This window comes from Trachinotus anak, unplaced genomic scaffold, assembly GCF_046630095.1.
Source record: "Trachinotus anak isolate AG129_WGS33_773 ecotype Australia unplaced genomic scaffold, CSIRO_AGI_Tana_v1 ptg000003l, whole genome shotgun sequence".
Taxonomy (NCBI): Eukaryota; Metazoa; Chordata; class Actinopteri; order Carangiformes; family Carangidae; genus Trachinotus; species Trachinotus anak.
Genome location: NW_027273854.1, coordinates 10005158 through 10143641, shown reverse-complemented (window position 1 = coordinate 10143641; position 138484 = coordinate 10005158). Strand labels below are relative to the sequence as shown.

General features: G+C 40.7%; 13 protein-coding genes, 1 pseudogene and 1 gene segment (V, D, J or C); 6 read left to right on the top strand and 9 right to left on the bottom strand.

Annotated features, from left to right (window-relative positions):
- Window positions 1-16800: 16800 nt before the first annotated feature.
- Window positions 16801-28293, bottom strand: LOC139615644 (dual specificity mitogen-activated protein kinase kinase 6-like). The gene is made up of 12 exons (XM_071473531.1): window positions 27962-28293; window positions 24125-24194; window positions 23465-23513; window positions 23256-23369; window positions 22886-23005; window positions 22677-22793; window positions 21706-21757; window positions 21477-21604; window positions 20811-20888; window positions 19516-19655; window positions 19194-19239; window positions 16801-18920 (listed from the first exon to the last, which is right to left on the bottom strand). Exons 1-12 carry the CDS (start codon window positions 27978-27980, stop codon window positions 18843-18845), a joined length of 1011 nt encoding a protein of 336 aa, XP_071329632.1. The 5' UTR covers window positions 27981-28293; the 3' UTR covers window positions 16801-18842.
- A 199-nt stretch (window positions 28294-28492) lies between these two features.
- btbd17b (BTB (POZ) domain containing 17b) lies at window positions 28493-32620 on the bottom strand. Its single transcript, XM_071473530.1, has 3 exons — window positions 32395-32620; window positions 30648-30933; window positions 28493-30282 (listed from the first exon to the last, which is right to left on the bottom strand). The coding sequence occupies exons 1-3, from the start codon at window positions 32474-32476 to the stop codon at window positions 29208-29210; spliced, it is 1443 nt and encodes a 480-aa protein (XP_071329631.1). The 5' UTR covers window positions 32477-32620; the 3' UTR covers window positions 28493-29207.
- Window positions 32621-35843: 3223 nt separating this feature from the next.
- Window positions 35844-40359, top strand: LOC139615612 (G-protein coupled receptor family C group 5 member C-like). The gene is made up of 4 exons (XM_071473529.1): window positions 35844-36056; window positions 36938-37958; window positions 39747-39850; window positions 39936-40359. Exons 2-4 carry the CDS (start codon window positions 36980-36982, stop codon window positions 40032-40034), a joined length of 1182 nt encoding a protein of 393 aa, XP_071329630.1. The 5' UTR covers window positions 35844-36056; window positions 36938-36979; the 3' UTR covers window positions 40035-40359.
- A 3367-nt stretch (window positions 40360-43726) lies between these two features.
- Window positions 43727-47592, bottom strand: ccdc137 (coiled-coil domain containing 137). The gene is made up of 6 exons (XM_071473527.1): window positions 47417-47592; window positions 47052-47197; window positions 46758-46968; window positions 46010-46092; window positions 44512-44591; window positions 43727-44426 (listed from the first exon to the last, which is right to left on the bottom strand). The coding sequence occupies exons 1-6, from the start codon at window positions 47485-47487 to the stop codon at window positions 44226-44228; spliced, it is 792 nt and encodes a 263-aa protein (XP_071329628.1). The 5' UTR covers window positions 47488-47592; the 3' UTR covers window positions 43727-44225.
- Window positions 47593-50675: 3083 nt separating this feature from the next.
- Window positions 50676-51553, top strand: LOC139615596 (retinal cone rhodopsin-sensitive cGMP 3',5'-cyclic phosphodiesterase subunit gamma-like). Its single transcript, XM_071473528.1, has 3 exons — window positions 50676-50830; window positions 50946-50986; window positions 51075-51553. Exons 1-3 carry the CDS (start codon window positions 50676-50678, stop codon window positions 51149-51151), a joined length of 273 nt encoding a protein of 90 aa, XP_071329629.1. The 3' UTR covers window positions 51152-51553.
- A 686-nt stretch (window positions 51554-52239) lies between these two features.
- tspan10 (tetraspanin 10) lies at window positions 52240-54782 on the bottom strand. Its single transcript, XM_071473526.1, has 3 exons — window positions 53392-54782; window positions 52695-53290; window positions 52240-52579 (listed from the first exon to the last, which is right to left on the bottom strand). The coding sequence occupies exons 1-3, from the start codon at window positions 53479-53481 to the stop codon at window positions 52273-52275; spliced, it is 993 nt and encodes a 330-aa protein (XP_071329627.1). The 5' UTR covers window positions 53482-54782; the 3' UTR covers window positions 52240-52272.
- A 3692-nt stretch (window positions 54783-58474) lies between these two features.
- On the top strand, window positions 58475-61007 carry LOC139608762 (uncharacterized). Of its 2 annotated transcripts, none has more exons than XM_071462824.1 (4): window positions 58475-58860; window positions 59171-59273; window positions 59388-59517; window positions 60344-61007. In XM_071462824.1, exons 2-4 carry the CDS (start codon window positions 59180-59182, stop codon window positions 60621-60623), a joined length of 504 nt encoding a protein of 167 aa, XP_071318925.1. In that variant the 5' UTR covers window positions 58475-58860; window positions 59171-59179; the 3' UTR covers window positions 60624-61007. The 2 variants fall into 2 exon arrangements, with proteins under 2 accessions (XP_071318925.1, XP_071318933.1); XM_071462832.1 differs by having other exon boundaries at window positions 58482-58860; window positions 59391-59517.
- Window positions 61008-62886: 1879 nt separating this feature from the next.
- Window positions 62887-68670, top strand: LOC139609060 (immunoglobulin lambda-1 light chain-like). The gene is made up of 3 exons (XM_071463312.1): window positions 62887-63067; window positions 63160-63491; window positions 68102-68670. The coding sequence occupies exons 1-3, from the start codon at window positions 62923-62925 to the stop codon at window positions 68468-68470; spliced, it is 846 nt and encodes a 281-aa protein (XP_071319413.1). The 5' UTR covers window positions 62887-62922; the 3' UTR covers window positions 68471-68670.
- Window positions 68671-69440: 770 nt separating this feature from the next.
- LOC139608758 (immunoglobulin kappa variable 3-11-like) lies at window positions 69441-70359 on the top strand. The segment is given in 2 exon segments: window positions 69441-69611; window positions 69704-70359. Coding segments are annotated over 2 exon segments (333 nt in total).
- A 1531-nt stretch (window positions 70360-71890) lies between these two features.
- Window positions 71891-78108, bottom strand: LOC139615528 (immunoglobulin lambda-1 light chain-like). 3 transcript variants are annotated; one of them, XM_071473525.1, is made up of 4 exons: window positions 77966-78108; window positions 77551-77873; window positions 73387-73420; window positions 71891-72416 (listed from the first exon to the last, which is right to left on the bottom strand). In XM_071473525.1, the coding sequence occupies exons 1-4, from the start codon at window positions 78003-78005 to the stop codon at window positions 72091-72093; spliced, it is 723 nt and encodes a 240-aa protein (XP_071329626.1). In that variant the 5' UTR covers window positions 78006-78108; the 3' UTR covers window positions 71891-72090. The 3 variants fall into 3 exon arrangements, with proteins under 3 accessions (XP_071329626.1, XP_071329624.1, XP_071329623.1); XM_071473523.1 differs by lacking the exons at window positions 77551-77873; window positions 77966-78108 and adding exons at window positions 73727-74052; window positions 75817-75871; XM_071473522.1 differs by lacking the exons at window positions 77551-77873; window positions 77966-78108 and adding exons at window positions 73727-74052; window positions 74138-74279.
- A 1180-nt stretch (window positions 78109-79288) lies between these two features.
- Window positions 79289-90378, bottom strand: LOC139615492 (immunoglobulin lambda-1 light chain-like). Of its 3 annotated transcripts, none has more exons than XM_071473518.1 (4): window positions 90232-90378; window positions 89814-90139; window positions 80802-80835; window positions 79289-79822 (listed from the first exon to the last, which is right to left on the bottom strand). In XM_071473518.1, exons 1-4 carry the CDS (start codon window positions 90269-90271, stop codon window positions 79497-79499), a joined length of 726 nt encoding a protein of 241 aa, XP_071329619.1. In that variant the 5' UTR covers window positions 90272-90378; the 3' UTR covers window positions 79289-79496. The 3 variants fall into 3 exon arrangements, with proteins under 3 accessions (XP_071329619.1, XP_071329621.1, XP_071329622.1); XM_071473520.1 differs by lacking the exon at window positions 89814-90139 and adding an exon at window positions 87395-87720 and having other exon boundaries at window positions 90232-90357; XM_071473521.1 differs by lacking the exons at window positions 89814-90139; window positions 90232-90378 and adding exons at window positions 87395-87720; window positions 87806-87940.
- A 1187-nt stretch (window positions 90379-91565) lies between these two features.
- LOC139615481 (immunoglobulin lambda-1 light chain-like) lies at window positions 91566-96546 on the bottom strand (annotated as a pseudogene).
- A 4110-nt stretch (window positions 96547-100656) lies between these two features.
- LOC139615459 (immunoglobulin lambda-1 light chain-like) lies at window positions 100657-107960 on the bottom strand. Of its 4 annotated transcripts, none has more exons than XM_071473481.1 (4): window positions 107825-107960; window positions 107407-107732; window positions 102147-102180; window positions 100657-101190 (listed from the first exon to the last, which is right to left on the bottom strand). In XM_071473481.1, exons 1-4 carry the CDS (start codon window positions 107862-107864, stop codon window positions 100865-100867), a joined length of 726 nt encoding a protein of 241 aa, XP_071329582.1. In that variant the 5' UTR covers window positions 107865-107960; the 3' UTR covers window positions 100657-100864. The 4 variants fall into 4 exon arrangements, with proteins under 4 accessions (XP_071329582.1, XP_071329573.1, XP_071329564.1 ...); XM_071473472.1 differs by lacking the exons at window positions 107407-107732; window positions 107825-107960 and adding exons at window positions 103580-103905; window positions 106897-106987; XM_071473463.1 differs by lacking the exons at window positions 107407-107732; window positions 107825-107960 and adding exons at window positions 103580-103905; window positions 103991-104128.
- A 937-nt stretch (window positions 107961-108897) lies between these two features.
- LOC139615474 (immunoglobulin lambda-1 light chain-like) lies at window positions 108898-112344 on the bottom strand. Its single transcript, XM_071473505.1, has 3 exons — window positions 112211-112344; window positions 111791-112118; window positions 108898-109433 (listed from the first exon to the last, which is right to left on the bottom strand). The coding sequence occupies exons 1-3, from the start codon at window positions 112248-112250 to the stop codon at window positions 109076-109078; spliced, it is 726 nt and encodes a 241-aa protein (XP_071329606.1). The 5' UTR covers window positions 112251-112344; the 3' UTR covers window positions 108898-109075.
- Window positions 112345-114045: 1701 nt separating this feature from the next.
- Window positions 114046-138484, top strand: part of aatka (apoptosis-associated tyrosine kinase a) — a 34245-nt gene continuing 9806 nt past the window's right edge. The window contains exons 1-7 of one of the 4 annotated variants that reach the window (XM_071473382.1): window positions 114046-114522; window positions 115128-115243; window positions 128439-128572; window positions 133957-134098; window positions 137630-137709; window positions 138083-138201; window positions 138330-138417. In XM_071473382.1, coding sequence (XP_071329483.1) covers window positions 115162-115243; window positions 128439-128572; window positions 133957-134098; window positions 137630-137709; window positions 138083-138201; window positions 138330-138417 — 645 coding nt within the window. In that variant the 5' untranslated portion in view covers window positions 114046-114522; window positions 115128-115161. Of the gene's footprint in view, window positions 114523-114594; window positions 115024-115127; window positions 115244-128438; window positions 128573-133956; window positions 134099-136430; window positions 137211-137629; window positions 137710-138082; window positions 138202-138329; window positions 138418-138484 lie in introns of those variants that run through there. The other 3 variants (XM_071473364.1, XM_071473373.1, XM_071473393.1) reach the window with 3 other exon arrangements.

Genomic DNA, 138484 nt, shown 5'->3' with positions numbered 1-138484 from the left:
TGTCAGTGACCTCCCTTGAATCTCTTCTCTTGCAGGTGCATGTTTGGGATATATATATATATATATATATATACCAGCTGAAACAGATCAGAAGATCCATGCAGTCAGACAACAACATGTGTCAAAGAGCAGAGTGTACTAAGCTTGTCCATGGTAATTCTGAGGCATCTAGGTCATGGGAAATCAAGCGGAAGTGAGTCAAAAACAGCTGGATTTGATATCCTGTCTTGAATACGTTATATTTGTGATTTGTCCTTTGCAGATGTTGGGAAAACATTAGGAAAACCTTAAGTGATTACGATGCTCTAACATAAAAAGATGTAATCAAACTTCAGTACGCTGCTGAACTTAGGCACATACAGGTTTCACACAGATGTTTCCAGCCATCTGACAGATATGACGTTTCTGTTGTGATCAGCTACTGCATTTTTTTTGTTACTTCCAAGAAAGTGGTGCAATAGTCTTGACGGTAAAATAAAAATGTAGTAGCAGTGACGTTCATGAATTGTAACCATCCAGTCAACTTTGACGATGCCAATGATTAATTGCCTCAACACGTTTGGAAGTGGGACAGAACCTGCGAACTTTTCTCTGAGGATAAAAGCCAATACAAGTCTGAGGGCTGTGTTTGATGATAGCTTTGACCTTTTGACAAGCATATAACTCATGCAACATGTTGGTAATGAACAGCCTGCTGAGGCCCGTGATCTAATACAGTCAGGTCACTTTGGATGGGAATGCCATGGCATTTTAGGAATCAGAAGTTTTTGATTTCCGTGCATCACAACTTGGCATAAAATTTAAAAAAACAAAACAAAAAAAACAAAACAAAAAAAAAAACCCACCACATTTCCTAGAATGCAGCTGGATTCAATTAGGTAATTATATAGTTCTGATGACAAATGCATAAGGCCTTTAGTGGGATTGACAGTGCAGCAACACACCCAGTCTCATGCAGCCACCCAGTCGATGATGTGGAGCAGGTTGACTGAGGAAGACTCGTGGCAGTAGGGGGGCAAAAACGCTGATACTCACCTGTCGTCTTTAAACTGCAACTTTGAGGGTGATCATGTTGCCATCCATCCCATGTGACATGGCTGCTGCAGAAATGCTAACCCAATTAGCATGAGGAAATGCAACCCCAAGTCAGCAGTTGTGTGCCAACACGCTTCAAAAAGCACACACAGGTGAGGTGTGCAGCAGTTCAGGTGCTCATAATGCAGTCAAATATCCCATGTGCAGTTCTGAGTTTGCCAAGTTTGTAAGTAAAAAAAAAAAAAGATTTTGCATGTAAAAATCATTCAGAGAAGCTGCTTTCTTTGTTATAACCCTGCATAATTCTGTGCAATTGATACATTCAGCACATTAAAATGAGCAGTTGCAGATATTAGAATACACTCGTGGTTGTAAGGGTTTACAGTCAAAGTTAAACAGCACTGGAGTGTCAGACCACAGCTTTTTTCATCAAATAGCCAACAGCTGACACACTCTGACTGACTATCTTTTTATTTTTTTCAGGATGTCATTGCCTTATCTTCTTTTATTATTATAAATCTTTAAGCATCAGTCATTTTATTTTAATGCCTCTTCTTGTAAAGCACTTTGAGCTGTGTTTTATGGTATAAAGGGTGCTTTATAAATAATGTTTATTATGATGATTGTTATCACTTGCCAGAACCTTCTGCTGCCGTGTGTTTGTGTGTGTTAGTATGTGTGTGAGTGTGCGTGAAGGGGATTCCTGGCAAGTGACAGTGAAACCCCAGTGGAGATTTGTCTCCTCTCATTGTGAGGATATTCCAATTTTTTTTAGTATCACATGGAGATTTGCTGGTTTTAATTCCGTAGCCTGTAATCATTTTATCTGTCACCTATCTTTTAATACCTATTTGACTATACGACATTTAACAGCTTAAAGTAATATGAATGTTTCATCTCAACATTGCAAATGATGGCAGTTTTTAGCCTCTTTATAAACATCTATTATCTCTCTCTCTCTTGTCCTGTTTTGCTTTGCTTGTTTTCCTCTGCTTATATTTCATTTCTAGTTTTAGATTTTTGAACCATAATAACCTTACATGTGCACAAACACATGCCCATGTGCGCACGCACACACACACACCTGCTAACACTCATTTTGGCTCCATCTTTGACAGCTGAGTGTCTCATGACACTCAGGGGAGGAATAGGAGAATCCAGCAGGTACAATATGTTGGAGAGGATTCAGGCTTTTTCCATTCCACTGGCCTGCTGAAAGACAATATGTATCTTTATTCATGGTGGGTGTGTCTGGTCACACAAGCAGCAATGAGAAGGCATTTGGCACATTGCTGCTGCTAACATGCAATTGTGTGTTTGTCCATCGGTGCACCTTTAGTTTATTGCTTTCTTTTACTGTTCATGTTTTGTTTTCCATTTTCATGTAAATATATCCACATTCGTGTTAATGTCTGAGATAATGCTTAAATACATGTATTGTCTTGCTGTCACATTGCTGTATCTCCGTCACCAACCGGTTGTGTAGTCATGCCGCTAACCTCTGTCCCCCTGGCTCAGGCTCCTCTAACCTTGACGAACGCATCCCGAGCCAGGAAACAAAGGCGATACCTACTTTATGCTCATTGTTGGCACTTGACCAGTCACACTTCATATTGAGAGGATTTGGCTGTGTGTGGTGTCGCACTTTTTTGCCTATAATGGAGGTGCATCAGTGAGTTTTACTCTTGCCGAGTTGAAAGTGACGCATCAGTAACACAGTGCGACTCCGGAGAGCTCCTTTCTGTCTCACTCTACTTAAAGTGGAAACGGAACTTTTGAAGTATCCACCTCCAAGTGGTATTACTGTTGGCGCTGCTGTCTCAAAGACCAGTTAGCAACATGGTTACCACCATCAGCCTGGCTACTGTCCAAAGCAGGACACAATTGGTAGAATTCCAGTTTGAACTAGGAACCTTGATCTCAGTGCTGTTGTAAAGGCAGAGTAATACTCTCGTTTGTATTAAAAAGTAGGTACGTTTTGTTACTTACTGATCTAGTAGAAATAATCCCAACTGGATGTTGGTTTTAAAGCCCCTCTCAAGTCCCGGAGCTCCCTCCATCCATGACTGTGGTTTCACCTTGGTTGGTTCCTATCACTCTCCGTCTTTGCATTCTTTGCCTCCTCCGACAACAAGGCTCTTCATCTTTTACCACAATTACTCTGGTTCTTCCACCACCTGACATTTCTGTTACATGGCGAAAGCTACTAGCATCTACCAGGGAAAACAAAAGCGTTATTCTCTTTCTGTTTCAGTTGCGCAGTAGCAGGTGCACTTCCTATGTGCCGTAAATCAAGCCTTAATTTTCCTGGGAGATTTTGTAGTGTTTAAAGCCACTTTAAACACAGATGGTGTCATGATTATAGGCATTACAACATTTACTTCATATTGATAAGTTAAAGCAAAATACTTGTCTATTGCCACTTTAAACTTCTCTCTTTCATGCTCTCATTTCTTTCTGAGATTTCTTGTTTTGTCTGTGACTATCCCGCAGTGGTCTTTGCCAAGTCTCCCCTCAAAATAACAAACCCTTAAACTCAGTGAGTGAAGCCTGGGAAGTAACAATGAAATAAAAATAAGAATATAAAAGTCTTTCAAAAACATGGGTGATACTTGAGAGGGGCTTGTTTATGAAGACAGCTGAGGAGAGATAGATACCTCTGAACTGTGTCCAGCCCTTCACTAATGAAGGTCACCACCAAACTGGTCTTGCCAGCCAGCCACTATGTTCACACACTAGGGACCACCGACTGCCACAGACAGCGCATTGCTTATTTATATGTCAGGGAAACAGCCAAACTGTGTTGGATGTAATATAATCAAAGTATGTTTTCTTATTTTCATGCAAAGATTTCTACTTCTAATTCACACATCGGAGTTTAGACACTGCAGTGGTAATTATCACATGAGAGGAGATATACTCATTCATTTCTTCTACCCACATATTCACAGCCTTCCCAGGGGATTCACTTTGACCACAAGCCTGTTTCTGCACCCTGGCTTCGAGTTCAAAGAACCAAACGTCTCACCCGGTGGTGCACACCTGTTTTTGTGAATGGAGCTGACATCTTTCCACTGAATGTGTCGTACATCAGCCCCCTCAGGACGAAGCAGCTTCCGCACCTAAAAGAGCCAAGAAAGGCCCACAGCCAGGGTTACTATAACGATGTCTGGGCAACCACCAACGTCAGCTCCAGTAAGGATCCCTCTAGAGGACAGACAGAGAAAGAAACTTGGACTCAAACTCTTGTTGTTTGTTCAGTGTCCAAAGATAGAAAGGATGATGATAGTATGACATGTTTGGTTATATTTGGGGAAACTGGGGCTCATGATAAGCATTTGGGAAATGCACAGCCTTCATGACTAAATCTATGCACTTTTTGTAACTGTAACCGTGACTGATTTTATTCTATTGATTTGTAATTACCCATGAATAACATAAAATTTTATCAGAGTTGAATGGGATTCACTGATCTGCAGGTTTAAGTTAAATTAGGTATTACCTCAGCTTGAGCGTGAGGCAGTTTCAAACAGAAAGACAGAAAGCCTCGGGAGGTGTTAAGTTTTAAAGATGTGGGCATTTACCAGGTAGAAAGTGGCTAATGAAAAACGCTACTAAATTCCATTATGGGAGGGTTAGGGTTAGGGTTAGGGTGTAGAATCAAGTTTTTTGGGAACATAACCCATAGTGGGGATAAGGAATCAGGATTGATATTTCTGCTCTTCAGCCCTCCATTAACATATTGCATTTCCTTGGTGATACTCACCTACATTTACATTGTGTGTTTGTGTGTGTGTTTACATTTGATAATTGATAACATTTTTTTTCTTGTCAAACATAAGGTAAAACTGACATTAAAACTAAATTGATTGTCCTCAAAGGTCTTTAGGGTCAGGCACATTTGCTTCCTTGATGCATAGACTTGCTGAAACTTTCATTATCAAATGCTCATTACTTATTTATCAACATGTTTCCTCATGGGGTCCAATGTATATTGTTACCACAGAGAAAATGTCACCCTGAGCACCTGGTTCGTGTGCTCGGATCTTTCGTGCAGCTTGGAAGCTTGGATCACCCTAGACGTCTGTTAAAGTCAAGTAGAAATGGTGTCAGAGATAAAGATCCCTGTCCAGGGCCAGGATAGCCATCTCATACTGTACCTGTTAATCATGCGAGAGAGGGAGTAGGAGTTACAGCGCTCACTCACAGAAAATCAGGGCACAAGGCAAAGCGAATGCGATCATCCTCCTCCCCACTTTAGATTTAATTCACACAGAACAAGATTAAAGGATCCAATCAGTGGTGACATTGAGCCTGGCACCCAGTGGAACGGGACACCAGGGAGACCTAATCATCCCCACTACTCTGCTCTGCTGCGGCAAGCCAATCAAATCCCCTCCAGATGAAGCAGATGGTCGATATCATCTTCTCCCTTTTTAGGCGAGATTATCTCCTTGGCCTCAGACCTCATGGGTGGATGTTTACTGCGACAGTGGCCTTTCTGACATCCGGCTGAGGGGGGCTGAATATCCTATGGTGTCAAGCTTCTGAGACTGATAATGTATAGGCAGTGATGGAGTTCAAGATTTCGAAAACCACATAATCAGGAGGCTGACAAAGATGGGGAATTTTCATTTCAAAATGAAACATCACAAACAGGGCAAAAAGGGCAAGTTTTTTTTGTGTGTGTGTTGAAAAAATGATATTTTTACTGGTAGTATGAAAACCGCTACTCCATTCTAAAAATAACAAGTGATTTCTTCATTCTGCTCAGAATGCAATTTCTCCCAACAAGAAGATTATCCTTACGTCACAACACAATTTTCTCCCCTGCCCTGAGATTACAGAGGTGGCTTATGCTTAGTTTAAGCAGGTCTGCCATAAGGAAAACAATACAGCAGAGGCTCTGAAAGAGACGACATGTGACATCTGATTAGAAACTCCCCAGGGGAGAGAGACAGAGAAAAAGAGCAGGCCGAGGTTGACACGATGGCCAATTTTCTAGTGGTCCAAATCAAACACAGAGGTTTATGTTCCTCATTGTTATTACCAGCCTTATCATATGACAGGTAATCAGATGGCTCTGCAATATGCAACTCAGTGCTTTAAAATAGCAGCTATTGTTCCACAAGTGTAATATACGACACTGACACATGTTTGTGCACTTCTGGAACAGCAGCCACACACAATATCTCACCTGGCATGATGCCAAAGAAAGGAACGGGTCTCCGGTGTGATCTAATTAATGGGATGTACAAGAACCGCAAGTGTAATGGAAGCCATCTCTACTCACGGAGAGCACTGACAACAGGGCAAGTTTTCCATGTCCACTGAGAGGAACAGGTAATGGGAGAAGAGCGGCACGCCACTTAATAACGTCCCCGCACCAGAGAGAGGGCTCAGCGTTACACCTGAGGGCTCAGGTAATCACTGTTGTGTTCTGATCTTCTGACTTTCCTTATCACTTACAACACCAGACGAGCAGCACTAAGACCTGGCGATTAAAAGTCAAGCTGCTGATATCAAGATGGGAAGAACTACACAAGTGACAGTGAAATAAAGGAAGCGCTGGGCCAGAGTTTGGGCTTAAACCATGTTTTTAGCATGCTATGGCTCTGTGTGCATGTGTATGTGATGCTTAGCACTGTTTTGCCAACTAAGATTACTTTGAAAAGGCACAGCACATACAACATCATCCATTTTCCCAGAAGCTAGGATTATTTGTGTCATTTAAATGTCGGCTGACTTGGAAATAATCTGGACAAAAGTCAAATACTCTTGGCCAAGTCTATTTCAGGAACAGTATATCAACACATTCGAAAAGGACAATTACTTTCCTTGGCTAACTTAAAAAAAAAAAAAAGTGAATAGGGAATATGGACACTGATTTCCCTTTAGTGGATTTTCTAAGGCCTCTGGAGCAGGTCTGGCTGGCTGGCTTTGTTCCTGCAACGAATCATATGACTGGAAAGAAAAATCTTCCACTTCTCCAGCTTGGAACTTAATCTTTAACATACTGGAACACCTGCCACTGATGCTGATATCTGTGTTTAACTTGGTCAATATAAGTGTCCAAAAGCTGTAAAACAGAAACTTTATTTATAAGGTATGGAAGCAGTGGCTGCATACAGTTGAAACCAGAAGTTTACATACACTATATAAAAAGGCACATAACTGTTTTCTCACTGTCTAACATTAAATCAGATTAACCTTTTCCTGTTTTTGGTCAATTAGGATTACCAAAATTATTTCTATTTGCTAAATGCCAGAATAATGAGAGACATAATTTTTTTAGACAATTCTTTTATTATTTTCTTGAGAGTCAGAAGTTTACATACATTTCATTAGTATTTGGTAGCATTGCCTTTAAACTGTATGACTTGGGTCAAACGTTTTGGATATGCTTCCACAAGCTTCTCACAATAGTTTGCAGGAATTTTGGCCCATTCCTCCTGACAGAACTGGTGTAACTGAGCCAATTTTGTAGGCCGCCTTGCTCGCACATGCCTTTTCAGCTCTGCCCATAAATTTTCAATAGGATTGAGATCAGGGCTTTGTGATGGCCACTCCAAAACATTGACTTTGTTATCCTTAAGCCATTTTGTAACCAGTTTGGCAGTATGCTTAGGGTCATTGTCCATTTGGAAAACCCATTTGCGCCTAAGCTTTAACTTCCTGGCTGATGTCTTGAGATGTTGCTTCAGTATTTCCACATAATGTTCTTTCCTCATGATGCCATCTATTTTGTGGAGTCCACCAGTCCCTCCTGCAGCAAAACAACCCCACAACATGATGCTGCCACCCCCACATTTCACAGTTGGGATGGTGTTCTCAGGCTTGCAAGCTTCCCCCTTTTTCCTCCAAATGTAAGAATGGTCATTATAGCCAAAAAGTTCAATTTTAGTTTCGTCAGACCACAGGACATGTCTGCAAAAGTTAAGGTCTTTGTCCCTGTGTGCATTTGCAAACTATAATCTGGCTTTTTTATGTTTCTTTTGGAGTAATGGTTTCTTCCTGGGAGAGTGGCCTTTCAGCCCATGTCGGTACAGGACTTGTTTCACTGTTGATAATGACACACTCTTACCAGCTTCAGCCAGCATCTTCACAAGGTCTTTTGCTTTTGTTCTTGGGTTGATATGCACATTTCGGACCAAAGCACGTTCATCTCTGGGACACAGAACCCGTCTCCTTCCTGAGCGATATGATGGCTGGACGTTCCCCTGGTGTTTATACTTGCGTATAATTGTTTGAACAGATGAACATGGCACCTTCAGGCATCTGGAAATTGCACCCAAGGATGAACCAGACTTGTGCAAGTCCACAGTTCTCTTCCTGATATCTTGGCTGATTTCTTTTGATTTTCCCATGATGTTACACAAAGAAGCAGTGTGTTTCAGGTGTGCCTTAAAATACATCCACAGGTGTGCCTCTAATTAACTCACATGTTGTCAATAAACCTATCAGAGGCTTCTAAAGACATGACATCATCATCTGGGCTTTCCCAAATTGTTTAAAGGCATAGTAATCTTAGTGTATGTAAACTTCTGACTTTGAAGAAAGTAATAAAAATTGTTTAAAAAAAAACCCTTTTCTCATTATTCTGGCATTTAGCAAATAGAAATAATTTTGGTAATCCTAATTGACCAAAAACAGGAAAAGTTTAATCTGATTTAATGTTACACGGTGAGAAAAAAAAAAGGTTATGTGCCTTTTTATATAGCGTATGTAAACTTCTGGTTTCAACTGTAAATATCCTCAGAGGGAGCGAGCGATATAGCTTCATGATCAGATCAGACCTCATCACTCAGAACACTAGACGAGGTTTATATATAAAATTAAGTCTCAGTGGTCTGGTTCTTTTTTAGCCCGGGTTGTTTTGCATTAACAGGCACAGACTTGCAGCAAGGCAGCCTTGATGAGAAGCATCTCTCTACACTCACTGTCACTGGGGACAAGTATGTTTCCATTAGACCAGCTGGGCTCTAAACGCGTCGGCTCTCCTTCAGGAAAACAGCCTGGGTTACGGGGGCACTGCCCTTTTACTTCTCATGTCTTCTGCTGCCAGTTTCACCCCCAGCCACGAGAAACTGGAGGCTATCTGATGGCAACAAAGAAAAACTATCTTTTGCTGACCTCACTCTAGTGTCAACAGGTGTGCAGAGGCTGGGCTAATACTGTTTAGACTTAATGTCATTTGTGCCGAGGAAGGATCTTTTGATTATGATATGAAGTTTGCAAACCACAGGCAAGGATCCATTACGGTGTACTATATGAAATCTAAGCATGGTATATTTTGGCCTCCGAAGTTTGTTGATCCCCATATTAGCTTGGCTGTGTCTTGGCTTCTGACTTATTCTTATATGTGCAAAGAAAAGACAAATTGTTGAACAAGTTAGCATAAATATCGAGCAGGCAAAGAATGCTAGTGGAATTAGCAGAGTCTTACATACTATATGTTACAAATGATTACAAGAAATAAAAAAAAACAGGGATAAAAATAACAAGACATCATCTGACAAAATCACCAAACACATAACTTAAAGAAAAATCTCTAATGTCTGGTGTAAAGCCTCTAAATCTAACAGCAATGTGGTAAGTTGGCAACACTGCAGGCTGTAAACAGCCCCCTGCTGTTGAGGACCAGCCAAAAATAAAAGGAAATAGTGACAACATCTTATCTACAGCCATGGTAGCGGTCCTTAATGTTGGACCGCCAGCTGCAGATGTTAATTCATTTAATAAGGTTTTAAAGTAGCTGTTTGCAATTTTTGCTATTTCTATATAGCCAACGTTTGCATTAACAGCTGTTTACTTACTTTGCTAAGAGCTTCAACCATTGTTGTGTTTATAGGACAAAAATGATCCCTCATTTCAGCGCATCCTGGACATTACAATGACTTGGTGTTGGAAAGTGACAAGACGGACCAACTGGGCTGGAACTAGCTGGTTAGAATGCTAACTTAAGTAAAAGGAAAATAAGTAAATAGAAGCAAAACAAAGTGGTTGCCTCTTGGTGAATAAAGGAATGAAGTTCATAGTGTTTCTTCTAGACTGGTAAGTAAGCACCTGTTGGTGCTAATGTTGGCTATGTAGCAATAGAAAAACTTACAAATAGCTTTAACAAGGGAGTAATGTAGCTAGTGTGTATATGGCTGAGCTGACAAATTCAGTATATAATCAAATTCACTTTAACGATTCATTCGTTTACAATGAACACCTCTAATTGTATTTAGCCTATACAGTTGTGCTCTGAGGTAAATGCTAAGGTTAGCACGCTGAAATGCTTAAAATGACGATGCTATCGTGTTCGTGTTTTATAGGTATAATGTTTACCATAGTTACCAAGTTTAGAATGTTAGTATAAACAGTACAGCTGAGTGTTTTGCAGGTAGAGCTGAACTTTGGGGTCTTATCCAAGCATAAGAAAGCCTCATTCAAAAACCCATTGACATTCCTAATAACACTAACAGCCAAATACCCAGAGCTTTTCTCAACAATATGCTTGTGGCTCACTTCATGTTCAGATAAAGAGAGCAGTTTTTTTTGTTTGTTTTTTTTTATTATCGTTGTTTATTCTATGTTTTTTGTCACCATTTCCCATTAATCAAAGATGTTAACACTCAAAATGTTCATGGATGAAACCTAGCTGCGGTGCCACCCTTTAAGCCTTTTTTCACGGGAGCTGCAGTTTTTTCTCTGCTCACAACTTAATTGTTGATTAACTTTATTAAAATCAGAAAGGTTTCAGTTTCTTATAGCAAGTGCTTCTGCAGTGGGTGCTCATCTGAAAATCTGAAAATGTAACTCTAGGAATATGCTTCATTTTTTCAGAAAGACTGATAAAAGAAAAACCGAATCCAAGATTTCATTGAGTTACAGAAGCTATAGCGGAACAGAGGCTAGCCCGGACACGATGTTATGACTTCAGCTCTCCATCTGATCTTAAACCAAAGCATTGCAGGAATCAAAATTTTGATCTAATGATGGTGCTAGACCTACTGAGGATCACCAAAGCTATTACAATTCATCATGAGGGGACCACAATCACAGCACTGCCAGAGCCTCCAACAACGTTTGCATATTCATTTATGTTCGGGATAATTCTGGTATTTTGAATAGCAGTCTGAGTGGTGTGCAGTGCCTCTGCTCATTTGCCTGGCTGCCAACCTCAACATAACTTGGAAGATCAATAGATGCTTGTCAGTAATGCTGGAGGTGATCAATGGAAACACAGGGACGCGTTTATGTAATCAGGCGAATGGGAGATGTCAGGTCAAAAAAAAAAAAAAAAAAAAACCTTTCTCCTTTTGGTCTAGCTGAAAACTAAACCCCAGGGCATAAAGTAGGTGTGTCTCAAATGTGTACAAACTAGTGACTGGAGTAAATTTTCATCATTATGTCATCAGTGAGTTTATGCGACCACATTTGGACGGTGGGAGCTCTGCTTTCAGCTGTGGTTTGACCAGAGAGGGTGCCTTGCCTGACTGCAGCTGTTCCACCCGTCAACATCAGCCCGCAGCACTTCTTCAGCAGCGAATGCAGAGATATTACATTTCACCTTCTTTGGCTGTCCCCGATTTTAAAATAGTTCAAATGTTCCGAATCATGCAGCAAACAACACGCGCCCTGCTTGTTTAGCCTTTGGTGTGTAGTGAATGTTGAAACTGTAATTATTCATACACATAATCCTGCCGGCTATTACTGATAATTATGGTGTCTATTAATGTTTCATACTGTATATGGTGGCTTAATGCTGTGCATTTTGTCCCATGAGGAGTGGGCACTTGATCACTTGACGAAACATAACATCAGCAGGGTTTTGGATGCTGAGCTAAAACATGCGAACTGAAACATGACTGCCCATTGCAGGAGTTGCATCTGTGTCAAGACAGAGTGCACCGAACATATCTCACCTTCGCCAGTGTGATGAAATATGCTGTCACCTGTGTTTTATGTGGAGTGCTGATCTCAAATATTTGCTTTAATATGGTGATGTCTGCTTATTCTCACACACACACACACACACACACACCTTATCAATCTGCTCATATGTAATGTCACAGGGGCAGACAAGCTTCTCTTTGGCATTGTGATGTGTGATGAATGCTTGCCATCCATGCTCAATGACCAAATCCGCCCAGGCGTCACCTTCAACACAAGAGAACGAAATAACAAACTTCCACATTGGGATTGTTTTAGCACAAACCACTGACGCCAAGTTGTTGCATTGGATTGTGAGAGCGTAATACTAGAGTGGTGTATTTCCAGTGAGCTCAAGCACCTTGACCTGTTTACAAAGTGCAGTTAGAGTCATCTTCTCAATTGACCAAGGTTAAGAAATCCCTCTCAAGCAGGTGGCACTTATGATCCAGGATGCCCTTTCATGTTTCTTGGCTTCACAGTTGAGACCCAGCACTGTGTGCTTGTATCTGATGCCATGTTAGAGCTGTATCATATCTGTAATCCTCACTGCCAACTGGGTTAAGAAGTTTGAGAAGCTGAGAAAAACACAGCAGGAGACAGTCCCAACCCACTGGCCCTTTTTTTTTTTTTTTTTTTTTTAAATAATAAAGATCTAAACAAAATGTAATTATGTAATTGCCTCATCCTGTACGAGTCCCTGTGAGACATTTTCCTTTCTGCAGGAGATGTGTTCATGGACTAGCGTCTGCTTTGTCACCCAATCCTTTGAATCCAGAGAGCACAGCACTCCCCTCGAGGCTTTTGATAGAAACATCTAACATTGTAGAGGCACATGTAAGTACATTGCAGAATTACACAAGGTTACATTAGCATTAGTATTATTGCACTAGCTTTTTCTAAAACTTGCTTATATTTAAACAGCTCATTATGTTGTAGAACTTATTTAAACCCCTTCATCAATATACCCACATTACTAAGGGGATTGAGTAACTTTTGCACACTCTTCAGTGGTAGAAAATAACAACATTCACTTAATCAAGTATTTTACTTCAGTTCAATTCTGACTTGCTTGTACTTGGTTTGAGTGTTTTAATTCTATGCTGCTTTATACTTCTACCCCGCTACATTTCACGTTTTTACTACTTTTTACTTTGACTAAAGCTCACGCTCACTACCCCTCCCTCCACCTCTCTCAGACCTACACTCACAGTGCAATAGGAGCCCATCTACAGTACAGGATGTTGCATAAGGTTGTGCAGCCTAAGAAGATCTTGTTCCATAAAGAGTCTTTTACCCTGCACAGAAATGGGACCCCATTCTAATTTTCCATCACAGACAATCCTGTGCCATACTGTAGAAGACAAACTTACACAACATCATCTGCTGCTTGTACATCTGCCATCTAAGGTCATAGTAATGGCCACGTTTTCCTTGGCAAGGCACAGAGACACAGAGGGGCAGGGGGGAGGGCTGATGTCCTGAGTTCACTCACAATTCCCATTTATCCAGTTATAAGTCACAATGCATAAGTATTTTAATTGGCACAACACAGTCATCAGCAGGATGATTGTATAGGACCTAGAGTGTGTGGCACTTTAATGACTTGGTGGGTGGTGCACACAATGCTGCCACTGGATTTCGATCCCCAGGACCTAGGCAGGTCAGGGGATCGTGAGATCTGGCAGGAGATTAAGGAAATAATTCCAAAATGGAGCTCACATACTTACAATGTCTTGTCTGGCACTCTTCTGTCCATCTGTAGAGTCCCTTGGGGTAACAGCAAACAGAGTTCCCAAACTTTACTTCACCGGGCAAAAATAGGCATGAATTTAATCACTACTACTTGTTTATTAGATGAGACCTGCCAGAGAAAAAAATAGTAGAACAGACTGGAAGAGACTCTGGATATCAGTACAGGTCCAAGAATCTGCTTGACTAGCTGCTTGGTCATTAATAGATCATAGGAGCTACTAGGATAGCCCTCTCTGTCTCTTATGCACCTGTTTTAAGGCTGGAATCAGCTGCCCTACTGGTATCGATATGCACTCTTGGGAAAAATGACTATGAATCAATATAATCACACTTTCTACAAAAATGCATCGGCATAGCCGATCATAAAATTACCTAGTTTGAAGAGTAGAGCTATGAAGTGTTGGGGAAAACTAGTTCACATTGTTCTGTAGCACATTTTGTGCCATGAAATTTATTTTTCTGAGGTGAATTTGAAAATAAATGTAATGTCCCGAGATCGAGCCATGCACTCTTGTAACTATTTTGTTGACTTTTTTCCAAAAACTTTCATTTATTTGCTGAGCCAGATCAGTGTGATCCTCTGAGGTTGTGAAAGCCTTCAGTATTGATTCTCAAATAGCAGCGCTGAATCCTTAAAGGAGGAAAATGGCATCCATACAAATGCCACACACATTTTGTCCATTTCTTTTCTGCAGCTTGAACTTTGTCATAGAAAAAGATAAGCACTAAATATAAATATAAATTTATATAAAATATCTTGAATGTTGCTTGGTTAAGCAGCGATGGAGGAAGTATTCAAAGACTGTGATATAAAATAAAAATGCTTACGTGTCACTTAAGTGAATATTATTATCAAAAATATCGATAAAGTATGAAAATGAAAAGTACTTCTTAAGTCTTATAGTATTATTTATCACTGATTATGTAGAAAATGTGGCGTTTAATCTGTAATGAGGCATCATATTCTATGAAAGCTATGAAATAATTGCAGCAGAGTAAAAATGCAGTGCAGTACAAGGGGCATAAAATAGAAATAATTTAAGTATGTCAAGGTTAAACTTGCACCACTTGTCTTAACTGTTGTCTAACATTCATTTTGTACATGACAAACAGGATTGTGCGACCACTCACTTTCACCAAAATGCCCATTTGCCATGCAGAGAGGTAGTGATTCACTTCTGCATCACAGTCCACATTGAACTGAGCTGGGACAGTAATTTAACTGGATGCTGGCTATTTTCTCCTCACATGACAATCTTTTGAGGGGCATTATGTAAGTTCTCATCAAAGGCCTTCTATCCTAAAAAGAGTTTCTTTAGTTTGGCTGGCAAACCACTCTTCCTCTGCACAACACAGCACCACTGCCTGCAGTCGACTGGCATTGAGTTTTCTCATCCTGGCATGAAGTCATCGGTCTTTGACAGACACACTCAGAGTGGAGTAGTCTGCTCAAAGTGAGCTTTTGTTAACCTCTCTTGTTAACGTTCACAGCAAAAAAGCACTCAGAAAGAGCCATCAAAATGATTCTTCTCTCTATTCATCACACATACAGAAGAATCACGACTTGTCAAGATGTGTGTGTTCACTTCTGTGTACTTACATAAGGGTGTTTACGCAAATAGAAACTGTAATACTTCTGGCAGCAGTTATTCTGCACGCACCTCACTGTAATAGCTGAATTGTGAGACCTTTAACTCTTGTGGATCCTAATTCACAGCAATTTGTCTCGAACTGAATTGGAGGTAGTGGGATTACTTGGTGAGAAAGGTGAGAGAGTTGCTGCAGGTAGAAACCCAAAGACGTTTTATCAGCTGGATCGGTCAGCTCCAGTATCTCTCATCTTGATTAGAGTGCACGTTTGCAAGAGTCTTAAGTGGAACTGTTAGTGACATGGAAGTGGGATTTAAGTGGGCTGAGGAGTGGCCTGGAAAGCAATTTGAACGACTACAGCAAAATGCATGTAGAAAGACAGCAATCAACAAGCTTGACGTTAATCTGTATTTTTCTTATTGTCAACAAATTTCATGGAAGGAACAAAAACCACCAATGTGTTAAACGCATCCCCCAACACCTTCTGACTTCCATTCCCTGTCCATGGCACTCAGGCTCAAGTCCACTGAATTCTACTTAAGTCAAAGTCTTTAAAATTAGTTAGTTTGTTTTTTTTAAATCATAAAAAAAGACTGGGCACTATAGTTTTTAGAAAAAGTTACTCAAACAGTGAGCAGTGCATTTGTTGGGGACCATTTTCAGCTACGGATTAAGTGAGCTTTCAGGCAGAAAACAGACCTGCATTAAAACAGTGCAAGGGGCTGTGTGGTGGGGGGCATGTATATTTAGGTTCCAGAGAGATGATACAATCCAAGATGCCTAGTTTACGTAGCTTCATGAGTGTGAGAAGTTGTCGGATGCCAAAACACTGCAGAGTGGCTTATTCGTAAGACTCAGTGACAGGATTTTATGACTCTAGACAATTATCCCAGTGGCAACCGTTTCATCTTTGGTTGAAATGACTAAAAGGTAAACTGTGGAAATACTGTAGAAATTGTGCACTTGCATGTATGTGATTGGCCAGCGTAGTGTCTTGCCAAATGACATGTCACTGCAGCAAAATTTTAAATCTTTTCCGGATGACCACTGCACTGCTGGACTGAAACCAATGAAATGAACGAGGGGCCTGTGGTTTTTCAAACACGGTTAAAGTCAGTCTGAACGCAGCCTCGCACACAATCGCTTTTGCTGCACTTAAAAAAATTTTTTACAGCAGCAGGACCGCATACGTTTAACAGAAAACTACAGTGCCTGTGTTCATGGTAATAATGAAATACAGTATGTGAGCTATTGCAACATCGTGGCTCATTTATGTATTTTTGGACAGCATCAGAGGTCTATGGTATAGAGAAATAAGCTATATCACGGTTTAGGTATACACACAATACTTGTTGGTAGAATCAATTAATTGTTGGTTTTGGTCTTTTCATGGAATTTGGCAATAAGAAAAATTCAGGACTATATTGTACACAAACTATGTTGTTTTGTTTTTTTTCACTGAACTTGCAACAATCATGACATGAAGATTATAAATGGACATACTGAACAATAAAGCCTTTATTTTTTTGTCTTTCCATAGTTCAAGTTTGTCAGTCCCACTCAATTAAAAGGTGGCAAATAGAGTGAAGGAGTAAGAGGTAGAGCAAGTGTTCCTTTCTCATTGTGATCAGCGTAAAAACTCACTTTTACACACCAAGGGAATGGCCATCCAAAGAAGGCCAACAAAAAAAAAAAAAAAGAAGGAAAAAAAACTAAACTAAACTTAAAAAAAAAAAAAAAAATCAGCAGCTTCTTTGTGGTGTTGCTAGCTTTCCCTTATTATTCACAATCATAAATACTCCTAAGTCACTGACTTTTGATAAAGGTCGCACTACAGTGTAAACCAGAGAGGCATGAGTGCTAGCCATGAACAGAGGCACGGCAGTTATCATCACTATCGTCACCATCATCATCATCATCGTCATCATCACAGTCTCTAAACACTTGGAGTGGGGAAACTGCCACATGGCAAGGGCATCTTGTTATGAGTCCAAGGGGCTCTGCATAGTATGGTCTGGCAGAATAGATAATGGCTGCCCACCACGGACTGAAAAGAGGCTCTCGGTCCAGCACTCAAGGAGAGTACAACCTCGGGGGAGTGGGTTTAAAAAAAAAAAAAAAAAAAAAAAAAAAAAAGAGGCTGTCTCCTCATGAAGGAGAGCACAGAAACCTGAGCAGTGGAGGCTGACAGCACATCAGTCCAAAATAGGTGTATGGCAGTCAGCTGGCCCTGTGAGTACAAGTGTTTGTGTACGTGTGTCACACTGCATTAAAACTAACTAATACCAACCACTCTACCATTCATCTACACTGCCAGGTTGGGACAGTGCCATGTTACATTAAAAAAGGAGATAGTATTTACATCTTTGACACATAAATTATTTCCCTACCATACTGTCTGTGTAAGGCATAATAAGGTCTCTGGAAAAAAACAAAAAAATATAAGTGCCTCATATGAAAAGACTATGCTGACTCCAGAATTCAGAAAGGTCGGTGAAGGGAAGAATAAGCTTAAATGTGGCCGAAATAAATCAAAATGCAGGCCAGAACAAGTCCAAAAAAAGAGAGAAAAACACAATTAATGCAGTAATTCATGAGAACGATTTGCAAAATGGCACACAGAAAAAGATAAAGCTGTGAGCTTGATTAGGCAACCCCTGAATACTTCCAGGTTGTAACAATGGCAGCACTGGAGCCCACCTCTTTAATACCCAAGAAAGAAGAGGAGTACAGAGGGGTCACTGCATGGAGGGTTATGCCTCAGATCACCGATGATATGGGACGCCTTACATTCCTGCCTCGCACCGCCAAGCGATCTAGGAATGACTTGCAACTCCTCTTGCCCAGAATGTGACCTTTGACATTTCTTACATGTTTTGTCTCAGCCCTGGAGCCTCCCACGGCCCAGCCCATGACAACTGCAGCCCCTGCACTGACCAATCGCCTCAGGGCAGAACCAGGTCTATCTGAAAAACAAGGCCCTAGTCCGGTAAAATTCACACTTTTCAACGATATACAGTATCAAAACTCTGTATAATGAGAAAACATACAAACGCATATGCAAATATAGCTTTCAATACGCAACAACATACACATTAACTGTTGCTTTTGCAGATGAAACTCAAATGATTCATACAATATGTGTCACAAAGAAATAATTGGTTGGCTCTGTCCATTCTGAAAAGGGAGATAAGAGGGGCAGTGGGGGGCAAAAACAAAAGAAGAACAAGACAAAAACAACAAATCAGGTTCAGTTCATATTCATCATGTTGGATAATTGCACACACAGGAAGCTTGGAAGAGTGAATTAAACCTCTCCAGTTGGCCGTACGAGTTCATATTACCACCACTCTCCCTCTCCAGTGCTGCTGGGCTGCTGTCAGTCTTTGGGTCACCCCCCCGGTTGTGTGTGGGTGCATGAGAGTCTGTCATTCCAGTGAGTTTAAAAAAAAAAAACAAACAAAAAAAAAAAAGGTAGGCCATTGGTTCCTTTGCTGAGAGGTCCCGCCTACCCTCATGGGGTGGAGCCCGGAGAGAGCCGATCAGTCATCCAGGATGACCTTGACAAAACTGGCCACGTCTGTCTCTTTGGAGTCATGCAGGGTGAAAAACGGATGTTTCTGCATCCGAAGAAGAAAAAAAAACATTGTTAGAAATATGTTCTTGAAAGACAAAAAATGTATTGAAAAATGTTGCCTGTGTTGTTATTCACTTGTGAAAAATATACACTACAGTCGTGGTAGGATAATTAGGTAAGCCTGGCCTCTTGTGGACAAAAGCAAGAACCTACTGAGCATTATAATGGGGATGCTGATGGGGACAAAGCAGTGTAATGCACAATAATCTTTGTTGGAGTTTTGGTGTGAGAGAAATAAAATGTAAAAACTACTAACCATTAATTCTGTATAAGCTGGTCTCTCGTTTGGCTTCTTTCTTAAGCTGAAAAAAACCCCCAGATAAATTCAAAAGTGAGAAAAACAGCAAATATCAAAATCCAAGTGCACAAGTGCATCATAACTTAATATAAAAGTCAAATACATAAACATCACCTAAAGTCAAGTTGGAGCTCCACAGTCACTGTACTTACAATACCTCTGCTAGTGGTATAAGTACAGAGTAAACACTGACCCCTGCTGGGCCTCTGGCTACTTTTTTTTTTTTTTTTTTTTTTAACAGCAAGGTGAACATAACATTGTCATTGCGTGTGAGGCTTACCACTGGGAGATGAAATCTACAAAGTCTGGGGAGAAACGGTCGGCAGGCAACTGTGGAGACGGCTCATCCACCACCTGTTTGAGCTGCTGGAACGGGGTGCCCCATGAGTCGTAGGGGAATTTCAAAATGGCCAGCTCAATCTGGGAGACAGAGGGAGGCTGATTTAACCACAGTTGTACGCGTTAGAGCGAAGATTTCATGACCGCATGTTAAGATTTTGGGAATGGTTCAGTGCAATGTTTGCAAATCCTAGGTGAGTAATACTGACCATCAACTGCATTTCAGAAAATTATTTACTCTTCTGTAAAAAGTTCTGCAATATGATTTTATTTTTTCTACTATTGAACATTTTATGGTTAATTACAGAGTACACTGTATATAATTTAATGTAACAATTTCAAGAAGGTAATATATGTTTTAAGATTAGATTTTAGATTTTAAAGAACAAGTTCTCAGATTTTTTTATCTTTCTTAATCTACCAAAGTGTCAAATTCAATAAATAAGACACAACAGAAGCACTGCCCAAAGTAAAAATACATAAACAGAGAATGTGTCAGTCTGTAAGCGTCTGTGTCATATATTAACTGAGGACCGCATGAACTACCAAGGGTGTGGCACCAATAAATAGGTATAAAAAAAAGCCAATGGTCACCATGACTCAGCAGTAGTGCTGGGCTGTGTTTAAAAAGGCAGAGACACCTGTACTGAATCTCTTTTGACATTGTTTGGTAAATAAGGCAAGGAACCATTAGACAAAATATAGTTTTGTCAAGAGAGAGCAGAACGGCATGGAATCGTATATTAGTGCAAAGACAGCAGGATACTCGACACCAGTCCGGAGAGAGGGATTAGTGAAAGGAGCTTTTTATGTTTTACCTAAATCAGGTTTGTATGTTTTTATTCCTTGCAATGCACTCTGTAACTTTATCGAGAAAATTGCTGCATAAATTAAAGCACTTCATTACCATTATATAAGTTATGATCAGATGGGTTCTGGATTACATAAGACTAAGATAACATTTACATTAAGGTGTTTGACACCAGTGTTGGCTATATGTCAAATAAGATCATAGTTTGCAACACAGTAAATACAGACAAAACATGGTTGTGAGCCATGTTTTGATCCATATTTAAACCAGATTAAAGTACAGTTATACTCATGAGGAGGGAATCCCTGTATTGATTAATTCACTGAAAACTGTATCAATAATGGTGTTAACTGAGTGCACAAGAACCGTTTTAACTCTGAATCACAAAGTCAAAGCCAAAATTTCCATAATCCAGCCTTACTCACCATCGTGATACCAAGACTCCATATGTCTGATTTGACGCTGTAGCCTTTCTGGTTGAGGTCAGGGTTGATCCGCTCAGGCTGAAATGGAAATTGTGATCAATAGATAAATACCAACACTATCGAGAAAAAAACATCTGATCAATAGAAAACTATAACTATACTGTACTTTTTTTTTTATTGTTTGACATAAATAGAAAAAAGAATGTATACTAATAAATAGAAAGTGATAAAATTACAGTAAATTTCAGTCTTGAATTGAACTCACTCCAGAATCAAAAAGCCATGTAAAGAAGAGAATAAGTGTAACTGAGCTGAGAACAAATCTGTCAGCTACAGTATGTTTTTCCGGGAGGATTTAAATAATATGCTGGTTTTGTGAGCCTACATTCCAGGCAAGATGTTTTAGAGCTTACGAGTTTGGACAGTAGAGGCCAGATCACCATCAGTTTGAGGTCCAGATTTCAGAAACCATTAAGCAACTCCTGGCCTGTGGATTTCTGGCCTTACTCCAGCTGATGAGTGTTTTCAAAAATCTCTGACAGTGACGTTGGCCAGGCCCCTCTCAGTGTTACAATCCCTCAGTACATTTCTAGAGAATCCTTTCCTAAATCTCAGCTGGCCGGTACCAGGAATCTCCTCCCTTGATCTTCCCCAGTCCCCACTCACCGCCATGTAGGGCTTGCAGCCTGCATCCATAGTTTTGGCCACGGAGTCCACCAGGTGGCCACTGATGCCGAAGTCACACATTTTCACTTGGCCCTGAGTGTTGATCAGAACATTGGAGGGCTTCACATCTGGAGGGGCAGAATAATGAGAGGGAAGATACCGAGCCAACGATGAGAAACATCAGTGGGAAAACTGAAAACTGTACACACAGATGATTTGACCTGCCTACCTCTGTGTATCACTGACAGGTTACTGTGCAGATGCTCTAATGCCTTGACAATCTGTGGAGTAAAAAAAAAAAAAATTAGGAAAAGAATTCTTCAGAAAAAGAAATTCTAAAGAACCGGAGCTGTAGACAATAACTTGTTTTACATGCACATGAATGATTGTTTTATAGTATGTCTATCATTGGTTGGGTTTTGGTGATGTAGTTTTCATGGGGCCACATTAATTTCCATAAAGCAATAAACATGCAGTGAACACAGCCTCAGACTGTTTTGCCTATTTATAAATGTGTGAAAAAGCAAACACAATGGGGAATTAGAGATAAAGTTAATATTTACCACTTTAAATTTGCTTATTAGTTTTCTTTCTAAGAATTACATTAGAAAAATGGATTGTTTAATCCATTTATAAACAGAGATTTAAAAAGCTGTGGTTTTAGGGGGAGTTGCGTGATGACAGTATTTCTTGACAAACAATAGTTTATCCATCCACTCCCAACTTAATCCAGAGCGTCTTTGGTTTTATTGCTGATTGTTTGGTAACCTCACTGTGATGACAAGACTTCAGAAAGTCACTGCAAGTGGCTGTTGTTCGCGAAGACCAGAGAGACAATGGATGCATCGTGTGTGTGTGTGTGTGTGTGTGTGTGTGTGTGTGTGGCGGCTGCGGAACATCTTGATTTTCATTTCGGTGCCCACGTTAACGGATTACAGCAGACACACTACCTGCGCGAGACCTCTCGTGACGTAACTGTATCATGTGATCAACAATGATCAGCAATGACGCGTCCAGTGCGTCTCCAGCATAAGAAATAACTACAGCACGTCAACTCCCATAAAACTACCAGGTAGTTTTCCTCATCTAAAGCATATCACAAGCATATTTTTTGAATTTTGAACTAATCCTTTAATGTTGATGTAAACACACTTGAAAGCTCAGTGAGACCTATAGAGTAAAATATGGGATAGGACGTACTGCTACTGTGATCTTTCCCAAGATGTCCTCAGGGATAGTTTTGCCTTTATCAATAACCTTCTTATAGAACTTATCCAGAGAGGTGTCCATCAGCTCCATACAGATCCAAACATCCCCCTGAAAAAGAGAGAGAGGGGGGAGACGATGATGGCAGGTGGCCACAGCAGTCACAAATGATTTATGATTTAAGACTTGACCACTGGTTTCACCTCTCTGAAGAGGGCGCCATAGAAAGTCACAGTGAAGAAGCAGTCCACCGTCCTCATAGAAATGTCCAGGTCCATCAGAAGCCTCTTCTGCTCCAGAGTGTTGACTGTGGCACGGATCCTCTGGGGACACAAACATCACAGGTGGGCTGTCAGTTTCATCACAGGGTAGATATAGCTTAAATCAAGTGGTGTCCAGTGTCCTTGAACTCCCCCGTCAACATAACATGTCACAGATCTGACAGAAAAATCTCACCGAAATGTTTACAAGTTGTGCTCATATGTTGAATACATCTATGAGTCATAGTGTCTATTTTAAAAGCACGGTGCATTTACACAGATCCCAAATCAGGTAACCTGAGTAGCAGCCTACCTTGACAGCCATGATAACACCACTGGGCACATGTTTCATCTTTTCCACCACCCCGTACGCTCCCCTCCCCAGCTCTGCAATCTGCTCCAAGTCATCTGCCTTCACCACAAAGTTCTGGAGAGAGGAGGCAGACATCACATTAATGTTTGTACTCAACTCAGCAAAGAAATAGAACAGCGTGTCTCGCAGGGATACAGAGCCCGCTTTACCTGATCTCCAATTGTGACGCAAGCTTTAGAGTCAAGATCTCGAGGGGGCCTGCAGAGAGAGAGAGCAACAACTGAACTGCCTGTGACAAAAGCAACACTAAATGGTCAGTTTTGATGCCACAATACTCAGTAATGGTATATTCATACGCTAAGATAAATTGTGCATGTTTATTAGAGCCAATTATGAGATAACTTTGAAGCAAACATTGATTTAAGTTAGTGCTAAAACCAATAATAAATACAAGTGATCCATGCAAACTCTCACTCTCTCTGAACCCATGTAACTCTGCAGCTTGTAATTAACAACTGCACCAGGCAGAGGAGCTGTAAGTGGAGTGCAGAGACTGTGCCGCATTCCTGAAAGAAGTCTATATTCTGAAAATTTTGCCTCATTAAACATGAACTAGTATGTCTTTAAATTTTTGGTCATCTACATGAAGGAAAACTATAGTAGCTCAACTGATAGTGGAAATTTGAGGCTGATCTAATATTCCAGAGTTGATAAAAATATGATATGATGGTTGGTATTCATGTTTCTGTACTGCAATATCTATATCTGTGATAAAGTCATCTTGGCTTGCATATCGACCTAGTCAATGTATCAGTCAGGCTCTAATTTTGTGGCTGCTGTCACTACTCTATAGTAAAAAGGAGCCTTACGCTGCTGCTGCTGCTGGAGGCTGTGGAAACACTGCTGGGGGCAGCTTCAGCCCAGGGTTCTTCTTCTTCCCTTTAGAGACAAGAATTTAGAAAACCATTACCATCTCAGCTCCATGACTGACTGCAACAATCAATAAAGCTGTTATTCAGCAGCAACCACAAGCTAGTATGATTTGCAGTGTTTTGTTTGGACTCTTATGAGCTCATTTGCCACATTACCTTGAACAACAACAACAGAGATCCCAAGTTCTGATTTGGCCTTTGCTTGTTTTCATTTATCCATACTGGCCTACTGATAGATTTTATTCTATTCTGGTTTTCAAGGTTACAATCAATTTGCAGTTGCCACTGACACAAACCATAGCAAATGATCTGTTATCTAACTTGAGATTAGGTGTACTCAAAGCTGAGGCCCCGCAACAGAGAGAAGGTGGACTCAATGACTAATCGACATTGGTATGATGACTCAAATGCTGAAAAAACGAAGGGGGGGAATGCGAGGGAATCAGGCCTTCCTTCCTGTCCTGATTTTTTTTTTTTCCTTAAGGTTTCATTCACTGCAAACAAATCATCTATATATGTGCTGTGTTCTGTTTTGTCACAGTTTAGGATCTGCTAAATTTTTGTTTTGAATATCTGGTGTATGGTGCTGTAAACTGTGTTAAATCAGTGACAGCAGTCCATTCATAAACACAGTTTACCAGCAGCCTTTGGGACTTCCCACAAGGGGCTGCAAGTCTCTGCCAGAATGACACAGCTACCGGGCTTGCGAGCAACAACACAGGAAAAACAGCTCAACTCCTCTTGACACGGACGCTTGTGTTCAGCGTGTTGGCTCTTGTTGCAAGGTCGACTGGAAAAACAGAACACTTTTCTTGACCTCTATCTGCGTGCGCTAAGTTTTGGCCAGTTTTTCACCCACTGGGATATGATGAGAAACAGTTTAGGTTATTTCCTGTTCTTGGTGCATACAGGGTCGGACCAGGCGGTGTAATGATTCTACGCCAGTTCAGAGAAAGTGGTTTAATACACAAGCGTTAAAGGTTTAAGGGACCTTCACTTTGGAACAAATGCAACAACTCTTTATAAAACTGGCAAAAGTTAGCAACGGGTGGTATGATTTTTAACTGTCAGTATTTCTGTGTGGTTGTATTTACCAATGAGTGAGTCACACCACTTCAGTCTGGAGGAAGTATGATTGGGTAAACCCCTCCTCTGCTAGATCAAGCTGGAAGGGAAGTGAAGTTTTACCAAGACTTTAGATTCTATGGCTGACCACTTAAACGTCAGACAAGTCCATTTTGTGCTGCAGCCCTAAAATAGTCCTTCAGTGTCTGGACAGACTACGATAGTTTCACGTGGTAGGGAGAGATTGAAGTGTGATTTACTCACACACACCGGGACAAAAATAGAGTTTGCATTTCCTCTGTGTGGGATAAAGTATGAGCACTCAAAGCCTTCCGATGGCCTGACAAATAAGATCAAGCAACAAAACTACAGTAGGACACGAACACTGGGGTTGCAGTGCAGAAGCATCTGACATGCCAAACATCTAACACAATGTGTTTTGTTCAAGCTGCTAGACATATCTAAGAATCCTTTCCTGCTGCAGAGAAGCTGCAGACTGCAAATTATATTGAAGTCTGAGTTACTACTGGAAGTGTTTCAGAGAAGTATTAATGGACATGAAATATTGTAATACCCCTCTCAGGAAGCAGTCCTGTATGGGGAGCCAGTGTATGGTATGTGCAGTGACCCTGTGGCCAGGGCTGTGGGGTGGGATGTGACTCATGCCCAGCCAGACTGGACACATCCGCTGAAAACACAACAACTGTCAGGACCCTTTGGGAAATATGATGTCACTTCATTTGGCCCACTTGCTGCTCACTGTCCCCATTCGGTCCAACTGAGGCCAGCGTCACTGCAGCTTACTGCTGCAGGACCAGCCTGGTCCTCAAAATAAGCTTAATAGCACACAATAGTGCCATGACATCAGCCACAGCTGCAGTCAAAGTATATCGAGGCAGCACAGGAAAAGTACATGTACACAGATATCATTTTCTCAGAAAAGGATCAGAGTCTTATTTCTAAATATGGCAAAAGTTGCATTCTGCAATTTTATGAAACATCTTCACCCTGCACAGTTTTTCCTCCCTTGGGAAGATGTTCATTAGTCTAAAGCATTTTACATTTTGAGCACTGATCATTGAATTTTAATCAGATGAGTATTTTGCTGATGCTGTGTTAGCAGTTAATTGGTGCACTTTCACAGGAAATGCAGCAATTCTTAGAAACACCAAAGGTGTTCAGTGGAATACATCCACAGTGCAGTAATGCATATGCAATGTGAACAAGAATTTCTGGATTGTGCATGAGATCAAAGTGTCAATAGCTGTGTGGCAAGTCACCATCAGGCAGCTCCGGCCTTAGAGTGGGTCCATATACAGACAATGATGACTCATGCACAGATTATCTTCCACACCACCCTATCACTGCTGTTCGGGAGAACCCAATCTGCAAACATGCCTCAGCAATACCATGTACAGCACTGCAATGTATTTAGGTCCACTCCACTCATGAGCAGAGAAGCCACAACAACTCTGTATAGTGGCCAGAAAAAAAAAAAACTTTCACAAAGACACCTCGGGCTTGCTTTGGTGTACACAAAAAGAACTGATAATAATAATACTAATAAATAATAATAGAAACAGCACAGAACCTGTGTAGCGGTTGTGGGGTGTCTTCTGCAGCCAGTGAACTGTCAACAAAGAGAGGCTGCACTAGGTATTGGTGCTGCAAGTCAAAACATGCCATGGTAGGCCAAAGGCTGCGACTGCCTGAGTAGCACCCAGCCAATCTCCACAGCCCTCTCAAAAACAGTGTGTACTCCCGACCATGGTAACGCTAGTATGATTGTGTAACAGCACAAGCGGTGAACTTGAAATGTAAATTGACATCATCACCATGCTCTCCGTGTGTGTGTGTGTGTGTGTGTGTGAGGAAGGACCTTGATTTTTCCAAGGTGTGTGTGTGTGTGTGTTTTATTCAGCGGAGTACAGTAATTGCACAGCCTCACTGACTGACAGGCGGAAGCCAAGTGTGTGATAGCGCCCTGGTTCCATGGCATCACCGCCTGTTTTAAAAAAATGAAGGAATTTCCACCACGGGAGGAAAAAGGTATTTTCATGGACGCGGCGCTAAAAAAAATAAATAAATAAATAAAATATATATATATTTATTTTATTTTTTTTTTTGCGCTAACACACTGGCCAAACCAAAAGGACCCAATGCAATCGATGAGTCATGAGGCCGAAAAACACAAACACCTGTGGTCCCAGTGTGCTTTAGTTTACCGAAAGGGAGAAACTAGTCTCAGCGCGGACATTTCCAGCTCAGGGGGGCAAGTTGCTTGCTAATTTCATCTTGGCAAAAGTCCTTTATTGTCGTGAAAACTGTGTTAGCTAACCCCACCGCACGGGAACTTAGACGAAGCGATGCGATATGCCCTTTAGCTAAAATGTGAAGAATAAAAATACACACTACCAGCAGGTCTACGGTGAATACCTTCAGACACCAGCATGTCTGGAAACTTCACATAATGATAGAAAGCAGGAAAGACATGCTGGCTAGCTTCTTTTCTTTTTTTTTTTTTTTTTCTTCCTTTCATACATGCAGCCGTCCACCTGGCAAGGTTACATTTTTCAAACATAGCTAGCTAAAGTACTTCCACGCAAACTGCACCTCGATATGTAAAACATATGCACGGCTGTTTAAACAAGAGTAGAGAGAGAGAGAGAGAGAAAAAACCAAAACAAAAAAAACAAACAAAACACTTACCTCCTTTAGACAGAGACATTTCCCCTTTGCTTTGATGAGGGGGAAGGGAAGCACAAAGACTTTTGCCTTTTTTTACTCCCTCCCTCCCTGCATCTACCCTTACACCCGCTCAGGATCGCTGGCTTGTCGTGCAAAAACTAGCAGCGATTAAAACAAGATGGTTCGTCTTCGTGCAATCGCGGTGTTTCAATCGCCAGTTCGCGCGTTCAAAGATCGATCAGCAGATGAATGCACAACTTTAAATCAAGTCGGCGCAGCTTGTACAGTTCGAGTTAGTCTGCTAACAAAACCTGTACTTTTAGGGTGGCCAAAGTCTGACAGCTGAAGGTTCCAACGACGTAATGACGTACTTCCTGCCTTCCGCTAAGCATCATGGGACGTGTAGGTTTAAGTCGTAGGTTTAACGATGTGAGCCCTTTTTATTTATATAAACAAACCGAGATTATTTCCAACAATTATTGTTGCTTAAAAAAAAAAAAGATCATACCCTCATTTTGCAGCAATTACAATTACGGGCCACCACAGACAAAATTGTATCTTATTGACTTTTATTTTTTTTTTTGTTTCAGGATGAAAATACATACTGGTGTTGTTGCTTTAAAAGCTAGAGGAAATGTCTGTGTAACATTGAATGTGAAAAAAAAAAAAAACTAAAGCAAAAAAATATATATATATTGTCAGCTACAGCATACAAAGGAACACTGATAATGGGATTGCACCTTAATTTACACATTTTGGTATGTAAAGAGCAAACAGGTATATAATATGTCACAAGATATAAGAGCCATGAACAAAAAAATTATATTTGACTTCTGAATGGTAAAATGCCTAAAATTAATATCAATAATAATTTATTTTAAAACATAACTTCTAAAGTACCTATGCAAAGAACATTAACTATCACATAGATTTAATCCTTTCAAGGAACAAACAGTCGGACTATAAAATATCTGAACAAATACAGTACAGTAAAGTGTTTTTTCTTTTTTCTTAGTATGTGTGAAATACTGGACAACCATCACTGATGCTATAAACCACTGTTGAGCTGTTAAATTGTGAGTCCTTTATTGTATCAGACACCTCCTTGCTAAATAGTTGGAAGACAACAAAATGTACAATCAAAATAACAATGGAGATGTCATACATAAACATATACTGTGATATGAGTGTACTTTGGAATATGAGCATGTTAATATGTGGGTGGAGGGTGAATAACTGATGGTGAGGTCACACCAAATTCCTGCCTTCACTTCCTAGCGACAAGAAGGGTATGGTAGAGAGGTTTTATTACAATGTGCAGATAGAGGGAGCTGTCAATTAGGTATTCTGATGCACGGCGCTGCAGGTCAGCATCCACCAGGAAATCCCCGGCCTCTTCTGTGCTTTGGTGGAAGTTGTAAACGTGGCGAACCACCACTTTTCCTTGCTGTTTTGCCATTACAATCACCGTCTTCTGGAAGCTCACACCAGCAAAGTCTGGGCTAGAAGTGGCTGGTGTTACAATAATGCGAGGGCGACCTCCATCTGTGCGGGTGGGCTGCATTGCACCCAGCTCAGTATAGGTTGACCTGGCACTGAGTGGGAGCCAGCGAGGAGAGAACAGGGCATTCCATGTCACTCTCTTACTGGAGTCATGGCCACTAGGCCCGAGCTGGGTCTGGAAGCTGAAACTGCGGTCATCACGGGTGGGGTTATTGATGACCCAAGGAGAACCCCAGGAAGAGGACAGGTAGTTACGGGGAGTGAAAATACTGCAGTTGACATCAAAGTACTTGGCAAGCTGGATAGGTGAGGCAGAGTGAAATTGGAATGCTAGATAAAGGAGATCACGGATAGACTCGTAATACTTCACCATGAGGGTGGATTGCTTCTGAAGACGGAAGAGGTGCTGAGGGGGGATCATCCCATATCGAACAGCCCTTAGGGCACTCTCCACTGTTGTACTGACAGGCTGGTTCTGGCTAATCCAGGCCTCCAGGGCCTCATAGAGCTCCAGCTCACTCTGCAGAATGAGGTCAGAGCGCTGGAGCAAGGAGAGGAGCAGGTCTTCACTGATGGAGCCCCATTCTCCGCTCTGCAGCACAGAAGACAGGTTCCAGGACAGGTACTGCAGGCAGTTGTCCCGCAGGGCCATGTCCCCAATTTGTAGTGCATAGTTGTACCAACCAACCACATGGCCTGTGGGGGAATCACTAGACAGATGCAGGGTCATATATTGGGTCAGACCCTGCTGTAAGCCCCACACATGATACTTGCTGGCCAGCTTATGCAGAGAAATGGCCTGATCTAGCCGCACTGAGATGTCACCGCAATACAGATACCTGCAAGAGAAAAAACAACCTGTAACAGTCATCCAAAAAAAAAACCCCAACCTGACACTGATAAAGAGCACACAATCTTTCCGTGAGGCATACTATTTTAAAGCTGTGTTCTCTCCCCACATCTGAGTCACTGAAAAAACCCACACTGTCCGATATTTGACTGTGCGCCTCAAACAGCAGGCGTAATTTTAGAATATTTCACAAGATGGAGCATCTCAGGTCTCCGAATAGAAAGGAGAGAAGCAAAATGGTGGGTAAGGACCAATAACTTTGTACCTGTGGAAACTACAAAGACAACAGCTCCACAGTTTCTTGAATGGCTTTGTTTGACTAAACCTTATCACCTCATCATGAGTCACCCTCACCTGACAAACTTGTCAAAGACAGCTGCACAGTCGGGCGTCTCCCTCAAAACCACAGTGCTGTTATTGCGGGTGAGCAGCAGTTCCTCGAACACATCACTCTGCAGGGTGAGAACCAGGCTGTGGGCCTGGATCACCTTCACCTCGTCCGTGTTGATGGTCTGCACCCGGAGAGTGACATCACTGCTGTTCCCCATGGCCAGCAGGGTCTCCATGCGCTGCACCAAACTCATGGAGTGATTCAGTACCGTGGCCCCATTGTCCAACGCTGCCTCCTGCTTCAGGGCAGCTGTGAATAGAGCAAGACTGTGGAAATAGCAACACCTGACAGAAACTCTGTCATCACTATTTGCGTGCAGAATATATCTCTCTTGTTCTCCTGCTATTGCATTTAGCTTCAGTATCAGCTTTTCTGGAAATGATTTCTATTTTCTGTACTATAATTTTCATTAACCTGACTCTGCTCTTTAAGATTTCACAGCAGAATTCATGCGCATTTGTTCTACAACTTAAACCAGATTTAACACAGAAAGAAGTGGGGGAAAAAAAAAGCACATCCTAACCCTTCGACTGAACCACAACTGATAAAATGTGCCATGGAAAAACCAGACCTGCACATCCTTCTGTTTTTCTGGTTTTAATTAATAGAGAAAGCCAGCAACAAGCCAGGTGGCTGACTCAGAAAACCTCTGATACCAGGTGCTCAGAAAAGAACCCTGAGTTTGCAGCGCCACTGCAGATGGCTGCTTCTCTGGGCCCTCTTGAGCGTAAGCACAAGTGGCACTTAGCGGAGAATCACACATGAAAGACTCAGCATGACAAGCTGCAGTATCCATTCTGCCCTGCCACAGTCATCAGCAGCTTTGTTAGCCTGTTACTGGGGGTTTAATGAGACACTGGGGGAGCACACTTGGCTCCCTGCAATGCCTCACAGTCTTCATTTCTCCACCACAATCAAGTACCCCCACTTCAAAGTAACCTTTTTCCAATTAGACAGCCAGCACCTTGAGCCAGCTGAGCATGATGGAGTGTGTAGAGATGTGTATTGACAAATGATTCTGCCAAAATGTAGCCAATTGAAAAATCACCAAATTCATTATAACTAGGGAACAGTATATACTCACTCTTACATAATTTACACTTTTCTGATTCTGTTAGAAAAAAAAAAAAAAAACATCTGAAAGATTCAATCCTAAGTAGACCAAAAAAATAATGAATAAAGAATGATTCAGTGTCTCTTCCACTCAAGCTGAGAAGAGCTGAAAACATTAAATAAAACATTTTATACACAGTCCCAAATTAGATGAGTCTGTGTTCACGAGGAATTTCAAATGATATCTACTCTGACAGCGAAGGAATGTGGCCTTCAATAGCTCCGGTCAAAGTCAGATCTTCTTTAAGGAGTAAGATAAGCTTTCCCTCAGTGCTTGTACTGTACTATAGTACTGAGCCGGCACAAAGCCAGGCAACAAATGCACTTGCCTGTCTCTCCCTGCACCCAGCAGACAGATAGATGAGGACAGGATGAGTAGAATAGATAAATACCCATCCCCTGCCCTGAGGCTGGGCTCGAGCCACACATTCATGCTGTGCTCTACTACCCACTGACAGTATGAGGGAAGCTGGACTGAAATAGAACAATACAGCTTCTACTCCCAGTGTAGGATATTAACAAATAAAAAGATGCACAAATGACATGACTCTTTAAAAGCTCACAATTCAAACTAGTGATGCCATTTTGTTGTCTTACCTCCTCTAACTGTGACAGAGTGGAAGAGCAGGGTGCCCACAAAGACCCAGGCAGGGATCCCTTGTTCACAAGAGCGCACCATATCTTCTCAGTTATCCCCTGCCTCTCTTCCTTTCCTCTGTGCCACTCTTCCCTGACCCTTCTTCTTGCTGCTCGCTGCCTTTGTCGTGTTGTGTGCAGAAAGGTGTGTTGCCCCGTGTGTGCCGCCTGGCTCCCTGTCCCGCACTCTTTATGTAGGACGCTGGCCTTTCCCTGGCGCATCTCGCAACCCCACGGACTCCATTGATTGGTGGAATCTGGCAGGGGCGTTGCTATAGCGACAGCTTTGATTTTGAATTTCTCCCTTTTGGATGTTGTATGGCATTGATCAGCGGCACCGGGGCCAGCCAAGGACTCAACATTTTTACTTTTTTTCAATTTAAAAGTCAGGGGGGGTTAGTTGCTATTAACAATCAATATTAACACACTTTCGTGTTTTAATGGCAATCAGGATGCAACATCTCTGGGCTGCAAAGATTTTGTTTATTTGTTTTTGTTTATTTATGTTAAGTACAATCAGTGCCATTTAATTAATCAATTAACTAGAGTGGGTTGCCACTGAGACTATCTGCCAAAGGTAATTGAGGTTCTAATATGAATGACCAACTGCAGTCAATCAAATTTCATAATCCATTTACAGGGCAGTTTTTCAGCTGACAGTAATTATTTCCCTGATGGCATGTTAATCTAAATGATGAGGGGATAATTTCATTGGTGCTGGGTCTGCTCATCAATTTAAGGCTCTGATTATCAAATTCAACTGCCAATCAGGGATTTGTATGGTCAGGTTGAGTTTATTGAGATTGAAATACATGTATTTTGAGTTTCTCGGTGCATCATTAAGTGCATGTGAAAGTATTTTCAGGTGCCATATACGTACAAGCAGTTGTTTCATCTCCAGTCTTACTGAGTGCTGGCGGCTTAATGAATATGTGTGACAAAGACATGTTCCAGCAGGATATGGAGTTAATGGTTGCTGCTGGCAGGGAACATACCAACCTCAAAGCTATGATAATCAATATGAAATGCTATAATGAGTCAATGTGAGCTCAAGAGCCACATGACATGTATCCTAGAATAACATGCTTGGGTACAGGAGGAGTGAAATGGCAGCTATGACAGTGGTCCAGAGTGCCTGTGGTCATGACCTCAGGCCTCAAAGAGATGTCGACAGTTCCACTTAAATGAACCTTTACTGACCACTCAGCTAAAATTAATCTGTCGGTAAGTAAAGCTGTGTTAAAAACTTCTCAAAAAAATAAGCTAGATATGGATCTGATTCTAATAAAAAATAAATCAAGGAGCCCAGGCCATTAGTCCAATCACATAAGTTATACTAACATGCTGCAATGCGATAAATGTCTTTAAAATAGCTCCAGTTCTGCTGTGCTCACTACGGGACAGACAAGAAGAGACACCACCTCAGAGGGAATTGGGCTGTGGTGAAGCCCTGAGGGCTGCCTGGCTGCAGTGGAAATGCTGGAGACGACACATCCTTCCTGTGAGACCCCAACCTGAGCCACTTGCTATGAATAACCTGACAGGTTCTCAGAGGAGAGCGGTGCTGAGGTGCCCTAATGAAGCATGCCACAACAAACTGGACGAGACAACATGGACAGGGCATCGTGGATCACATATGGTGGTGCCTTCTTTCTGTTTTATTATCTGAATATAGGAGCTCATAAATAAGATTTATATAAATGCAGTTGATGTGTATGAATGCAAATGAAGAGCCTTGTATTCGCTATATATTAGGCAATTGGTTTACTAGCTCAAAGCAGCTGTGTGCTAAAACATGATTCAGGGAACTGTTGTTTAGCTACAGAATTAGGAATAGAATAAACCCAAGCCCTAAAAAAAACAAAAACAAAAAAAAAAAATGTGTGCATCTGAAAAGGGCATGTCCTTCATTAAGGTCACATTGTTTCTCCTTTGAGATCAGCTCTTATTAAGAATCTGCAAACAGGACCACAATGCACAGGGGTGGATTGACAAGCTGCTGGGTTTGTGAGAGCACCCCTCGGGACAAGATCCATCGAGGGATCAATGCACCACAGGGGGCTCCATCACACAGTATAAACAGTACGTTTAGTACAGGCTGCGTGCCAGAATGAGCTTCAACAAGGCGTCCTGGATGACCTTATTCTCGTGCTGAACCCGGAGGGACTGCACTAGATAGCCAGGTCTCCAAAACGTGACCAAGGATGCTGACTGAATGCAAAATGTTGAATGAATAAGAGTAACCAAAAAAAAAAAAAAAAAAGGTACAGAACACCATGATATGTATAGATATCTCATTCTGCTATTATGTCTCACCGTTATTTCTAAGCATCTAAAATTCCGCTGTGTTCATCATAATTTGTCTTGTCTACAACCAGTAAATACTACGAACACAAAAGGTAATATCGCATTTAAAAAAAGCAACATTTCACTTTAAATCCCGCCAACGGAATGTGTCAGTTTTATATTCAGGCCAGCATTTATCAAATTTCAGATGTGTAAATGTTTTATTCCAGCGAGCGTTACTTTCTTTTAAAAGCTTAAAATCAATGGCATCAGTCAATTATTTATTAAATGGTTGTTAAATTGCACAGCCTAATACACAATCAATAACAAGATCTATTTTGTTGTGTAATCTGATTTGATTGTGTTTCACAAAAAAAAAAAAAAAAAAAAATCAATCTCACCTATAATGATATTTTCCACCAGGTGGCTCTGCAAACTGGATACACAGTCTCACTCCTGATGATGACTAAAAAAATATCTGTGAAATATGCTCATATTCGTTTTTCACAGGTATCCATTTCATTCTCAAAATATAAACTTAATGGCGTAGAATAGAGTTGACATATTCATGAATTAAACAGCTGTATATGGGACCCTTTCCCCGGTAAAACAGAAAACAGAAAGTAGGCCAACTCACAAAGCAAACTTCTGTGTGTGCAGCAGCTGATCATTTCATAAGGAATCACTTGTAGAGACTAATCACAAAACTGATCCAATCACTAAACCTGTGAAAGCCATCAATCATCACTCATCAGTGGGTTTGAAATCAAAAGTCTCTGCATGTCAACCGGTTCACAGCTCAGTACACGTTGCGTGCAGTTTGTATCCAAGTGGAAGTGTCACTTGAGAGGTGAGTGGTGCCTTTGTTTGGATGTAAGCCGCCTGAAACAAATAAATACGGTGGGTGCTAATCTCACAGAATATGCAAAGCTGCAAACAGCAGAGAGGCTGGGTACAGAGGCAGGGAGGGCGGCTGGGGCTGAGTGAGAGGAACCGCGCAGGGCAACTGCTTTGAAGCGACTGGCGGCGCGTCGATGATAACATGGTTCAATAACAACCGAGGAGGAGTGGGCGGGTGGAGGACTGTCCATGATTGAACAGGGGAGGGGGTTGGGGGGGGGGGGGAGAGAAAAAAAAAAAACTTAATCTATTAACTGGATGTTTGAAGGCACAGAAATTGGTAGGATAATCTATCAGGAGCTTGAAAAAGCGCAAGACAAAAAAAAAAAAAAAAAAAAAAAAAGTACCCGAGAGGAGTTTCATCTCGGAGGTGGCCTCTTCTCACCGGGGTTCACCCACCCGAGTCACCTGTTGGAGCTGCTCTGTCTTCAGTCCAGGTAAGAAGTCCCTGACGGAAAATCACTTGTGCCTACTTACTGTAATATTCCCGTTATTATACACTCATGGCGTCGGGCGCTTATTCGCTGTATGTCTCACATTGATTGTTTCAGTCTTGTGTGCCACTGTAAACTTACTGACTTAATATTCGCCGTCCTGTGAAAACCACGTATCTCCAAAATATTTCATGAGCTAAGGAAAGGGGGCTCTGTCTTTAGCTTTGAAACATATAATCGAATGGGTTTAGAAATTGTTTATTAAGTTTAAGAAGCAGTAAATCACCAAATTTGAGATACGTGGTTTTCACTGGACAATGATGACGCCCCTCGATCATTTGAGGCTATGTTGATGAATGCAGATGCTGACAGTGGGACGTCATTTGAATTAAAGTTGAATATAAAACAATCTTACTTGAATTTAAAGCTGTATTTGGCAGGCTCCATCTGCTGAAGCGGGGACGATGGGTGGGGGACTACTCATTATGTGTCATGGTAAAATGTTCAAATGAGGCCTCAGTAAATTAGATGGTGTAGCACAGCTTGACTATCTGATCAGTGATTAAAATTCACTGCAGAATGATAATTAAAGACAGGGGAGACAATGTTCTGTAGTTCTTGGATTCTTCAGTAACTCGAATGAATCTACTCAATTATCACAGAGAGACTCCACATGTACACGATAAAAATCAACTGGGTAGGATGTATATATGGTTTGTTTAATGTGCTGTGGCACATGAATAAGCTGGAGAAGCAAGTGTTGTTTTCAGATGCATGCAAACTCTGCGTTTGTGTGTCTATGTCAATGATCAAAGATGCAAATCATAAACTTTGTAACTACAGCATTTGAATTCAGGTTTAAATAATCACATGTTCTGTGGCAGGTTTTTTTAAAAAACAAGAAAACCACAATCTTTAGTCAAGCCATGGACCCAACCAGTGCTCCAAAAGGATGTCCTGACAGCATCAGCTCCATATACTACAACCTGTGTGACCTGACTACAGTGTGGGGGGTCGTGGTGGAGGCCGTTGCTGCTGCTGGTGTAGTGACTTCCTTTATCCTCTTCATCATCCTCATGGCCTTCCTACCGTTTGTGACGAACAAGAAGAGAAAGGGTATGGTGGCCCTGCAGGCGGCCATTCTGGTCTTCACTCTGGGACTCTTCGGACTTACTTTTGCCTTCGTTGTGGGCCGGTACTCCACCAGTTGTGCTGCACGCAGGTTCCTGTTTGGGGTACTGTTCTCAGGCTGTCTAGCCTGCCTGGTGATGCACGGACTGTGGCTCGCCCTGTTGCAGCGGAGAGGCCGGGGGCCCAGGAGTTGGATGCTATGTGTGGGAGCCCTGGGTCTGTGGCTGGTTGAGGTGATCATCAACACTGAGTGGCTTATCATTACTGTGGTCAGGAGCCCACCTGAAACTATCATTGTCCCCGACTTGTCCTGCGGCATTGCTAACCAGGACTTTGTGATGTCACTTGTCTATGTAATGGTTCTGCTGCTAGCTGTGGTGCTTATGGCTGTGCCCTCGCTGACACACAAGCACAAGCAGTGGCGCCGAGATGGAGCTTTCATCCTGGTCACGGGGCTCCTCACCACGGCTGTCTGGGTAGCTTGGATTGTCATGTACATCTATGGGAACAGAGTAGTTGGGAATCGCAGTTGGGACGACCCTACTCTGGCTGTAGCTGTAGTGTCAAATGCTTGGGTGTTCCTCTTCCTCTACGCCATCCCAGAAATCTGCTTACTGACCCAGGAGGACCCAGACCAGGAGCAACCCCCTGATGGAGAACACGTCTATCCTGCCAGGAGCCTGGTTTATGACACGATCCTTAAGGAGCCGGAGCCACCACATCAGAACGTGTACATGGAGAATAAAGCTTTCTCTATGGACGAGCCTCCAACAGGTACAGCATGGCACATTATGGTCTATGATTAATCTGACAGTAACAATTTAATAATTATACTCAATAGTTTTACCCTGTGCAATATCACTAAAATGTTAGATGACTGAAAAATGTATCATCTTAAAATTATTGTATTATTGTTAAGTTCGGTAGGGTGTTTGATCCTATGTATAATAATGATAATAATAATAATAAAAACAAATTAGATAGACTACATTCAAAATACAGGCTCCAAAGTACAACCTCAATCTAACAAAAGTCAGTTTACCTGGGATCATTGCAACAAATTTAATTACAAATGTAGCTTATCATTAAGTTTAATTGCACGAATTGCTTGAAAAAAATAAGAAACCGAATTGTGAGACTTCATAAAGATGGGGTAGGGTATAATAAGAGCATCAGTAACCTACCCAACATAAACTGAAGGACAGCTGCAGCAGTGGTTAGGAGGAAGAGGAAGAGCCATACCACCAATAGCAGAGGGTACAGTGGCCATCCCAGAGAAAATGACCCCACACAGAACTCTCTGTTTACGCAAATTTGCATTGCAAAGCAGACAGGTGAGTGAATCATAAGTGGACATTGGTGTTTCAGTGGCTGACCAGACTGTGTGAAGGACATCGCAGGAAATCAACCTCTGCAGATGACATCCAAAAAATAAACCACTGCTCACAAATCAGCACACAACTGCAAGATTAAACTGTGCCAAAGAACATGAAAAGAACCCTGATGAATGTTGGCAGCACATTGCTTGGTTTGATGAAACCAAAATAAATTTGTTTGGATCAGATGGGGTCCAGCATGTGTGGCGTGGACTTGGCCAGGGGCACCATAGTGACTGTGCAGTGCCGAACCAAACCTTAACCAAAACATGATTCCCAGTCTCATGAAGCTTGCCAGGAGAGGAATTGTTTGTTTTTCTTCTTCTTGGGCTTTGGCTAAAAACAAATCAAATTATATTAAATGGAAAGGTTTTGCAATGACTGAACATTTTTGTGATATTGACCAGAAATTTACACAGTTCTGTTCTATAATGTATAGACTGATACTGAAACCTCAGAACCAAAAATCAAAATTAACCAGAAGGACAGGAACGCACTTCAATCTAGCAACAGTCTCGACCAAGCGCAGGGGAGTTATATGACATAACAAAATGTCTAATGGGAGGCACAATGATAATATTGGCATTACTGAGTCTGTTGTCACCTCTTAGACCAAAGGAAAAGATTGTGAAATAATTAGTTGTGGCTATTTTTGATAGAACAGCAAAAAGCAGCAACAGTTTTGGTTATTTTTGATAGTGTTTGTTCACCTCTTTTAGCTTCAAGTGTGATTAGTCAAGGTGCACATGAAAAGTCAAATCTATTTTATGTTTTTTTTTTGTTTTTTTTTTAAGAATAAAAAAGGAAAAACAATTCTTTCTGATCCAAAAACCACGAATAAGCACAGACTAGGTTTGTATCAGCTTTGCACGTTTGGACTCACTGATTTCTTCCTGTGCCATTTTATGCAGTGTGCTCCTTTTTAGGAACAAAGTCTGATCTACTTACTGAAGGTTATGTCCTTGGCCAATATTATGAGGCGTACTTGGAAACAGACACCACTCTATTACAGTTACAAAGTCTTGAAAGAATGTAATTTACTTGCTTGATTATTTGCTTAATTTATTGAAGTCTGTGTCATCACTGTTTTGATGTAGAACTTGTCTGATCTAAAACAAAAACTGTGAATCATGTAATGGACCTTTTTTTTTTTATTATTATTCCTCCTCCAACTTTTCTTTACCAGCACCCACAAAGCCAGTGTCTCCATATGGGGCTTACAACGGTCAGGTACGAAGTTGTGTGTACCAGCCTACCGAAATAGCCCTAATTGCAAAGGGTCTGACAAAGGTGAGTGCCTTCACAATGCTCTGCACCAAAAAACATCTCCTCGTCGCCGCTTCAGAAATAATCACTTCCTCATGTGTTTCTACAGATGGACCAAGATGCTATGATCCCTCGAGCCACAGCCCCTCCTTTGAATCCAGGAAGCAGCAGCTCCCTGCCTCATTCAGCCGAGTCCTTACCATCCTAAGGACCGTCTCACACGCGGGCAGATTGTCGAGAGCACGTTGCACACTCAGTTGTTACAGCTATGAAATAAACCTCCACCAGGGGTTTGTTCTAGCATCAGTTCCTAGTAGCAAATGTAATGTATCCCCCTTTCTCTTCCTTAGGAAATGCTTTAAATAATAAGACACTGTGGTGAATCTCCAGCATTATGCAGTAATGTGACCTAGCTCCTCTCACAGACTTCCTAATTTTGCCTTATACTTTTTTTTTCCTCTGTTCATGCACTGCTTGTCTGTTCTGTATGTGCAAAGGCTGAGTGTCATAAATAAAAGATTACAATGACTAGAGATGGGCGGCTTGTAGAGGCTGATGTATTCAGAGCCAGTATGAAGTTTTCCATATGGGGAGGTTGTGCCTCAGCTGCTCTGCTTCATTTCCATTCTCACTATATGGAAACTAGTGCTTTAAACCTTCTACTGTCAACTGTTAACCAGCTTTTCTCACTTGTAGCTTCACTCACTGGACTCCTATTAAAGACAATGAAGAGTGGAATGTATGTGTCTGTATGGGAAAGCCACGACATAAACCAAAAACTGTTCTGTCTCTACCTTTTCAAACTCTAAATCCCAAAGCAGGACAATACATATAAAACTGTAGGTTGGTGAAGGAGAAACAGCAGACAGCAGGATCGGGTACGGGGAGTTATAGCAAAGTGGTTTAACAAATTAGCCTTAGTCGTGTGCAGTGTAAAGTCAGTGTCTATAATTGACAAAAAGTTGTGATTACATTATATCCAGTGAGATTCTTTTTTGTCTTGTCATCAATCTGCTGCCTGTAATTTGTTAATCTGTTGGCTGCTGCGTAACATGATGTTGAAATGTTGTGATTCAGACTTCCTCTGAAAGCCGTATGATTTTCTTGGAGTCTTGGATTTATAAAAATGAAGTCTTATGTAAAGGTGTAAATTTACTTATCTGCTTTTACTTTTAAATTTATGTATTTACTTTAACTTATTAAAGTTGTAAAGGTTCCTTAAATCACGAGGCTGTTGAATCATTCGATTGAAAAAGGTAACAGCTCACAAGCAGGCAGGAGTCAGACACTGAAAGAGGAAGTGTCACAGGGATGACAATGTACATTGCCTAGAACAGTTATTTACATATTTTGCCTTGATAAGCTGCCCCTAGTTAAGGGATTGGCGCTCATATTGTGAGCTATGGGTTTTCACTGCTGAACAAGGCAGAGAACTGGTTTGGGTGGCACCAAGAGTGATAATGCTGAAATGTTACAATATGCAAGGAAAAAAATCCAACAATAAATACATAAATGTGCTTTGTTAATTTGAATTTAGGGTTGTAATAGTCTTAGTACAACCTAGTGGATGGACTAATATTCTGGAGTTTGGAGCATTACAATGAGATTTGATGGAGTGCGTGATAGAAAATACATTGTCTGACAGTGGCAGCAGTAAGAGGCTGCCTGGAGCCTGCACGCATGAATGTTTCTTACATAAGAATCCGAGCAGACATTAGACAGCAAATAATCACACTATGAGCACAATCACAAACACTCATCCATATACTGACTGAATGTGGTTTAACCACTGAGATGGTTTTGAAATGCTACTGTGATTATATAACTAAGAGACATAAGTTTTAGACAAATCAGCATGGACAACTACTTTGCTTATGCTGAGCTCTTCCTTTTTCTCTACACAGACAGGAGCAGTTATTCAACTATAATTTGACACACACACACACACACACACACACACACACACACACACACACACACACACACACACATACACACTCTCTCTAAGAGCCTCAGAGTGAGCTGTGGCTGCCTAGCAGCAGGCTGAGTAGGCTCTCTCCCAATCCCTCCCACCATCCTGTACTGTCAGCAGCCATGAGTGCTTGCTCGAAGAGGAAATTGCTTACAAACTGGAAATCAGACAGATCAGAATTATACAACAGCACACGTGCAGATTTACTCTGTAACGCCTCGTGCCTGCACCCTTTGATCTCCGGTGCACAGAGGTCTATGCAACAGATGTAAAAAAATAAAAATAAATGCAGATAAGCAGTGCAGCCTGTCAACCTGAAAAATGTATCCAAATGTAAACAAAACAGAGCAGTCAGAAATTTGAGACAATGTTTTTTTTTTAGCAGTTCTTACAATATCCTCTTCACTTAGCTTTACCTAGCAGTTACTCTCTGTCATCACTGATCTCTAGATTAATGGGCAACACTATAGGCTGTCCCAGAGGAGCCTTGGCAGGGTGTTACCCATACATCTCATGAAAAGATAACTGGTAAGGTGTCACTCTGCAGAAAAGGCATTCCACAATATAAACACATTAAACCTTATTCGAACTGTATTAGACGTTGATTCCTGATCAGCGACTTGAGCTGGAATCATTAAGAGCATCTTTCTCTGACGGTCAGCAACTGTAAGTCCCCTGATATTATGAATAGCTGTCTTGTGCACATGGACACAGGTGGTTTCATGACCGCTGGTGTTTGGGCTGAGCTCAAGGGAGGCAGCAGTACCAATCACAAGCAGCTGTCCCCACTTAATGCATTTCCTTGTCACTGTGACAACCCACAGAGGACAAACACTGATGAAAAAAAAAAAATAGACCGAGGGTTTTACAGGTTAACCTGAACAAACAGGAATTACTGAACCCATAGACCACAAAACAGGTTTTAGTAGTACTAGGTAATGCCATCTGGTGATATTATTTCATAGATCACTATTGCAAAAACATTAACATTGCAATGCTTTTTTTTTTTTTTTTTAGGATGCTTTGAAAGATCAGCTTGTTAAACAACACATTTGAATTTGCACAGTTTGTTCCAGAGGCCAATATTTAAACAAAGGCCTTGTTCATGAGGGTAAACCTTTTAGGGATTAGAAATGTAAATAGCTGTGCCAGGCTCTAATAAGTATTCCCCATTCAAAAAGGCTGATGTGATTTCCTGGGATTCAGGATTTCAGGGAGGTATAAAGGGGAAGCAAGATATAATTAGTTTTTGCATTTTGTCTCCTCAAAAGTTTGTGTTTATTCTTATTGTTAATTCATAACCCTGGAAACAGCAAGCAAGAAAGGACAAGAGAAAGTTTTTTTTATAGCACGTTCAACACCAAGGTAATTCAAAGTGTTCTGAGAAAGCTGAGTGAGCAAGTCATATGGTCTTCAAAGATGAACATGTCATATGACTGAAAGCTCCAGAACAACTATTAAATAAACCTGGTGGTTAGTCTTTCTTCTGAGCAGCTGTTTCAAAGGTTTATAATGGGGATTTGACAAATGGGAAAATTCTATCTGCTGATGAAGATCATGTGATATGATCAAAAGCTCCAGAACAGCTATAAGATCAACCTGATAGCGAGACTGTTCTGTTATCTCAATTTGATTTTATTATTATTTTTTTTTTACATTTATTGTATATACTATTTGCTCTCAGTTCCACTCATTGAATATAAACTGACAAATAGTAAAAGACTCCATAAACTAGTGATAAATAAACATATAGAATATCACAGTATGCCACAAAAATTATATTTTTACTTTAAAAAAAGGTCCAAAATAATTCAGTCCACATGATGTGTTGGCTCCTAATATAACCGGTATGAAACCAGCTTTGTACAGGAGGACTGCCATCTAGTGGATCTATAGAAAACAATCAGAAATTTACATTTGCCTTGGGATAATTTGATGACATGGTTTTATTGTCAATAACATCACAAATGATGTCACAGTAGTTATCTAAAGATGGAAAAATAAAAACAGTAAATACAAATGATCTCTTGTTGGTGAACATCCAACACAATTACAAAGTTGAGAAATCAACAAAAGCTGCCTGTCTGTATTTAATTCATGGTAGTTAGAGGTGATCAGTTACACCAGTCATTATAATGTCCAGTTCTCTTTTGAACTAAACATGTGATCATGAACGTGGGAGGCGGATGCAGATTAACTTACTTCATACTGTCTGTGGATGCAAATGTTTGCGTCTTTCCCTGACAGTTAGCCAACTGTGGGAATCCCCCCCCTCTGGCATATCAGATCCAGAGTTATATAACACACATACAGACTGCTGATGGTTATCTTATGATCTGTCTCAGTTTCTGAACATCACTGTTCACTGCTGTTGTTCACACTGACTGTTGAGGAATTATAATTCTTTGAGTTGAATGACATGAGACATCACTGAGGGCTCTTCAGTTTTTCCAGGCTGACAGCCCTGGACTCCTGCTGCTGCTGTCTCTGTTTCTTCAGATGACGGTAGGCCTCCACTGCTCGCTCCCTCTCCTCCTCCATGATTCTCTGCCTGGCCATGGAGGGCTTGGCTGTGGAGACCACTGTGTGGCCTAGGAGAGAGTTGAGAAGCAGGTCCTTTGAAGACTTCTGGATGATGAAGGCAGAGGAGAGAAAGCAGTTACCCACTTGTTCAAAGATCTCTGACATAACATGATAAATCCAGAGTTGTTACCTGAGATTTGACCTGAGCTTTTCTCGGTTTGGTGCTCAATGATGGTGGGGCCATTGAAACTTCCCCAAAGGGAACATGATCTACAAAACAAAAAACATCATTTAATTACAAAAAACGCTTATACCTTTTTCAGCTTTTTCAGGTTTAGCTGAATTCATTTACCATACAGCTACAGCAAGTTGGAAACATAACACTTATATTTATCACCTTATAAAGTTGTTATGATGAATTGTTTTGCAAATAATTGTTGAGTCATACATCCATCAAACACAGAGACATCACATATCAAACACACATTAATTTGGATTCATGTTTGTGTCAACCTGACAAATCTAAGCCCAATATTCCACCAACAGCAATGGGAATTATCTGGACCTCAGCTACTAAATGCTCCACCATATTCACCAGCTAGTCATCAGCTGTGTCGTCCTCCTGTTTGGTGCAGTGCACGTAGTGTACAGTGGGTTTTTCTGAGTGAAAAATAACAACAAGCCAGAAAACTACAACAACGATCCAAAATAGACAGAAAAGCTCAGTAGAGCTGAGGAGAACTACACTGTTGGGTGGTAATTGTCTGTGGGTTCCTCACTATATATAGTGACTCTAAGCAGTGACGGTTGTCACTGACATGATAAGTACGATGTGGATTCTATCTCAACAGTTCCTACTGTTGCAGCCCCACTGCCTACTACAGGAGAACGACTGGTTTGCTGTTGTTGACACTTTGGCTGCAACGGTGGGAAATGTCAAGATAGAATCTACATCATACATGTCCCTTCAGCTGTTGCTAATAACTTCACACTGCACATAGTGATATGGTCCATTGTTAATGTAAAAGTATTGCTGCTTTAAATAAACTTGTCCCATAAAAATCAGCCAGTTACTTCTAACTTTGATTTCAGGGCTATACTGTAAAAATCATTAATTGCATTAAAGTAAAACTGAGCAGCAGGAGCTGCTGCAACCTTTTGCTGCCTAAAACCAATAGCAAGAGACACGGTTCTGATAAAAATAATCATGTCTTCCTCTCCATCAGAATGGACTGTGGCAACTGTCTCTTGTCTGACTTTTCCCAAAATACCCATTAGACAACTACAGCAAATATGAAACGCTGCTGCTAAAGTTATAACAAGAACCACAACACATGAAAAAATTACTCTTCTTTAAATCTTCATGCCCACTTCTGTATAGTTACACAATATATTCCTCTGCCCCTGCTAGTGTTAAAATCACTCACAGCCCTGCAGACAAAACACTTTTCTGATAATCTTGAAGAATATAAACCCAGTAGGTCCCTTCGATTTTTATCAGGAAGTCAGCAAGTAGTGCAAAACACAATGAAACTACAGAGTTGGAGCCTACCTTCTGATGATCTTAAACATATCTCAATTTTAACCAGTAAATATATGTACATTCTGGTACTAGATTTTAGTTGAAAGAAATACTCCCTCACATCCTTTGTTGTGGTAACTGTTCTGGAAAAACATGCTTTCATTACCTACGAACATCTCTTTTTCCATCATGTCCTCTCGTCTGTTTAACTTTTTCTGCTGCAGCTTCTGTAATCTCACTTTATCATACCTGTAGCAAGACAGCAAAGAATAAATGAATTAGATATTAGACATATCATCCAGGAATGATAATATAATTCTGTGTTTAGCTGTGGTCTAGTTTCTATTGTCATTTGCTGTTATCATTAACACTTATATGCACATTGGGTTTAATCATTTTATGTATAAATGTGTGTAAAGCAGATCTGATTGACTACTTAATCTTCAATTATTTTGATAATTAATCTATCATTTGAGTCATTTCTCAAGCAAAAGTGCAAAACATTGGCTGGTTCCAGCTTGTCCACTGTTGTTTTACATTACTGCAAAGTGAAAGTGCAAAGTGTACTGAAAACTGTGATGGATGTTTTTTCCTATCTTGTGATATTTTATAGATACTACAAACAATTGATTAACAGCAAAAGTGATCACCAGATTAATCTGTGATGAAACTAATCGGTGACTGCACTGCAGTGTATAAAACCAGAAGAGATTATTATTATTATTTTTTTTTAATCTCTTCACTGTCCCTTTTGCTGCACTTGTGTTAGACGTATAAAAAATTTGCCATTTAGTTAGCACTCCAAGCAGGACATGTAACTGTCTCACTTGGCCCCAGCCTTTGTTGACATCCCATATCGACACAATCACCTGTCATCAAGCTGCTCTGCTGATTCCAAGCCACAGTGTACTCACTCCTTCTTCTTCTTCTCGGACTTGACCTTGTCCGCCTCCAGCTCAGGCTTTCTGTCCACTTGGTTCTCGGTGAGGAAGAGGACATGCTTTGTCTCCCTCTCCATGCGCCGCAGGTAAGCCTTCTCACTTTCGCCCCTTCCCCTCCTGAAATGTGGCACAGGTATGTCTCCATCCTGACAATTCTCCTCTGGCTTGCTTTGAGGGGAGATGGCTAAGAGACAGAAAACAAATCCCTCAGCCTACAGAACAAACTCATGACTGAAAAGTATAAACAAGTCTTTTTTTTTTACTCACCCTTTTTTAACTTTTTGGATCTCAAAGGCCCCGTCTTCATTCTTTCTTTGCTCTTCATTATCTCCCGGAGCCTGAAGGGGATGTGTTTAAGGTGGTCCCCTTGTTTGGCTTTCTTGGGTTTTCCATCTCCTTTGAGCTTATTATCACTGAAATTGAGACACATTACAGTCCAGACGCCGTGTAGGAAAATGGAAATGGACGTTAGCTTTCAAAGGTAGTGTATTGCAGGCTCACGCCCTCTTTTAAATGCAGAAATTAGTTTAACAAATTGATCCTAGCTCTCAACTAACTAACTGGCTAATAACGGCTAGCTGCTGCAGCTAGCTCGCAGCTTTTCCTTCTACACATTAGCCTCCTTACGTTACCTCGGATGTTTACCGGTCTTGTTCGCTTGTTTTCCTGACTCGTTGGTTTTGTTCTTCTTACTTTTCCCCATATTACCGCACTTTATTTTAATCAATGCATGACAAAACAATAACACATGCAGAGCAGCGTGTATTGCCTTTAACCTATGAACCTCAACCTTAGGCGTGAGGGAGCAAGGAAGTGAAGAGCTCTCATTCCATCACTTATTTTTCGGTCGACGTAAACAAGCAACTTAAGCGTTGTTGAGAGCCAAATGTTGAGACTCTTGCACCTTGCTCAGCTTTTATACTGGTTTAGATCTAATTTGACGTGCCATACGTGTAATCGATTTAGTGAAATGAGGTACAGAATGGATAATCACACCTGGTTCCTGAAAGGTGGAAATAAATTTAGAACAGAGTGATACATACTGAAACAAACGATCTTTGCTGCAAAGGACATCCTGATTGGCTAAAGTGACTGCTGTTACTCTTATCCGCCACCACAAGATGGCGGTGCAGTTCATTTGACCATTCACATCCATGGTTGTTATTGATTGTCAGTAAACTCAGGTATTATTAGGCTACTATTCAGTTGTTTGTGACATTATTTATATGGTTTACAGTCTTATTTAGACAGTTGGTCTTAAATAATAACACAAAATACGCATTGTTTAGTTTTGTCCTGAATGTAAAACGTACTGAAGTACCATTAACTGAACTGATCATCAAAATGTACATGTAGTTCAAGTACTCATTATGCTGCATGGCTCTTTTGAGGACATGCAATATCATAATATCGTACATATCATATTAATGGATTCTTATTTCTGATGCATTAAAAAGAGCCTGATTTTAATATGGTAGCTGACTGAGGTGGAGCCAACTACTTTATATATTGTTGGGTATTGTCATCCTATGAATGGATAATATGTTTAATTGGCGAAGTAACTAGCAACTATAGGTGTCAGTTCAGCTGCCCTCTAGAATGTCTTGAAGTAGAAGTATAAGGTTAAAAAGGTCATCTCACATAAAATAAAAAAAAATATATATATATTTTTTACATTTTTTAAACTTAACAATGAATAGATGAGTGAATTGTTAAAAATAAAACCAAACAGATTAAGTAACAGATTAATCAGTAATATAAATAGTTGTTAGTCACAGTCATAAACAATTATCTGATGGGCACCATGGTGAGCTGTATGTGGCCTCACTCATTCAGCGTGTGAGATGTGGCATAAAGTGTGCCATTCATGTTTCCAGCAGAGGCATCCTCTAGTTACAGGTGTTTGTGATATGAATATATTAAACCACAGGACATGAGAGTGTGCGTCCACACATGTGTTCTGTGCAGTCTCGTGTGCATGTGCATGCAGAGTTTAGATTACGCAGAGAAGCTGTATTAACCCATCAGATGAATGAACAAGGTGTGTGTGTTTATGTGTGTGGAAGGGGGGGGGGGGATTACCACCGACATGTGAGTCTCAATCTAAGAGACTGCTGATGAAAGGAGAATGCCGTTCATGCTAGCATGTTCTCAGCTGTAGCTGTTGCATAATATTGCAGGTGGTGGGGAGATGCTGACGATCATGGTGCATATTTTGAGAAAATCCCACAGCTCAGCCCCTACACTGCACATTTCTGGAAGGTTGTGGAAATATGCTAATGATGTCCTCTGTACACATCCTCATTTCAAAAACGTCTACATTTGTCATGTGGCTGTTCAGGACAGTCTCAGCAGCAGTGACCCGATATCCCCTCAACTGCTTGTCAGCCAATCTCTAATGAATGGACTGTTCCATACACAATGTGAAAGACCCGTGTGTTTACAAGTGATGAAGGCCCAGCAGTTTATTGGTAGCGTCATAATCTTCTCAGAGTCTGAAGACTATAAGAGGGGTTCACTAAACACAACTGTCATATAACAGCAGCCCAGATCTCTGCAACTTCCAGCTGACACACACAGCAACACATTTGGTGAGTATTTGCAATAAATTAGATGATGTTTTTGAGCTGCAGACTGATTTCTATTACTAATATCACATGCCATACAATTATGTACAATATAATATGCATGTATATGTAATTACAATAATTACAATATCATATGTCATACAAGTATATACAATATAGTATTCATACAAATATTACAATTTAACTTGTGTTGCATTTTGCCATTTTTTTTCCTGTACTTATACATTCAGATGTGATTTTAATATATTTTAATATTATCATGAGAAAATTACTTTTTTTTTAAATTTCAACATTTTTTGTAAATTTTGTTTTAAAATTTAAATACGAGTTAAAAAATTGTAATTTAGATATTAAAACAGGAACATTGATAAAAATCAATCCAATACAAATGTTCTGCCATTAATTCTACTTTCATGTCGTCTATAATATTCAGTTCGTTTTTTTTTTTTTTTAGTAATTAAAATTTTAAATTTTAATTAAAATTTTATTTAATTGAAATTTAATGTTCTCCATTAGGTGTTGTACTGGACTGCATTATGTTCAGTCCATTTATGTGAGTAAGACGGTCCAAAAATTATATTAAAAGAAAAAGTTCCAGTACAAGATTACCTTTCATGTATAATCTCCACATACAATAGAATTTACACATTTCTGAAACTGTTGATAAAAAAAACGAACAATATAGATGTAAAGGTAGGATTTATGGCAAAAGCTATTGTGTTGCTTAAGACTGTACAGATGTACCTGATAAAGAGGTCACTGAGTGTATTTATTTGTAACAGCGTGTCTGTCTTAACAATATTTAGAATATTTCACAACACAATATATAGTTTACTTGTTGTTAAATTATTCACACAAGAGTATATACTAAAATCTGTCTTCTTTGAATCTGTGTCTTTCTACACCTGGGTACAAATTGTTGCAGTTTTGTGAAGTTTCCTCCAAAACTCCTCTCGCTTGCAGACAAACTGATTGTGTAATTTATGAGCTATTGTCAGGTTAGGACCACAAGCAGATTCAGCATGTCCTCGCAATAATCTGATTATGAAGACGCTGTGAAGCTTAGCGGCGCTGTGGGGGCTTAATTAGTAATGTGAGCATGAGATTACAGGAGCCTTCATTATCTGTACATGTCTATACTCAGTTATGTAGAAATGTTTCTACATTTTGTCTTGCGTAGTATCAAAATAAGAGGTAGTGGAGAATGATATTGATCACTATTGGTTTTTAAGGGCCACCGTCTTGTATGCAATGCTGTTCATTTTGGCCATGACTGTTCGATTGTAGCTCAAACAAGAGAAACATGAATGTGGATGTGGCCAAACCTGAAGCAAAGAGTGGCGGCAAAGCTCCCCTCAGAGCCACCGGTCCTGGCTCCCCACGCAAGGGCGCGCCCAGGTTCAAACAGAGGAACACCCGCCAGTTCAAGAGCAAGCCTCCAAAGAGGGGCATCATTGGGTAGGCCTTACTTACTTATATTTATGGATCATCCAGAAAATTTGTCCTCAAAACATGTTTAAAGTGAACCACAGTTTCCACTCAACAGAACTTGTGATTTGTTTTTCTTTCTCAGCTTCGGAGAGGAGATCCCAGGAATGGAAGGCCTTGGCACTGGTAAGGCGAATTAGCATAGTTAGGCGATCAAAACACTACACACAACTTTTACTTTTCCTTACTCACTATTTGTTTTTTCTTTTTCTAGACATCACTGTAATCTGCCCATGGGAAGCTTACAGCCATCTAGAGCTGCACGAACTGGCTCAGTATGGTATCATCTGAGTCTCTTCGTTGTGAAATTCTTTTTATATTCACCAAAGGGAAGCGACGATGTGGCAAGTTTAGCAACTGGAATTTCAACTATGAGCTCCAACAATCTGGATCATCAGTATTGGCTTTGTTTGAATGGTAAACCACACACTAAAAATGTAGTATGTAAAATATATGTCTGCATATCGTTGATGCTGTTCTGAATTGTTTTTATACAGTAAATTTATTTTCATAAGACTCTCAAGCTGCCATTTTAAACTACATAACCCACTGATGCTGAATGTGTCTTATTTAATTGGAAGGTGTAACAGGAAACTTGGTTACTGGCATTAACGATAGGGTTTCTGCACAGTTGTCAGCATCATGTTTATTATCTTTAATCAAACTCAGAATAAAGCTTGACCTCTTTTTTTTTTAAACAACTTCAAACCGTTTTTTCTTGTTCATCTTTCTTTGAATTGTGGTGTATTAAACCATGCTACCGTGTTTGAAACATTGCATAATGTTACAATACATTGTTTTATTTGTCCCTTTTTTAAAAGAAGAGGGGTGTGATGTTGCTGGACCATTTTCTTCTCACAGTGACCTCCATTGATCTTTTCATCTAACTTTTGGCACAAAATCAAATGAGTATATTCCCCCGAACAATGTCAAAAATATTCCTTTAAAAATGATCAGCATTTTCATCAACAGCTCATGAATAAGCTTAAAATAAGAATTTTTGGCTGACTGTCACTTATTATTTTCAAATCAACCCTTTTTGGAGATTGTGTCTGATTATGAGTTATTTGATTGCCTTTTGTTGTGGTAAAAAGGTGCACAGCGTGTTGTCCAGGAGAAGGGAAGGTTTTTACAGCACAACATGAGTATAAGGCACATACTCTGGATTTAGAGTAAGACAAGGCCTTGTTTATAAATGTTAAACTGGCCTAAAGCTAATTGTTCTGCCGCCTTGACATTTTAAGTTGGAATGTGCTTTCTTAAAATTAGTGGTTGTTTTTCTTTTCCTTTTGCTAAAACAGGCGCAGTAATCTAAATCTTTGGAATTCACATTTTTGATTGTGTGACAAACAAGGCCAGAATCCAAAAACAGTCAACACTCACTAGATATCAGCTGTATTCATCACCCCATGTCATATATAAACTTTATGCCACTGGATGCTTTCCAGTAGTCGCGTGGTAATAAACAGGGTCAGAATCTGGACCCCCACTACAACAACGCTGACTGTCCCTATCAGGCCTTCATGCTGCTCGATCCAGCGGGAGATTCCCCCCAGACAACCACCCAGGAAGATCACACTCTGAGCAGTAAACTCATCAAGCCGCTGGGCTCCTACGCCGCACTGAGAGTTCCACACTGTGCCGTTCTCCAAAGGGTCCACACAGCATGTCGCGGGGACACCACAGGCCAGCACTCCAGGAGCTGAGCAGTTATAATATCTGAGGAAATGAAATAAATGACACACTAAGCGAGAAATGTACTTTTCAAGGCACTTCTACATCATGACAAAAAGTCTTTTCTATAAATAATTCAAGTCGGTCACACTCTACTCACATGTTGACTTCCCAGTCACGGTAGTTGTCTGCCCCACAGCACTGCAGATTTGACTGAATCTCATCTGTGATGAACCTCAGATCCAGGTCATCCTGGTAGCGTGCAATGGCAGTTAACATCCCTGTACGCAGGTAGCCTACAATCTGATCTTGTAGATTGTAGGCCAAAATGGCTGCTAACACCTGGGCCGTGATGAGCACCAGCACCGCGGCGGAGAACAGCTTCAGTAAGCAGCAGTTCTCTCTTATAGCGCCCACACAGCCTGACAGGCACAGCATAGTCAAAAGCAAGCCCAGAGTCACAAGCATAAGCATTGGGTCGGTGCTGATGCTGCCGATCTTCTCCTGAGCAAATGACTCTTTGGTGATTAGGCCCCACATCCCCAGACCAATAACCACTAGGCCCAGAACTGTGAACACCAGATTGCATAAGAACAGGAAATATTTTAGGAAATAGTCCATCAAAGAATAACTGTAGTGGGGTTGGATCCTTGTGAATACAGAGGTCTCGTGGTCCTGTCCATTGTTTGTCCCTGCTTGGTGAAATTCAGAGGTGACATTGCCAAGTTCCTCTGCATCCTCTTTTGTAGAGCCTGCCTTTGGACACACAGGATTACAACTAAATACCATAACTTTTAGAACTCAGAGGTACACTACATTTAGACATTACAAAAAAACAGTTCAAAGTGATGCCTTACCTTTGGTATGAGTGGCGTGGACTCATTCTGCATATTGTCCCTCCTCAACCACAGCAAAGGAAACCTTTTTATCCCCAAATATCTCCTCATGTTGTCAGCCACTGGGAGACGATCCTCCCTGTGCTTTTAGCTGGTCAGAATGACCGGAGCTAAAGTGTAGCACAAGGGGGAGCGTTCGCTACAGTGCAGACAGAGGAGCATGTGAGCCGAGGTGGAGTAACCATGCAGTGTTCAGCCCCGGGCTCCTGTGAGATGTGGGATTTCTTCATCATGTGAGAGTCACAGTGAGCAGATTAGACGGCTATCACAGCATGAATGAGAGACTCATTCACACACACAAGAGTGGGGCTTGAACAAACAAGAACAAGACACTTTTGATGTGAGGTTTACTCACATTAACCACCAACAAGTCAAAGTTATGTACTGTTACGTAAGCTTTTATTGGATGTGGAAAAGAAGAAGTGCATAGTTAAAGAAAAACTGGTAGACTGGTGTTTTGTCCTACTGACTAAAGCCACTGCTGGAACTAAATGATGAAAACAAAATTAAGTCAGGAAAAACAACTTGTAATTTGATATGTGCAGGTTTGAAAAGTAGATTTTGTGACACAAAGTCATGTGATATTCTTCTTAACAATACAGAAACTGTTTTACTGGATGAATCTGAAAACCTAACCCTAGCTCATCGTTGAGAAACTGGAAAGCTACAAACTTAGCTAATCTCATGTGTTTGGGCCTCACTTTCCTGAGATTCAATTGCAGTTGTTCCCAACTTGGCGGCAAAGGCTTCCAAAGGGAGCATGCAAATATTATTTATTTTTTTAAAAAAAGTTATGCAAATTAGTGGATATTTTTACCTCTTCATGGCTCAAACAAGGAACAAAAATGTCTCTTGTCGACCCAGTGATATCCCATGTACGCTCGTGCTGGCTTTGCAAGTCAAAAAGGTTATAGTTTCCATTTACACTTGTGATCTATCTTGGTTTTCCCAGGCTACATGCAAATCAGCTTTACAATCGCTAACACATTTTTGTTTAAGTGCAAATCCAGACAGATCAATTGTATTTCTTGTCCTAACTTTGCATGTATATTGGAGCATTATTTTTTCCTAATCTATCCAAGGTTTCCTGGGACTATAACCTGACATTTATTACTGTAGTACAAACACAGAGTGAATTACTGTGCTTAAAAGGTCAAAGTTCATCAATACAAATCAGATCTAATATCAGAAAAATATATTCCTAATTGTTATCATATGAGCTATTTATTGTCTTTTTTCCCTCAATTTTACTGCTCACATAGTTAAAGCCATTTGGCTAAGAAAGTCAGTCTGGTCGGCTGGCCCTGCTATGACGGGATGGAATAAATTTTGCCTGCTGGAATATAAGAAGATCAATCGAAGTGTAAAATTTCCAAAAATCATTTCACTAGAGTAAAGAGAGCCCAGGCTTCTCTGGTGCATATCCAGAGGAACTAATCCCTCTAAAGAGAAGAAATCAGACATCTGTGCTTGAATTCAAGTGTATGATAATGCACATGATACATGAATATGGTATAATGACTGAAGTGTGTGCACAGAAACCTAGAGTGATCTGCTCAGCACAGTGAGCAAATCTGCTCGGTGCTTCCATTTCACAGCTGCAGCCTTGATAAACAGCACCTTCCTTTTATGAGCATGAGAGACACTGATCCAGGCTTGTTAATGTTTCCTTTTACAGGCTCCTGCTTGGCTATCGCTGTGTTTTCACAGAAACAAAAATCACTGCTCAACGCTCTAGGTCATAGAGTTGTTATTTTCCTACAATTCTGTGTTGTCCTACTCCACTCTTTATCCACGTGGAGCTACAACACTCCACAAAATCTTTCCATAATCATTCCTGCATTCCTGTTAGCTCATTTCTGATTGCTTGGTTTTTTTTCTACTTTATTTCACAACCAATAGTTTTATGTCCCCCTTGAACCTGGTATGTACATACTAATGCAAGAATGATTATTCTGGTATTAACGCTATGCATGGAATTTAATGCAGTGTTGGAGTATCTCACTGTGACCACCGGGTGGCAGTCACAAATTTAGATACACTCTGGTCAACCGTGAGATCCACATGTCTCAAGATGGACATAATACTGATACAGTATGTAAAAACCAGAACATGAAATCTTTCAAAATAAGACAGAAGAATCAGCAGTGTTTCTAAGTTTTTGTCCACCACCTACAATGTAAGTGGAGGTGGATGGTGAACAATTAGTACTAATATAACTATGAATACTTTTATGAATATCTAAGTGATATGAATAAATGTATTTATAAATATCAGGCTAATGTTTGTAGATTCAACCCATAAATAACAATGAATGTGATCATTTCATGAACATATTTGGCCCGGTTTATCCAATTTGTGTTCGGTAAAGCAGCTGCTCCAGGATGTGTTTAATCTAGTTTGGCTGAAACAGGCCGAGGAAACTGTCAGCCAAAAACTTAAGAGAACCGCAAGCTTAGAGAAAAAACACCTTCCAACATTTCCGTCCAGCGTTTTGTAAGACAGCATCAATACCTTCAAGAATCACCTAGGTTTTGTTCAGATTACCTTCACTATGAGGACAGGTGCAACAATCTTAAATTCAAAGTATTTAACTGATTCTGAATGACTACTTCCCACCCTGCCAAGGTTATCAAATATTATAAGGTCAAATGACAACAACAACAACTGACTACATCATCCTCTTGGTCATCAGTCTCCCTCTACAAGTCAGACATGTGATTCAGTAGGAAACACAAGAATCCTCAAGGTGCACCTTCTGTTTGGCAACAGTCTTTGCCCATTAGAGCTCATATAGTTCAGTTTAACCGTCCCTCTTAATGTTGTTCTGATAAACTCATTATGACGAGATGTGCTGCTGTGAGTCAATAACAAGCAGCAAGTGAGAAAGCACATGTGACAGTGAGTTAAAAAACAGAAAGAGAGAGGCCTGGCTATCTCACCCTCTGGCTCTGCAGGTCCACTGCTGTCATTCTTTCCTCTGCCTGCTGGACCGAGCTGCAGAGAGCTGGAACGAAGTCGACAGTCATCTGCTGCAGGCAGACTGGTTGTGGACTCCACATGGGACTCGAGTGGCTTATAAGGCTGGGCATCAGTCCTGCCATAAATCTGACTGTTTCCATATTGATGTGTATTATCAGAAAAACAAACTACAATTTGGCACAACCATCAGAGACCTCCCAGATAAGTGTGGATGGACTGTCGTAGTTTTCACACTGATATGAGTTTTGCTAGTTTGATATTTGAGTTGATGTGTGTGGTCCGACTGTAGATATACACCCATATTCACTACTCTACAACAACACACATTGTACCTAGTAGTGGAAAGCAAAGTTTACTTAAACTCAAAGTTTACTTACACTTCCATTCTAAACTGCTTCATGCTCCCTCTTCACTACATTTTACACACAGATATGTGATCAACATGTGAAATATGATGCATTGTTATAGATAAAACTATAAAATATTGAGATAGAATAAAAATATATATTTAAGAATATCTTTGATTCAAGCAGCTACAACGTAAAATCCTGCAAAGTAATACATTAGAAAAAAATAAACAAGTATAACAGTGACTGGGGTCATTCTGCTGCAATATGAAAAGCCTCCTTATACTTTTAGTATTCAAATTTAATTTTCCTACTAAAACCTCTGTGCTTGCACCTAAAAAAAACAAACAAAAAAAACTGACCATGTAACTTTTACTTAGAGTATTTTCACTGTGAGGTATTACTACTTTTACTTAAGTAAAAGTTCTGAATACTTCTTCCTGCACTGCCTGTAAAACATGAACCTTCTGTCAGTGCTGTGCTGCACATTTCCACTGATGTAGTGGAAAATAACACACTGGGCAAACAGTGAACTACAGTCTGCTTGGCTCAAAAGACAAACAACCACCACCAAAATAGTTTTTTACTTCAATGTCAATTGTGAGCTAATAAATCATTTGTTAAAACAGAAAATGGGATTAAAAGATAAATAAGATTAAAGCAGAAGAATCAGAATCAGAAGTTGGACGTCTATTTTTTTATTTTAACAAATCTCAATGTTTCCTTGTTTCTAAATATTTTGGGACGGTGGGATTTTAAAGCGCATTAAGCTCCCACTCCTTGAGCAGAATCCAACATACCCTGTAGTGTTGTCAGCACTGAAGATGTATGGAGCAGATACCAAGATGTTCATCCTATTTACAGCATGCATTGTGCTATGTTGTCTCCATGGGCTCTAAGTTGGTGCAGATGGCAGGGATGGTTGCCCAGCCAGATTCCTTTTCAGCAGTGATGGGCTGGCCTCATGTCAAATATCAGTAAAAATGTCTGCACCCATCAGCACAGGATGCTGCACAGTCTTTCAAATGGCATTAGGAGCTCTGATCTGGAGTAGATCAACGCTGGAATTTCTTGCAACGAAAGGTATTTCATTTCACAGCTGACAAGGAAAATCACTCCTTTTGCCCGGTATTTAAAAAACGACGGAAAATGTGCTTTAGTGATATATATTTTTTCTGCTTCTCTTGGGTCCAGCTGCATTTGCCTGTCCAGATTATAAATTGAAGAGCTCTTTCTCTGCAGTGAATGTAAAGAAAATGTGTTGCTTCACCTGAGCAGTGAGATCATTTCCACATAAATTACTGTATCTAGACTTGTTATAGATCAAAATATAGAGCAAAATAACAGAGTGAATCAGACACAGCCTATTTGAGTTAGAGTTTCTAATCAACTTTATAGTATATACTTTATATAGTATATACTTTTAAATAGTCCCTAAAATAGTCTATTTTACTGAAATGACCGACACCAAACAACATGTGTCAACACATCATTATCTTATGTTCACTCAGCTTCATTAACTGTAGCTCTTCAGGTTTTGATTGGCCGGGACAGTTGCTGGCTGGATTTGTCATAGCCCAGATGCCGAGCAGATTGTATTACAGTAGGCAGTAAGAATGCTATACTGGAACGAGACCGCTACATCAAACACCTCCTCTGGATTAGAGCCTGTAGTACGTCCAGTCGCCCAGCACCACTCACAGCAGCTAGAAGACATGTGGAGGGTAGATGGAGCATAGATAGGGGATTATCAGAACCTGCGGGGTTATTAATATAGCAGATGTAGAAGCTGCAAGACACATCTGAGAAGAGACTGGAGTGGAAAGCATGTGTGTGTGCATGTGTTTGGGAAGCTTTGCCTTCGGTGCCATGTTGTGTGTTTGTCCATGCAGCAGCGCACTTGCAGAGTGTATCGCAGCCCTGCATCACTGAAGTGGGAGGGAGCAGGTGGGGGGAATGGTTCTGGGAGTTTATGGAGGCAGTTATAAGAGTGTGCTGCCCAGGTCATGGTTTCTCAGTGTGTCACTGTTGAAGGATCATACCACAGAGTGTGTTCTGCTACTCTGACCTGGAAAGACCTCTGGTACTACTTCACAGAAAGGTACTGTAAAATTCTTTGGACTGTGTTTCACCTTCAGTAACTGAAGATAGAACAGAGTAGAATACAAAAATCTCTAAAATATGTGTTTATGCACAAGTCTTGCTTCAGAAAGTTATCATTTACATATTGCCTGAGGGAGAAAACTTTCATTACCCATTATCTTAAATTAAGAAAAAATACATCTGCTTATTCAGCTTGATATATTAGGCAAAACATGTCCACTTACAATTTCCAAGATTTCCTCATATCAATTTCAAGTGCAGTTGTTTCTCAGCAGCACCCATTTCTTATATTTCTGTTTTTTGTTTAGGTGAGGAAGATGAGGATGAAGGGGGCTCTGGTCTTTCTCTGCATGATCTCAATGTGTGGAGCTCAGAAGTGGAAACAGGAACCCTCGCGCTGGGATCCTAAAGGTCAGGGACGATGTTTCGTCACTCTGTACAATCTGTAAATGATTATCAATAATGTCACGATTGTGTTTAGGGTGAATACCACACCACAGTATTCAAATGAGTTTCTGTCTTCAGCAGAGCACACCAACAGCAAGACCTGTTCCAACCTGACTCAGGTACTGGACAATTGGAAATTTGCTATTCTAACCCAAGTGAAAGACCTGCTGATCAATGACCACGCCTCTGTCCTCCCTGAATACAACAGGTGGGTCACACACACTAGCATCTGACTGGATTGACTGTATACTGCGGTGATGCTACTGAAAACAAGCTAGAACAACAACAAAAAAGTCTCAATGTTGAGCAACAGAGAAGTGAAATGTGCCAGAGTAGCAAGACCCTGTGACGTCAGTGAACATTTTATTGTTCCTTACAGTCGTATGAAATTAGAAATTATATAACTTGCTTTGCTCTGCACATGAACGTGGACCTGTCAGAACCAGTAATGTGATGCATGATTACCATGGTCCATGCAAGGCCAACTCTGCTTTGTAAATGACCTCACTACGGATTCTGTGCCAAAAGAAAACGGGAAATGCTTCAGCCTCATGTTCTGGTGAAAACAGTGTTTCTGGCAGATATTACCTCGAAGTAATTGACCCTTTCCTCTGGAGATTGGGCTCTTGAACATGATCTCAACGGCTCGGAGCAAGTTTAATGTGAATATTCCCAAATAACCATTTTAGGTGGTCAGCAGGCTCAGTGTTAAAGTTGGGCCAAAAAAACAGCTATTTTCATACTTTTCTCTCGTTTTTAAGGGACTTCCGTTATTTATGTCTGTTATCCCGATGTTTCCTGCAGATGATGTGGCTGTTTCTGCTTAACGGCATGTTGTGCTTTTCATGTTTCACGTTGCCAATTTGACTTGATTCTCTTCTCACTAATGCTTTGCAAATAAACAGTCTTCCTGTTTCGTGTGAGTTTGTGAAGCATTGCAGTGCCAAAGTTCTATTCAGTTCTAGTTCTGGTGATTTGAATACTGAAATCATTTATTCATGTCTTCCTTCCCAAATGTCTCTGCATTTTTCCAGGATCCAACCACTCTCAGATGCCCTGGGAGACCTCTACAAGCAGTTTAACGCTCTAAAAGACGAGCTGGGGACGCTCACTGCAAAGTTTGACAGAGTGGAGGCTTCTGTGGATGACCTTAAGGACGGTAGATTCGCTCTGCCTCGGCAGCCCATACGGAGGTTTCCCCCCACTGTCGGTCTGAGGTCTCCACTGCGAGCACAGATGAGGGCTCCTGACAAAGGGATTATCATGAGGCCAGCGTTAATCAGAGCGAGGAGGAGAGGGCCACAGAGACCTTAGACCTGTTGCCTTCTGGTTTCTGTCTTGTATAAATGCTGATGTGTTGAACAAGAGTTGATGTGTTTATATGTTTTTTCAGAAGAAGATCATACGTTTCTATTACTTTATTGATGAGTGTGATATGAGGAAAAGATCACACGAATAAGACTAATTTAGTGATGCATGGTGTAGAAATCTCCTAAAAATGTGCTTATCGTCACCTTTCTGTGCAAAGTCACGTTTAACCACAAGGTGGCAGCATTTATCAAATGATCTCGACTGTCATCTTGCTACTTTACGTGTAATAGCTAAACATAAAGTATGTGGATAACATAATGGATGAAAATGTCGTCCAGATTTGTTTTATAACAGCTGTGATATAATACAGTCTTCTTTTCACATGAATTAACTCTGTCTTACTTTTTTCTTTCTTTTTTTTCTTTCTTTTTTGATTTGTTCATACAATAATTAAAAATAGATTCATGCTGACAGTAAATTGATAAGCATTTGGTACATTAGGTACAAATATAGCAATTTGGTTTACAGAAAAACAGCTTTATGCCAAATTTTTTTTTTTTTATTCTTTTTTTTTTTTCCATGCTCAAAGTTAAACTGCTTTGGGACATCTGTGAGGCTAACCCAGGACAATGAACAGTGAAATATAGTCAATAAGAGGTAACTTACCATCATAATGGGGGATTTAAGATGAAAGTCAATAACATTAACGGCAACAAAGTAACAAATGCTTGGCAATAAACCTGACATTGTTTTTTTGTCCAAAAAATAAGAGGTCTTGCCCTTTACTGACAATAATGGACACAGGTTGAGTGATGGGAGAAGTTCCTTGGTTTGTGGTGGTGTATCTTCAACAGTGGTGGTCCGCTCTGGTTTCCCCTTTCCAAAATTTGCATCTAATCATCAGTAAAACTTTATCATTTCATCATGAACACAGTGGAGGAGGGAGACTCAGCAGTTCATTACTGACAAACATGGGAAAGCTCTGCTAGCTCTGAACAAATACCACCTCACAAAACAATTTTATGAGTTATGACACAACTGGGAACCGATCTCTGTAACTTTTACTTGTACATAAAATATAAACTTAGAGACTATCATTCTGACTGTTTTAGAAAATGTCAAATTAACTGACCTGGCTAAGCAGAAATTGCCATGACATTTCATCACATAATTTCCACAGATTTGTCAGCTGCAGATTCATGCAGCCAAACTTTGCTTTGTGACATAGTGTGTTATCCTGCTGAGAGTTAACATGCTCATGGTCAGCAACATATACTCAGATTGGCATTGGCATTCAAACAAAGATTGATTGGTATTAAGAGGGCCAAAGTGTGCCATGAAAATAATTCCCCCACACCACTACACCACTACACTGTCGACACAGGTCCAGAGTGCAACAGAGGCAGAGTGGAGCTTGATGTGGTCTTCTGATGTTGTAGCCCATCGGCCTCAAGGTCCGGGATATACATTCTGAGATGCTTTGCTGCTCACCGCAGTTGCAAAGAGTGGTTATCTGAGTGTTACTGTAGCCTTCCTGTCATCTTCAACCAGTCTGACCACCCCCCTCTGACCTCTCTCATCAACAAGGTGTTTCTGCTCACAGAACTGCTGCTCACCGGGCGTTCTGTTTTGTTTTGCACCATCATAAGTAAACTCTAGTGACTGGTGTGTGTCAGGTTTATAAGAACTCACGAGCATCCCTCAGAGACACGTATACAAAAGCTCACCTTTATTAAGGCTCGGCAGAAGCAGGCAAGGCAAAGCAAACAGTAAGTGAAGCTATGTATAATGATAGATTTATTAACAATTGTGCTGGGTCAGTCAGTTTTGACCTGGAACAGAAAAGCTGGTAACATGAAGTGAGCACAACCCAAAAACTGTTTGAGTCAATTAGTAAATAGTCATGATGTTAGAAAAAAAAAGTGCTGTAAATGAAAATGAGATTTCGTTCTCAGTCAGTGAAGCAACACCACTCTCCTCCCTCTCTTCTGTCCCAGGATGCACCTGCAGGCCTCCTCTCCTTATTTATAGCTTCATGTAAATGTGATCAACTGTCACTTACCAGAAACATACTGATGTTTCAATTATTTTGATTGGCTCAATCATACACTCATACATGTGCACACAGCCAAAACTTACACCCAACAATTGGATGTCTCTTGGTGACTTGTGAAAAGCTAAAAGTTCCATTTCAAGACAGATTCTCAAGATAAGAAAGGAGACCAACAAACATGACAAAGCATGTAGATGTAACCACAGCTCCTCCTCCTGTCAGTCACTCTCAGTTTCAGTGTTGTATTAAATGGCTCCTCCAGCACCTCCTCTCCTCATCCTCCACAGCCTCTCATCTGTCAGCAGTAAGCTGACTTTCCAAGTTACAAGGCCGTTCTCAGCACACACTGACAACATGCTGGGGACCCTCTGCTCTCTCATCACTGCTCTAACATGTAAGGAGGCCGACTTACTGCAGCTCTGACCTCATGTTGGATTCATCAGTCTGTGTGTTTCTCTTGACTCCATGTCATCTTGTTGTTTCCAGGTGTGAGTGGTGTGACGGTGGTGACACAGAAGCCTCCTGTTGTGTCGCTGAGGAAAGGAGAGACAGTCACCATGGACTGTAACCTGGGGACTGGTACTAACGCTGCTGGCTGGTATAAACAGATTCCAGGAGGAGCTCCTCAGTTTGTTGTTGCTTTTCGTCATAGCTGGAGCTCCCCAACCTATGGCTCTGGTTTCTCTTCTCCCAAGTTCACATCTAATCATCAGTCAACATCAGATTATCGTTTGATCATCAAGAATGTGGAGGAGGGAGACTCAGCAGTTTATTACTGTAAAACATGGGACAACTCTGTTAATGAGTACGTATCACAGTGATTTACACTGTGACAAAAACCTCCTCACTGATCACTTCTGCTTTTTGACCTGTTGACACATTGTTACTGGGTTTGAAGCTTTCAGCCAATATGCTCTGTAACTTCCATACATGCAGTAGACACATAGTGAATATTTTCAGATAACATAAATGAATAATCAACATACAGTTTTAAAGCATTTCCTCATGAAACCCTACAAATTTCTCATTGGTTATTACATGTGCTTCATAATTTGAAGAATATATATGAACACAAATTTGAACCACTAAAATGTAAGTCTTGCTCTGTTACACTGACATATGCATCAACATTCAGATCACTGTTTCTCAACCAACTAACAACACAACTTTTAGAGAAGTATAATGTAACTTTGAATGAAACAATTTAGTTTACTCAGCTGCCTTCATTTGATAGTTTACAGAGTAGAGAGAGAGAGACACTGGGAGCAGAGACAGAGAGACTGGTATGACTTGGAAAAAAGGTCCAAGAACCAAACCACGCATGTTGCAGTTATGTGGTCTGTCCCTCAACCATTAGACCACCAGCCAACACCACCCACTTCCTGTTCATCATAGAGCATCATGTCACTGTCCTCCTGCAATATGAAGAGAATATTATACAGTAATGTAATATCTTAAATGTAAATGTTTTCATTTTCATGATTCGAAATTTAAATGATACAGAATCTTAATAAATTGACCACCTATAGTGTGATTAATCTTCAAATAATAGGAGTGTGATGATGTTGTTCATGAAATTTTGTAATCAAATGACTGACAGATATATATGTAAAACGTCATAATTAATTTATGAATGAAAATGAGTTGTGTGTAATTAATGAGTGTAGAAACTCCTCCTCCTCCACTTCTCCTCTCCTCAGTGTCTTTATAAGCTTCAGTCTCTCTCCTCCTCACACTCCAACCCTGCTCACCTCTCAGCTGGACAGTAAGAGACGTTCACACCACACACTGACAACATGCTGGGGACCCTCTGCTCTCTCATCGCTGCTCTAACATGTAAGATATTCTTCTCCTTCCTTTTATAGTCCATATGTTCAGACACAAACCTTTCACTCATGTATTTCTGTGTGTGTGTTGACAGGTGTTGATGCAGTGAAAGTGCTGACCCAGACGCCTGCTGTCCACACAGTTTCTACAGGACAAGAGGTTGTTCTCAACTGCAACATTCAGAGATATGATGCACATTATGTCAGTTGGTACAAACAGGTTCCTGGTGCAGCTCCTCAGCACGTTCTGAGATTTCACCATGGGGGCAATTTACTCTATTTCGGAACAGGATTCTCTTCAGACAGATTCAACTCTAAGTCCTCATCAGACATAGATTACCAGTTCATCATTAAGAGAACAGAGGCAGGAGACTCTGCTCAGTATTTCTGTGAGACATGGGACAGCTCTGCTTCTGCAGCTGTAACACAGTGATTCACACTATGACAAAAACCTCCTCATTAAACACTTCTGCTTTTTAAGTCTCTGTTCTTCACTGAGAATGAATCCATCAACAAATGCTCTCTCCACCTTCACATGTAACTTAAAAATTGTCTGTCTTTAATCTGTTTGATTAAATCTGATTTCTTCTTCTCTTGACATCTTTATGTTCTGTACACCACCTTTTACCTCATGATCAAAAATGACCTGTTCTTGCCTCATGTCTCTGATGAAGCCTCTTGACTGAGTTTTAAAGAAGAAATCACTTTAACATGCAGAAGCAACAGCTGCCACTCAACAGGTCGAGGAATAACTGTGTTTTCATACTTCACAAAGCAGAACAAATGTTTGATTGATTCAATACACACCACTCGCTTTATACTGAAGGTCAGATCAGGACTGGATTCATTTCTGACCACCGTGGCTGGATTCACATGTCTGGGACTTTGAATCTGCAAGCAAACCCCTGTTACCTCCAAGTTCCCATCATGCACAGTGCACGCTGCGGCTGGTATGAATGATGATGATGGAAAATAACAATAACAAATGTTAGAAAGCACTAATTGGTTTTAAATTAACATTCATCAATTTGGTAAGTAAATAGAAAAATTTAATGAGATTGAAAAACAACAGAAAAAAAAGAAAAGAAAAATTTGGTTTACATTTTGATTTGTTTATAATGATAGCATGATCGTCAACATGAGGCGACCGTAGGACATGTGTCTGAAAATCTGTCAACTCTAGATGTAATTTTTACATTTGTATTATTTACTATTAAGTGCTTTTAATTTGGGAAGAACTGGAAGAAAACATGAAACTGAAGAGCAATACAGTATATTTAGCATGTTTATTTCTTGAGACACTTCAATAAAATATTAATGTGATATAATGTTTGCAGTTAATAATCCTGACAAGAAAGCCATCAGTGAGATTTCAGAGACAACAGGAACAACAAGAACAAAATTCTAACATGAGATTTTTGGAATGAGATGATTTGTGAATATGATCTGAAAACATACAAACCTTGAGTTGAGTGTAGAAACTCCTCCTCCTCCACTTCTCCTCTCCTCAGTGTCTTTATAAGCTTCAGTCTCTCTCCTCCTCACACTCCAACCCTGCTCACCTCTCAGCTGGACAGTAAGAGACGTTCACACCACACACTGACAACATGCTGGGGACCCTCTGCTCTCTCATCGCTGCTCTAACATGTAAGATATTCTTCTCCTTCCTTTTATAGTCCATATGTTCAGACACAAACCTTTCACTCATGTATTTCTGTGTGTGTGTTGACAGGTGTTGATGCAGTGATAGTGCTGACCCAGACGCCTGCTGTCCACACAGTTTCTACAGGACAAGAGGTTGTTCTCAACTGCAACATTCAGAGAAATGATGGATATTATGTCAGTTGGTACAAACAGGTTCCTGGTTCAGCTCCTCAGTACGTTCTGAGATTTTACCATTCTCACAGTTCACCCAGCTTTGGAACAGGATTCTCCTCAGACAGATTCAACTCTAAGTCCTCATCAAGCATAGATTACCAGTTCATCATTAAGAGAACAGAGGCAGGAGACTCTGCTCAGTATTTCTGTGAGACATGGGACAGCTCTGCTTCTGCAGCTGTAACACAGTGATTCACACTGTGACAAAAACCTCCTCATTAAACACTTCTGCTTTTTAAGTCTCTGTTCTTCATTGAGAAAGAATCCATCAACAAATGCTCTCTCTAGCCTCACATGTAACTTTAAAATGTGTGTCTGTAATCTGTTCTTATCTGACTCATTTCTTTACTTTTCTTATTTTTCACACATATTTCTTATCCCTCTTTACATCTTTATGTTCCGTACACGGCCCTTTACCTAACAGAATGCAGACCGGCAGCTGCCACTCAACAGGTTGAGGAATAACTGTGTTTCACACGCCACAATCCACAACAACTGTTTTATTTATTCAATGCACACCACCCACTTTGTTACTAAAGGTCAGATCAGGACTGGACTCAGTTCCTGACCACCATGGCTGGATCCACCTGTTTAGGACCTTGGCTCAGCACAGCTCAGTATAGATTTCAGCTTCATTACAACTGCACATGGCCCCAGAAACCAGCCAGTGCTCCTGTGCAGGAATACTACCTGGCACAGAGGTTGTGTATATCAGTGTGTCTGTGATAACTTGATCTACATGATGGAGCCACAGAGGTGTTTATAGTCACTACAAACCCTTTATTAACATTTCACATCATCTGTAAAAGACTGTATAAATGCCAGGTCAAATAAGACCCAACAATAATCTTTGAACACTAACTGTGTTCAGCTTTTGTAAAAATGTAAAGATGGTCAGTGATTCACTTTTCCAAATAACAGGTTTACCTCAGGAGACATGAGCGGATGCTCTTAGCAGGCCCGACTCTTTCCTTCACGTCATTTCCCCTCTCTCTGCCCCTTTCCTGTCACTCTCTACTGTCCTGTAGAAGGCAAACAATGCCCCCCCAAAATATCTTTAAAAATAGAGATGGACAGTGAAACACTTTGGCTGTGAATGATGATGATGATGATGATGATGATGATGATGATGATGATGATGATGATGATGGAGAATAAGAGTCACAAAGGTTAAAAATACAACATCTTTATAAATTAACATTCATCATGGTGGCTTAGTGATTAAAATACATATGAAAATAAAAAAAATAAACAAACAAACAAAAACAATAATAAAGAACATTTGCTTTTACAATTATCTTTGTATATAACAACAACATGATACCCGACATGAGGAGACCACAAATGAATATGTCTGAAAATCTACAAGGACAAAGCATATTTGTATAATTGTTGAATTTGTATTACTTGCTATCAATTGCTTATAGAATGGAAAATTGATGACAACCGGCTGAAATATATAATGTTGTACCTCTCCTGATAATCATGAATGAATGATGCTGTTATGGAAGAGAACACATTCACCATCACTATTCTGAATTCAAGCATGATATCAGAAATGTAAACTGTTTCCACAAAAACAAATTGATGCAACAGAAGAAAAAAAAAAAAAATTATTTGACCATTAACCATTTCATATCTTTTAATGTTTTATTTCTCCCATGTGATGCGTTGTCAAAGCAATTATCAAATAAATCTGTCACTATCATGCTTTGTGTGAATAATTTGATCCTACTCATGTTATTAATGTGCTCCATGTGTTTTCAGGCTCCAGCCTCTCTCCTCCTGTCCTGACAGTCTTCCCTCCGTCCAGTGCTGAGCTCCAGTCCAACAAAGCCTCTCTGGTCTGTCTGTCCAGTCAGTCTGTGCCTTTTGCAGATGTGACCTGGTTGGTTGGTGGGAGTCCAGTGAGCAGTGGGATCTCTACCAGCACCGCTGTTCAACAACCAGACCACACTTTCCAAATCAGCAGCTATCTGGCCATCCAGACGTCAGACTGGAACATGGATAAGCTTTACACATGTAAAGTGTCTTTGGGCTCCCAGACTTCACAGAAAAACATCAACAAGTCAGACTGTCCCACTGAAGAATAGTAGAGGAGCAGAATGAGCGTTTCAAACCTGCTTCTTTACTGTTTGTGCTGTTTGCTCATGACAAGGTTCACATGTTAGAAAAGATGTGTCTGCACGCTTGTAATAAATGTTGTGACAGTTAGGTGGAGGTGTTGTATCAGCTTTGCATCTGCTGCATTTTTCCTCATTCATTTAATAAAATCAAAGAAAAAAATCTGTGATCAAGAAATTTTTTGTTTTTATTTGCACCGATGAAAATATCACTTACAGCAAAAATATCTAAACTGTGATAACATTCACAAGAGTGTAATTTTCATCTGATATTCATGTCAGAGGCAAATATAGATCCAGAAGACACAGGTAACAGACTATTGCTACTTTATTCAGTATAAACTTTACTCTGTAAAAACATTCACCTTTTTAATAAAAACATAATAGAGAAACTGTTTTGTATATTTGTGTCTGTTTTTAGTTTTCTGCAATAGTTGAGATGTTAGAACAATCAGATGAAATGAGCAGCAACTGAAACTGAGTTTTCATCCTCCATCAGTGAAGCATCACCTCTCTGCTCCTCCCCCTCTTCCTTCCCAGGATGCACCTGCAGGCCTCCTCCCCTGATTCATAGCTTCATGTAAATGATGAGGTCAAGTGTCAGGCCTCTGTCAAATAGAAGGAAACTGTCCCTGACTGGAAACACACTGATGTTTTAATTACTGTCATTTGGTCAAATCAGAGACGGTTTAACTCTGATGTGTGTAAATTATGTTAAATTATGTTTTAAATCCTGAAATAGATGATTGTTGTTGATTCCTGAAAATCTTTTAAGTTAAAGCATAAATTATTAAGAATTATCAAGCATAAATGTAAATTAAAGAGTTCACCTACACTGAATATAATGGATAAATGAAAGACATTTCTGTCCAATGAGGATTAAAGACCAACAAACATGACAAAGCATGTAGATGTAACCACAGCTCCTCCTCCTGTCAGTCCCTCTCAGTTTCAGTGTTGTATTAAATTGCTCCTCCAGCACCTCCTCTCCTCATCCTCCACAGCCTCTCATCTGTCAGCAGTAAGCTCACTTTCCAAGTTACAAGGCCGTTCTCAGCACACACTGACAACATGCTGGGGACCCTCTGCTCTCTCATCACTGCTCTAACATGTAAGGAGGCCGACTTACTGCAGCTCTGACCTCATGTTGGATTCATCAGTCTGTGTGTTTCTCTTGACTCCATGTCATCTTGTTGTTTCCAGGTGTGAGTGGTGTGACGGTGGTGACACAGAAGCCTCCTGTTGTGACGCTGAGGAAAGGAGAGACAGTCACCATGGACTGTAACCTGGGGACTGTTACTAACGCTGCTCGCTGGTATAAACAGATTCCAGGAGGAGCTCCTCAGTTTGTGCTGGTGAACTATCATGACTGGAGCTCCCCAAACTATGGCTCTGGTTTCTCTTCTCCCAAGTTCACATCTACTCATCAGTCAACATCAGATTATCGTTTGATCATCAAGAATGTGGAGGAGGGAGACTCAGCAGTCTATTACTGAAGCACATGGGACAGCTCTGCTGATGCAGCTGTATCACAGTGATTTACACTGTGACAAAAACCTCCTCACTGATCACTTCTGCTTTCTGAGTCTCTGACATATCTGGACTGAGTGTGAATCCATGAACCAAAGCTCTCTGTAATTCCACTACAGACACAGAGACAAATATATAATATTTCCTCTCAAATCTTCTCAATGGATTTTCACTGTAGTGAAAGTGAGATCTATAATAACCTCAGCCCTTCATTGGGAGACAGACCCTGAAGCCAACTGTTACTCAGCTATTACAGAATCAAACAGTGAACAGATGAACTTGGCAACAGGAACAGTTGATACAAAGACTTGATTTGGTCATTATTAGTCAGTCAGTCCAGTTTGGGTGAATAGGAAACATGTTCTCTTGGTGAGATGAACATTCAGAAGAATAAAATATTGTGATGAAATGTAAAGTTAAACTCTGTGTAGAAAATTGTCTACTGCACATATGAACATAGTGAGACCTTCATAACACAAACCTAAAATATATGGTAATATATTTATCCTGTGACCTATAAGACTATTCAAAGATTCATATGGGAAGGTAAAGACAAATTAATCTCACTGTTGGAGTCAGTCACAATGTTTTGGCAAAAATGAACGAGGCAGAGGTCAGAGTTCACTTCTCCAACCGCTTGGTTTACTCCAGGAACACAAAGCTACAGGGCAGCATGTTTAACTAGGCAGAGAGGCTCAGCAGCCCTCGTTCCCCAGGTAAAACCCAACTTCACCATCACACACACAGCAGGCCAGCCCCCACCCCCATCTCCAACACTCACCAGCATGCTCTCTGAACTTTACCATGCCAGACAGATGATTGGCAGCCAGACAGGAGACTGCAGTCTGACTCCACTACACAGAAGTTGAACTGCACAGGGCTGCTACAGTATGATGACAAACATCAGCACTTCTCTAAACACAGCAGGAAGATACATCTTGATGAAGAATACCAGTTCAATAAGGAGAGATCAGTTGGAAGTGTGTAGCAGTGTTTAGGACTTTGGGGATTAGATCGCATCAACATGATGAATCATCACTGAGCACTGGTCCATGAAGACAGGAGACAGAATGTCAGCAACATGTTATCTGCAAAAACATATATTAATTGATGCAGGGCTTCTTGGACAATTGGACTCTTGATTAATTCTCCTGTATTTATTGTTTTGGGTTTGAAGAAGTCACTGGTTTTAATACTGCAAATAATGGGGCAGTTTAATAAGAATAAAACTCACTTAGTTTCTTTCGTAATTACTCACGGATCATTTCCATGTCTGAAGAAGACCCACCATTCACCATTTTATTAACATTTTAAATTAAGAAATCCATATTCAGCTGCAGCATCCACAGTTTGACTCTGAGCCAGGAGACTCTTGCTGTATGTCATATTTTATGTTCTCCCAATGTTTCTGTCTCTATACACACACACACAGCCATTAAACCATCATTTTAAAAAGGGCTGACATTTGACCTTTTCATAGGGCTATAAATAAGGACAGGAGGCCTGCAGGTGCATTCTGGGAAGGAGGAGTTGAGAATGCTTCACTGACTGAGGACGAAAATTCAGTTTCAGGTGCTGCTCATTTTATGTAAACATGTTACTACAACTATTAAAAAAATATATTAATCATGTTCTAATCTCTGTCAGCAATCTCATAATGTACATTTTCAACAATTCTGTGAGCAAATTTTACTCATAAAGAAAAACTGAATAGAAGAAGGGAATCCAGAAATATGTATATCTAACCCATATTCTCTGCTGTTGTTAGTGAGAAACATTACAGCAGAATCACATATTGGTTAAGTCATTGCGCTCAAAATATCACTGGCTTAACTGTGGTGAATACAAATGAATACAGACTTGTTTTGGACAGAATGCTTTTTATTGAACAACTCTTGGATAAATGCAGCAGATGCAAAGCTGATACAACACCTCCACCTAACTGTCACAACATTTATTACAAGCGTGCAGACACATCTTTTCTAACATGTGAACCTTGTCATGAGCAAACAACACAAACAGTAAAGAAGCAGGTTTGAAACGCTCATTCTGCTCCTCTACTATTCTTCAGTGGGACAGTCTGACTTGTTGATGTTTTTCTGTGAAGTCTGGGAGCCCAAAGACACTTTACATGTGTAAAGCTTATCCATGTTCCAGTCTGACGTCTGGATGGCCAGATAGCTGCTGATTTGGAAAGTGTGGTCTGGTTGTTGAACAGCGGTGCTGGTAGAGATCCCACTGCTCACTGGACTCCCACCAACCAACCAGGTCACATCTGCAAAAGGCACAGACTGACTGGACAGACAGACCAGAGAGGCTTTGTTGGACTGGAGCTCAGCACTGGACGGAGGGAAGACTGTCAGGACAGGAGGAGAGAGGCTGGAGCCTGAAAACACACGGAGCACATTAATAACATGAGTAGGATCAAATTATTCATACAAAGCATGATAGTGACAGATTTATTTGATAATTGCTTTGACAACGCATCACACAGGAGACATAAAACATTTCAATCACCGAAACATATGAACTGGTGATGGTCAAATTATTTTTCAAAAATCCTTCAGTCACAAATAAAAAATATTTTCTTTACTTCAGTATAATTTTTTATTCTGGAGAGAAATTTATCAAGTCACCTTCTGTGTCTTTGAAAAATCCAACAAAATCATTTCAGTAACTGATAGAAAACTACACTATATCTATCACTTTCTTTAATAGTGTGAATCAAACCTTGGATGATCAATAATGTTTCATTTCAAAAAGACAAAATGAAACTTGGCTAAAAAATTATGAAAAATGCAAACACATCAATCTATCAGTCAAAAACTAAAATATTTTGACTTCCTTCTGTGTCTTTCAAAAATTTGAGAAAATCATTTCAGTCTCTGTGATAAATTCAGGTTTACCTGTCACTTTTCTTTTTGTGCAGATCAAACTACAAAAACATTTCATTTCAAAAAGCCAAAAGGAAACTCAGGTGTGTTCAAAATCATCAAGAACCTTTGGACATTTAGAAAAGAAATATTTCAAACACTGTAATTAACAGTTCATTTAACATAAGATTTTACAAAGCTCAAATAATTGAGCCCAATTTTGTAAATATTAATAATCTGGTAAACATCAACAAACTGTGAACATTTGTAGAAAATATTTCACATATTGTGATTTTTTGCAGATCTTTCCCTTCCATTCAAAGAAACAGTCTGGCAACAAAACAAAACCAATGGACAAAAGCTTTTATAATTCAATGTCAAATGTTTCAAACAGGAAGTAACATATACATCGATTATTTTCTTTCAATTTGAATCAGAAACATAAAACCAGTCTTGTGTAATGATCAGTTCAAAAGTTCTTACCTGTCACAATCAGCTTGGTGCCTTGTCCGAATACCACAGCGATTCAGTTTGTACACATGGCTGTACAAAAACCTCCTGACTCTCACTGATGAGGAGAGTGGAACTGAAACATCCTGTTGAGACCAACTTTCACTGTCAACATCTCATTCCCTTCATCAGTCTGTTTAGTTTACAAAACACTGCTGCACTTGTTTGAGACATTCTTGTCTCTTTGGAGGATTTTTAGACGTCCTGTTTCACTCCAGGTTTTCTTTGACTTTTGTGATGTTGATCAGAATTCATCAAATCTGCAGTGAGTCTCTCTCTGAGGTTTTTGTCACAGTGTGAATCACTGTGTTACAGCTGCAGAAGCAGAGTCGTCCCATGTTTGACAGTAATAGACAGCAGTGTCTCCTGCCTCTGTTCTCTTAATGATGAACTGGTAATCTATGTTTGATGAGGACTTTGAGTTGAATCTGTCTGAGGAGAATCCTGTTCCAAAGTAGAGTGAACTGCTCCCATGGTAAAAACGTAGAACATACTGAGGAGCTGCACCAGGAACCTGTTTGTACCAACTGACATAATTGCTATCATATCTCTGAATGTTGCAGTTGAGAACAACCTCTTGTCCTGTAGAAACTGTGTGGACAGCAGGCGTCTGGGTCAGCACTATCACTGCATCAACACCTGTCAACACACACACAGAAATACATGAGTGAAAGGTTTGTGTCTGAACATATGGACTACAAAAGGAAGGAGAAGAATATCTTACATGTTAGAGCAGCGATGAGAGAGCAGAGGGTCCCCAGCATGTTGTCAGTGTGTGGTGTAAACGTCTCTTACTGTCCAGCTGAGAGGTGAGCAGGGTTGGAGTGTGAGGAGGAGAGAGACTGAAGCTTATAAAGACACTGAGGAGAGGAGAAGTGGAGGAGGAGGAGTTTCTACACTAAACACACTTTTCCTTCATAAATGAACCACACTGTTCTTCATGATTCTTTATTGAACAACAAGTATTTAATATATTCTCATCAGAGATATAATGTGTCTTCCTGTTCAATTTGACAGACAGTTGAGCATTTTTGCATAGGTTTTATTTACCACAATGGTGATGTCTGTTACCATTCGACATGTTTTTTTCTTTTTTTTCTTTTTTTTAAAGGCTGTCTGTGGCCTTTATCAAGAAGAACATTTAACAATTTAAAGTAATTTATTTTATTTAATTATTTTACATCACATGATGACCTTTGTCATTGTGCCCTAAAAGAGCTGCAGCTGCAACCCAGGACGCTCCACAAAGACAGCTTGTTTTGAGGGGCGTCCTGTTTCTGGATGTTTCAGTTTGTTTCTTTTGCTATGGGCAAATCTTGGTTCTGTCCATCATTTTAGAGAAGGTATGATTGTACTTTGAAGTAGAATTAAGAAAAGCTAATTTAATGAATCCCACTTGACAGTGCAGATAATTTACGGGTGTTCATCCATACTGTGCTTTATACACAGGAAAATGTGATTCATTTTGCCGAACTTGTACATATCTGTGCAATTTAAATATTCAATAAGTTTTCTGCCTTGCTCAAAGTGGATATATTTCCACAAATGGTAAGAAACGCAACATGAATCAATATATGGGCAGTTGTCAGGTGAATGTAGCATTTTCCTTTGATAATGATAAAAACCTTAAATTTCTGGAAGTTGAAAAATGCATCTAGATTGATTTTTAATGAAAGTGTTAGTGAACCAATCATCACTAAATGTACAACAACAGATTTTTTTTTTTTATCAAGACAGAGTTACACATTATGCAAATATAGTTTATATTTACTGTTTTGTTGTGAAACATGTATATCACTACCACTTGGATAGTATTGAGGATTTACAGTATGTGAGAATCAAAAGGATTTTGAAAATCATTTTTTTGATATTTACATGTGGAAGTTAATGTGATCAGTGGCTGATGTCTTCATTTGAAGCCAATATGTCAGAAGATCAAAAAGCAGAAGTGATCAGTGAGGAGGTTTTTGTCACAGTGTAAATCACTGTGATGCCCACTCCTTAGCAGAGTCGTCCCATGTGCTACAGTAATAGACTGCTGAGTCTCCCTCCTCCACATTCTTGATGATCAAACGATAATCTGAGTTTGACTGATGATTAACTGTGGTTTTGGGAGAGGAGAAACCAGAGCCATATGTTGGGGAGCTCCAGCTGTGATAAAAATTAAGAACAAACTGAGGAACTCCTCCTGGAATCTGTTTATAAAAGCGAGGTCCATCTATGGCATTACTACAGTCCATGGTGACTGTCTCTCCTTTCCTCAGCGTCACAACAGGAGGCTTCTGTGTCACCACCGTCACACCACTCACACCTGGAAACAACAAGATGACATGGAGTCAAGAGAAACACACAGACTGATGAATCCAACATGAGGTCAGAGCTGCAGTAAGTCGGCCTCCTTACATGTTAGAGCAGTGATGAGAGAGCAGAGGGTCCCCAGCATGTTGTCAGTGTGTGGTGTAAACGTCTCTTACTGTCCAGCTGAGAGGTGAGCAGGGTTGGAGTGTGAGGAGGAGAGAGACTGAAGCTTATAAAGACACTGAGGAGAGGAGAAGTGGAGGAGGAGGAGTTTCTATGCTGAAAACAGATTCATTTCATAAATCAAATACATTATGAAGTCTTCTGTTCACAAAAATGTCCTTGTATTGTTTTGGAGAATCTGCAGATGTTGTCAGTACTGACCATTAAATCCAGCTGTGGTATCACAATATTTTGTTCTTTCTGTATTTCTCTATAAAGAAATAGATTTAGCTCATAGTTCATAGTTCTGTGATTTAAACCTATGAGACACTCAGATGGTGGTCATATATTTAAATGGAAGTTGCAAACATAAGATCAATAAATTCTGAAACTGTATGATCCATTTTTCATCTTTTAATGATTTAGTCAACATTTAATATGTTTGTGTAATTTTCCCTGCACATACAGGACTTTGTGACTGTTTATGTAAAGATTGTAAAACTACCAAAATTGAAATTAATCTTTTTTTTTTTACATGGTAATGTTTAGAAATTAATATTACAATAATCATTTTTTCCTAATCTTTAATATAAAAAGTTAGTGGAAAAAATGTCAAGTTCCTGTGATTCTTTATATTCTTTATATTTATATTCTCTATATTCACTTGGTTCAGTAAAAGTTTACAAAAAAACATCTTTTCCTTAAGTTAAAATGACAAGACATCTACAGGTTATAAGTTGTGGCTCTGTGCACATGTAAAGCAACACACACGCATGGGCAGAATAATCCACTAGTCACATATCTGGCCAATCATCTTTCTTCCTCAGTTCAGTCGGTCCTCAGACGCTGTTCTTTAAACATCACTCTCTTTCTGTCATTCCGTCAGATGTGTAATTGCACAATCCACCACCTCCTCCACATCACCACCTTATCACTCAGGATGATCCAGGTGTCTCAGCTTCCATCTGCTGGTTTTACTCCACCACCACCAGGGTCTAGACTCCGGTTTGTTTCACCTGTCTCCTGTCTTCATGGACCAGTGCTCAGTGATGATTCATCATGTTGATGGGATCTAATCCCCAAAGTCCTAAACACTGCTACACACTTCCAACTGATCTCTCCTTATTGAACTGGTATTCTTCATCAAGATGTATCTTCCTGCTGTGTTTAGAGAATTGCTGATGTTTGTCATCATACTGTAGCAGCCCTGTACGGTTCAACTTCTGTGTAGTGGAGTCAGACTGCAGTCTCCTGTCTTAACTTTACATTTCATCATAGTATTTTATTCTTCTGAATGTTCATCTCATCAAGAGAACATGTTTCCTATTAATCCAAACTGGACTGACTGACTAATAATGAACAAATCAAGTCTTTATATCAACTGTTCCTTTTGCCAAGTTCATCTGTTCACTGTTTGATTCTGTAATAGCTGAGTAACAGTTGGCTTCAGGGTCTGTCTCCTAATGAAGGAGTGAGGTTATTATAGATCTCACTTTCACTACAGTGAAAATCCATTGAGAAGATTTGAGAGGAAATATTATAGATTTTTGTCTCTGTGTCTGTGGTGAAAGAGAGCTTTGGTTCATGGAGTCACACTCAGTCAACATGTGTCAGAGACTCAGAAAGCAGAAGTGTTTAGTGAGGAGGTTTTTGTCACAGTGTAAATCACTGTGATACAGCTGCATCAGCAGAGCTGTCCCATGTTTGACAGTAATAAACTGCTGAGTCTCCCTCCTCCACATTCTTGATGATCAAACGATAATCTGATGTTGACTGATGAGTAGATGTGAACTTGGGAGAGGAGAAACCAGAGCCATAGGTTGGGGAGCTCCAGCCATGATAAAACCTCAGCACATACTGGGGAGCTCCTCCTGGAATCTGTTTATACCAGCCAGCAGCGTTAGTACCAGTCCCCAGGTTACAGTCCATGGTGACTGTCTCTCCTTTCCTCAGCGTCACAACAGGAGGCTTCTGTGTCACCACCGTCACACCACTCACACCTGGAAACAACAAGATGACATGGAGTCAAGAGAAACACACAGACTGATGAATCCAACATGAGGTCAGAGCTGCAGTAAGTCAGCCTCCTTACATGTTAGAGCAGTGATGAGAGAGCAGAGGGTCCCCAGCATGTTGTCAGTGTGTGCTGAGAACGGCCTTGTAACTTGGAAAGTGAGCTTACTGCTGACAGATGAGAGGCTGTGGAGGATGAGGAGAGGAGGTGCTGGAGGAGCAATTTAATACAACACTGAAACTGAGAGGGACTGACAGGAGGAGGAGCTGTGGTCTAAACCTATGAGACACTCAGATGGTGGTCATATATTTAAATGGAAGTTGCAAACATAAGATCAATAAATTCTGAAATGTTATGATCCATTTTCATCTTTGAATGATTCAGTCAACATTTGTGTAATTTTCCCTGCACATACAGGACTTTGTGACAGTTAATGTAAAGATTGTAAAATGGCCAAAATTAAATTAATCATTTTTTTTTACATGGTAATGTTTATAAATTAATAGTACAATAATACTGTTGTCCTAACTTTTATTATAAAAAGTTAGTGGAAAAAAATTCAAGTTCCTTTGATTCTTTATTTTCTTTATATTTATATTCTCTATATTCACTTGGTTCAGTAAAAGTTTACAAAAAAAAAACATATTTTCCTCAAGTTAAAATGACAAGACATCTACAGGTTATAAGTTGTGGCTGTTAATAAATGTTAATGTTAATAAGTTGTTCATAAATGGGATTCACAGATCTGATTTTGTAAAGTTTCTGCATCTTTATTCTTGTTGCTTTAGTCTCAGTTTAACATCAGCTTCATCTCATTTATAATTGTTCACATGTTAACAGAGACATCAAGAGCAGCATCTCAGATTTGACTCTGCACACATGAACATTATTTACACACATTACAGCTAAACTGTCTGTGATTGACTTCATGTTAAGATTTAAAACATCAGTGTGTTTCCAGAGACAGGAGGGTTGATGACACTTGACCTCCTCATTTACATGGAGCTATAAATAAGGAGAGGAGGCCTGCAGGTGCATCGTGGGAAGGAAGAGGGGGAGGAGCAGAGAGGTGATGCTTCACTGATGGAGGATGAAAACTCAGTTTCAGTTGCTGCTCATTTCATCTGATTGTTCTAACGTCTCAACTATTGCTGAAAACTAAAAACAGACACAAATATACAAATGAGTTTCTCTATTATGTTTTTATTGAAAAGGTGAATGTTTTTACAAAGTAAAGTTTATATTGAATAAAGTAGCAATCGTCTGTTACCTGTGTCTTCTGGATCTATATTTGCCTCTGACATGAATATCAGAAGAACATTAAACTCTTGTGAATGTTATCACAGTTTAGATATTTATGCTGTAAGTGATATTTTCATCAGTGCAAATAAATACAAACAATTTCTTGATCACAGATTTTTTTCTTTGATTTTATTAAATGAATGATGAAAAATGCAGCAGATGCAAAGCTGATACAACACCTCCACCTAACTGTCACAACATTTATTACAAGCGTGCAGACACATCTTTTCTAACATGTGAACCTTGTCATGAGCAAACAGCACAAACAGTAAAGAAGCAGGTTTGAAACGCTCATTCTGCTCCTCTACTATTCTTCAGTGGGACAGTCTGACTTGTTGATGTTTTTCTGTGAAGTCTGGGAGCCCAAAGACACTTTACATGTGTAAAGCTTATCCATGTTCCAGTCTGACGTCTGGATGGCCAGATAGCTGCTGATTTGGAAAGTGTGGTCTGGTTGTTGAACAGCGGTGCTGGTAGAGATCCCACTGCTCACTGGACTCCCACCAACCAACCAGGTCACATCTGCAAAAGGCACAGACTGACTGGACAGACAGACCAGAGAGGCTTTGTTGGACTGGAGCTCAGCACTGGACGGAGGGAAGACTGTCAGGACAGGAGGAGAGAGGCTGGAGCCTGAAAACACATGGAGCACATTAATAACATGAGTAGGATCCAATTATTCATACAAAGCATGATAGTGACAGATTTATTTGATAATTGCTTTGGCAACGCATCACATGGGAGAAAAAATTTAGATCAACAAAAACATATAAAACAGATAATGCTCAAATTATTTTTAAAACTCCTTCAGTCACAAACTTTACAAACATTACTTCAGTATAATTTTTATGTTGGAAACAAATTTATAAAGTCACTTTCTGTGTCTTTGAAAAATCCAACAAAATCATTTCAGAAACTGATAAAAAACTACACTATATCTATCACTTTCTTTAATAGTGTGAATCAAACCACAAACAATCAATAATATTTCATTTCAAAAAGACAAAATGAAACTTGGCTAAAAATTATGACAAATGCAAACACATCAATCTATCAGTCAAAAACAAAAATATTTTGACTTCCTTCTGTGTCTTTCAAAAATTTGATAAAATCATTTCAGTCTCTGTGATAAATTCAGGTTTACCAGTCACTTTTCTTTTTGTGCAGATCAAACTACAAAAACATTTCATTTCAAAAAGCCAAAATGAAACTCAGGTACGTTCAAAATCATAAAAAACCTTTGGACATTTAGAAAAGAAATATTTCAAACACTATAATTTAGCATTCACAGTTCAGTTCATGTAGGATTTTACAAAGCTCAAATAATTGAGCCCAATTTTATAAATATTAATAATCTGGTAAAACTTCTTCAAACATCAACAAACTGTGAACATTTGTAGAAAATATTTCAGATATTGTGATTATTTGCAGATCTTTCCCTTCCATTCAAAGAGACAGTCTGGTAACAAAACAAAACCAATGGACAAAAGCTTTTATAATTCAATGTCAAATGTTTCAAACAGGAAGTAACATATACATTGATTATTTTCTTTCAATTTGAATCAGAAACATAAAACCAGTCTTGTGTAATGATCAGTTCAAAAGTTCTTACCTGTCACAATCAGCTTGGTGCCTTGTCCGAATACCACAGCGATTCAGTTTGTACACATGGCTGTACAAAAACCTCCTGACTCTCACTGATGAGGAGAGTGGAACTGAAACATCCTGTTGAGACCAACTTTCACTGTCAACATCTCATTCCCTTCATCAGTCTGTTTAGTTTACAAAACACTGCTGCACATGTTTCAAACAACTTCTGAAGATCATTTGAACTTTGTTAAAGGTTTTGTTTCAAGACTTCTGGTGTCTCATCTTCATTTTGTTCAGAATTCATCAAATCTGCAGTGAGTCTCTCTCTGAGGTTTTTGTCACAGTGTGAATCACTGTGATACAGCTGCAGAAGCAGAGTCGTCCCATGTTTGACAATAATAGACAGCAGAGTCTCCTGCCTCTGTTCTCTTAATGATGAACTGGTAATCTATGTTTGATGAGGACATAGAGTTGAATCTGTCTGAGGAGAATCCTGTTCCAAAGCTGAGTGAACTGTCCCCATGGTGAAATCTCAGAACATACTGAGGAGCTGCACCAGGAACCTGTTTATACCACTGGACTCCATTGCTATCAACTCTCTGAATGTTGCAGTTGAGAACAATCTCTTGTCCTGTAGAAACTGTGTGGTTTACAAAAAAAGCATCTTTTCCTCGAGTTAAAATGACAAGACATCTACAGGTTATAAGTTGTGGCTCTGTGCACATGTAAAGCAACACACATGCATGGGCTGAATCATCCACTAGTCACCACTGCTAATCACTAAAACATCAGAGTGTTTCCAGGACAGAGAGCTGACACATTCTTAATTTACATGAAGCCAAACAAAGAAAGGAGGCCTGCAGAGGAGAGAGAGGGGTCGTGTGTGTGGGTGTGTGTGTGTGTGTGTGTTAAAACTACCACTACAATTGTCCTTTGTGCTTTTCTAAAAGTTTCATTCATAACTCAACGAAGGTCTTTTCCCTCTCGTTTTCTGTCAGTTGGAAATTCTTTCTATTTCCTTGTTCCACTCTCTTCCACTTTTTCACACTGTAAAAGTCCCTTTCATTCATGATTCTGACGTCAACATATCTGGCCAATCATCTTTCTTCCTCAGTTCAGTCGGTCCTTAGACGCTGTTCTTTAAACATCACTCTTTTTCTGTCATTCTGTCAGATGTGCAATTGCACAATCCACCACCTCCTCCACATCACCACCTTATCACTCAGGATGATCCAGGTGTCTCAGCTTCCATCTGCTGGTTTTACTCCACCACCACCAGGGTCTAGACTCTGGTGTGTTTCACCTGTCTCCTGTCTTCATGGACCAGTGCTCAGTGATGATTCATCATGTTGATCTAATCCCCAAAGTCCTAAACACTGCTACACACTTCCAACTGATCTCTCCTTATTGAACTGGTATTCTTCATCAAGATGTATCTTCCTGCTGTGTTTAGAGAACTGCTGATGTTTGTCATCATACTGTAGCAGCCCTGTACGGTTAAACTTCTGTGTAGTGGAGTCAGACTGCAGTCTCCTGTCTGGCTGCCAATCATCTGTATGGCATGGTAAAGTTCAGAGAGCATGCTGGTGATTGTTGGAGATGGGGGTGGGGGCTGGCCTGCTGTGTGTGTGATGGTGAAGTTGGGTTTTACCTGGGGAACGAGGGCTGCTGAGCCTCTCTGCCTAGTTAAACATGCTGCCCTGTAGCTTTGTGTTCCTGGAGTAAACCAAGTGGTTGGAGAAGTGAACTCTGACCTCTGCCTCGTTCATTATTGCCATAACATCGTTACTGACTCCAACAGTGAGATTAATTTGATTTTACCTTCCCATATGAATCTTTAAATAGTCTTATAGGTCACAGGATAAATCTATTACCATTGTATTTTAGGTTTGTGTTATGAAGGTCTCACTATGTTCATATGTGCAGTAGACAACTTTCTCCACAGAGTTTAACTTTACATTTCATCAGAATCAGAATCAGAATCAGAATCAGAATCAGAATCAGAATCAGGTTTATTGCCAAGTATGTTTTCACGTACAAGGAATTTGTTCTGGTGAATGGTGCAGAGCGCACCAAAACACCGAGGCAGCCATCTGCGGCGCCATTTAAAAAGGAGGAATGGGGAAAAAACAAGTGGAGAGGAGAGGAGAAAAAATAACAGAACCCAAACTATACTCCTGGGGGGGGGGGGGGGGGTACAGTGTGGGATTCGGGAAAATCACAGTATTTTATTCTTCTGAATGTTCATCTTATCAAGAGAACATGTTTCCTATTCATCCAAACTGGACTGACTGGCTAATAATGACCAAATCAAGTCTTTGTATCAACTGTTCATGTTGCCAAGTTCATCTGTTCACTGTTTGATTCTGTAATAGCTGAGTAACAGTTTTCTTCAGGGTCTGTCTCCCAATGAAGGGCTGAGGTTATTATAGATCTCACTTTCACTACAGTGAAAATCCATTGAGAAGATTTAAGAGGAAATATTATAGATTTGTCTCTGTGTCTGTAGTGGAATTACAGAGAGCTTTGGTTCATGGATTCACACTCAGACCAGATATGTCAGAGACTCAGAAAGCAGAAGTGTTTAGTGAGGAGGTTTTTGTCACAGTGTAAATCACTGTGATACGTTCTCCTTAGCAGAGCTGTCCCATGTGCTACAGTAATATACTGCTGAGTCTCCCTCCTCCACATTCTTGATGATCAAACGATAATCTGATGTTGACTGATGAGTAGATGTGAACTTGGGAGAAGAGAAACCAGAGCCATAGGCTGGGGAGCTCCAGCTGTGATAGTTCGCCAGCACAAACTGAGGAGCTCCTCCTGGAATCTGTTTATACCAGCTAGCAGCATAGTTAGTAACAGTCCCCAGGTTACAGTCCATGGTGACTGTCTCTCCTTTCCTCAGCGTCACAACAGGAGGCTTCTGTGTCACCACCGTCACACCACTCACACCTGGAAACAACAAGATGACATGGAGTCAAGAGAAACACACAGACTGATGAATCCAACATGAGGTCAGAGCTGCAGTAAGTCGGCCTCCTTACATGTTAGAGCAGTGATGAGAGAGCAGAGGGTCCCCAGCATGTTGTCAGTGTGTGGTGTAAGGGTCTCTTACTGTCCAGCTGAGAGGTGAGCAGGGTTGGAGTGTGAGGAGGAGAGAGACTGAAGCTTATAAAGACACTGAGGAGAGGAGAAGTGGAGGAGGAGGAGTTTCTACTCTCAACTCAGACTTCAACAGATAAAATCAGATTCAACCCTCTTCTTGTTATCAGCTGACTACAGGTGTGTTCAGTGACCAATCAGATTTTGCCACGATCATCTTCACACAGCCCCACCCACCTTTCCAATATGATGACATCACGATGGGGTCTGATTGCCAAAGAGTCTCACATCTCTCACTTCAGTTCTCTACAATTAACATAAAAGTGAGGATATTTATCCAGTTTATTCTAATTCATCTAATCATAACTCTGAGAAGCTGGATGAGCTGTCTGACAATTTGTGGCAAACTTCCTATAACATGACTCTTGTGTGATGAGTAGCAAGAGACATTAACATTTACTGAAAACAATGGTTTTTACAACATTTAAATAGAATTTGTGTTTTAATGGTTTCTATTCAAGAGTATTCATATGGTGCGTTTGTTTTGTTAGAGCATGTACATATAGCAAAGTGTATATAAGTATTGTACCATTGGGAAACATATGAGGATTTGTGTGATACTCAGATCAATTTAAAAAATCATCACTTTCATGTTTATCATTAGAAGTTAAAGAAAACATTGCTTCATTGCTTCACTCAAAGTCAACATGTGTCAGCAGCTGAGAAAGCAGAAGTGATCAGTGAGGAGGTTTTTGTCACAGTGTAAATCACTGTGATACGAACTCATTCACAGAGGTGTCCCATGTTTTACAGTCATAAACTGCTGAGTCTCCCTCCTCCACATTCTTGATGATCAAACGATAATCTGATGTTGACTGATGAGTAGATGTGAACTTGGGAGAGGAGAAACCAGAGCCATAGGCTGTGGAGCTCCAGCTGTGATGAAACCTCAGCACATGCTGAGGAACTCCTCCTGGAATCTGTTTATACCAGATAGCAGCATAATTAGTAACAGTCCCCAGGTTACAGTCCATGGTGGCTGTCTCTCCTTTCCTCAGCGTCACAACAGGAGGCTTCTGTGTCACCACCGTCACACCACTCACACCTGGAAACAACAAGACGACATGGAGTCAAGAGAAACACACAGACTGATGAATCCAACATGAGGTCAGAGCTGCAGTAAGTCGGCCTCCTTACATGTTAGAGCAGTGATGAGAGAGCAGAGGGTCCCCAGCATGTTGTCAGTGTGTGCTGAGAACGGCCTTGTAACTTGGAAAGTCAGCTTACTGCTGACAGATGAGAGGCTGTGGAGGATGAGGAGAGGAGGTGCTGGAGGAGCAATTTAATACAACACTGAAACTGAGAGTGACTGACAGGAGGAGGAGCTGTGGTTTAAACCTATGAGACACTCAGATGGTGGTCATATATTTAAATGGAAGTTGCAAACATAAGGTCAATAAATTCTGAAATTGTATGATCCATTTTTGAATGATTCAGTCAACATTTTAATATGTTTGTGTAATTTTCCCTGCACATAGAGGACTTTGTGACAGTTTATATAAGATTGTAAAATGGCCAACATTTATATTAATCATTTTTTTTACATGGTAATGTTTAGAAATGAATATTACAATAATAATCTTGTCCTAACTTTTATTACAAAAAAAAAAAATTCAAGTTCCTGTGCTTCTTTATATTCTTTATATTTATATTCTCTATATTCACTTGGTTCAGTAAAAGTTTACAAAACAAAACATCTTTTCCTCAAGTTAAAATGACAAGACATCTACAGGTTATAAGTTGTGGCTGTTAATAAATGTTAATGTTAATAAGCTGTTCATAAATGGGATTCACTGATCTGAATCCCATTTATGAACATCGTGGGAAGGAAGAGGGGGAGGAGCAGAGAGGTGATGCTTCACTGAGGAGAGGAGAAGTGGAGCAGGAGGAGTTTTCATGATTATCAGGAGTGGTACAACATTATATATTTCAGCCAGTTGTCATCAATTTTCCATTCTATAAGCAATTGATAGCAAGTAATACAAATTCAACAATTATACAAATATGCTTTGCCCTTGTAGATTTTCAGACATATTCTTTTGTGGTCTCCTTACCTTGGGTATCATGTCATTTTTCTATTTAAAGATAATTGTAAAAGCAAATTTTCTTTATTATTGTTTTTGTTTGTTTGTTTGTTTTTTTTATTTTCATATGTATTTTAATCACTAAGCCAACGTGATAAATGTTAATTTATAAAGACGTTGTATTTTTAACCTTTGTGAGTCTTATTCTCCATCACCATCATCATCATCATCATCATCATCATCATCATCATCATCATCATCATCATCATCATTCACAGCCAAAGTGTTTCACTGTCCATCTCTATTTTTAAAGATATTTTTGGGGGGGATTTTGTGCCTTTATTGACAGGACAGTAGAGAGTGACAGGAAAGGGGCAGAGAGAGGGGGGATGACACGAAGGAAATAGTCAGGCCTGCTAAGACCATCCGCTCATGTTGTACCGCCCTAACCACTCTGCCATCAGGCCGCCCCCTGTCCATCTCTATTTAACAGTGTTGTTTCTTTAATCACACTTTCTGCTGGAATATTAAAATTCATCACCATCACTAATTCAATCAATAAGGATCTATCAAATATCCTTCTGTTTTCTTAAGGTTCAAAATGATCCATTCACAAGTTCATCATCAGAGGAAACATCCTATTCTTAATTATTTAAGCATGAAAGTTGAAGACGTCTCCTGAAGTAAACCTGTTATTTGGAAAAGTGAATCACTGACCATCTTTACATTTTTACAAAAGCTGAACACAGTTAGTGTTCAAAGATTATTGTTGGATCTTATTTGACGTGGCATTTATACAGTCTTTTACAGATGATGTGAAATGTTAATAAAGGGTTTGTGGTGACTATAAACACCTCTGTGGCTCCATCATGTAGATCAAGTTATTACAGACACACTGATATACACAACCTCTGTGCCAGGTAGTATTCCTGCACAGGAGCACTGGCTGGTTTCTGGGGCCATGTGCAATTGAAATGAAGCTGAAATCTATACTGAGCTGTGCTGAGCCAAGGTCCAAAACAGGTGGATCCAGCCATGGTGGTCAGGAACTGAGTCCAGTCCTGATCTGACCTTTAGTAACAAAGTGGGTGGTGTGAATTGAATAAATAAAACAGTTGTTGTGGATTGTGGCGTGTGAAACACAGTTATTCCTCAACCTGTTGAGTGGTAGCTGCTGCGGCTGCATTCTGTTAGGTAAAGGGCCGTGTACGGAACATAAAGACGTAAAGAGGGATAAGAAATATGTGTGAAAAATAAGAAAAGTAAAGAAATGAGTCAGATAAGAACAGATTAAAGACACATTTTAAAGTTACATGTGAAGCTAGAGAGAGCATTTGTTGATGGATTCTTTCTCAATGAAGAACAGAGACTTAAAAAGCAGAAGTGTTTAATGAGGAGGTTTTTGTCACAGTGTGAATCACTGTGTTACAGCTGCAGAAGCAGAGCTGTCCCATGTCTCACAGAAATACTGAGCAGAGTCTCCTGCCTCTGTTCTCTTAATGATGAACTGGTAATCTATGTTTGATGAGGCTTTAGAGTTGAATCTGTCTGAGGAGAATCCTGTTCCAAAGCTGGGTGAACTGTGAGAATGGTAAAATTTCAGAACGTACTGAGGAGCTGAACCAGGAACCTGTTTATACCAACTGACATATCGGTTATCATCTCTCTGAATGTTGCAGTTGAGAACAACCTCTTGTCCTGTAGAAACTGTGTGGACAGCAGGCGTCTGGGTCAGCACTTTCACTGCATCAACACCTGTCAACACACACACAGAAATACATGAGTGAAAGGTTTGTGTCTGAACATATGGACTATAAAAGGAAGGAGAAGAATATCTTACATGTTAGAGCAGCGATGAGAGAGCAGAGGGTCCCCAGCATGTTGTCAGTGTGTGGTGTAAAAGTCTCTTACTGTCCAGCTGAGAGGTGAGCAGGGTTGGAGTGTGAGGAGGAGAGAGACTGAAGCTTATAAAGACACTGAGGAGAGGAGAAGTGGAGGAGGAGGAGTTTCTACTCTCAACTCAGACTAAACAGATAAAATCAGATTCAACCCTCTTCTTGTTATCAGCTGACTACAGGTGTGTTCAGTGACCAATCAGATTTTGCCACGATCCTCTTCGCACAGCCTCACCCACCTTTCCAATATGATGACATCACGATGGGGTCTAATCGCCAAAGAGTCTCACATCTCTCACTTCAGTTCTCTACAATTGAAATAATAGTGAGGATGTTGGATATTTATCCAGTTTATTCTAATTCATCTAATCATAACTCTGAGAATCTGGATGAGCTGTCTGACAATTAGTGGCAAACTTCCTATAACATGACTCTTGTGTGATGAGCAGCAAGAGACATTAACATTTACTGAAAACAATGATTTTTACAATGGAATTTGTGTTTTAATGGTTTCTATTCAAGAGTATTCATATGGTGCATTTGTTTTGTTAGAGCATGTACATATAGCAAAGTGTATATAAATATTGTACCACTGGGAAACATATGAGGATTTGTGTGATACTCATATCATTTAAAAAAAAATCATCACTTTTGTGTTTATAATTAGAAGTTAAAGAAAACATCGCCTCATTGCTTCACTCAAAGTCAACATGTGTCAGCAGCTGAGAAAGCAGAAGTGATCAGTGAGGAGGTTTTTGTCACAGTGTAAATCACTGTGATACGTGCTCCTTAGCAGACCTGTCCCATGTTTTACAGTAATAAACTGCTGAGTCTCCCTCCTCCACATTCTTGATGATCAAACGATAATCTGATGTTGACTGATGGTTAGATGTGAACATGGGAGAAGAGAAACAAGAGCCATAATATACAGAGCTCCAGTCATGACCAAACCTGAGCACATGCTGAGGAGCTCCTCCTGGAATCTGTTTATACCAGCTAGCAGCATGTAAAGCAACACACATGCATGGGCTGAATAATCCACTGATGTTTGTCATCATACTGTAGCAGCCCTGTACAGTTCAACTTCTGTGTAGTGGAGTCAGACTGCAGTCTCCTGTCTGGCTGCCAATCATCTGTCTGGCATGGTGAAGTTCAGAGAGCATGTTGGTGAGTGTTGGAGATGGGGGTGGGGGCTGGCCTGCTGTGTGTGTGATGGTGAAGTTGGGTTTTACCTGGGGAACGAGGGCTGTTGAGCCTCTCTGCCTAGTTAAACATGCTGCCCTGTAGCTTTGTGTTCCTGGAGTAAACCAAGCGGTTGGAGAAGTGAACTCTGACCTCTGCCTCGTTCATTATTGCCACAATATCGGAACTGTCTCCAACAGTCAGATTAATTTGATTTTACCTTCCCATATGAATCTTCAAATAGTCTGATAGGTCACAGGATAAATATATTACCGTTGTACTTTAGGTCTGTGTTATGAAATTCTCACTATGTTAATATGTGCAGTAGACAACTTTCTCCACAGAGTTTAATTTTACATTTCATCACAGTATTTTATTCTTCTGAATGTTCATCTCACCAAGAAAACATGTTTCCTATTCATCCAAACTGGACTGACTGACTAATAATGACCAAATCAAGTCTTTGTATCAACTGTTCCTGTTGCCAAGTTCATCTGTTCACTGTTTGATTCTGTAATGGCTGAGTAACAGTTGGCTTCAGGGTCTGTCTCCTAATGAAGGAGTGAGGTTATTATAGATCTCACTTTCACTACAGTGAAAATCCATTGAGAAGATTTGAGAGGAAATATTATAGATTTGTCTCTGTGTCTGTAGTGAAATTAAAGAGAGCTTTGGTTCATGGATTCACACTCAGTCCAGATGTGTCAGAGACTCAGAAAGCAGAAGTGATCAGTGAGGAGGTTTTTGTCACAGTGTAAATCACTGTGATACAGCTGCATTAGCAGAGCTGTCCCATGTGCTACAGTAATATACTGCTGAGTCTCCCTCCTCCACATTCTTGATGATCAAACGATAATCTGATGTTGACTGATGAGTAGATGTGAACTTGGGAGAAGAGAAACCAGAGCCATAGGATGGGGAGCTCCAGCCATGATAGTTCGCCAGCACATACTGAGGAGCTCCTCCTGGAATCTGTTTATACCAGCCAGCAGCAGCGTTAGTAACAGTCCCCAGGTTACAGTCCATGGTGACTGTCTCTCCTTTCCTCAGCGACACTACAGGAGGCTTCTGTGTCACCACCGTGACACCACTCACACCTGGAAACAACAAGATCACATGGAGTCAAGAGAAACACACAGACTGATGAATCCAACATGAGGTCAGAGCTGCAGTAAGTCGGCCTCCTTACATGTTAGAGCAGTGATGAGAGAGCAGAGGGTCCCCAGCATGTTGTCAGTGTGTGCTGAGAACGGCCTTGTAACTTGGAAAGTGAGCTTACTGCTGACAGATGAGAGGCTGTGGAGGATGAGGAGAGGAGGTGCTGGAGGAGCAATTTAATACAACACTGAAACTGAGAGTGACTGACAGGAGGAGGAGCTGTGGTCTAAACCTATGAGACACTCAGATGGTGGTCATATATTTAAATGGAAGTTGCAAACATAAGATCAATAAATTCTGAAAATGTATGATCCATTTTCTTCTTTGAATGATTCAGTCAACATTTGTGTAATTTTCCCTGCACATACAGGACTTTTTGACAGTTTATGTAAAGATTGTAAAATGGCCAAAATTAAATTAATCTTTTTTTTACATGGTAATGTTTATAAATTAATAGTACAATAATAATGTTTTTTTTAACTTTTATTATAAAAAGTTAGTGAAAAAAATTCAAGTTCCTTTGATTCTTTATTTTCTTTATATTTATATTCTCTATATTCACTTGGTTCAGTAAAAGTTTACAAAACAAAACATCTTTTCCTCAAGTTAAATGACAAGACATCTACAGGTTATAAGTTGTGGCTGTTAATAAATGTTAATGTTAATAAGTTGTTCATAAATGGGATTCACAGATCTGATTCACAGATATGATTTTGTAAAGTTTCTGAATCTTTATTCTTGTTGCTTTAGTTTCAGTTTAAAATCAGCTTCATCTGATTTATAATTGTTCACATGTTAACAGAGACATCAAGAGCAGCATCTCAGATTTGACTCTGCACACATGAACATTATTTACACACATTACAGCTAAACTGTCTGTGATTGACTTCATGTTAAGATTTAAAACATCAGTGTGTTTCCAGAGACTGGAGGGTTGATGACACTTGACCTCCTCATTTACATGAAGCTATAACTAAGGAGAGGAGGCCTGCAGGTGCATCGTGGGAAGGAAGAGGGGGAGGAGCAGAGAGGTGATGCTTCGCTGATGGAGGATGAAATCTCAGTTTCAGTTTCTGCTCATTTTATGTAAATCTTCAAACATTTTAACTGTTGCAGGCAACTAAAACCAGATTAAGTCATATGAATCTCTCTGTTGTGCTTTTATTACAAATGTAACAACAATTTATCTTTCTGAATTTAAATATACTGCACATGTTCAAGCAAGAATGAAACAAGAATATGTGGATTATCTCTGTGTCCTCGGTTAACTGTAACTGTCAGAGATAAATAATATAGAGTGAAGGTTAATTTCTCGAAAATTATTGATTTAAATATTTTCCCATCACCACAAATAAATACAAACAATTTTATGATCAAAGTTTTTTTATTGAATGATTCGCTTAAATGCAGTAGATGCAAAGCTGATACAACACCTCCACCTAACTGTCACAACATTTATTACAAGCGTGCAGACACATCTTTTCTAACATGTGAACCTTGTCATGAGCAAACAGCACAAACAGTAAAGAAGCAGGTTTGAAACACTCATTCTGCTCCTCTACTATTCTTCAGTGGGACAGTCTGACTTGTTGATGTTTTTCTGTGAAGTCTGGGAGCCCAAAGACACTTTACATGTGTAAAGCTTATCCATGTTCCAGTCTGACGTCTGGATGGCCAGATAGCTGCTGATTTGGAAAGTGTGGTCTGGTTGTTGAACAGCGGTGCTGGTAGAGATCCCACTGCTCACTGGACTCCCACCAACCAACCAGGTCACATCTGCAAAAGGCACAGACTGACTGGACAGACAGACCAGAGAGGCTTTGTTGGACTGGAGCTCAGCACTGGACGGAGGGAAGACTGTCAGGACAGGAGGAGAGAGGCTGGAGCCTGAAAACACATGGAGCACATTAATAACATGAGTAGGATCAAATTATTCACACAAAGCATGATAGTCACAGATTTATTTGATAATTGCTTTGACAACGCATCACACAGGAGACATAAAACATTTTGATCACCAAAGACGTAGAAAACAGATCATGCTCAAATTGTTTTAAAAAAACATTTCAGTCACAAGCTTAATAATTTATGATAATTTGTCATGTTGGAAACAAATTTGTAAAATCACGCCATGATTAAAATAAAGAATCAAAGGAACTTGAATTTTTTTCATGTCTGTGTCTTTAAAAAATCCAACAAAATCATTTCAGTAACTGACAGAAAACTACACTATATCTATCACTTTCTTTAATATTGTGAATTAAACCTCAAATAATCAAAAATATTTTATTTCAAAAAGACAAAATGAAACTTGGATAAAAATGATGAAAAATGCAAACACATCAATCTATCAGTCAAAAACAAAAATGTTTTGATCTCCTTCTGTGTCTTTCAAAAATTTGAGAAAATCATTTCAGTCTCTGTGATACATTCAGGTTTACCAGTCACTTTTCCTTTTTGTGCAGATCAAACAAAAAAAAAAAATCATGTCAAAAAGCCAAAATGAAACTCAGGTACGTTCAAAATCATAAAGAACCTTTGGACGTTTAGAAAAGAAATATTTATATTTTACACTGTAATTTAGCATTCACGGTTCGGTTCATGTAGGATTTTACAAAGCTCAAATAATTGAGCCCAATTTTGTAAATATTAATAATCTGGCAAAACTTCCTCAAACATCGACAAACTGTGAACATTTGTAGAAAATATTTCAAATATTGTGATTATTTGCAGATCTTTCCCTTCCATTCAAAGACACAGTCTGGCAACAAAACAAAACCAATGGACAAAAACTTTTATCATTCAATGTCAAATGTTTCAAACAGGAAGTAACATATACATTGATTATTTTCTATCAATTTGAATCAGAAACATAAAACCAGTCTTGTGTAATGATCAGTTCAAAAGTTCTTACCTGTCACAATCAGCTTGGTGCCTTGTCCGAATACCACAGTGATTCAGTTTGTACACATGGCTGTACAAAAACCTCCTGACTCTCACTGATGAGGAGAGTGGAACTGAAACATCCTGTTGAGACCAACTTTCACTGTCAACATCTCATTCCCTTCATCAGTCTGTTTAGTTTACAAAACACTGCTGCACTTGTTTCAGAGATTCATATTTGAACACTAGAGTTTTCATTAATGTTTTGTTCCAAGACTTCTGGTATCTTATCTTCATTTTGTTCAGAATTCATCAAATCTGCAGTGAGTCTCTCTCTGAGGTTTTTGTCACAGTATGAATCACTGTGATACAGCTGCATCAGCAGAGCTGTCCCATGTGTCACAGTAATAGACAGCAGAGTCTCCTGCCTCTGTTCTCTTAATGATGAACTGGTAATCTATGTTTGATGAGGACTTAGAGTTGAATCTGTCTGAGGAGAATCCTGTTCCAAAGGTGAGTGAACTGTCCCCATGGTGAAATCTCAGAACGTGCTGAGGAGCTGCACCAGGAACCTGTTTGTACCACTGGACTCCATTGCTATCATCTCTCTGAATGTTGCAGTTGAGAACAACCTCTTGTCCTGTAGAAACTGTGTGGACAGCAGGCGTCTGGGTCAGCACTATCACTGCATCAACACCTGTCAACACACACACAGAAATACATGAGTGAAAGGTTTGTGTCTGAACATATGGACTATAAAAGGAAGGAGAAGAATATCTTACATGTTAGAGCAGCGATGAGAGAGCAGAGGGTCCCCAGCATGGGAAGATCATCTTTATAAATTATTTATTTAAAAAAACTCTCAAGTCAGAAGTTTGTCGTTGTTGCTCCTGTTGTCTGTGAAATCTTACTGATGTGTCTTGTGTTAGGATTATTAACTCCAAAGGTTGTATCACATTTGTACTTTATTAAACCTGCCAAGTCTCAATAATAAACATGCTAATTGTAACTTCATCAGTTTTCAGGTTCATGTTTTCTTCCAGTTCTTTGTTACAACATGTTTTAAACAGTGTTCAGGATGTAGAGGAAGCACATCTGTTCACATTTCATCTCAGCTATTTGCTGAAGTTCTCTCGCACCAAGTTAGACTTTCATGAAAACTCCTATGGTTCACATATTGGATTAATTATTAGTGGTTAACATATACTAGTGTTCATATTATCTAAATTTTTGTGAAAGCAAACACACGGAGCACACTGTGTGTAACCACTGCTTGGATAGCTCTGAGGAATTAGGTAAAAATAAGATGTACCAGTTTGAAAGTCAACTGTCTTTATGTTTATAATCTGAAGATACAGGAAACATCTCCCTGGTAGCTGCAGTGACATCCAACATGTGTCAGCAGGTGAAAAGCAGAAGTGCTGAGTGAGGAGGTTTTTGTCACAGTGTGAATCACTGTGATACATATTCTTTTGCAGAGTTGTCCCATGTTTGACAGTAATAGACAGCAGAGTCTCCTGCCTCTGTTCTCTTAATGATGAACTGGTAATCTATGTTTGATGAGGACTTAGAGTTGAATCTGTCTGAGGAGAATCCTGTTCCAAAGCTGGGTGAACTGCTCCCATGGAGAAATCTCAGAACGTACTGAGGAGCTGCACCAGGAACCTGTTTGTACCAACTGACAGAATATCCATCATATCTCTGAATGTTGCAGTTGAGAACAACCTCTTGTCCTGTAGAAACTGTGTGGACAGCAGGCGTCTGGGTCAGCACTATCACTGCATCAACACCTGTCAACACACACACAGAAATACATGAGTGAAAGGTTTGTGTCTGAACATATGGACTATAAAAGGAAGGAGAAGAATATCTTACATGTTAGAGCAGCGATGAGAGAGCAGAGGGTCCCCAGCATGTTGTCAGTGTGTGGTGTAAACGTCTCTTACTGTCCAGCTGAGAGGTGAGCAGGGTTGGAGTGTGAGGAGGAGAGAGACTGAAGCTTATAAAGACACTGAGGAGAGGAGAAGTGGAGGAGGAGGAGTTTCTACACTCAACTCAGACTTCATCAGATAAAATCAGATATTTCTGCTCTTAACAAACACATCTTCTGTAATATATTGTTTTGGGAAATTTGCTGATGTTGTCTGCATAGAACTGAGCATTTTCACTATGTTCACTTTTTCCCTTACTTTTTCAAAAAGGGTTGATCATACTAGAAATACACCTTTGTTTATAGTTTAATGTTAAATTGGTTTGAATCACGTCCAAACCATAGTGTAAATGCAAATGAAGCTAAGTTCAATCAAGAAGACCATCTTTCTGCCTCTCTCCCTCTCTCAAACCCTCCTCTTATAATCAGCTGACTACAGGTGTGATCAGTGACCAATCAGATTTTGCCGTGATCCTCTTCGCACAGCCTCACCCACCTTTCCAATATGATGACATCACGATGGGTTCTAATCGCCAAAGAGTCTCACATCTCTCACTTCAGTTCTTTATAATTTACATGAAAGTGAGTATGTTGGATATTTATCCAGTTTATTCTAATTAATCTAATCATAAATCTGAGAATCTGGATGAGCTGTCTGACAATTAGTGGCAAACTTCCTATCACATGACTCTTTTGTGATGAGTAGCAAGAGACATTAACATTTAATTTTATTTTTTTTTTATGTTTTAACATTTGATTTTTACAAGACTTAAATAGAATTTGTGTTTTAATGGTTTCTATTCAAGAGTATTCATATGCTGCGTTTGTTTTGTTAGAGCATGTACGTATAGCAAAGTGTATATAAGTATTGTACCACTGGGAAACATATGAGGATTTATGTGATACTCAGATCATTTAAAAAAATCATCAGTTTTATGTTTATAATTAGAAGTTAAAGAAAACATCACCTCATTGCTTCACTCAAAGTCAACATGTGTCAGCAGCTGAGAAAGCAGAAGTGATCAGTGAGGAGGTTTTTGTCACAGTGTAAATCACTGTGATACATGCCCCTTAGCAGACCTGTCCCATGTTTTACAGTAATAAACTGCTGAGTCTCCCTCCTCCACATTCTTGATGATCAAACGATAATCTGATGTTGACTGATGATTAGATGTGAACTTGGGAGAAGAGAAACCAGAGCCATAGGTTGGGGAACGGCTGCCATGATAAAACCTCAGCACAAACTGAGGAGCTCCTCCTGGAATCTGTTTATACCAGCAGCAGCGTTAGTAACAGTCCCCAGGTTACAGTCCATGGTGACTGTCTCTCCTTTCCTCAGCGTCACAACAGGAGGCTTCTGTGTCACCACCGTCACACCACTCACACCTGGAAACAACAAGATCACATGGAGTCAAGAGAAACACACAGACTGATGAATCCAACATGAGGTCAGAGCTGCAGTCAGTCGGCCTCCTTACATGTTAGAGCAGTGATGAGAGAGCAGAGGGTCCCCAGCATGTTGTCAGTGTGTGCTGAGAACGGCCTTGTAACTTGGAAAGTGAGCTTACTGCTGACAGATGAGAGGCTGCGGAGGATGAGGAGAGGAGGTGCTGGAGGAGCAATTTAATACAACACTGAAACTGAGAGTGACTGACAGGAGGAGGAGCTGTGGTTACATCTACATGCTTTGTGACTCTCATTTTAATCTGTTGTTTTCTTATTTTTATTAATAGTTGAAAGTGGAGGTGATGTCTCCCTCCTGCCTCTAAAATATTACAACATCATGAATTGAAAGTGATGTGCTGCTGCTTCCACACTGATAGATTTGTTTCTTTATCCACTTGTTATTCACAGATCTGATTTTGTAAAGGTTCTGAATCTTTATTCTTGTTGCTTTAGTTTCAGTTTAACATCAGCTTCATCTCATTTATAATTGTTCACATGTTAACAGAGACATCAAGAGCAGCATCTCAGATTTGACTCTGCACACATGAACATTCTTTACACACATTACAGCTAAACTGTCTGTGATTGTGAACCTGTTTATACCACTGGACTCCATTGCTATCATATCTCTGAATGTTGCAGTTGAGAACAACCTCTTGTCCTGTAGAAACTGTGCGGACAGCACTTGGGAGAGGAGAAACCAGAGCCATAATATACAGATTATTTGTATATTATTTAATGGTTTCTATTCAAGAGTATTCATATGGTGTGTTTGTTTTGTTAGAGCATGTACATATAGCAAAGTGTATATAAGTATTGTACCACTGGGAAACATATGAGGATTTATGTGATACTCAGATCAATTTAAAAAATCATCACTTTTATGTTTATAATTAGAAGTTAAAGCAACATTGCTTCATTGCTTCACTCAAAGAAAAACATGTGTCAGCAGCTGAGAAAGCAGAAGTGATCAGTGAGGAGGTTTTTGTCACAGTGTAAATCACTGTGATATGTTCTCCTGAGCAGAGCTGCCCCATGTTTTACAGTAATAAACTGCTGAGTCTCCCTCCTCCACATTCTTGATGATCAAACGATAATCTGATCTTGACTGATGATTAGATGTAAACTTGGGAGAAGAGAAACCAGAGCCATACTCTACAGAGCTCCAGCTGTGATACCACCTCAGTACATACTGAGGAGCTCCTCCTGGAATCTGTTTATACCAGCAAGCAGGACTATTAGTAACAGTCCCCAGGTTACAGTCCATGGTGACTGTCTCTCCTTTCCTCAGCGTCACAACAGGAGGCTTCTGTGTCACCACCGTCACACCACTCACACCTGGAAACAACAAGATGACATGGAGTCAAGAGAAACACACAGACTGATGAATCCAACATGAGGTCAGAGCTGCAGTAAGTCGGCCTCCTTACATGTTAGAGCAGCGATGAGAGAGCAGAGGGTCCCCAGCATGGGAAGATCATCTTTATAAATTATTTATTTTAAAAGACTCTCAAGTCAGTTTTTCGTTGTTGTTCCTGTTGTCTGTGAAATCTTACTGATGTGTCTTGTATTAGGATTATTAACTCCAAAGGTTGTATCACATTTGTACTTTATTAAACCTGCCAAGTCTCAATAATAAACATGCTAATTGTAACTTCATCAGTTTTCAGGTTCATGTTTTCTTCCAGTTCTTTGTTACAACATGTTTTAAACAGTGTTCAGGATGTAGAGGAAGCACATCTGTTCACATTTCATCTCAGCTATTTGCTGAAGTTCTCTCGCACCAAGACAGACTTTCATGAAAACTCCTATGGTTCACATATTGGATTAATTATTAGTGGTTAACATATACTAATGTTTATTTTATCTAAATTTCTGTGAAAGCAAACACACGGAGCACACTGTATGTAACTACTGCTTGGATAGCTCTGAGGAATTAGGTAACAAAAAGATGTACAAGTTTGAAAGTCATATTTCTTTATGTTTATAATCTGAAGATACATGAAACATCTCCCTGGTAGCTGCAGTGACATCCAACATGTGTCAGCAGGTGAAAAGCAGAAGTGCTGAGTGAGGAGGTTTTTGTCACAGTGTGAATCACTGTGATACCCGCTCCTTTGCAGAGTCGTCCCATGTTTGACAGTAATAGACAGCAGTGTCTCCTGCCTCTGTTCTCTTAATGATGAACTGGTAATCTAAGTTTCTACACTCAACTCAGACTTCAACAGATAAAATCAGATTCAACCCTCTTCTTGTTATCAGCTGACTACAGGTGTGTTCAGTGACCAATCAGATTTTGCCACGATCCTCTTCGCACAGCCTCACCCACCTTTCCAATATGATGACATCACGATGGGGTCTAATCGCCAAAGAGTCTCACATCTCTCACTTCAGTTCTCTACAATTAACATAAAAGTGAGGATGTTAGATATTTATCCAGTTTATTCTAATTCATCTAATCATAAATCTGAGAATATGGATGAGCTGTCTGACAATTTGTGGCAAACTTCCTATAACATGACTCTTGTGTGATGAGTAGCAAGAGACATTAACATTTACTGAAAACAATGGTTTTTACAAGACTTAAATGAAGTTTGTGTTTTAATGGTTTCTATTCAAGAGTATTCATATGCTGCGTTTGTTTTGTTAGAGCATGTACATATAGCAAAGTGTATATAAGTATTGTACCACTGGGAAACATATGAGGATTTATGTGATACACAGATCATTTAAAAAAAATCATCACTTTTATATTTATAATTAGAAGTTAAAGAAAACATCGTCTCATTGCTTCACTCACAGTCAACATGTGTCAGCAGCTGAGAAAGCAGAAGTGATCAGTGAGGAGGTTTTTGTCACAGTGTAAATCACTGTGATGCCCACTCATTCACAGAGGTGTCCCATGTGCTACAGTAGTAAACTGCTGAGTCTCCCTCCTCCACATTCTTGATGATCAAACGATAATCTGATCTTGACTGATGAGTAGATGTGAACTTGGGAGAAGAGAAACCAGAGCCATAATATACAGAGCTCCAGTCATGACCAAACCTCAGCACATGCTGAAGAGCTCCTCCTGGAATCTGTTTATACCAGTAAGCAGCATAGTTAGTAACAGTCCCCAGGTTACAGTCCATGGTGACTGTCTCTCCTTTCCTCAGCGTCACAACAGGAGGCTTCTGTGTCACCACCGTCACACCACTCACACCTGGAAACAACAAGATGACATGGAGTCAAGAGAAACACACAGACTGATGAATCCAACATGAGGTCAGAGCTGCAGTAAGTCGGCCTCCTTACATGTTAGAGCAGCGATGAGAGAGCAGAGGGTCCCCAGCATGTTGTCAGTGTGTGCTGAGAACGGCCTTGTAACTTGGAAAGTGAGCTTACTGCTGACAGATGAGAGGCTGCGGAGGATGAGGAGAGGAGGTGCTGGAGGAGCAATTTAATACAACACTGAAACTGAGAGGGACTGACAGGAGGAGGAGCTGTGGTTACATCTACATGCTTTGTCATGTTTGTTGGTCTTTAATCCTCATTGGACAGAAATGTCTTTCATTTATCCATTATAGTCAGTGTAGGTGAACTCTTTAATTTACATTTATGCTTGATAATTCTTAATAATTTATGCTTGAACTTAAAAGATTTTCAGGAATCAACAACAATCATCTATTTCAGGATTTAAAACATAATTTAACATAATTTACACACATCAGAGTTAAACCGTCTCTGATTTGACCAAATGACAGTAATTAAAACATCAGTGTGTTTCCAGTCAGGGACAGTTTCCTCTCATTTTACAGAGGCCTGACACTTGACATCATTTACATGAAGCTATGAATCAGGACACGAGGCCTGCAGGTGCATCCTGGGAAGGAAGAGGGGGAGGAGCAGAGAGGTGATGCTTCACTGATGGAGGATGAAAACTCACTTTCAGTTGCTGCTCTATTGCAGAAAACAAAAAACAGACACAAATATACAAAACAGTTTCTCTATTATGTTTTTATTGAAAAGGTGAATGTTTTACAAAGTAAAGTTTATATTGAATAAAGTAGCAATGGTCTGTTACCTGTGTCTTCTGGATCTATATTTGCCTCTGACATGAATATCAGAAGAACATTAAACTCTTGTGAATGTTATCACAGTTTAGATATTTTTGCTGTAAGTGATATTTTCATCGGTGCAAATAAATACAAACAATTTCTTGATCACAGATTTTTTTCTTTTATTTTATTAAATGAATGATGAAAAATGCAGAAGATGCAAAGCTGATACAACACCTCCACCTAACTGTCACAACATTTATTACAAGCGTGCAGACACATCTTTTCTAACATGTGAACCTTGTCATGAGCAAACAGCACAAACAGTAAAGAAGCAGGTTTGAAACACTCATTCTGCTCCTCTACTATTCTTCAGTGGGACAGTCTGACTTGTTGATGTTTTTCTGTGAAGTCTGGGAGCCCAAAGACACTTTACATGTGTAAAGCTTATCCATGTTCCAGTCTGACGTCTGGATGGCCAGATAGCTGCTGATTTGGAAAGTGTGGTCTGGTTGTTGAACAGCGGTGCTGGTAGAGATCCCACTGCTCACTGGACTCCCACCAACCAACCAGGTCACATCTGCAAAAGGCACAGACTGACTGGACAGACAGACCAGAGAGGCTTTGTTGGACTGGAGCTCAGCACTGGACGGAGGGAAGACTGTCAGGACAGGAGGAGAGAGGCTGGAGCCTGAAAACACACGGACCACATTAATAACATGAGTAGGATCAAATTATTCATACAAAGCATGATAGTCACAGATTTATCTGATAATTGCTTTGACAACGCATCACACAGGAGACATAAAACATTTTGATCACCAAAGACGTAGAAAACAGATCATGCTCTATTTAAAAAAAATATTATTTTGTGACTAACTTCAAAATATTTCTACTACTTTCAATTTATATGTCTTCCAAACCAATAACATCATTTTAGTCACTAAAAACAATCTACACTATATACATCACTTGCCTTTATCATGTGAATAAAACCATGAACAATCAAAAATATTGAATTTTAAAAAGTCAAAATGAAACTTGGATAAAAAATTTAAAACATGCAAAACACATCAATCTATCTCAAAACAAAAATATTTTGACCTCCTTCTGTGTCTTTCAAAAATTTGATAAAATCATTTCAGTCTCTGTGATAAATTCAGATTTACCAGTCACTTTTCTATTTTGTGCAGATCAAACGACAACATTTTTTCATTTTAAAAATCCCAAATATAACTCAGGTATGTTCAAAATTATCAAGAAACTCTGGACATGTAGGAAAGAAATATTTCAAACACTGTAATTTATTATTAACAGTCCATTTAACGTAGGAATTTACGAAGTTAAAATGTGATAATTGAGCCCAGTCTTGTAATCTGTTAAAACTTCGTCAAACATCAACAAATATTTTGTTTGCAGAATTTATATGAAATGTTTCCAACATTGTGATTATTTGCAGATCTTTCCCTTCCATTCAAAGACACAGTCTGGTAACAAGACAAAACCAATGAACCAATACATTTATAATTCACTGTTAAATGATTTAAATAAATAGTCACGATTATATTTATTATTTTCAATTTTCTATCAATTTGAATCAGAAACATAAAACCAGTCTTGTGTAATGATCAGTTCAAAAGTTCTTACCTGTCACAATCAGCTTGGTGCCTTGTCCGAATACCACAGTGATTCAGTTTGTACACATGGCTGTACAAAAACCTCCTGACTCTCACTGATGAGGAGAGTGGAACTGAAACATCCTGTTGAGACCAACTTTCACTGTCAACATCTCATTCCCTTCATCAGTCTGTTTAGTTTACAAAACACTGCTGCACTTGTTTGAGACATTCTTGTCTCTTTGGAGGATTTTTAGATGTTCTGTTTCACTTCAGGTTTTCTTTGACTTTTGTGATGTTGATCAGAATTCATCAAATCTGCAGTGAGTCTCTCTCTGAGGTTTTTGTCACAGTGTGAATCACTGTGTTACAGCTGCATCAGCAGAGCTGTCCCATGTGTCACAGTAATAGACAGCAGAGTCTCCTGCCTCTGTTCTCTTAATGATGAACTGGTAATCTATGTTTGATGAGGACTTAGAGTTGAATCTGTCTGAGGAGAATCCTGTTCCAAAGCTGGGTGAACTGCTCCCATGGAGAAATCTCAGAACGTACTGAGGAGCTGCACCAGGAACCTGTTTGTACCAACTGACATAATTGTTATCATATCTCTGAATGTTGCAGTTGAGAACAACCTCTTGTCCTGTAGAAACTGTGTGGACAGCAGGCGTCTGGGTCAGCACTATCACTGCATCAACACCTGTCAACACACACACAGAAATACATGAGTGAAAGGTTTGTGTCTGAACATATGGACTATAAAAGGAAGGAGAAGAATATCTTACATGTTAGAGCAGCGATGAGAGAGCAGAGGGTCCCCAGCATGGGAAGATCATCTTTATAAATTATTTATTTAAAAAAACTCTCAAGTCAGAAGTTTGTCGTTGTTGCTCCTGTTGTCTGTGAAATCTTACTGATGTGTCTTGTGTTAGGATTATTAACTCCAAAGGTTGTATCACATTTGTACTTTATTAAACCTGCCAAGTCTCAATAATAAACATGCTAATTGTAACTTCATCAGTTTTCAGGTTCATGTTTTCTTCCAGTTCTTTGTTACAACATGTTTTAAACAGTGTTCAGGATGTAGAGGAAGCACATCTGTTCACATTTCATCTCAGCTATTTGCTGAAGTTCTCTCACACCAAGACAGACTTTCATGAAAACTCCTGTGATTCACATCTTGGATTAATTATTCATGGTTAACATATACTAATGTTCATTTTATCTAAATTTTTGTGAAAGCAAACACACGGAGCACACTGTATGTAACCACTGCCTGGATAGCTCTGAGGAATTAGGTAAAAATAAGATGTACCAGTTTGAAAGTCAACTGTCTTTATGTTTATAATCTGAAGATACAGGAAACATCTCCCTGGTAGCTGCAGTGACATCCAACATGTGTCAGCAGGTGAAAAGCAGAAGTGCTGAGTGAGGAGGTTTTTGTCACAGTGTGAATCACTGTGATACATATTCTTTTGCAGAGTTGTCCCATGCTTTACAGTAATAGACAGCAGAGTCTCCTGTCTCTGTTCTCTTAATGATGAACTGGTAATCTATGTCTGATGAGGACTTAGAGTTGAATCTGTCTGAGGAGAATCCTGTTCCAAAGTAGAGTGAACTGCTCCCATGGTAAAAACGTAGAACGTACTGAGGAGCTGCACCAGGAACCTGTTTATACCAACTGACATAATATCCATCATATCTCTGAATGTTGCAGTTGAGAACAACCTCTTGTCCTGTAGAAACTGTGTGGACAGCAGGCGTCTGGGTCAGCACTATCACTGCATCAACACCTGTCAACACACACACAGAAATACATGAGTGAAAGGTTTGTGTCTGAACATGTGGACTATAAAAGGAAGGAGAAGAATATCTTACATGTTAGAGCAGCGATGAGAGAGCAGAGGGTCCCCAGCATGTTGTCAGTGTGCGGTGTAAACGTCTCTTACTGTCCAGCTGAGAGGTGAGCAGGGTTGGAGTGTGAGGAGGAGAGAGACTGAAGCTTATAAAGACACTGAGGAGAGGAGAAGTGGAGGAGGAGGAGTTTCTACACTCAACTCAATATTTGTATGTTTTCAGATCATATTCACAAATCATTTCATTCTAAAAATCTCATGTTAGAATTTTGTTCTTGTTTTTCCTGTTGTCTCTGAAATCTCACTGATGGCTTTCATGTACGGATTATTAACTCTAAACGTTATATCACATTAATATTTTATTGAAGTTCCAGTGTCTCAAGAAATAAACATGCTAAATATACTATATTGTTCAGTTTCATGTTTTCTTCCACTTCTTTGTTGCAACAAGTTTTAAACAGTGTTCAGGACGTAGAAGCAACATATCTGTTCATCTTTCACCTCAGTTTCACACTTGGCTGAAGTCTCCTGCTTCATGTTCATGAAAACTCCTGTCATTCATGTATTTGAATCAAACCATTAATCTGTGAATATAAATAATATTTTGCCAGGTCAGAGAAACATTTCAATGTGTTTTGTTTATTTAATTTATTTATTTTTTCGACCTGAATTTAAAAAAAAAAAAAAAAAACGCATGTACTTTTGAAACTTTTACCTGTTTGATGAACTTTGGGCATGTTAAACAAGAATAAAGATTGGTTTTTGAGATTGATTTTTACTACAAGTAAAAGTGGAATAATCTTTACTACATGTGCACAAATGATAAGTAATGAGAGACAATAAATCTTGTTGTATATAATTATTTGTGCTTTGTGATTTACATTTTTCTGTGAAAGCAAATGCATGTAGCATCTATATATACAGTCAAGCCCGAAATTATTCATACCCCTGGCAAATTTTGACTTAAAGTTACTTTTATTCAACCAGCAAGTTTTTTCTTGATTGGAAATGACACAGGCATCTCCCAGAAGATAAGACGACATACAAGAGGCATCATTGTGGGAAAATATATTTCTCAGCTTTTATTTACATTTGAACAAAAAGTGGCATGTCCAAAATTATTCATACCCTTCTCAATAATCAATAGAAAAGCCTTTATTGGCTATCACAGCAATCAAATGCTTCCTATAATTGCTGACCAGCCTTTTGCATGTCTCCACTAGTATTGCTGCCCATTCATCTTTAGCGATGAGCTCCAACTCTTTCAGGTTGGAGGGTCTCCTTGCCGTCACCCTGATCTTTAGCTCCCTCCACAGATTCTCAGTTGGATTCAAGTCAGGACTCTGGCTGGGCCACTGCAAAACATTAATGTTTTTGTCCACTAACCATTTCTTCACCACTTTTGCAGTGTGTTTTGGGTCATTGTCGTGCTGAAATGTCCACTGGTGCCCAAGGCCAAGTTTCTCTGCAGACTGCTTGATGTTGTTGTTGAGAATCTTGATGTATTGCCCTTTTTTCATGGTGCCATTGTGCCAGTCTTCTTCTTTGTCTAGATGAGCATTTGCAAAGGCCAGGCAGGCTTTTGTGTGCCTTATCTGGAGAAGTGGCGTCCTCCTTGGTCTGCATCCATGGAACCCAGCAGTGTGCAGTGTCGGTTGGACTGTCTGCCTTGAGACGTTGCCACCAGCAGAGCCCAGATTCATCAGGATGGCCTTGGTGGTGATCCTTGGATTATTTTTCACCTCTCTCACTATCCTCCTGGCCGGCACAGGTGTCACTTTTGGCTTCCGACCACGTCCTCTGAGATTTTCTTCAGTGCGGAACGTCTTGTATTTTTTTAATAATACTTTGCACTGTAGACGCTGGAACTTGAAAACATTTAGATATGGCCTTATAGCCCTTTCCTGACTTGTGAGCAGCCACAATGCGCAGCTGCTGGTCCTCATTGAGCTCCTTTGTCTTAGCCATGACTGTCCACAAACCAACTGCAGAGAGCTGCTGTTTTTCACCTGTTGAGTTGATTAAAACAGCAGTTCCCAATGAATCAGGGTAATTAGGATGCTTTAGAACAGCTTGGACTATTTGGAATGGTAAAGAACTTTGGATTTTCCCATAGACTGTGACAGTTTGCAAAGGGTATGAATAATTTTGGACATGCCACTGTTTGTTCAAATGTAAAAGCTGAGAAATTCTTGATTCCACAATGATGCCTCTTGTACATTGTCTTATTATCTTCTGGGAGACGCCTGTGTCATTTCCAATCAAGAAGAAATTTGCTGGTTGAATAAAAGTAACTTACTCAAACTTTGCCAGCGGTATGAATAATTTCGGGCTTGACTGTAACTGGTAACAATCCACAGAAGCAATCATATTTTTTATTGCATGTACTACAAGAAGTTAGAGAAAACATCACCCTGATGGTTTCAGTCACAGTCAACATGTGTCAGCAGCTGAAAAAGCAGAAGTGTGTCGTGAGAAGGTTTTTGTCACAGTGTAAATCACTGTGATACGTACTCATTCACAGAGCCGTGAGCCTGCTACAGTAATAAACTGCTGAGTCTCCCTCCTCCACATTCTTGATGATCAAACGATAATCTGATGTTGACTGATGATTAGATGTGAATTTAGGTGAGGAGAAACCAGAGCCATAGGCTGGGAACTCTATCACCATGATAAAACTTCAGCACAAACTGAGGAGCTCCTCCTGGAATCTGTTTATACCAGCGAGAAGGACTGAGAGTAACAGTCCCCAGGTTACAGTCCATGGTGACTGTCTCTCCTTTCCTCAGCGACACAACAGGAGGCTTCTGTGTCACCACCGTCACACCACTCACACCTGGAAACAACAAGATGACATGGAGTCAAGAGAAACACACAGACTGATGAATCCAACATGAGGTCAGAGCTGCAGTAAGTCGGCCTCCTTACATGTTAGAGCAGTGATGAGAGAGCAGAGGGTCCCCAGCATGTTGTCAGTGTGTGCTGAGAACGGCCTTGTAACTTGGAAAGTGAGCTTACTGCTGACAGATGAGAGGCTTTAATACAACACTGAAACTGAGAGTGACTGACAGGAGGAGGAATTGAAATTAATCATTTTTTTACATGGTAATGTTTAGAAATTAATATTACAATAATCATTTTGTCCTAACTTTTATGATAAAGAGTTAGTGGAAAAAATGTCAAGTTCCTTTGATTCTTTATACTCTTTATGTTTATATTCTCTATATTCACTTGGTTCAGAAAATGTTTACAAAAAAACGTCTTTTCCTCAAGTTAAAATGACAAGACATCTACAGGTTATAAGTTGTGGCTCTGTGCACATGTAAAGCAACACACATGCATGGGCTGGTGTTTCCAGATGTCCAGATGTGTCAGAGACTCAGAAAGCAGAAGTGATCAGTGAGGAGGTTTTTGTCACAGTGTAAATCACTGTGATACAGCTGCATTAGCAGAGCCGTCCCATGTGCTACAGTAATAGACTGCTGAGTCTCCCTCCTCCACATTCTTGATGATCAAACGATAATCTGATCTTGACTGATGATTAGATGTGAACTTGGGAGAAGAGAAACCAGAGCCATAGTTTGGGGAGCTCCAGCCATGATAGTTCGCTAGCACAAACTGGGGAGCTCCTCCTGGAATCTGTTTATACCAGCCAGCAGCATAGTTAGTAACAGTCCCCAGGTTGCAGTCCATGGTGACTGTCTCTCCTTTCCTCAGCGCCACAACAGGAGGCTTCTGTGTCACCACCGTCACACCACTCACACCTGGAAACAACAAGATGACATGGAGTCAAGAGAAACACACAGACTGATGAATCCAACATGAGGTCAGAGCTGCAGTAAGTCGGCCTCCTTACATGTTAGAGCAGCGATGAGAGAGCAGAGGGTCCCCAGCATGTTGTCAGTGTGTGCTGAGAACGGCCTTGTAACTTGGAAAGTGAGCTTACTGCTGACAGATGAGAGGCTGTGGAGGATGAGGAGAGGAGGTGCTGGAGGAGCAATTTAATACAACACTGAAACTGAGAGGGACTGACAGGAGGAGGAGCTGTGGTTACATCTACATGCTTTGTGACTCTCATTTTAATCTGTTGTTTCCTTAATTTTATTAATAGTTGAAAGTGGAGGTGATGTCTCCCTCCTGCCTCTAAAATATTATACCATCATGAATTGAAAGTGATGTCCTGCTGCTTCCACACTGATAGATTTGTTTCTTTATCCACTTGTTAATAAATGGGATTCACAAATCTGATTCACAGATCTGATTTCGTAAAGTTTCTGAATCTTTATTCTTGTTGCTTTAGTCTCAGTTTAACATCAGCTTCATCTGATTTATAATTGTTCACATGTTAACAGAGACATCAAGAGCAGCATCTCAGATCTGACTCTGCACACATGAACATTATTTACACACATTTCAGCTAAACTGTCTGTGATTGACTTCATGTTAAGAATTAAAACATCAGTGTGTTTCCAGAGACAGGAGGGTTGATGACACTTGATCTCCTCATTTACATGGAGCTATAAATAAGGAGAGGAGGCCTGCAGGTGCATCGTGGGAAGGAAGAGGGGGAGGAGCAGAGAGGTGATGCTTCGCTGATGGAGGATGAAATCTCAGTTTCAGTTTCCGCTCATTTTATGTAAATCTTCAAACATTTTAACTGTTGCAGGCGACTAAAACCAGATAAAGTCATATGAATCTCTCTGTTGTGCTTTTATTACAAATGTAACAACAATTTATCTTTCTGAATTTAAATATACTGCACATGTTCAAGCAAGAATGAAACAAAAATATATGGATTATCTCTGTGTCCTTTATTAACCGTAACTGTCAGAGATAAATAATATTGAGAGAAGGTTAATTTCTCGAAAAATATTGATTAAAATATTTTCCCATCACCACGAATAAACACAAACAATTTTATGATCAAAGTTTATTGAATGAGTCTCTTAAATGCAGCAGATGCACAGCTGATACAACACCTCCACCTAACTGTCACAACATTTATTACAAGCGTGCAGACACATCTTTTCTAACATGTGAACCTTGTCATGAGCAAACAGCACAAACAGTAAAGAAGCAGGTTTGAAACGCTCATTCTGCTCCTCTACTATTCTTCAGTGGGACAGTCTGACTTGTTGATGTTTTTCTGTGAAGTCTGGGAGCCCAAAGACACTTTACATGTGTAAAGCTTATCCATGTTCCAGTCTGACGTCTGGATGGCCAGATAGCTGCTGATTTGGAAAGTGTGGTCTGGTTGTTGAACAGCGGTGCTGGTAGAGATCCCACTGCTCACTGGACTCCCACCAACCAACCAGGTCACATCTGCAAAAGGCACAGACTGACTGGACAGACAGACCAGAGAGGCTTTGTTGGACTGGAGCTCAGCACTGGACGGAGGGAAGACTGTCAGGACAGGAGGAGAGAGGCTGGAGCCTGAAAACACATGGACCACATTAATAACATGAGTAGGATCAAATTATTCACACAAAGCATGATAGCAACATATTTATTTGATAATTGCTCCCGCATCACATGGGAGAAATAAAACATTTAAATCTCAAAAAACATATAAAACAGATTATGCTCAAATTATTTTTTAAAAATCCTTCAGTCACAAACTTTACAAACATTACTTCAGTATAATTTAGCTCTGACTTAAATCCAAAATAAAATATCTGGATGGACATGAAGAGAGCATTTTATAATCAGGGGACTGATGACTTTTCCAACCCTGATATTAATATTTTTCAGAACTTTTTTTGTTAGTTTGATGGTGTATGGGTGATTTTGTAAAGCTGGGCATTTTATTTTGTTTCTTATGTGTTTTCATTTCAGCTTGGACACAATCATGTAAACTATTTCAAATGGGTACAATGATTTTCGATAGGCACTGTATACTATAGAATTGAGATATTTTTAGATCATGTTCACAAATCATTTTATCCTGAAAAGCTCACAAGTCAGATTTTTGTCGTTGTTGTTCCTGCTGTCTCAGAAATCTTACTGATGTGTCTTGTGTTAGGATTATTAACTCCAAAGGTTGTATCACATTTGTACTTTATTTAACCTGCCATGTCTCAATAAATAAACATGCTAAATGTAACTTCATCAGTTTTCAGGTTCATGTTTTCTTCCAGTTCTTTGTTACAACATGTTTTAAACAGTGTTCAGGATGTAGAGGAAGCACATCTGTTCACATTTCATCTCAGCTATTTGCTGAAGTTCTCTCACACCAAGACAGACTTTCATGAAAACTCCTATGGTTCACATATTGGATTAATTATTAGTGGTTAAAATAAAGTTGGGTTCATTTTATCTCATTTTTTGTGAAAGCAAACACACGGAGCACACTGTATGTAACCACTGCTTGGATAGCTCTGAGGAATTAGGTAAAAATAAGATGTACCAGTTTGAAAGTCAACTGTCTTTATGTTTATAATCTGAAGATACAGGAAACATCTCCCTGGTAGCTGCAGTGACATCCAACATGTGTCAGCAGGTGAAAAGCAGAAGTGCTGAGTGAGGAGGTTTTTGTCACAGTGTAAATCACTGTGATACGTACTCCTTTGCAGAGTTGTCCCATGTTTGACAGTAATAGACAGCAGAGTCTCCTGCCTCTGTTCTCTTTATGATGAACTGGTAATCTATGTTTGATGAGGACTTAGAGTTGAATCTGTCTGAGGAGAATCCTGTTCCAAAGCTGAGTGAATTGTCACCAAGAAAAAATTTCAGGATAAACTGAGGAGCTGCACCAGGAACCTGTTTGTACCAAGACACAGAAGCGCTATCATATCTCTGAATGTTGCAGTTGAGAACAACCTCTTGTCCTGTAGAAACTGTGTGGACAGCAGGCGTCTGGGTCAGCACTATCACTGCATCAACACCTGTCAACACACACACAGAAATACATGAGTGAAAGGTTTGTGTCTGAACATATGGACTATAAAAGGAAGGAGAAGAATATCTTACATGTTAGAGCAGCGATGAGAGAGCAGAGGGTCCCCAGCATGTTGTCAGTGTGTGGTGTAAACGTCTCTTACTGTCCAGCTGAGAGGTGAGCAGGGTTGGAGTGTGAGGAGGAGAGAGACTGAAGCTTATAAAGACACTGAGGAGAGGAGAAGTGGAGGAGGAGGAGTTTCTACACTCAACTCAGACTTCAACAGATAAAATCAGATTCAACCCTCTTCTTGTTATCAGCTGACTACAGGTGTGTTCAGTGACCAATCAGATTTTGCCACGATCCTCTTCGCACAGCCTCACCCACCTTTCCAATATGATGACATCACGATGGGGTCTGATCGCCAAAGAGTCTCACATCTCTCACTTCAGTTCTCTACAATTAACATAAAAGTGAGGATGTTGGATATTTATCCAGTTTATTCTAATTCATCTAATCATAAATCTGAGAATCTGGATGAGCTGTCTGACAATTTGTGGCAAACTTCCTATAACATGACTCTTGTGTGATGAGTAACAAGAGACTTTAACATTTACTGAAAACAATGGTTTTTACAACATTTAAATAGAATTTGTGTTTTAATGGTTTCTATTCAAGAGTATTCATATGGTGCGTTTGTTTTGTTAGAGCATGTACATATAGCAAAGTGTATATAAGTATTGTACCACTGGGAAACATATGAGGATTTATGTGATACTCAGATAAAATCATTTAGAATTTTAAAACTCATATATTTTACATTTATAATTAGAAGGTAAAGAAAACATCGTCTCATTGCTTCACTCAAAGCCAACATGTGTCAGCAGCTGAGAAAGCAGAAGTGATCAGTGAGGAGGTTTTTGTCACAGTGTAAATCACTGTGATACGTCTTCCTGAGCAGACCTGTCCCATGTTTGACAGTAATAAACTGCTGAGTCTCCCTCCTCCACATTCTTGATGATCAAACGATAATCTGATGTTGACTGATGATTAGATGTGAACTTGGGAGAAGAAAAACCAGAGCCATACACTACAGAGCTCCAGTCATGTTGAAACCTCAGTACAAACTGAGGAGCTCCTCCTGGAATCTGTTTATACCAGATCGCTGGAGAGTTAGTAACAGTCCCCAGGTTACAGTCCATGGTGACTGTCTCTCCTTTCCTCAGCGCCACAACAGGAGGCTTCTGTGTCACCACCGTCACACCACTCACACCTGGAAACAACAAGATGACATGGAGTCAAGAGAAACACACAGACTGATGAATCCAACATGAGGTCAGAGCTGCAGTAAGTCGGCCTCCTTACATGTTAGAGCAGCGATGAGAGAGCAGAGGGTCCCCAGCATGTTGTCAGTGTGTGCTGAGAACGGCCTTGTAACTTGGAAAGTGAGCTTACTGCTGACAGATGAGAGGCTGTGGAGGATGAGGAGAGGAGGTGCTGGAGGAGCAATTTAATACAACACTGAAACTGAGAGGGACTGACAGGAGGAGGAGCTGTGGTCTAAACCTATGACACACTCAGATAGGGGTCATATATTTAAATGTAATTAGTAAACATAAGATCAATAAATTCTGAGATGGTATGAACCATTTTTCATCTTTTAATGATTCAGTCAACATTTTAATATGTTTGTGTAATTCTCCCTGCTCATAGAGGACTTTGTGACTGTTTATGTAAAGATTGTAAAACTACCAAAATTGAAATTAGTCATTCTTTTCACCTGATAATGTTTAGAAATTAATATTACAATAATCATTTTTGTCCTAACTTTTATTATTAAGAGTTTGTGGAAAAAATTTCAAGTTCCTGTGATTCTTTATATTCTTTATATTTATATTCTCTATATTCACTTGGTTTAGTAAAAGTTTACAAAAAAACATCTTTTATGATTCAAGTTTTCCTCAGGTTAAAATGACTTGAAATGATCTACAGGTTATAAGCTGTGGCTCTGTGTACATGTAAAGCAACACACACGCACCAGCTGAATAATCCACTAGTCACCACTAAAACATGTGTGTGTTTCCAGGACAGAGAGCTGACACTTACATTCTTAATTTACATGAAGCCAAATAAAGATGTTTGTAGGTGTTTGCATCTGAGAGAGAGAAGTTCTGCGTGTGTGTGTGTGTGTGTGTGTGTGTTAAAACTACTTCAATTATTGCAAGTGCCCTCTGTGCCTTTCTAAAAGTAATCCAGTGCTGCTCTCTAGCGTGCATTCAACATAACAACACTGTGTACTGAATATTTTCTTATTCGTTGTCATCATGTTGAGCAGATTAAACCTCATGAAGTCAAACATACAGATCTGTTGAAAGAAATAAGTGAAAAAGTCCATATTAAAGACGATGGAGTCATTTTATGAAGTCATATCTCAAATCGAAATTCAAATGAATTTCCAAAACAAATAAAAACATAAAACAGTTTACATAGTGAAATAGCCAATAGATAAGCAGACTGTAATTTAGTAGATGTCTATGGTATTAAGATAATGTTTATTTTTAATTTGATGCTGGAGATAAATGTGGTGGAAGTGCACTGGGATTAATCGGTCTGCTTTACTGATGACAACCACCAGAGGGCAAGTAGCAAATATCAATGTGTGTGTGTGTGTGTGTGTATGTGTGTGTATTTGTGTGTGTGTGTGTGTGTGTGTGTGTGTGTGTGTGTGTGTGTGTGTGTGTGTGTGTGTGTGGGTGGGTGGGTGGGTGGGGGGGTGTTATAGGACAGGAGTGTAATAGCAACGTTCATTTTGATTTCCTCTGTTTAAAGATTATATCTGTCCAACAGATCAGGGCTCTGTGAGTCTCTTGGAGTCAGTTTGAATGATGAGTAAAATGCTTAAATAACGGTTTGCACAAATCATCAGAATGTACAGCCCAGCAGAATAAACAGTCAAGCAATGCAACTCTCAACCCACAGAGCCAGTGTGAGTCAGGTAGTCAGCCAGAAAAAAGAGCATTGGACCATACAGTCATAGTTCTAGACCATGTTAAAGATGCACGTATACAGCAAATCACCGTGGAATGCACAGTTATCCACGCTGATAGCATGTGCAGAAAATGCACATGGGGAGTGGGGGGGGGGGGTAGTTGGAATAGTGACACACACTGTAGCTACGCCAGTGCCCTTTGTCATGGCGAGGCCGGTGTTTCCTGCCTCCTCCAGCTCAGTGACTGTCCCCGCTCACCTGTCCACCTGTCCACCAGTCGTCCTGCCCAGTCTCCCCGCCCCCGCCACTCACCTGACCACTGGCTACTTCTCTGCACACCTGTCAACCTGCAGCCTCCGCACTGCATCTCACTTATCTGCTTTCAAAAAACGTTTCAGCGTTGCTTGTGACTTGGTGGACCCAGCAGACTATTGTAATGTCCCACACCTCCACCAGTGTCTCCACTTGCCTCGCTCTCCAGAGTCTGCGCAGGGAACAGCGGTGGTGGGATGTTCGTGCGTGTTTGGTGATGGTGGTGATTGGTGGTGTTTCCAATTTCAGCGAAAGCATATTTCAGTTTCAACCACCCGCAATGGCAAGACCGGTGTAGAAATGTCTGTCAAGTGTGCCAGAGAAACCCGGAGCACAACGGAAATCAAGCTGAGATTGTCTTCAAAATTACCTTCTGGTACGTCAGAGAGTTTTTACTTTGAAGGCTGTAAACGGAAGTGCCTTTATACTAAATCTGGCTTGACACTGGTGCAAAATGTCGCGCAGCGTTTCTGTGCCTGAGCTGTCACGCAAATGCGCATCGCTGACCGACGCATCTTTTTTTGAAACGAATCATTTGCTCCGCCAGTAATCGGCATGTTACATGTAGTGCGCGTCGAGGAGCAAACAGAGGTTTATTCTGAAAGGAAGGCAAATGGGATCTCACCAAATGTTTGGAGAAGTCAGGGCTTGACAGTGTATAAAATCGGTGTAAATAAGGGATAAGCGTTTCACCGGGTGACCTAGTGGGTGCACTAAACCTGTCCAGAATAGCAGTGACGAGAAACAAGGAGTATACTATTGTCAAACAAGTCAACCAACAGATGTGGTAAAATGGAAATGACCGTCAACATCTGTCTCCAAATCTGTTCGAGCTGAAGGTGGAGCGGGATTTTCTTGGGGGGGGGCTTTCTGTGAGGTGTGATGGAATAAAATGCTGCGCATTCCTGCTTCTTCTACAGCTTACCTACATTTTAAATGCACCTGAGTCGAGAATTTATCCTTGCCATTTTTTGTGTTTAGGCTTTTGCTGTCTTCTGCAAACGCAACGAGGAGGATGGTCTTTGCCCTACATGTGATTGTCATGTCTTCGGCGTTTTTCAACCCCAGTTTTGCCTTCAGCTCTCACTTTGACACAGGTAAGGGTGAGAATGATGACTTGAATCAGGGCGTTTATCGATTTGCTGCAGATCTGCGGGTGGTTTTTGTGTTTTTTTCATGATCAGGCTGAGTGTTCTCCTCTGTATCTGGTGTCTTGAATCTCTGTGTCTTGGTGCTTTAACACTGTATATATAATTTCCTTAGTCACTAGCAGCAGCAGCAGCAGCATCACCATATCAACACCATCATCTCTACAGTGATCCTAAACCTCAAAAGATTAGCTCAGGTATGGAGGTTGTGCATTCAGTCAGTCCCTTATAGCTTGGTGAGAAGAGGGTTAAAAGTTGTGCCTGCAGTGAATCTGCATAGTCCTCCGTGTACATCACTGCAGCTGAGTGTGTGCATGTGTGTACAGTATGTGTTTGACGTGTGAGTGGTGACTGCCTACAGCATTTCAGAGGTGACCTGCTGACAGAGGTGCATGGCTCTGCTGTTTGAGGTTGCGGTGCTTTGCGCCCGCTCGGATGCAGTGTTTAATCATCCTCTGGGTTGCAGGGTGATGCCTGGCAAAGGAGAGCCCAGGTGCTGGTGCAGTGCTACGGGACCCCTGAGCAGGAGGTCATGGCTGTGCAGACAAACCTGTGTGAGGGCTTGAATTAGAGCAGAATAAATAACTGCATGCAAGTGTAAACAGGACCAAGAGAGTCCCTGAACTGGGCACAGTGTGCTCGGCATACAAATGATGGTGAGACCAGTGGCTCTCAAGTTTCAGGCGCTATCTCTCCTCCCCAAACTGCACACTCTCAGCGATCTCTGATCCGTCTTTGTATTTTTATTCCACCCTCCTCTATCATCCCATGACTCTCTTCACTTCTCAGTCTGTGTATCTAAGCTCTGCTGCTCCTCAGTCAGAATGTGACACTAAAAGTGGCTTATACTGAAAGTCAAATAGGTTGTTTACAGGAGGTATGCTGTTCTTGTGCATTGCAACAACATTATAGAATATGGTAAGAAATAAATATTATTGTGACAGAACCTCAAACTGACACTTTATTAAGGTAAAGCGCCATAGCAACTAAGTGAAGAGTACTGTTTTATATGTTAAAGCTTTTCGCTTTGGACCTGAAAATTCAATATTACAGATAATATAAGACTGACATAGGTATAGTCCGCTAATATGACACGAGAGCTTTGGAAGATTTGTTCATAAATAATGCTTGGACTGTGAGAAACAGATATTTGGAAAACAGCTCTGAGAGCAGTTCTCAGTCTGGACTGTGGAGAGGATGCTGAGCTGGCTATTTCTGGTTCTAAACAGTGAAACATGATACAAACCTACCAGAGGAGTGTAATCTTTTAATTTGAGGCAAGATAAATGGTTCCCAGCTGAATTATGAGTAAATTGCCCGCTAACCGTGGCTCTACTGGGGCATCTCCTAATTTAATTGTCTTGGTATTTTCCTTCATGGATGTGGTCACAGGTTTGGAACATTTCCCCTCAAGAAGGTGCTCATATTTTCTTTCCTCAGCTGATGGCAGCAGAATGAATAGCCTCAGTGACAGGTCAGGAGCTCATGCATCGGGATTGGTTAGTTTTAGGTGGAGGGTGGGGGCATGAGTGGGCATGTACATGTAGCTTGTATGTACCCGGAGTAGAAGAGGGCTGGATCGTCAATCCCCCTGTCATAATGATCTAAATTTCTCATAAGAGCAGCGCCTCAGTAGCGATCCTGTTCCTTCCCAGTAATTGGACTGAGAATCAATGTTGCCAAGGTGATGGAGGGGGGCGTGTGAGGAGGAACCAATCATTCTCATGGCCAGAGAACAGGACAGGGAAATGCTAGAGTCCCTTAAAGGGGAGGGAACACTCAGGGAGGAGCAGCATTCAATCAGCTGTAGTTGCTGATATGCTGGCTTTGAGGCGAAGGGGCAGATTAATAAAACACATTTACAACCAAGCATACCTCAGGAATCTGATTTGGAGAGAAAAACATTGCTCATGATGAGCAAATGCCAAAAGGCTCAGACTGTGGTCAGACAGACCGAAGATAGCAATGTGAAAAATGATGGGGAGGTGTGTTACACAATTCCACCATTTTGGATTCAGCAAACTGTTTTGACCATTTTAATCACGCAGGCCAGTCGCGTGTTTTGCTTGATTGATTAGAGATCAAATGTCAAATTCAGTCAGCATTTGAACTGTAGCACCCCTCGAGCCATCCTCCACAGCTGCACTTCCTCTCTGTGCCCTGGGCTATGTAAGAACATAGTGTGCTCTACCTCTGCACACACACACGTTCGCTCACACATGCACAAACACAGACAGAGGGAAAACAACCATGGGGCCAGGTCAGACGTCACATTGCATGGTGTTATATAAGCCATCAGGAGGGGACGGACACACCGTAGCAGGATTGTCGATCTCCTGACTACCTCGGTCATGGGGGGGGTGAGGGGGGGGCGGCGGGGGGACTCACCCATTGTGTGTGCTATTCTGCACCAATGACAACTGCAGCTGGCACCTGGCTTGCTACTGCTTCAGCACCACGGAGAGCTCTCCCATCAGGAGAGGGAGCAGATGCCAATGTGTGAGGGGGTAGCTTTTTAAAAATGCGGCTGCATCCTTGGTAGAGAGTTAATATGCATCACGTCTCTGTCAGGGCAACAGAAGACAGACTGACCTGGATGACAGCACTGATACAACAACAAGCTGATAATGCAGCACTGTGGGAGGCCCTTTCAACAGTCTTCGCTGATGCCTGGAGGTGGCAGTGGCGGCCAGCGCGCATTTTACAGACAGTGTCGTAACGTAGACAGTTTTCCATCTCACGGCATAATTCATAATGCACATTCCACATGCGGGAAGGCTTACACGTGTCCTCACATGCACATGGACTCGACACTGCAGACTGTAACCAAGGTGGTAGCGATGTCGGAGAGGAAAGATGTTAAAAATGGTATCTTGACTTGCTCTCAGAGCTCCTCCCACTGACTGGGTCAGGACAAGCCAGCCACCACTGACTATTTGATTATTCATCTCTCCATGTGTAACACCAAGCACTTTGGTTACATAAGTCTGCCTCTGGAGGAACTAGAAAAAGAATGAAGTGGATTTAAGCAGTCAAGGGGAACCATCTATGTCTCCTCCATGTGCTCTCTGTGCGATGATGTGGGCGATGTGGGTTTACTGGTGTCACACTCCATTGAAGGCTTGTGAAACTGCGTGGTTGTTTGTTTTAGAGAGGGACCCATGCAGTCACCAAGCTCTCTTTCATTTCTGGTTGAATTAGCTGTAAATGCTGGAGCGCGTTGAGAGCTATTTAGCAACACCTCAAATGGTGGTGAATGGCAGTGGGGATGTTTGCTGGTGAGGAAGAGAAGTTGAGGTGAAGTGGGCTGATTTTTTAGGGATGTTTTATGATGATGATAAAAAGGCAGGAAGGAAAGAGAACAAGGAGGCATGTTCTTGTCTTTAAAAGGGACAGCTCTAAGAAGACATTTTGGTGGAAAATGTGTGAGTGCAAATTCACTGCATCTGCATGTGTGGGAGTTTGCTTAACAATAGGATTGGGAAAACAAAATATGGGAGGAATAATGAGTGGAGCATTGGAGTCTGCATAACTCACACTAACATGTTTTGCTCAGGTATGTTTGCATTTCATTTCATTTCACACAGACACAGACACAGACACACACACACACACACACACACACACACACACACACACACACCCACTGGCGTTGTCTGCATCATGAGACTTGGCCTGAAATGTCATCTCAAGTGCATATTTGTATGTCTGCATATGGTTTGCACATGCATCCAGTTTGTGTTTATCAGCCAGGGGCCTAAGCACACGAATGCCCAAATACTCCTTCTCGGAGTGTGTGTGTGTGCATGTGTGTGTGTGTGGGTGTGTGTGTGTGTGTGTGTGTGTGTGTGTGTGTGTCTATGTGCAGATTTTTCTTGTCTTAATATCCATAAGTGTCCTTCATCAGGGGTTTCTCTTTCTCAGTGTTACTGTTTTATCTGAGGCTGTGAAGAAATTATGGAAATAAAACCTTTGTTGTTTTCCAAGTATCTTTGTTAAACCATGAATATACCACAACCATAAAAAGGTAACTTTATATAAATAAATGAAACTGGCTGTTCAAAATTCAATAATGGCAGAACTGTATTTCCTCATCTTCGGTGCTGTGTATGTATATATACACTTTTTCATTTTTCTGTCGTTTAATAAATTGTGAGGATTGCTTTGTCACTCTATGCAATTGGTCACAAAATGTTTAACATGATTGGTAGTGCTTGTCCACAGGATTGTTAGTGCTGGCCCTTGTCAAAATTTACATTGCCTATAAACTGTGTTGCTTCCTGTTGCAAAGAAGATCCTTGAATCCTCAGTCGAGTTTCCTCCTCTACTTGACTCAAGAGGATAAACATGTTGTCATTCCATTCAAACGTCTGTTTGCCAGTGTGATAAACAACGAACAGCTTTTGTTCCATTTGTGCGGAACAGTAGCTCTGATTTTTTTTTGTGCTGCATAATAATCAACCAATTCAGCAGATTAATCTCAAAATCTGACCCAGCAGCCCACATTGCAAAACGCAGAACAGAGGCAAGTAGAGGCCTACTAGTCTCCTCTGCAGTGACATGTGCATATATTGATCATAATAATGACTCAAATAAATGAATTATTGATCTTAAATGGTACAGCTGCGTGTGTGGTTAATTAATCTGTGGAATTAACTGGAAAGATCTGCCCATTACAGACAAACTAGATATTCAGCCCCTTTCTTTCCAGCAGTGTGCCCTTGCTTGGGCTGTCGGGGGACGGACATGACAGGCCTGTAATGCTGATCCATGGTGGTCCTTCTGGGCTCTCACTCCCAGTTAATGACAGTTATCATGGCTCTGTCCAGGCCTGTGTATCCCTCTGCCATCTGCAGTCATTCACAAATAGCATGACCAGACAACGGCAGAGAGGATGCAAATCGGTGGAGGATACCGTACCCTGCCATTAATCACGTCATGCTGTTCCCTCTGCTGTCATCCTTTCCTGAGACCGGCATATCTGTGCACATGTGCATGTGTGTGTGTGTGTGTGTGTGTGTGTGTGTGTGTTTGCCTCCTCCTCTGCACCTGTCTGTGTTCAGCCCTCCCTCATCAAAGTCTCACACTCCTTACTGTCTCGCACTTTTAATTCCTTTACTCCTCACGCATTTTTTCATCCTCCCAGCTCCTGCTTTAGCTTCCCTTATATCTCCAGAGCATTTTCTCTCCCCCCCTCTGTCCTAACTCATGATCTCTCCCCTCTTAATGCAGCTTGTTACAGAGGGTTGCTGTTGGATGTTTTCTCTCTTGGGAAGCCAGGCTGTGTCCGAGCACAGCCGACTTCTCCTTGAATGCAGCCCACTAGCTCTCCCATTGGCTGCCGGACGTGAAAAAAGAGGAGGACAAAACTCTAGACACTCTGCATCCTTTGACGGTGTCGCTGTACATATAGAACAAGTCTTTAAAAAGAGATGCTCAAATTACATCCCGACGCCAAGTGTGAGCTCACCACTTGAGCCAGTGATTCACCTGTAAAGATTGTCCCTATGCATTTTATTTACACGCCCACAAAAGCAGTGGAGAATCAATATTTAGCTTGGCTTGTATACAGGCCTCTCAGCCACTGTAAGCTGAATGTTTTCAGCGTTGACCTGCTGAAGGCTGCACCTCTCATCCCACGAGCTCCAATCAAATATCATCGGAGCTTTGCAAGGGATAATGAATGTAAACTCTTCACAACAGACTAACAGCTCTGCTCCTGCCGCCTCCTAACTGACCTGTAAATCTAAACCTTAAGGTCATACTTCTACACTGTCTCTATCTGTCCTGTCCTGTCCCGTCCTGTCTGCTGTATCCTCAGCACTCCCCCCATCATTCCTCCACCTCCACTATCAGACGTGTGTGTGAGTGCGTGTGTTGTCGTTGGAAACCACTTGGTGCAGCCCAAGCAGGGCAGATGGAGGAGCTTGTTTGCCCCTGCAGCACTGTCCTGAATGTAAACGCACGCTCCGAGAGATTTGGGACTCTTTCTGCTCCTGCTCCTGCACTTTTTCTCTCTCCTTCTATGTGTCTTCTTTCTTTCCTCCTTACACTTGGTCACAAAGTTTCATGTTTTAACCATTAGTAGCATCAAGAGGAGGTGGAAGGTTGGATAACGGCCTAAATAATGGCAGCAGTGTATGGTGAGGTGACACTAACCTCCACAGATTAAAGTCTTCCATAGTCTTTTTTTTTTTTTTTTTTTTTTTTGCAGTATATGACATGCAGCTTGGCCATTAGTGTCTTCTGGGCTTGTTTCTAAGCTCTAAAATAATTGAGTGTCCTGTTGCGGCTGAAGGTCAAAGTGTCAGACCAATGTTACATCTTGAGATGTGCTGTCGGATAGACAGAAAGGTTTGGAGCAACCTACTTTTGCAGGCCAGCTCAGTCTTCCTAACGGACACAAAGCCCAGTCTGTGTCCGCTGACCACGCATCAATTTTCAGCCTTGTACTTAACACAATAGTTGCATAAATGTGTGTCCCTATTTGTATCCACTCTGCTAATTGCAGTAGAAACGGTATCTCACCCTCTCTCTTTGTCTCCACCTCACTCTTTCTCAAGACGATTTGATTGCAGTGGTGTGTAGTTTGGCTCAGTGCCCACCCTGCAGCACTGTCATTACTTGGTCCTCTGGTCAAAAACAAGAACTGGTGTGTGTGTGTGCGTGTGTGTGTGTGTGTGTGGGTTTGTGCATGCTTGGCAATCATACAGCAGGAGAGAGAGAGAGACTGAAGTAAAAGGAGACCACAGAGGGGAGTATGCAGCAGAGAAACATTTAATTCACCCCTCCGTCTGTCTGTGGTGTGTAGGAGCTCCTTCTCATTGACTTTGTCACAGGGGTTGCTGCTGTCAGGAGCAGAAACAACAGCCCACCTTTCTCAGTTACCACGGAAACTCCAAAGTTATCCTGTGCAGCCCAGTGCAAGACCTTCACTGGGCTTTCTGTGTGGGTGCATGTTCTCGCGTTCATGTGTGAATATGAACACATGGCTCGGCCCTGGCCTTGATAACACGTGTGGGAGGGATTGTAATATCCCTCACTCCGCTTTCAGTCAAATCCCTGTTTTCTCTCCTTGGCCTGTTTGTCCTCTATCCCTCTCCAATTTGTGTCCCTTTTGGAACAACTGAGTTGAGTGCATGGTGAGCGCTATCATGTATGAAGGTAGTTACACATAGGAAGCAGTAGACCCGACGCTCACTGGCTTCAGGAACACAAAGCTCTACCTCAGTGGTGCATGCCTTATTTATGATCTACCATGAAAAGCTCAGTGGCTGTGCTTAACACACCGCATTCTCATCTTGTACATACACGCATGAACACACATACACACAGTTGAACCCAGCTTTCCTTCGCGTTCCTCCTTTCTTCCTCGGCCTTCATCTTTCATGTCTATAATTCTCTCACACTGTCTGGTATTTCATTAAGCAACCTCTGAAAGTAAAACATGCTTAAACAGGCTTACTTCTATGCTTTTTTTTATTTGTAGATCTAATTCTCGCATCGATAAGGTGAGCATTCAGCTGCTGATGGTACAGCTACAGCAGTATTGTATCTTATGGCCATTATTTAGTTGTATGTTTCTAAGCTCACATTATCAGCTGTGTGACTGAAGCAGTCACTGATGAGTTGAAACGTGCACCCTGCTGCTCAGCCTGGTGTTAAATTGCGTGACAGACGTCATTAAATCCAAACTGAGGGAGTCACAGGTTAGTAGAGTGAAAGTGATCCGGAGCGGGAATTCAAAGTCACGTTTAATGAAGCAAGACTTTTATTGAGAAGTCTTACTTTTGGGAGAGACAAAGCGATAGCAAAGGCCTTCCTCATTCATTCATTTCTCATTTCTTCTTACACACGCAACATATTTTTTTCCTCTCCTCCCCCCTTCCTCCTGATTGTCAGGCTGAATTGTGGAGGTGGCAGCGTGACTCTATAACTCTCCCCTCCCGTCTGTCAGGACATGGCTCATCTTCCTCCAGTCTTTTTAATAAAGCGGGTATGAGCCCAGCTTTAAGTGCTTTATTTTCATTTCGCCATGCAGCTGGTGAAGTAATGTGTGCTTCTCAAATATTTATGGAGGACCCCGGGTCGCCGCTCTCTCACAGTTCCTCAGAGAGGAGAGCGAGAGATGGATTCTTTAAATGTCACACTTGTGAAAATACTGCCACAGATATTCCTCTATTAGACTTTCTGGTGATGAATTAAGACTTAATAGGTTGATATCTGCTGTAGTTAAAACTACAAAATGAAAAAAACTTGCAAGATAAATGTGTCCATCTGAGATTCAGTGCACATGTGCCTAAATTGCCTGGGAGTGCCTGACATTGGCTTTTCATTAACTCTGTGTTGGGGTGTGTGCCATTTGTATGAGTGCATGTGTAGGTGAGTTGAAGTGAAACAGGGAAACCATAGGTATACCAGCAATTGCGCAGTACACCACAAAACGAACTCCTTCATTTATTAACCCATTGTCAAACTGTCTTGGGTAGAGTCATGGTAGTGAAAGCATGAGCAGAGAAGCCCAAACCTCCTTTCTTTGTTCAGCTTTCTCCATCCAGCCAAGGTGCCTATACCCCCTCTGTTCAAAGCAGCAGTGGCTTAAGGTTGGACTCAATGAAAGAAAGTTCAACTGCTTGCATCAGCAAATCTCTACCCAAAGCTGGATGAGGGTTGAAAAGAAGGTTGACCAATAAGTTGAGAGCTTTGCTTTTACAGTCAAGCATATTTATGATTGATGTCTTTGTAAAATGAACTAATATCTACTCACAGTCACGATGAAAAATGAAATAATTGCTGCTGTAATAGCTATAGGCTGATAGAGTTGGAAAAATCCTTCTTCATTCTAACATAAACCACTGCGTTGTGCTTTGACATCTGATAAACCTTCATCAAAGTGATTTCTTTTACTCAAACTGGACTTCCTGGATCATATGTCGCGGTTTCACTGGTACCTGATACAGCACACCTCTACCAGCACAGCTCCTTGCCTTGTTTTAATGCTGGGATATTTTTGATTTGAATGCCTGGTCAGTCAATCACGCTGTGGCAAATAACGGGCAAACCACCACATTGTCATGAAACTGCTCACCTCTACCTTTAATGCATCCCAGGCTCAGACTATGGGAGTTTTGGGACGACAGAGGTGACAAAGAACACCCTTGTCAGACGCCACGGTACATGTGGTTCTTATGAATGCAAACACAGCTTTTAACTCAGAATTAGAAGGACAAAAAAAGTTGGTTCACAGCTGCAGGACTGTGTTCACCATCTGCTTCAAGTGCCTTTAGAGGAGCCTGACAGCTACCTCAGCCTCAGGCTAGATAACTTTTTAAGGTAGACAGCTTATTAATGTGACCAGCAGGTGGAAGTGGACAGGATTGGATACTTCTCACCTCAGTTTGAAATTTTCCTTTTTTTTGCTTTACGCTTTAACCTGAAAATAGGTTTGTGACACTGCATAAGAGACAGTATTTAGTGATGGCGAACAGAAACCAGAGCCATTGATTGGCTCCAGGTCTTGTACACCATGACAGTCCACCTAATAGTCTCCTTCAGAAAGTACAACATGTGTGTGTGTGTTTTATACTGTCTCCTTCAGCGAGCCCTGAGTCACCGTGCCCTCTGATTCAGCATGTGTCATCACTGTTTCTGGCACCATCTGCGGTGTGTACTTGCTTTCTTCTCCCTCTCCTTCCTCACATCCATCCGTTCGTGTATTTATCCATAGGTTGAGTATATAACTCATCAAGGCAATTTATATGCACTGAACCTGGAAGATCTGCTTTTAGTTTCTATACTCTGACCACCTACTCTCTACAGAGCAGCCTAAAATGAACTCTTTTGTAACCCTTGGACACTAATAATATTTATATATAGGTGTTCATTTGATTGTTTTTTTTGTGTGTGTCTTAAATTGTTCCACCTTTTAAGTCATTTAAGCTGTTACTCAACATCAAGTTTAAAAACAGGCAATACATAAAACAAATGCTTTCCAACTTCCATTAAATGCCCAAAGAACACAGTTAGTCCTCAAGCTTTGACTGTTACGCTGGAAATCCAGCTGTATAATGGCAGACAGTTGGTTTTAATTCTTAGCTGCTTGGCCAGAAGACCACAGGGAGTGAATTAAAGCTGTGAATGTTCACATTTGAAGGAAAGCATCATCCCTATTTCGCCAGATCAGCCTCTGCACAATGTGTTCTGTCACCACAAGCGCAGACTGTGTTGTGGATCCAGAAAGGGCACGGCTTGGTTTAGCTGGGAAACCTCCTTCTTTTCCATTTCACAGACACTCACACACTTCCACAAGCTGTCACTGCCTAATGCAGGCAAATAGATGTGAGGGAGTCCCAGTGGACAGGGCATCAGTAAAAAATGTGTTTCTTCCAGAAGTGGGTGGGTGAGGTTCACCGCACCGTAAAAGCCAATCAACTAATATGCGTTGGCCAGCAAGGTTGTTGTTACCATGGTGATGTGTTGGCACGTTAGTGCCCGAATACACACATGCATGCATGCTGTAGCTCTTAAACCAGACTACAAGTAGGGACCTGGACACATTGTGCTGTCTGTTCGCATTGTCCACCCATGTGTGTGCAAGTGTGAGTGTGGGCTATGTGGCCGTGATCTTGGGTCAGGCTTTGGTTGCAGCGGAGCTGTTTGGGCTGTGGGAGCTGTCAGGTCTGGAACAGTGTGTTCCCCACAGCCAAATGGGTCAGGACTGCTGGGTCTCAGTCAGTGAGCCGGAAAAGTACCCACACACAAGCGCCACACACCACAACTCTTGGTAGGTCTGGCCAGCACTGGAGTCCCATGCTTGTCTGCTTTTGTTGTTCTGTCAAGGATGGAGATTGGGATGGAGGGGAATCTTGGAGGACATATGTCGGTCCTTTTCTTCAGCAGGCTATGATAGATTTATAGTGCATATAGACAGGGGATAAGGGCAGCTGCAGGCCTGGTTCACTTCTAAAGTAAACATGTTGATATAATGGGATGTGAAGACAGATGTGGGAGTTCTGCAAGATTGCTGTGGTTGGCTAGTTAAGTTAAGATGTGGGTTTAGTGGGAGTTTTTTTATGGTTAAGTTCAATTAAGAAAATAAGAAAATCTTCTATTCCTGTTTTTTAATTACAAGAATGTGTGTTGTAAGAAAAACTGAAGAGTGAGCGCTTAGAATAGAGATGCATAGATCAGATTAATATAAAAAACATGAAAAAAAATTAGCAATACTGGATTTACAAATGTAACATTATTTTAAAAAACAACCTTCATGACTTCATATTGACTCAAAGAATGAAACACATGAGGATCAGTTTAGGTATCCTGTAAAAAAAACAGCTGTAGCCTACTCTTTAATGTCTTCTGAGGCTCTGGAGGCACCTTTTAAATATTGAGGAAATATCCTAATGATGTCATAGTGATGTCATCAGGGTTTTTTCAATTGTAAATAAGACTTCTATTATATATTCTATTCTTTTAGTTTTAACACAAAGCCTGTGTTTCAGACTGGGGGCATGGAGTTTGAAAGACCTCAGCATTTTGCAGGCTTGCTATTAAGGTTAATTATGGGTAGGATTCAGCAGTTCTTGCTCCTGATAGTCAACCCACACTAGCAGCTAAAAGTTTTTTCCAGCATTCTCTTAATCTGTTTCCTATACTGTTTGTGAAAGCTCAATACTAAATACTGGAATACATCTTAAAGTCAAATGTTGTGTAGAGCAGTAGAGCAGATGCTGTTTAAAGTAGCATATAGGGAGAAATTGAAACATTTGGAGGAAGGTAGGATTACTACAGAAAACGAGACCCTAAATAATACATGCAGGCAAATTAACGATGATCCAACAACTCGTTTTACAGCAGTAAATATGAGCGAAGTTCAGATGTACAACGTGAATGTTATATTCGCTACAGAGGTGTCCTGTGAGATGGAGGCTCATTACTCCCAGTAGACTGCTAATGCTCACGGTACTTAGGTGGTATATTAAAGTAACTGCTGAGTGGCCAATACTTCATCGATTGTGGTTAAGTCCCTCAAGCATTTTCTATTTGACTGCTACAGGTGGACAAAGGTTTTAGTTAAAGATGAATGCACTGCACCTCGAGTTGGATTTCAATGAAAAGTCATGAGGAAGGGTTAGTTTAGGGGATGAAGGTGTTAAGTAAAGGTCTTGACAGGTATATTTTGTGTCCTTGAATGTTTGTGTGTGTCTGTCCCAACCTCTCCAAAAGTTCTTTCAGTCTCTTTCTCTCTCCCTCTTTTCTGCTTTTTCTCTCTCTCTCCCTCTTCTCTTTCATCTGTGCTGGCAGGAGGTTTAAAACAGGAAATCAGATTATATGGTGTTGCTCCAAACTGTGACATCTGGCCCTCTGGCCTGTACTCAGCTCGTATGGGCTAAAAGACAAACTGACACATGTGTGCTGCACATATGCACACAGCAAGACAATGACAGATTGTGAATAACTTGGCACAGAGGAGAAATAATGACACACAATTGCCACTATGCATGTGTGTGCTTTCTGATAATTAGTCACAGACCCACACTAAACATATGCCTGAAACACTGCAGTTGAATTTGATCTTTTTAAGGCTTTAACAGCATTGTGTGCATTGTTCTGGAAAGCAGTTATTTAAATTAAAAAAATAATAATAATATAAGTGTTGTATTTGGAATCCCAGACGTTGCTTTGAGGAGAATTTTGCAGGGACTTGCAGAAAATGAAAAGCAGATTAAAGATCCACAGCATTTTCATTCATCACGGCCGTTCACACGGAAACAGAATGAGCCACTACATGTACTCTGCCACTGCTTTATTAAATTATTGTCCAGAGGCGGTAATTGTGTTTGTGGGTGGTTTGAAACTTTTAGCCTCCATGACTCAGAGTGCATAGTAACTACTGTAATTAAGCTACAGGGGCCTGCTTCCTATTCAGAGTCAATAGACATGAATAGGAGACGGAGGAGAATACTAATGAGTCACATGCTTCTTTTATCAAGCTGCCAATAAAACAGCAACAAATCATCTGTGTGTATGCAAATCACCTTTATCTCTATTTTGCTTTTAATTTCCTGTATGACCCTCCGGTTTGCCGTCTGATCTCCGTACGGTTCCACCCTTTTAACACTGGCGTTATCTTCCATTGTGGCAGATGGGGCCCCGCTGAGCGAGCTGTCATGGCCTTCGTCCCTGGCAGTGGTAGCTGTCTCCTTCTCTGGCCTCTTCACCTTCGTCTTCCTCATGCTGGCCTGCCTCTGCTGCAAGAAGGGAGACATCGGCTTCAAGGTGAGCTCACTAGTGCCCCCTGCTGGAAGTGGTGAAGGGAGCACAAGCTGTGTGTTCACTGGGGACGTCACAGTTACGTATGCGTTAACAAAAGTGCCATTCAGCCTCGTTTTAGCATGCCACAGTTGTTTGATGAAATAACTCAAACAAGTAATTTGTTACCGTGTTTTTTTCTGTTGATGGACAAATTGATTGTCTGTTTCAGCTCTAAAATAAAGTGTGCCAAGTTGGAGTGCCAGTTTTAAAACTAAATAATTCTTGTAGCCTAATGGAGATACACATTGAATTTCATTTATTTCCGATACAGATTCATCTGCAGATCTCAATTTTTCTTATAGCCTGTCTCTAAATGTCTAGTTTTGTTCGATGATCAGTCTGAAATCCAAAGGGATTCATTTTGTTCTCATACATGAAACAGAAAAGCTTCAAATCTTCACATCCGAGAGGCAGGAACAGCATTTTTTTTGGCCTTTGTACTTAAGAAATTGCTAAAGCAATAAACAAATTTATGTCAATCAACTAATCGATTAACAGACAAATAGTTGCAGCTGACTTGTTAGAGGAAACACTTTTATGTCAGAGCCGATTCTCAGGAGACGTCAGGATCATAGTATAGGTACTTTCAGCACTGATCTTCTCCAATCTACGCATATTATATAGATTAAAGTCTTTTGCTTGGAACTGTTGCCTCATTGTGTGCAAGTGATGCAACCAAATAACCCCTACCCATCCCAGGCTGACACACATTGTCTCTGTGTGGCCCCCAGCTGCTGGCATGACTCAGCCATGCTGTGTCAAACATCAGCGCTGAAGTGAGCGGCTGACACAGGCAGGGGGCATATGGAGAAGGGAGCGGGAGGAGAAACTCCAGAGCTGCTGTACTGGCTGCTCCTTGTTGTTACAAGTTTCCCGTGCTGCTCATATTATGGCATCAGCATGGAAACATATTTTCATTTTAGTCATGCATTTTAATGTTAGTAACTCTGTTTAGCAAGAGAATGGTTAAATCACAGCCCCGACTCAACAGCAGTCTTCTCTTCACTTGTGCAGATCACTGACAACCATGTTTGGCTTTTTGTTGTTGATTGGAGGCATGCAGAAAGCAGAGGAGGGCGCGAGATAGAGAATGAAAGCAGATTATCTTGTTTCTTGTTGAGATATGTGGTGACAGTCAGCCGGGTTTGTGCTTCAGCGCTCATACTGAACAGTGGGAACAGCCTGTGGTAGGTAGATGCTGCAGGGATAACAGTGTGACTAATGAGCACAGCATAGAGAAGCACCATTAACAACTTCTGGACTTCTGTGTGTGTGTGTGTGTGTGTGTGTGTGTGTGCGCGTGCCCACATTTTGTTTGTCTCAGGCTGGATCGCCTCTGCCTCATTATGTGAAAGTGTATTTTAATAAGCTGCAGGGACAGTGGGAGTTTAGGCCTGTGTCTGCATTTTACTTTGAAAAGATAGAGGGCTGTCTCCGGCTACTAAAACAGTATCAGACGACAATTACATAATTTTGTCAACCATGGCCCACGCTGGTTGACATACCAGTATGACACTGCAGAGGAAGATAATGTCATCTGCACCCTGTCATTGAATTGAGTTCAGGTTATGAACCACAATGCAACCCTGCGTATGTTGTTTTACATTTGCTGTATTAAAATTCTTGTTGAGATACATATGGGGGAAAAAGGGTTGAGTGTAGTTTTACAAAATCAATTTTGAGACTCAAAATCAATGGGCAAGAGTAGTAGGCAAGAGTCTCCACTATAGATGTTAAGTTCATTAGCATACTGTCCCCTTCTCTAATGAATATTATTGATCAATTGTACAGAAAATAGTTGGAGGTTGTTTTTCCTTGAACAATAATTTATTAATTTGAGCTGTTCAGGTGTCTCAGGCAGTCTGTTTATTCACGTGCAGCTTTACTCACTCAAAAGAGGGGGTAGGGGGTCACCGGCAATGGCAATGGGAAGATTACAATAACAAGGAAGCACACTGTAACTGTGGTTACTAACAAACAATCTATTTGAGGAAAATCATTTTCAGTTCTCGGGCATATTTTTAAAAACTGGGTTATACGTGGGTTTAGTGACTAAAATATATGCTTGTTGTCTCAATCATAGCTCATTTTAATTCCAGACAAGACAAGCTGGTATGACGGTTGATGTATTTTAATCTTTTAGCTTAAAGGTTATCGACTCGCCATCTTGCTCTCGTAGCTCCACAGAACGCTTAAATGGTTCCCCCTCATTATCCCTCTCTCTGGCACCAGCTCGTCTCTCAGCAGCTCACATGTAGGGTGTGCATTTGTGTGGGACTGCAGAAATGGCACTGCTGCGCCGTCCGAAAAACCTTCATTATTCCTCTCCATCGTGGTGCTCGTACTGGAGCGTGTAGTGCGGTGAGGCTGGATATTAAGTGCTTTCTAAACTGAAGGCTCTCTGGGGAGCTATGCAGCGCTGACTCACAGCCAGGTGCTCGCTTTCACACTTCACTCTGAGGAGGAGAGTGGCAGATGGTTCTTCTGAATGAGAAACACACATGCACACATTCCTATGTATGCACATTGGACACATGTAAATACGCACATGCACACACACACACATGACGCCATTCAAATGTTTCATATTAATCCAGCCTGCAACCCATTCTCTTCCTCTCCTGCTTTCTCATTTCCTCCTGTTTTTTCTTTACTTTATCTCTTTTTTTTACTTCTGTGGTTGCTGCAAGTGGGAGATAGGCTTGTTATGGGTAATGGGTGGATGGATGGGTGGATAGGTGGATGGCTCAGTGCTTGTGAACAGAGCACCACTGGCAGCCTGCTTTTCCAACAAGACTGACTTTGAATTATTGTGGGATGTTGCTTGATGCAGTCGGACACGCTCAGGACAACATCAAGAGGTGCTTTGACTTAAGGACCTGATATATATTTAATGGAAAGAGACGAGGCCCAGATTTAAGAGATTTTCCATATGCTCTGCTGTAACCTAAAACAGATATGAAAAAGGAAATCATTCTACTTGCAGTCAGTGACATAGATCAGTGTTATCTTGCTTACAGTTCACAGCCTCAATCACTTATTCATGTTGTGTAATGAAGCAGTACAGATACTTAGAGTATATACACACCCGTCAGTTAGACCTGATTTATTATTTTCCACAGTCATTGATTACTGTAGCACAATAATAAGTTACTGTAGCATAGTAATCAATGATTTATGCCCTTTGCCTCTGGTTAAATGTAGTTCTTACCTGCTGTTGTTCACAGAGAACAGTTGTTTTTGTAATGAGTATGTGAACCCGAACAGTGAGGTTGGGTGTGATATATTAACTTTCCATCTTGGTGTTGAATATCGAAGATTGAAAAAAATTAAATTAAGTTTATTACATCCCAGCAATATATTTCTTTTTTATCAGGAAAAAAGTATATATACAGCAGATATAGTTCACACGAGAGCAATTGTTCTAATTTATAAAATTTTAATATACATCTCCTGATATTCGATATTATTGCATAATGTGGTGATGTATGTAGTAGAACAACAATCATTGGTTACACTATCTTGATGTATAGAAGGCAACCAGAGGTTATCATTGTGTCACATGCAGCCATTTGGGTGTGTTGTTTTAATGGTTAGAGGCAGACACACACAAGCGCACACACATGCTAAGAATCCAGGGCTCCCACAGGCATTTCTTCCAGGAAAAGAAGAGATTTTGTTGAGAATCCTCAGCAATATGAATTAATTGAATTCAAGCATACTCACAGAGACTGTAGCAATGTAATCTTTGAGGATTTGAAGTTACACTGGGACCAGAGCAGCTGCTCAACAAAGAATTAACAGAGCGTGAGAAAATATAAATGTCACAATTATGTAATCATACTTGAATATGTAGGAGTCCCAATGTCTCGGGTGAGTTCATGAAGTTTACTCGACTCATCCTGACAATACTCTTGCTAGTCTACCTTGTGATCTGCCTCATGCTGCCGATTATGCAATTTGTCTGGTTTACTGTACATATACGGCTTCCTTGGGCTATGTGTCTTCCACTACTCTCCTGCTTTTACTTACCATTTATAGCCAAGGGTTGATCCATGTCTGTGTGTTAGAATAGTTACATATAGTAGGTGAATGAGGACAGATCCTGAAATTGTGAAGGGAAGGAGGAGACCAAATACAGGACCATGCAAGAGTTTGCTTCTGTATGTGCAAAGTATCAAACCTGTCTCCTTCCTACCATGAGATGTGTCACAAGTAAGCTAGTGTAGGCCATGTGACCTACATTTTGGTTAAGGATCAGCACTCTTTATGCATACTGTATATAGGGCCTTAGAGAGACAGAGCACTATAGGGACACACTACAACAATTAAGGAGCAAGGACACTGCGGTAGACTGGATAGCAAAAATGGATGGGGGCAGAAAGAAGGGTAGCAGGGATAAAACCCAAAGACAGAGCAAAGGCTGTGGGATATAGGATATATAGAGGATGGAAAGTCAGGGTCACTGTTTTCCACTCCCGCTCACTCCATCCACGTTGGTTTGGTTGGTGGTGAGGAGAGAGAGGGGGGGGTGAATCTTCAGTTGAGTTTATTCTGCATAGCTGATTTCAGCTTGCTCTCTCTCCTGCTTTTTTTTTTAGAGTTGTGTGGACACTTAACATTTATATTATAAAGATTACTCCCGGTTATCTCTTTTTATAGTGCACGGTAGAGGATGTAACTGCAATTCAGAGTTTTGCAGTTACATGGTGGCATAAGGGGAAACACAGGGGAAGCTCTGGTCACAAAGCCCCACTCAGTATTACTGATCACAGTCCAGAGCATGTATTCTGTGTATTTTTGCAATATAATTGTGCAATAAATCATTTTTTTTCTCCACATAAAAAAAACTTGGGCTCACAATGCACTAATGTGACTTACTGGCACATGTATCAGCACACTACAAATCGTGTGGATCAAAATAACCAGGTGTAATTAGCAAAACTAGCTCATCCTTTAAGAAAGATAACCCTCAAGGCTTAAAATAAATGCCAAACTGTACTTTTTACTCTGTGCATGTTGTGTTTATTTTACCTACAGTAAGTAGTATTCACAGTGTTTTTCACAATAAGGGCCTTGGTTTGTGTATATGAGAAAGAAAAGTCACAAGAAAGAAAAGCTTTGTTTGTACAGTTTGAATAGCAGCATGCATTAGTGTGGTCCCCCACAGCGTCTGTGCAGTGACCCCACACAATACACCCCACAATGTACATGACTTATGTATATGGCTGGGTGGGCGTGCCTCAGTGCATCTGAATGCCCTCACAGTTGATCCATTGTCTCCCACCGTGTCGGTGGCAGGATGGCTGCGAGTGGATGACTAATCCCAGTTTGTATCTTTGCACCAGGAGTTTGAAAACACTGAGGGAGAGGAGTACCAGGCAGATCTCTCCGCCCTGGCCTCGCCTTCCTCCCAGAATGGCCCCGAGGTCTACATCCTTCCCCTCACTGAGGTCTCCCTGCCTGTCTCCAAGCAGCCCGGCAGATCCAGTAAGACACTATACGACACTATCAACACAAAGCACCTCAAAGTTGTATTTGTTTGGACCTGTTTCTGAGTTAAGTCTTTCTTAACCTCCTTTCCTCTATCATACTGCTTTGCTTCCTTGTGTTTAATTTCTTCTCTTTTTTTCCCTCCCCCTCTCTCTTTTCTGCATTGTGTATTATAACCCAGTAGTCAGCGTTAATTCCCAGCTCTTTAGGAGGAGTGAATTTCTGCCACACTAACAGAGACTATTAAAACTGCTGCTACTGTTGTTACTTCTCTGGAGCGTACCACAAGTGGATTATGGAACATCTTATGAGCTCCATTGACTTGGATGAAGAAAAACGGAGTACATTTAGCCAAACCTAACTGGAACAAACGTGGCCTCTCTCACGTATTACCCTTCATTGTATGTCCCTTCATTCTTACCACCTCTCTCTCTCAACAAGGGACAGACATCTGTCCATTGTGTAATGCATTTAGAGTCTGACCTACTGCAGAGCTGCATTGCTTATTGTATCTGGAAACTACAGCCCACTGGAGAGGAAGGAATCTTTGTCTTTCTATCTATTTGATTCTTACATAATCCAACATCAGAATTTCAGCACACAGCCATATTATGTTGGCGTCTTTAATTTGTAGTCTGTATTGAGGATCCTTCCTGATAAACATCACAGCCTGTTTATTTTATTTTATTTTTTTCTTTAGGTCATTCTGCCTCTAACCAAGCCCGTTAAAACATGTATGTGCATGTATGTGGTGTGTGTGTGTGAATCTCAGTGTAAGCCAGTGCCTCTCCCTGCATGACTCACTGGCTGTCTGTGCTGCACTGTGCTCAGCCAGAAGGGAGGAGAGCTGGGGCTCAGCCTCCCAGGATGTGAGCTCCAGTAATGATTGGACAAGGCAGCCTCAGCCTCACAACCAATCACTAGCCTCCCCTCTGTCCTCCATAGCTACCGCTGTATGATTGGTCCAGGTGTTGCAGGGTGAGGAATGGATAAATGGCAAAAAGAGACGAGATGGTGAAAGAGGGAGAATGTCTCCTTTCACTGAGTCAGAGGGAGACTGGGACTATTACTCATCCTTCTGTTAAAGCAGTAAAATATGTGCCATTTTTATACTATCTTCTTTATGTCTACGTATAGTGCACACTTTGCACTATACGTAGACGTTGCTTCTATTGGAAGCATTGTGAATGTATAATTTTTGCAGCCTTTCAGTTTGCTTTGCTAATGTCTGACAAATTATCGTAAGTGTAGGGAAATGTGAAAAGACCGAGGCAGGAAATGGCAGGCATGTGCTCATATTTTAAAAGTGTTACATCAATAAACGGTCATGGGCTCTTCCATACATATTAACGTCATGTACGTCATGAGTCATCCACCCCCACACTATGACACGCATGTTGAATATGAGCCTAGTAATTGCACGTTGAACAAAAACACCAATTGCATAGTTGATATGCGAATCATGAATGGTTCATTCTGTATGAGCCGAGCATCATGAACATACACAATATTTGCCATTGATCTGACAGTCCTGTTTTTCACTTGTTGCTCTAATCTTTTATTCAAGAGGTCATGTAAAGCTTTCAAACCCACTACAGAGGCCCAATGCATCAAAGTGAGTGTGTGAAGCGATCGTGTGTGTGTGTGTGTGTGTGTGTGTGTGTGTGTGTGTGTGTGTGTATCATTCCATGGGCCCACTGATTCTGCAGTCCCACTGGATCCTACCACCTTCTCTGGGAATGCCATGAGTAGGACGGGAATGCACACTCACACTCACACATTCCACATTTGGAATAATACCACATCTGAATCTCTCTCTCTCTCTCTCTCTCTCTCTCTCTCTCTCTCTCTCTCTCTCTCTCCATCAGGGAGGGGTGGTGTGGAGGCTCGAGGGTGGGGGTGGAGAAGTGAGGGTCTGTTATCACTGTGACAACCTCTGCCCAGAGTTCCATTGGAGAATGGGACTTGTGTGTGTCTGCATTTGAGACTTTTGCGTGTCTGTGTGTGTGTGTGTGTATGTGTATGTGTGTGAGTGTGTGTGAGTGTGTGTGCACTTGGTGCTCTGGGTACCAGGAGATGCTGCATGAGCGTGTGAGTGAGTGAGCCAAACAATGGCCTTGATTTAGGCCGGCTGGGCAGTGGGTGAGCATAAGGCCGGGCTGAAATGTCCGTGGAACGCACCAGCGGAGGAATGGCATTATGGGCAGAATACAGTGAGGGGTCTGTGACAGAATGAGGAGAGACAGGGGAAGGGTGGTGGCATGCACCAGGACCTAAGAGCAGGGAGGGGAGGCTTCAGATAGGGGTGGTGAGTGTGTATGACAGAGGTCTTTTCTGCATCTGACAGAGCAGTGTTTGTGTCCCGTTTGGCTGAGGAATGCTGCTGTCCGGGGTGACAGGGGGGCATTATGTGGGCCTTATGTCACTACTGGGTGTCTTGAAGCTGCACACAGAGCTGGCGCGTCAAACAGCACACTACCAACATGCGTGACGGTCACATCAGGCATGATACATGACCAGAACATCTCAGCGCCCGGGGCAGAAATCCTCCTCAGGACTCCTGCGTCGACCCAGCAGCCGATCCCGTCCACTGACTCAAAGCTGCGATAAGTTTCTATCTTGCTGTTTACTGTAGGTTTAAATGTAGACTGTATAGGAACCAAGGATTTCTGTGTTTGCCTGACAGCTGGAGAGCTCGAGACGAGGACAGTACGTGTGTGTTTGTGTGTCCCAGTTGGAGGATGAGCTCGGTGCAGACGTGGAGAGGCAGCGTGGCGAGCTTGTTCAGCTGTGCGAGGGCTCGGAGGGTTAAATCCTGCCGAGGCTCTGTCTCACACTCACTCACACATGCACACGCACACATACTGCGACCGTGGGCTCTTTCTCACATACACACAATGAGGCTAAGGCACCCGGGGTTGGGGCTGGGGCCACGGGCTCTTGGTTCTCACACTCTGAACCAGTACTTCTTCCCTGCCTGGGACTCGGTCTCGGTCCCTGTCACGGTGCTCAGAGTGGCTGGCCGCTCCACTGCTCCGTCGCCATCGTCATCACCTTTCCAATCATCATCATCATCTTCTTCATTGTTGAAACATGAGGATTCACGGAGGTATTTGATTTTTGTGAACAGCTCAGATTAATGTGCAGAACAGTGCTGTCTCTGTAGTGAATTTGTATGTGGTGGCTGTACACTTCTTTGAACTCAGTTGGGAAGTAACAAGTTTGACATTATTTGTCTATAGGGCATCTCTCCTATTTAGCTGATGCTACTTTTTATTTAGTAAATTGTGGGGTTATTGTTTGGCTGAGAAGGGGCTTTGTTTTTTCTCATCCTATCTGTTGTTGCAATTTCCTTTCTTTTTTATTCTGTATCTGCAAACAATTCCCAACTTTCTATTTTTCTTTCATGTCCTTTGCTCCTTTCAATATGTTGGATGATTTCCTATTAATCCTCCCTTTCCAACTACGGCAGTCTAATTTTTTCCTGTCTAGAAGTCATCTTATGTCTTTCTCACTTTTCCCTTTCAGTCCAGCTGCTGAAATCATCAGACCTTGGCCGCCATAGCCTGCTCTATCTAAAGGACATTGGACACGGCTGGTTTGGCAAGGTAAGACATGCATTTTTTGGTCTGGTCTTTTTAAAACATAGACACAGTCACACGCAGTGTTTGAATCAGAAACAGCACCTTTGTACTCATCATCACGAGCTTTAATTGTCTCAGCTGCATCTATCCTTACTGTACCAACTGTACTCTGATGTGCTTTCTACTCTGTGTGGAATGCGAGGGTAATGTGATGATGATCTCAGTCCAGCGAGGCTAATCTTTGGCACTTGTGTCAGGGTGTTGATTCCATGGGAGAAGCGTTGAAATTCACAGTCACAGTGAATTCCTTGCAAGTTTCTGTACAGCACATGCTGCTAAACGCCCCCCCCCCCTCCTCCCCCCCCTCCCCCCCCTCCCCCCCATGTATACTTTGTAGGTTCTGCTGGGCGAGGTCAATGCAGGTCTCAGCACATCCCAGGTGGTGGTGAAGGAGCTGAAGGCCAGTGCCAGTGTCCAGGATCAGATGCAGTTCCTGGAGGAGGTCCAGCCATACCGGTCAGTTCTTTGACATATGGGAGATCACGCACAACAACCCTTCAGCCAGTGAATAGCACCATATAGCAATGAAACAAATAAATAATCTGATGATCTATTGTATGTACGGCCTTTGTGTTTCCTCCCAGAACCCTCCAGCACCCCGCTCTCCTGCAGTGTCTGGCACAGTGCTCAGAGGTTACTCCTTATCTGCTGGTCATGGAGTTTTGCCCACTGGTGGGAAACAATTTAATGATAACATTTTGTTTATTCAGTCCTTCACACATACATCATTATGTCCTTT

What these genes read in the sequence shown, in the direction of transcription:
- LOC139615644 (XM_071473531.1), bottom strand. An exon ending in CCTCCAGCAGCAGCAGCAGC is followed by an intron (nt 23,514 to 24,124) that starts GTAAGGCTCCTT and finishes CTCTCTCTGCAG; the next exon opens with GCCCCCTCGAGATCTTGACT. An exon ending in CCTGTCAGTGATACACAGAG is followed by an intron (nt 21,605 to 21,705) that starts GTAGGCAGGTCA and finishes CTGCCCCTCCAG; the next exon opens with ATGTGAAGCCCTCCAATGTT.
- btbd17b (XM_071473530.1), bottom strand. Translation starts at nt 32,476, where the DNA reads ATGGTGCGCTCTTGTGAACAAGGGATCCCTGCCTGGGTCTTTGTGGGC. An exon ending in CTCTGTCACAGTTAGAGGAG is followed by an intron (nt 30,934 to 32,394) that starts GTAAGACAACAA and finishes CTCTATTCACAG; the next exon opens with CTGCCCTGAAGCAGGAGGCA. An exon ending in GTCTTTGACAAGTTTGTCAG is followed by an intron (nt 30,283 to 30,647) that starts GTGAGGGTGACT and finishes TTTCTCTTGCAG; the next exon opens with GTATCTGTATTGCGGTGACA.
- LOC139615612 (XM_071473529.1), top strand. Translation starts at nt 36,980, where the DNA reads ATGGACCCAACCAGTGCTCCAAAAGGATGTCCTGACAGCATCAGCTCC. An exon ending in TATGGACGAGCCTCCAACAG is followed by an intron (nt 37,959 to 39,746) that starts GTACAGCATGGC and finishes TTTCTTTACCAG; the next exon opens with CACCCACAAAGCCAGTGTCT. An exon ending in TTGCAAAGGGTCTGACAAAG is followed by an intron (nt 39,851 to 39,935) that starts GTGAGTGCCTTC and finishes GTGTTTCTACAG; the next exon opens with ATGGACCAAGATGCTATGAT.
- ccdc137 (XM_071473527.1), bottom strand. Translation starts at nt 47,487, where the DNA reads ATGGGGAAAAGTAAGAAGAACAAAACCAACGAGTCAGGAAAACAAGCG. An exon ending in TCCGAGAAGAAGAAGAAGGA is followed by an intron (nt 46,093 to 46,757) that starts GTGAGTACACTG and finishes GTCTTGCTACAG; the next exon opens with GTATGATAAAGTGAGATTAC. An exon ending in GGAAAAAGAGATGTTCGTAG is followed by an intron (nt 44,592 to 46,009) that starts GTAATGAAAGCA and finishes TTTGTTTTGTAG; the next exon opens with ATCATGTTCCCTTTGGGGAA.
- LOC139615596 (XM_071473528.1), top strand. Translation starts at nt 50,676, where the DNA reads ATGAATGTGGATGTGGCCAAACCTGAAGCAAAGAGTGGCGGCAAAGCT. An exon ending in CCAAAGAGGGGCATCATTGG is followed by an intron (nt 50,831 to 50,945) that starts GTAGGCCTTACT and finishes TTTCTTTCTCAG; the next exon opens with CTTCGGAGAGGAGATCCCAG. An exon ending in AATGGAAGGCCTTGGCACTG is followed by an intron (nt 50,987 to 51,074) that starts GTAAGGCGAATT and finishes TTCTTTTTCTAG; the next exon opens with ACATCACTGTAATCTGCCCA.
- tspan10 (XM_071473526.1), bottom strand. Translation starts at nt 53,481, where the DNA reads ATGAGGAGATATTTGGGGATAAAAAGGTTTCCTTTGCTGTGGTTGAGG. An exon ending in CCACGCCACTCATACCAAAG is followed by an intron (nt 53,291 to 53,391) that starts GTAAGGCATCAC and finishes GTGTGTCCAAAG; the next exon opens with GCAGGCTCTACAAAAGAGGA. An exon ending in CGTGACTGGGAAGTCAACAT is followed by an intron (nt 52,580 to 52,694) that starts GTGAGTAGAGTG and finishes TCATTTCCTCAG; the next exon opens with ATATTATAACTGCTCAGCTC.
- LOC139608762 (XM_071462824.1), top strand. Translation starts at nt 59,180, where the DNA reads ATGAGGATGAAGGGGGCTCTGGTCTTTCTCTGCATGATCTCAATGTGT. An exon ending in CTCGCGCTGGGATCCTAAAG is followed by an intron (nt 59,274 to 59,387) that starts GTCAGGGACGAT and finishes TTCTGTCTTCAG; the next exon opens with CAGAGCACACCAACAGCAAG. An exon ending in GTCCTCCCTGAATACAACAG is followed by an intron (nt 59,518 to 60,343) that starts GTGGGTCACACA and finishes GCATTTTTCCAG; the next exon opens with GATCCAACCACTCTCAGATG.
- LOC139609060 (XM_071463312.1), top strand. Translation starts at nt 62,923, where the DNA reads ATGGCTCCTCCAGCACCTCCTCTCCTCATCCTCCACAGCCTCTCATCT. An exon ending in TCTCATCACTGCTCTAACAT is followed by an intron (nt 63,068 to 63,159) that starts GTAAGGAGGCCG and finishes TGTTGTTTCCAG; the next exon opens with GTGTGAGTGGTGTGACGGTG. An exon ending in TTAATGAGTACGTATCACAG is followed by an intron (nt 63,492 to 68,101) that starts TGATTTACACTG and finishes TTGTGTGAATAA; the next exon opens with TTTGATCCTACTCATGTTAT.
- LOC139615528 (XM_071473523.1), bottom strand. Translation starts at nt 75,856, where the DNA reads ATGCTGGGGACCCTCTGCTCTCTCATCACTGCTCTAACAT. An exon ending in TCTCATCACTGCTCTAACAT is followed by an intron (nt 74,053 to 75,816) that starts GTAAGGAGGCCG and finishes GTGTGTTGACAG; the next exon opens with GTGTTGATGCAGTGATAGTG. An exon ending in CACCAAGCTGATTGTGACAG is followed by an intron (nt 72,417 to 73,386) that starts GTAAGAACTTTT and finishes GTGTGTTTTCAG; the next exon opens with GCTCCAGCCTCTCTCCTCCT.
- LOC139615492 (XM_071473518.1), bottom strand. Translation starts at nt 90,271, where the DNA reads ATGCTGGGGACCCTCTGCTCTCTCATCACTGCTCTAACAT. An exon ending in TCTCATCACTGCTCTAACAT is followed by an intron (nt 90,140 to 90,231) that starts GTAAGGAGGCCG and finishes TGTTGTTTCCAG; the next exon opens with GTGTGAGTGGTGTCACGGTG. An exon ending in ACAGCTCTGCTAATGCAGCT is followed by an intron (nt 80,836 to 89,813) that starts GTATCACAGTGA and finishes TGAATCGCTGTG; the next exon opens with GTATTCGGACAAGGCACCAA.
- LOC139615459 (XM_071473481.1), bottom strand. Translation starts at nt 107,864, where the DNA reads ATGCTGGGGACCCTCTGCTCTCTCATCGCTGCTCTAACAT. An exon ending in TCTCATCGCTGCTCTAACAT is followed by an intron (nt 107,733 to 107,824) that starts GTAAGGAGGCCG and finishes TGTTGTTTCCAG; the next exon opens with GTGTGAGTGGTGTGACGGTG. An exon ending in ACGGCTCTGCTAATGCAGCT is followed by an intron (nt 102,181 to 107,406) that starts GTATCACAGTGA and finishes TGAATCACTGTG; the next exon opens with GTATTCGGACAAGGCACCAA.
- LOC139615474 (XM_071473505.1), bottom strand. Translation starts at nt 112,250, where the DNA reads ATGCTGGGGACCCTCTGCTCTCTCATCGCTGCTCTAACAT. An exon ending in TCTCATCGCTGCTCTAACAT is followed by an intron (nt 112,119 to 112,210) that starts GTAAGGAGGCCG and finishes TGTTGTTTCCAG; the next exon opens with GTGTGAGTGGTGTGACGGTG. An exon ending in AGGTCTGCTCAGGAAGACGT is followed by an intron (nt 109,434 to 111,790) that starts ATCACAGTGATT and finishes ATTTGATCCTAC; the next exon opens with TCATGTTATTAATGTGGTCC.